Raw genomic sequence first — 144,179 nt, forward strand, 5'->3', positions numbered from 1 at the left:
ATTTAAAACCAGCACTTTAAACCAAATAACCGTCTGGATTAGAAGCTGAGAGCGACAATTACTCTGCCAAAGAACTTGTCTTAAAGTAATTAGACTTTGTATAAAAGTGGGTGTGTTATCCAAAGGGGTTTTTCTGTTTGTTCCTTTTAATTAGATGCTTTTGTATAAAAGATACATATCTCTCTAATGACTACAGGGACTAAATTCCTTAATGTTTCTGCCTGAGTACCCAAACAGCACAGTAAAAATACTGACATAGTAATATGCAGCTGAAGCATACACTGAACTACATTTAAATCTCTTTTAGTGTCACCCTCAATGTCCGACCATTACTCATACTCTCCATAATGTATGTGCAATCTGAGAGTGTTTGCAGCCACTGATTGCATTCTGATAACAGAACTGGTTTAACTATGGAATTTTCTGGGCTAATCCTATTTTGGTGTTTTAAAGCAGTGGCATCACTACCTGGCTGGATACCCTCATGCAATTCCAAATTTAAATAACATCTTTCTCTCTTTTTTTTTTTTGGGTAATGTTTTAATGGATGATCAGTACCAGTAATGTTTACTGTGTTGACAGTAATATAGGTAGGTTGGTAAATATATTTTTTATTTCAATGCACTGGCATCTAGCTTTTCTAAAAATAAGCAAAGCAGTTGTTTTCTAAATAGATACGTGGCGTGATGGCTCTTTGCCGTTGTATGCGTTACCTGAGAAACTGTCATGTTGCAAAATTCAATGTGTTGGAATCAAGTTACTTTATTAAACTGTTTGGAAATGTGTGTTTAAAATCAAGAAGTATTTATGTGTTTTAGCGGGTTCATGAAGGGTTAGAGCAAGTTTGGAAGAATTTAGTACAATGTAGCAAAGGTTAGAACAAATTTATTAACGCTTCAGCAGATGCCGTATAGAATGGTGTTTATTGAGTATCTTCCATTTAGTACTGCTTAACAACAGCATCATCTAGCATAATGTGGATATTAGCTCTAAAAGTGAGTCGATGAAAACTGATGAACAGTGAACTGCTGTATGGAGACACCTAGCTTGGTGAAGTGTCTGTTTAGGTACGTATCACAAGGCAACACTTCACCTAAAGAATCTGGTGAGGAGAATGAACTAGAGAGTGGAACAAACAGGAGCAAGAAAAACTAAAATAAGAAATTTAACTAGAAAAATGAGCTCTTAATATCGCAGCTCACTTAATTTAAAAAAAAAAATAATGTAGCTTTTATTGAAGTCCAAACTCTGTGAAAACAAATTCTGGCTTAGCGGACAAATTTATGAATAAAAGGTTGCAGTAAATCTATTTGCTGGGTGTTAACGAGGAACTTGGTATTTGCACATTGCAGAATTCATATTAGTAGTTATTTTATAAGTTGATGTGGTTTGTTTTAAACCAGACTACATTAAAACTGCATGGGTGAGGTTTTCAACCATTAAACTGAAGATACAGAGAATATAAGGCATGACAGAACCTAACGCATCTCGCTTGACTCAGCTTTTCAAAAGGAAAACTACTATATGCATTTGCTTTAAACAGAAAATATAGAGAAGCACCTGTTTTCACCACTTCCAATTACAATTGATCAGTATATTTCAGGACCCCAAAAAGATGTTAGAAACACTCAGAAAAATACACCATTTTTCCTTTGTACATAGATAGACAAACAGATATGCTAATTAGCAGTCTTATGCTAATTTATTTTTCTGCTGCTGATGGGAGGGGAAAATGGAAATTAGCTTACTTTCCTGTCTTTGATAAGCTTGCTTGTCTGCACTTCCCCGAGGAGGAATAGGGAAAAACACACATAATATATGAAATATAAATGAACAACGATGGTACAACAGAAAAACTAAAGCAAATGCGACCAGAACTGCCAGGTACAAAATCATGAGAAATGATAACAAATGTTATTACAGAAACAAGTGAGGAAAAACAATGTGCCACTATTATTGGAACACAGGGAACCTAATGGTACCTGAACACCTGCGGCTACAAGTGGAGGAAGGGAGTATGTAGCTGTTAATAAATCACAAGGGGAGGTCAGTGGGTCAATTGGTCTTCTGGGTCCTCCACTACGACTTCCAGCTTAACAAGTCTGTTTATAGTGGCAAAGGAGGGGGAGCACGGTATCCAGCGAGACAGAGAAGGAAGCAGAAGAGCTCACTCAATGGAGCGGGGGTGGTCTTCAACTGCACAGCCTGGTGCACGTACCACGTTTTATCCATGGCATTAGTTGCTTCTGCTAAATGCTTGGTGAAGGCCAGGGTCTGACCCATCAGAGACTTCAGGTGCATCTGTTTGGCACTGTCACAATGCTAGCCTCCCAGCTCCACACCACCCATCCATCGTCTAAAAAGGATCCTTGACTACATATCTCATGACCGGTCCAGAGGTGACTTGAGCACTGAATTAGAAATGTCATTGCTCTTTCCTCTGCTGCCCCTTTGTGGCATGTATCTAAGGACAGAAACACCAGTTTATTTTACCAGGGCTGAACTAGGTTGAAGTTAGTACGCATAAAAGAACTAGGAGAACTTGATTCCACTCTTCCCTTAGGCTAGTTTCAAGAAGGACAGGAGTAAGGCAAGGTGTTTCTGACCATCAGTGGCAGCTGCTTCAAATTCAGGATTGTAACAGAGAAGACTGGGTCACATGAGAGAAAGAAAACCTTACAGATTCATTTTTTGCCACTTCATAGGCAACCCTAAATGCTAATTGATCTGCGTTCATCATTACTATACCAGAGCAGAGTAGGGACTTCTTTGGTGAAGGAAAGCCTGCATCTATACATTACTTTTTTATTATTTATTGCTGTTGCAGCACTGGCTGCTTGGGCAGGAAGAGCTTTTCGGCATGACAGCTCACAAACCCACGACATGACAGAGTACCACAGATGCTTCCTGCTGCTACCATTTAGATTTTCTCTTGATTATTACTCGTGTGGCTGGCGCACACAGGAAGATGAAGTACTAGTCATTTCAGACTCTCAGAAGCTTTATTATTAAATACACTATTCTGTTTGGGTTCCTGCATTGAGTATAAAAGCTGCCACCATAAATGAGGCAGCTAGACGATGGTCTGATTCCAAGAGTAAGTGGTGCAGTTGCATCTTATCAAATGCTGCTTATGAAACGATAAAAATCTAACCAATGGGCCCTATTCCACCAATGAGGCATGCAAGTATAGTGGGTCATTTTGGCGGTAGAAAGTCCAAACTGCGAATATCTTCCCCACTCCACACCCCCTTTTCTCTCCTGCAGGAAGGCTGTATACACACCTTGCTTTAAGACTTCTTTCAGGGAAGAAAGATAGAATTAAGGAATCTTATGCTGATCTCAGCATAACGACTGGTTTTGTTTCAGGGAGGGACGACTTCTGAATGGCTGAACAACCCATGTACTGTACAGGGGAGAGAAGCAGAAGGTGGCATCTGCTTGATAGCACAAAAGGGAGCAGGGAGGAATGCCCCTAATTTTCTTGATAAAACAAGTTTGCAAGAACACTGCTCGGGCTCCCTATAGCATTCTGTTGTATCATGAACCATCACTTTTTTTTATCATTTTGCACACTTCTAATCGCAAGGCTACTGCACATGGACACGCTATACCCAGAATCTCCCTCACAGTCCAGTTGGGATTCCGCAGAGTGCTTTACAGTGGCAGTTTGCACACCAGTTCTCTGGAGACCAGTCCCAGCTGTGGGGAGGGTCAAGAGGGCGTCATAGCAAACAAAATATGCAGCACATCAGTATCACTGTCACCCCCGAGCACCACAGAAAAGAAAACAGAAGTCAAAGCGCTGCCCCTTTCAAAGTTTGAAGGGATATCTGGGCGCCACAGCTTTCGCAGCTGCAGTGGGAGGAACGGCGCAGGAAGTGTGTTCTGACGGCTTCTGCCCCTTCAGAACTAACCCAGGCACAGTTTTCCTTCAGTATCTTGCGAGGCTGCAACCTAACAAGTATTTTCCCACCACACAGTCTCTCTGATAGAGACAAAATATGAAATTCATGCTAAAATGGTGATAAGCCAGCCTCTCAGAGATGATAGCACCTAACTTGCTCTGTGCACTGCTTGCATTTTTTTGCACTAATTCTTACTTAGAAATTGTTTGCTGGCTACTTTGACTCTAGTTTAAGAGAATTCATCCTTAACCAGACTTTTGTTTTGAAGAAGACAGCCTGCTGTCAGCATAAACATCTTGTTCTTGCACCCATAGAACAGTCAGGGTGTGCTTTGAAGCTCCCAGTCGTTGTCAGAAAAGAGCCCTGTGTGCTTGCTACAAGAGCTGCCGTCAAGATCACCCCTGCTGCAAGGAAGTTCTCCTGCCACAGTATTGAAGATAATCGTGAAACTTAGGTCTTCACCAAAAGCATAGGAACGCTTGGAGGTAGGCTCTTTTTACTGTGACACATCACTTAATTATGTTAGCTACATTTAATTTTGGTATTTTAAATAAAAAGCACTAGATTAAGTTTCTTACATCCGTTTACTTAGAACATTTGGTTTTCTAGTCTTTTTACACTCCCTCCAACCTATCATCACTTATGTCAAATCATGCAACGATCCACAGTGGTTGTTAATTTTCGGTATTCAGATTCACAGTGCAGATCATAGCAGGTTCTCCTCCAAAGCAAAACAAGGAGTAAAGATGACTGAAATGCTCAAGCAAAAGCACGAGCTGATAGAGGGCATGGTTTGTAGCACTCCTGACATTAGTGCCTCGAGCTGGAGGAGGCTGCTTTGGGATACACGCTTTTCAACTTGTATATTCATTCTTTTTGCACCTATCCTGTTATCCTGCTTTGCTTCCCTTGAAGCTTCCAGCAGCGTCCACTCTCGCCTTTCAACTCCCACTTAACTTCCCTCATCCACAGTGTTTCAGCTGTTGCTTCCTCCACCTCCAGCTACTGGAGCACGAGGAGCCACAGAGGGGAGCACCTTCCTGCTCGAGTTTTGCTGTCCAGAGAACAGCCCACGCAGCCGGTAGCATCCAACAAGCGCCAGCTTGCAGCAGCGGCATCACTTTACCCAGAAGCGGTTCCGGTGCGGTTCACCACGCTGTGGCAGAAGCTGTTGAAATGGCACAACTGAGGGGACGCTGCAGGAGGAGAGGAGCGGAGCGGAGAGGGGAAACCAAAGCCAGCATCATGGAGTCCCATCCTGCTGTGCCCGGCCACATCCCCCTGCAACCAGGCAGAGCGGTTTTCTCGGAACAGGTACGATTTTCAGGGAGTTTTGCTGAACAACGGACAAGGCTGGCTATATAGATATGTAAAGGGTTGCAACTTGTCCACGCTTTCCACTGGGATAGCAAAAGAGATGCCCAGCACCGGGAGATCCCCCTTGACAAGTGTTAAATCTTGTTCAAAAGCTTGTGTGTCTTTCACTTCAAAACACTTCAACACACTTCAAAAGTAGAGTGTCAACAACAACAAGCATTCACAGAAAAAAAATAACACTTCTCCCTCAAATTCCGTTCTTTGAAATGGTTAAGCTCTTTTATTGCATAACATTACTCTCCCCCTCCTAAAATCAAACCTCTTGAGCTGCATAATTTTATCAGGGTGGTTAGTGGTTAAATGTATCTCTCTACAAAGTTTCCTCAAAGGCCTGATTCCTAAGTTCGAGTATGACCATCAAGGCTTGCAAGACTGAAACAAGGCAAGAAAGCCACAGGAGCACTTGTCCCGCATTTGGCAATATCCCAAACCTAGTCAGTTTGGAAATAACCATCTACGGCTTAACTGTTAGAACTTGTATTGATTCCAAGCGCAACATTTCAAACTGGGTTTACGATCGCAGGCAGGAGTCTGTTTCAGCATTTCATTCTTCTAGACACAAGATAGTCAGAGATCAAGCGTCACTTCGGCAAACAAACACTGAGGGGTCTATTGGTTGTGCTGATTGCCTTCGGGGACAGTAATGAAGAAAGCTGATATAAAGCAGTATTCTCAAGTGGCGTTTTATCAGCGCACGCTCCTCATCCAGCGATCAAAAAAAGCCTGTAGCACTTCTTCATTCCAACGTATAAAAATGCTGATCGTGTTGACTGGAATCAAGCTGACACATGATCGTTTAGTTGATCTTGAGACTTGCACTGTTTTAGCCCCTTTGAAAAAGAGCGGTCTGCGATACCTAAAGCTGTAATAATTGTAATCAGCTGTTGCCGTGCTTGCAGAATGCTTGGGGACGGACTCCTGATATCCCAAACTCTTTAAAAATGGCAGCTCGGAAGAGTTCTAACCACCTGCTGTAGGGATTAAGTTCATTTTTTATTGAAACATTAATACCTTTGAAGTGAAACACACTGCAATATACTGGCCCTACAGAAGAAAATTCAAATTATTTCTGCACCTTTAAGGTAGAGAACCAGAATGCAGCATATTAAGATTTAGTGGTGTAGGCACTCCCCCACATCTTCTAAACGTACTTATTTTAAGTCTGTTTTAGTTTCAGAAGCAATGTGTTATTTATAACCAAAAAAAAAAAAAAAAGGCTACGACAACTGTTTTGCAGAAACCCAGCTATCTTTTTTTCAATAGTTAGAATGTCAAATTTCTATTTGAATCATCTCACATTACTTTAACATTTGGTCAACCAGCCAGCTAGTTTCGCTATACAGCTTATACGTGGAACATTTGACAGAAGCTTTTTCCTGTTACATCCTTTTTAAGACTAGAATGGCAGTTTGGTAATGTCAGGCTTTCTGCATTAGCATTTAAAGTTTTATATGCAATTATCTGAGAACAGGTAAAAAGAGACTCCAAATCCGATATAACGCTAACTTCTCCAAGTGTAACAAAGTAATTGTGTAACTCAAGGCAGAAGAGGGAGCATTTGCGTGTAACAGCAGAACCAATACTGCATTGAATTTACTTTCACAGGTTTTTCGCTCAATTAAAAGCCTGTAACACTACCACTTCATGAACTAAGGTACGGAGAAAAGTCAGCTTCTCAATTCAATTTAAACTATAGGCTTCTATGAAGGAAAATCTATTGTTTAGTGCTTTTTATTCTTGGTAAGTTAGAACAATAATATAGCTTTCATTAACTTTATAGGACTGCAAGAGAACTTTCTTTTTCAGAAACTGATTTTAAATACAAAAAAACACACTAAAAACGCACAGTAGAGAGCAGGGCAATGAAACCCCACAAATAAGTCAGCTTTTCCTTAGAAATAACTACAATTGTTATTCTTTATACACCTGAAAGATTTGAAAGAACCAAATAACAGAGTGAGAAATCCTCTTCCTTGAGGAGCAGCTGCTTTCCACAGGTCTGCAGCAGAGCTTTCTGGAGATCATATTAAAAATCTATGGGCCTTCCTATGAACTCCAGAACATTATACTTTGAAGTGGCTAAGAGTGTCTGGCTTGTAGTATAAAACACAAATATTAGAAGGCATAAGAAAAGTTTAACAGATACCCACTGACGACAGTTTAAAAATGGGATCACGGGATAATTCAGGTTGGAAGGGGCCTTGGGAAACCATCTAATGCAAACTCCTGCTCAAAGCAGCAGAACTTCATGAAGCATCATTCACGTTATTTCATGAAGCATCATTCCTTTAATGCCTGCAAAAACAAAAAAGCTGTGAATTTTCCTCACTGAAGAGTAATTTTCTGCAGACTAATCTCCCTTCTTCGCAAAAGAATAATTGAATAAACTGTTATTTTGAGTGTTTGAATACTGATTTAACCCAGTATCCCTCTTCACGGCTCAGAATATCTTCCCAGAGCGCTGTCTGCAGAACTGCATTGGATAAGCTCAGGGAGGAGGGGAAGGGGCAGGGATTAGAAGCCACACAAAATCTCTGCAGTTCAGCACTCAGCATTAACAGCCACGCTCTGTGTTATTTCTCCTGCAGGTTTCTCTTCTAACAGGAGATGAGAAAAGCTCAAGTCCAGTTTAAGCTTCACCGACCTTTACTAAGCTGAAGCATCCTACAAGGAGCTTTTCGCTCATGACCAGTAACTCAGTTCGTGACCATCTCTGAAATTTAAAAATATCACCACTGAAGACTTCAAGATCAGATGTTAGCTTAAGTTCAGCTCACTAGAGATCAGCTCTAAGAACTGCAAAAACACTTAAGTAACATTATTTGCACAAAGCTTCTTGTTACTTACATTAGCCACAGGATGAACTTTTAATTCATTTTATTCCATTTTCAGCTTGTAAGAAGATGATACAAGGAAGAGCTGCTAGAAAAGAGAAAAACACATGCTTCTATTTACTAGAAGATGTTCCTGCAGGGGAAAGGGAATTGCAAGTTTTCTTCAATGCACATATGCTATCCCCTTTCTTCTGCACCTAATGGCCCCATCTTTCCAAAAAAGATGAAAGCCACCGGCAACATTTTAGACAACCTGAATCCCCCTCTTGTAAGAACAACTCTGGGATACCTAACAGGCCAGCAAGCATAGGATATCATCTTGCATGCAGTAACGTAAAGCCTGAAAGTTGTAGCATTTTAGATAAAAAAACAAGCAAGGCAGACTTACTTATGCTTAATCATATCATTTTGGGAGTACTTTTTAAGTGGTAGCATCTTTCAGTGCTGCTGTCTAGAGCAACATACATAGGAGAGGTCTTTTGATAACACGTATGGAAAGAACTAGCTTTGAAAAAAATACCTATTTTTAAGACAGAAGAACAGCTTTTTTTCCTTTCCATTAGAAAAACAACAGTATGAGTTTCATTTCAAAGTTTCAAAGCCCAAAAAGCTATCACCAGGACTGCTTCGCTGGTTACCTAGCACATCAGGATTCCAGAAGGCCCATCGTGACTTTACAGAGCATAGCTAAAGTTGATGCCATTTTAAGGGATTAGTTTTTTACTTTCCCAGTCAGTCATAATTCAAAAAGGTTTACTATAACAGAAGTGATCCAAGCTCTGCGATCACAGTAAGTGTTACAGCAGGCAAATACCAACAGGTCCATTGGTCAGGTCCATTTAAGATAAGAGAAAGAGAGGCGTCGGTTGCTTTCTTGCTTTGGCTCAGGTTTGATCGCTCCAGTGACTGATTTCTTTGTTGAATCCCATCTGTGTGTACAAATAATATCCCTGAGGCTAATGGGGAAACCCTATAGAATCACACCTCCTTCTCAAGAAGTTCAGGATCACAGAATGGACCAGGTTGGCAGAGAGGTCTGCAGATCATCTAGTCCAAGCCCCTGCTTTGAGCAGGGTCAGCTACCACAGGTTGCTCAGGGCTGTGTCTAGTTGGGTTTTGAGTGTCTCCAAGGATGAAGACTCCATAACCTCTCTGGGCAACCTCATCCAGCATTTGACCACCAGCACAGTAAAATAAGTGTTTTCTTGTGTTCAGGCAGAATTTCACACGATGTAACTTGTGCCTGTTGCCTCTTGTCCCGTCAGTGGGCACCACTGAGAAGCATCTGGCTCCCTCCTTTGATTCCACCCATTGCACATGCACAATTGTGGCAAATTAGACCCCTACACAGCTGAAGAGCTTAATGCTTGTTGTTGGCGTTGGGTGGTGGGGAGGAAGAGGGGGTGTTTAGCAGGTGTTTGCTACCCGGGGCCAAGGGATCTGTGCAGCACCGCACAGCCTGCGCCTGGTCGTGTTGATTGTGTTGTGGATCGATCACTCCTCCATGTACGGGGGTCTGCAGGTCAGAATCACTACGCTTGTTCAAATAAATAGATGTTTTATAGTATAGCTACCTTACATTGCCGCTTTATTAAATCCTCATAGGCCTTTTATGCTTATTTTCAAAGCCCTGCCCTTAGGACTTTTTACTAGAAGTGGGTCTTTATGACATACCTGATAGAAGTCTACTGTAAGGCATAATCTTTTGAAGTTTCCTGCCCAAGGCTTAAATTTAAAAGTGTTATCCTAATTCTCAGCACCTGTACACCTGCAAGCATGACCTCAAAGTCTCGGTATGTGTAGAGCTGGAACCTTGTCTATATACCAAGGTGCTTTCATAAAAGCAGAAACAGAGGTACAAACGAAAATCAAGGGCTCAGCGAGGTAAGGGGATTTTATGAACTACCTGGGAGAAACACTGGGTCTTAAATGTTCGCTCTCTACTGCTCTTTCTTATGTTCATTCACTGTTCATTCTTAGTCTAAAGCCTAATTCTTCAAGCCTTCACACCAATCAAAAAGTGGAAGGAGCACATTAAGGACCCTTCACTGGAAACACGAACAGCCACACTGCACAGCAGTTTTCCAGCGTGTTTTCTGATAGTGGGCAAGATCTTGAAGTAGAAGGCAGAAAGGAAGATCATAAGACAGGGTAGAAAGATGATAAAGGAGAAAAATCCACAGTTGCGCCTCTTACTCCATTTGTCCTTCACTGATTCCCTACAATAGTCCTTGTCAGACTGGAAGGGGGAAGAGGAAAAAGGGAGAAGATACCAAGTTTTAGGTCACGTCCATACTACTGCTAGTTTTAGTAGAACAGAGCCTAGTTGATGTGGTAAAAGGAAAAAAAGCTAGGAATGACTCATCTTTTTGGAAATTAAAATATGACAGAAAGTACATTTTCCAGAGTATTTTTTTATTTAAAAACACTTAATAGAGTGCTTTTTGAATTATGGTCCTCAATGAATTAGACTGTTGCACTGATTAGAATATTAATGACAATACAAGGCATGTGAGAAAAGACCTAACTTCCCATCTTCAGATGTAGTGTCGTCAGAAAGCAAATACTATCACTTCCTACCAAAATATCAATTCCAAGAGCTCCCTATTTCACATAATCTATGCCTGACCCAAGTATCCTTTGACAGGTCCTATGGCATGGATCTGAACGTTCTAAATTGATAGTTTTGCAGGTCCTCTCCTAAAATACATATAACAAAACACTGCGCATTAGTCTCCAGCACAGTATTTAAAATAATCTCTCTATTTCCCCACAAACGCCAGCCAAAATAGTGGGTTACCTTGAGGAGATCTTGAGGCTAGCTTAGGTCATAACTGAAGATGCTTTATACCTACAGCCATCAGAGCAACCAACTTGTGGAAGAGGGAAAATGTCAAGTCCTGTATTTGTAAAAATAAAATTGTCAAAGATCAAAGATAATAGGTGTATCTTCTAGAGTTTATTTGTAGAGTGCTTTTGGTTTTTTTATTGTAGTACCTTAAATCAGAAGTTTTGTGAGGCTATTCATACAAAGTTTAGAAGCATTTGAACGGTATGGTCTGATTTTCTACAGGAGACTCTGAAAGCTTTTAAATGTGAGAAGCTAGCATTCACTTTGCAGCTTCGCAATTGTCATAGAGCAACGCCAAGGTTGTGCCTTTGTTAAGGAGGAAGCCATAGAAAGTTTTCTGTATGATCGTACTTACTGTCTTCCAGCATACTTCAGCTTCGTGCCCTATAAGAGAGGCAGCCTAGGAAAGCAGATGAAGATGTTCAGAATATTGTTAAATACTGATTTCAATGAATCAAAGGGATAAAGAATGCACACGTGCATTTCAGCAAGCAACTGCTGCTTCACAGTGGGATTGACACTTGTCACTACACCACAATTCGAGATGCCAGTTGATGTTCCAGTATTCCAGAATGTACACTTCCATCAACCAAAAGCTGTTAATTCCCAGAAATCCCCTTGCTAGTTGTTTTTCCAAGCTTTAATTCCCACCATCTTTCAGTAGGAGCAAGCCAAGGAACCCTTTTCAGCCTAAGGGTTTTATAGATTTTTAGAAAACTAGATGTCAGGTGCACGCAACAGTAGTAAAGAGATACAGAGGAATTCACTAGATCTTGAAGATCAGATATGGCTGAAGCTAGCTACTACCCATCTTCTGCAATTCTAGGCATCCTTATCTGCCTTTTAAAGGATCTGACCCAGAACACTAATAAGATGTGAAGTGGTCATGAAGTTGTATGTGGACACAGAACAAAGTCCTCTGCCTGCTCCATACAGGGCAGGAAAAACCTGCTTGCTTCCTCAGAGCTGTTCATGTTCTGGATATAAACTATATAAATCTCTTTTTATGTAAAATCTCCTATTAATGCTGCGGACTTCCTATGAAAGCCCTGAGAGCCATGTCTAATTTGTTTCCCATACTGAGGAATGCTTCCTGCTTCGCCAGATTTGCAGTGTAAGCACCAACTCTAGCTTCATGCTTTGCAACTAGAATGGTGCTGCCACTGTCGAGTGAGCAACCCTTTCCATGCTGTCTTCTTTCAAGTGTTTAAGCCCATCCCATAGTTTTCTAAGCAAATCCTCATCCTAGACCTCACTTTCAACAAAAAGGACAAGTAGTACCTGTAGGAAGCTTTTGGTTTAGACCCCGTGTAAGCCAGATCTCCTTGATGGATCCTGCAGTCTCTTGAAGAAGGTGGTTAGGTAGTTCTGTATACAGTCCAGGGAAGAAGATAGGCAGGAACAGCTCTAAGGGTCTCGATTCTGTCCCAGAATTTCTCATGACATGGCCCTGAATGAGCAGACCAGTTCAGTCTGGAGGCAAGTCGGAGCTGGACCCTCCATGCTGGCCAGGCTCATCCAACAAAGTTAAAGTATTTCAGTGAGGGCTTGAAATCTGTAAGATTGGAAGATATGCACTGCTTGGGGAGAGGGTGGAGGAGGAAAAAAGCAGGAGCTCTTTAGAACCAAGTATTTGCATCAGAAAAGCAATAAGGACGTTAAGACATTCTACTTCAATGTATGCAAGGCTTAGCATGATCCGGATTCTCCTAGGGCTCTGCAGAGGCAGGCACTACTGGCCGTAGAAACTAAACTTATTAGGCCTTTGGAATAACTTCCCAATACAGTCAGCCATACATGAGTTACCCTTCCATGAATATTACATTTGCGTGCTTACTTTGAAACACATCAGAAAACCTCCTGTTACTCTAAGAAAATCTCTGAGAGTGTTAGTTCATATTTTCTGGCTGCTTACACTTGCGACAGACCCCTGCATTTACCCATTGGTTGGGCATTAAGGCATTTGTTTCCGTTATTCTCTCCAGACTACTCCATGACGCAGCATTTTCCTCTTCCTGACAAGACCAATACAGAAAAACAGAGTCCTCTTATATGAGAATTTTCACCCCTCCCTCAAAGCCAAGGTTAGGTATCCTAACATTTGTCTTAAACACAAGTATAGTAGACACCCTACCCAGAACACTGAATTTTAAGCCACTTCAAACAGAAATGCAGTTCTGGCCTGACTGATAAGTTACTATTGCTTGATCCCAATACCATGTAGACCATGACCTCTTGAAAGGGCTTTAAGTCGTAGTAAGAGCTATTTTATAAAACTGTCATGCATTTCAGGTTTAAATCAGTACTGTACTGACATTCAAGAACTTCAGTCCCCATACAGACTGAGATGAACAGCACTTTTATTTATTTCAGTTACAAGATGACAAGTAAACCTTACAACCAAAAAGGCAATGAAGGTCTCATGAGCTCAGTGATAACCATTTCATAATCTAGGCAACACGTCATGATTTCTTGAGATCACAAAAAAAGCATACCCCCCCCTCAAACAACTTCTCCTTATTTCTGCAAGGAAATTTCCTGTAAGAACAGCGTACTGATGTTAACAGAATCAAGAGGGACCACTGATGTACAAAGCCTACGTTCATCCTCTCCCCCCCCCGCTCCCCAAAAGGCTTAAGCGTAGACTTTATTCTAAAAAAGATAACATGCAGTCATGGTCACAGCTGGAAGAGAGGGAAGAATTAAAGTCTGTTTTCAAATTAAGTCAAATTATGATGCGCTAATGAAGTTAAATGAAGATACTTTCTCACACAGCACTCTACTTCACAGGTAAAGAAACTCTCCTCATTTTAAGCCGATGCTTATCTGACTTTTGTAGTAGGAGAGAACAGCTTCCATAAAATCTGATCCCCCTACCAGGTAAAAACTATGACAAAAGGGAAATGCTAGAAACACGTCAGAGAAATTACTATACAAAGTGTCAAGTGCAAACCCCCCCTTGCCTAGAATTCAGTGTCTTTACTTAAGTACCACAGAAAACAGTGAATTTAGGAGTGGCTGACAGTGGGATACAGTGCTACAGGTTGAACACCAGCCACTACAGGACAAACCCAACCATGCATGTATCCCACCACAAGGGAAAGATAGGCTTGAGCTTCCTAACCTGCTCATTTCTGCACTTCCTTCTAGTATTATCTCCTCCCTCATTAACAACTTAATTCCTGCACTCCTTTGAAGTGACCCCTTTAAAAATGCCCCAAATTCTGGTTTATTTGGCAAAAAAATTCACTTGCTATTTTGAAGAACACAGGGCTGGCAAAAGGGAAAGGAAAGAGTTTACAACTGATTTGGTTGCTCTTCTAAGCAGTATTGGACCTAGAAAACATGAGGAAGTACCAGATCAAGTACCGTTCCATCATCCTTCGCCATTTAAACAATACCGTTGAGGCAGACCATAACTTCTTCAGTCAATCGCTAGCAGGTCAGTTTTGGTGCATAAGGTATTAACCAACTGGAGAAATGTATTTTCATCCGTGCTGTTATGTCAGTTCTCAGTTTCCCCTCGCCCAAGTGGTCAGGGATACGTTTATTACACAGTACTCACAGGAAGTCTTGGCATTTCAGGCAGACCTAGTCATTCCCAAGGAGTATCCTTTTGGCTCAGTGAAGACTTTTGAGTACTCAGCTTACATTCATTCTGGAGGCAGCCACCATGATTCCATTTACCCAAAGTACTATTTTTAGTGGGGCTGTTACCATCTTGAAATTGCAGTTTAAAAGTTAAGCAGTAATACAAAAAGAGTACTTTTCAGTGTTTCCAGTGAAGGAGCTGAGGAAAAAAAATCATCTGTAAGAAACCATTGCTGCAATTTTATTTTAACAAAAGGGCAGATTTATTCATGTTTACAAACAAGTTTCAAAAACAAAAAGGAGAACATGTATGCTACCCACTAACAACCTTTCAAAATGCCAACAGCCCTCATGCTGCATGAAGGATTCTATAGATTAGAAAAAAATCACAGTTCCACTCACAGTTCACCAAGACAGCACTAAACTAACATGTTTAGACAAAAACAAAGGACTAAGATTCTGATGTATTTTGATTTAATCCATTTTGCCCGAGATAACAGAAATATTTCAAGCAAGTTCCATCACATATTGATGTCCTGCATTAAACAATCCTACTAAGTTCTGAACAAAAGTTATTCTGTAAGTTTCTCAAAATTTTTAAAAATTAAACAGTTGTTTCAAAACCATTAAGTAGTAAATGTATTTAAGAAACTAATTAGGACAGAGGCCATAACTTCATTAGAACACCACTGCTCATGTTTTTACAAAGCATTAGTGTTATCTATTTGGCTATTAGTATTAGCAATTTATCTACAATATTTAACAAGGTAAATTGCAGGCAAAATTTAGTACAGTTTCAATAGAAACACCCTTTTCCTGAAAATACAGCAGTATTTGAAGGACTAGTTTTTTTGTTTTTTTGTTGTATTTTTTTTTTCTCTGCATCATTTATAAGGAAGCTTCCCATCTATGAACAGGAACAAAAAAAAGTATCTACAAACCTTGTAAACAGATCTGTATCATTTATAAACATAAATAATCCAAATTATTAACAGCCAACAGCAGAAATTAAAGTATCAATTCAATGATCCAGGGCCTCCTTGCCCTTCCCAGCCTTCCCCTCAGAAAAGGATCATGATAAACTAAAGCTCTGCTAACACACTGTTCAGGACCATTCTTAAGTACAACAGATGATCCACAGGTCACTTATGCCGAGTTACTGTTTATCTGTCAGAGTTCATTATTACTCCCACCCCCAGAAAAGCACCCTCCAGTCTGGCAGAAAGCTTTTTTTTTTTAAAAAAATAAATCTACATTCGTACAAGTGTGTCTTCTGTTGAAGTCCAAGACAAGAATGTCATCTTGTCCATCATAATGTGTTGAAGAGACCCAGTTTCAATTTCTTTACAATGCAGATAGTGTGTTAACATTCAGCTTACAATCAGAGTGATGTTTCCAAACTATGTAGCGGGCTCCCTGGGGATGAAGAGGTAGCAGACTTGTTCATGTCTGTTGTAAGGTGAATTCCACTGTCAACCGCATTGTTATTTTTATTGGGAGAGGGTGGGGGAGTAGAGTTGCGTTTTGTTGGAGCATCATCTTCAGCATCAGTATCATCAATAAGGGGAATATGAGGCTCGGAGTCTTCTATTCTAAACTCGGGATGCGTCATAAAATTGTGAATTGAACTTCGTGTCTCAGGTTTCTCTAGCCCCTCGTACAAGGAGCTACGAAATGCATTCACCACTCGGATCTGTAAGCGAAGAAAAAAGGCCATTAAAATGCTGCGGGTTTACTGGTAATGGCATGGTTCTTATGAGTTTGAATCCACACACAGCTAGACATGAGTGAATCGAATTTGTATGTGATGCAGTGGAACTTGCAATAAACTGTAAAAAATGAAGAGCATTTCGGTACAGCACTGCCAGTCTACACAGTAGGAATAAAAATTGTGAGAGTACTGCAAAAAGCTGAAGGGCCTAAGAATTCAGACATGGCACTAGAACTGTTCAATTATTTAACACGGGCTAAGCATTTTTCAGGAGTGAGGCCAACAATTCTTTACTTATTCACAAATTAAATAAATCTCAATGAGTGTTTTATTGAATACTTGGGACAGGTGTGGGGGGGCAGGAAGGCTGAAAATAAGTTAGAGGATAAAAGGGTTACTAATTCTCATGCGAGGAACTGGGATGTCAACTGACTATGAAAAAGCCAAGCAAGTGTAAAGCCAATGTCACGATGACTAGACATTTACGGAGAGTCATGCAAAAAAGGATACCGCTGTAACAGCTGTAAATATTCGAGTATATACCCATTTACCACACTAGAGAAAGTTCCTTACTGAACAGTGCTTTGGAAACTTAAGACCAGAACTAGGAAATTGAATACTCTATTGTACAATTAAGTAGCCACGACAGGTTGTAACTTTAAAAGAGACTATCCAAGTAGCACAAAGTACGAGAGCAGTACATGATCAGCCTTTGCTTGAGCCTTCAGTTTATGCTGAATTCACAGACAGAATTCCCAGGCTGAGTATTATTTCAAGTCCTTTACATTGTTCAACTACTGTTTTTCAAGTCGGAAAGCTAAGTTTACAGAATTGACAAATAAACATTTCAGAGGGAAATTAGACAGAATAAAGCGCAGCTTCATTTTGCAAATCGTGCGTGCCCAGGTTGACTTGAATTTAAGCTTTCCAAATTGTAATTCGAATGATGAAACCACCTGCCCACACACCCCTTCTCCTCCCACGCCCCACACATTTCCCTGAGCAACTACAGGAATTCAGGATTCGTTCTTGAACTGATAAAACAAATAAGGCTAGGCAGAAGACAGTGACCCCTTTGTCCAAGATTTTGACAAGATAGTTTCCCCCTCCTATTACAACATCTCTACTCTGATTCTGATTAAGCGTCCAGCAGAGCAGTTTCAATCCCAGAGCTCCTCTGTTGCATAGTAAGCGGTATAAAAGAACTTACTGTTATAAACATTAAGTCCAATTTAAAGATTTTTTTTTTTTTTTTAAACACTTCCAAGATGACTCGTTTTGAGCTGAGAAATATGTCATGACTAGTGGTTCCGTAGAGTTCCTTGACAGTAAAAATAAAGTGACTTCCAGGTGAAGGAATGAAGCTGGAAGGTCAAGCAGATCAACAGCACAGACTTCAAAACACCTAAGATACGCCAAACCACCTCGCTGTAAACACAGAGAAGGGCTCCCCAAAAGTAATGCATTACCAAATTTGTTACCACAGAATCACTGTGGTGATAAAGGCCTAAGCCTTTACCACGACCTTCTGTTCTCTGACCTCTAGAAACGGTGTTGTTCCCTTACTTCTACTCCCTCTGAGCAATTGCACGAAGAATTTTAGTCCAAAGCTATCATGTCCCCATTTTTATACTACAAGTACCAGTCTGAGCTCCATTAACCACGGAAATGAGGGGAGGGGGTGCGCTACACACGCAAGGGGGAGGACATTACCACCCAATAAAGGGAGGAGAGAGAATAACGTGAATGTGCTTGAGAAGTAAAAGATTACAGCAGCAGCTAGTACTTTAACTGTTCATTCACATGAAGAAACTGAGCACGCTGTTAAGGAGCTGGCGCGCTACATGAGCTTTAAACAAGTCCAGCAAGCCACATAAACCGTCTTGGCACTTACCAAGAAAAAACAGCGGTGACAATGACAGACTGAAAGTTTGTAAATGCCTTTATTTGGCATGTAGCATCCCACTGTGACACTGATTTATGTGGCAAAATGAAATACGACTGCCTCGTGGGACTGGTTTTTCATTGCTTACAGATGGTAAGTTAGAACATAAGTAATAATGGAAAACAATTTTTGGCTTAACAGGACAGCTGTAATTATCATAGGAATATGAGCATACCAAGCTTGATTCCCATGCAGAATCCATACTAAACAAGTAGTCTAGACACTCCTGTGAACCCAGGATCCTCAATGAGTCCAGCCATGAAGGCAGAAATCAGACTATCAGCATTTTAAGTTACACTTGAAGAGGGAAAATCTAGTGTTTCGGAGGCTTTATTTTCAACCACTCAAGATAATTAGAAGAGAGAGGTAACTATAAATAAATTGCATAACTGAGGAGCAAACAAGACAATTTGTTATGTGTAATTTATACTGTCATCAGGCCTTCCTCATATTAGTACCAGAATAGTAAGGAATGCACTAAGCACTCCAAATCCTCCTAGCCAGATGGCTGCTTAAGAGTTGCAACCTCACTTCAGAAGAACAGCTGAACTATTTTCCAACAAACAGCTCCAAAAGAGAGACACAATGAAATAACACATCTGCTTCCCGTTAATACATATTAGTTATCTAAAGTTGTTCTCCTGGCGGGTGTAGCAGAAGGCCATACGCTACTTAGTGAGGGGGAAAAAACTAGTTCTCTGCTATTGTAGCTCCGTATCTGCACTGGTCATTTGATGCCATGAGATGCTGCAGTGCCCATTAGATTCTGCTCAAATGGCAGCATGGCATGAAGTTGCTCTCTAGAGAATTCTGAATGTCTAATTAACGTTCTTGAGTGTAGTTAGGGATACAGGTTACTAATTAGCATTTTAAGTAGGAGATGCAATCCTGTGCATCCCCACTGTTAAATCTACTTTTCATTTTGTGTTCTTGAGGCATGTGAATTGGTGAGCCGAGCTTCTCAATACTACTGCAAGGTACCTGGTCTTGCTGGTGGAGAACAAGTACAGAGGTAAATACCTGTGCAAGCTCATACAGGAATTCTAGCCAAGCCAAAAAAAAAAAAGCCAGAAGAGAAAATTTCATTTAAGACAGCTCCTGAAATTAAGGGTCTTCATCCATCTGGTAATCTGAAAGTTTAAAAAGCCGGGGCGGGGGGAAAGGAGCCCTCTCAGAGTTATTTTAAAAAATTATTTAACCAGTCTCTAGGAAGTTAGAGAAGGAAGTTAAACATATAATATATAATTAAGAGGGAAAACTCTTTGAACAATAGATATTAGCTATCAGTGTTTAACTACAACTGTTATGCATCTTCAGGCTCCAGAGTTTACGCCTACATACACGAGTAATTAAGTGTCTAGCCTCTACAACGAGGAAGGCTGAAACTGAAATGCCACTGAGAGCACAATACGAAGAGGGCAGAATTAAGACGAGATAAACTTTGCTTTCAGTGATGGCTTATGAACTGCTGCCAGAACCTAGAGAGGAAAAAACCCTTCAGATTTGAGTTTCACCAGTCAACGCTTAAACTTTTTTCCTTTTTAGATTAGCTAATTAAATCCTTCTTCTGACTTGCACCCATTTTATTAGAAGCCTTGTTTCGCCACCTGAATCCTGATGTTGAGAAAGTTGTGTTATTCAGTAAAAAAAAAAAACAAAAAAAAACCCAACAAAAGCAGAGACTCAGAAGTTCCTTACAGGCTACAAAGAAAATATATTTAGTGCTCCATGTTCTAACTTCATTATTTTTAACATACCATTTGCTTTCCCATCAGCTTGTTTACCTTAGGTAACATTTGCACTGCAGCGCCAGACATCTATTTTTGTTGACCTGGGTCCATGATTATACATTTAATTTGCTTATTCAATGTAAGTCACCCTAAGAGGCATATACTCGAAAATTTACAACAGTTTTCCTGTTTCATCTCAAAGATCCCTCTGTACACGAATGGATGAAGGCACAGGATGTGCAGGCTCACAGCTTTCACATTAAAGTCTTTTGTTGAAACTGTTCCACCTGTTCTCAGCCCTCTAAGAAAAAAAAGTCTTGAGGACTCCACTTTGTGGAAGAGCTCTATAAAAGCCTGAACGATGATTTTAAGTACTAAGGAGAAAATGAGAAACGTTAGGTACGTGAATTAGGAAACGTTAATTTCATGCACTTTAGGAACACACACTCACACCCCACAGTAGTAGAAGCAGTAGTAGAGGAAAACACTACATGTGTAGGGGTAGAAATATTTGTTACATCATGGTGCTGGCTGGCGATGGAGGGTTGCCGCCTTAGAGCCCCCTGAATGGTACTTCCACTCTGGAAAGCATTCACTACATCCATCTGCAAGGAATCAGAGATTGTGACAGCTTGCTCAGCAAGAGAGAGAGAGAGAACAAGAGAAAGGACCATCCCATCTATAACACACAAAAAGTAAAGAAAAAAGGCACTTTTTTTTTTTTTTTTAAATAGAGTAGATACACAAGATACATAGGTAAGAGTTGCATTTAGAGCTGAAGAAAACAGAGGACCCTGAGGGATTACACATCCATCCATACCCCCTTTTGGCAGTCTCAGTCACACCAGTTAGAATTGCCACCTTAGTCAAAGGACTGTAGATGGAGAGGAGAGATTTCCCTCATAACACCCACTGAGTCCTACCTTTTTCAAGACCATACCTGAGTTTGTATCCTGTTTAGGCCCCTAAACCACAAGATCTGACCACGACGTAATTCTCTCTCAGCATGATCGATCTCCTCTACATCTTCTGCTAGTTCTTCCTCAGGAATCTCTTCCTTTTGTGTTCCATGACCAGCTTCTTTAAGGAATTTCAGACGGCTGGTTGGAATTGTTGAAATCAACTAACGGTGAATGAAAAGTATGAATCAGAATAATTCTTTTTTTTTTTTTTTAAATAACAACTGTAATACCAGACTTAAGGCAAAGTGGAAAAAACAAATTACATCAATGGAATGAGTGCATCAATGTAGAGGTGAACAGCTGCAGAGCTGTGAATATCCTCACCACCTCAACTGAAATTAAACTTGGACTACAAACCTAGAAAACAAAACATCCTTGCTAGGCACAAAGAATTCCACTTCAACATTACTTGACTATGCCAGGAAGGAGCAGTACTGGAGGTACAAAATCCATTAATTCTGTAGATGGTACTTGTATCTAGAGCTTTCAGAGCTCCATTAGTTTGATGAGCATGATGTGATACCGCATGTGAGAGACACAAAATTTAATTAAAGTAGCCACAGTTAATTCAGAAATACAGAACAGACATGCATTATTTTGTGACCTGGAAGGTATCAATCCATTTGTAAGGCAAGTGAGGTTTCCAAAACCCTTATTCCAAACTGTTACTCTGTTACTTGGTGTACACTAGCTCATCTGTCTTAAACTAAAGAAGAACTACATGTGGTTGTTCCATCTTTCCTTTTCATCCCCACCTTCAGGGCTACTCTGGTGAACTATGGAGTCAAGGGGAGTCATCTTTTGATATGTCCCATCTAGCAGATCCAGATCAGTTCCAAGACTGCTTTCCTTGATCATCACAAGCCTAGAAGACCATTTCAGCAGCTGCAGAGGGAAAAGACTGCTCCAAAAGCAAGATAAACCGCCCTTTATGCTGAAATTGCTACTGTGAATGCTCCCAGATCACACTTCAGTTTCTGCTATTCTCAGAAAGCCAAAAGCTCTTTGACTTTAATGAGATGCTAGAGCAGCATGAACTGCAGCAGGGAAGCTTTGCCCTTGCAAGACACTCTGGGTCAAAGGTATTTCCAGTCATCTCGATTCTCTTCTAGACTACTTTTAAACCTCAGAGTGACTCTATCTGATTTTTTAAAATAATTGATTTTCTAGAGAACCTTAATAAAAAGCTTATAGTCACTTTATAAATATGTGCCTATGTACATATTCACAACTAAAATTCACCCTGTCAGTTTTGTACTGAAACCTGAAGTGTCCTTTACAAAACGGAAGGAAAGAAACTGTAATGGAAAAGCCTTCATGTGGTATGAAAAGTTTAGACAACTATGTCATTAAATAATGGAAAACTCCATAGCTCTGAAGTTTCATGTAAATAAGCTTGCTGCTTACAAGCACTGTTGTGCATGCAATAGTAATTAAACCCTAAGAGGGGAAAAAAATGCAACAGCTTAATAGGTGGGTGAACTTTCCAATTATTTCATAATTATGCAGATGAAGATTAAAGAGAAAGTTGTTTTCCGTTTTGCTGCATTTCTTGCTACTCCAGGAAGTTTTCAAATCAAGAAGAAAATACCATCAAGTTAAACAATTATGATTTTTCAAGAAAACCATTCAACACTAAGTTAAATATTTAACATTAACATGTTCATTACCTCTGTATTCTTACAGAACTTCTTCTAGCACGTATTTGTTTAAAGATATGGTCTCGTATTTAAAAGATAACTACAGCTCCTTCTAGTTAAAAATTACTGAACATAAACCAGCCATAGCATCTAGTTATGAAATGTAACTAATTGATTGAGTCAGAGTAAGGAATATCCAACTAAGGACTTCCTAGCTATGGAACTAGTCAATTTTTCATAAAGCCATATATAAACCAGTCAATTATTCATATAGTCCACTTGAATGATCTGAATGCTAAAAGACAGTGTATTTTGATTTTCCATGTAAAGTATTTTAATGTGAGTAGGCATTTGCCATTTTGAAAAAGCTAGTTTACCTGGCCCCAGAGTAGTGTTCCCATGCCCAGGAAAATAGACCACAGCCACTGCTCAATCGAGAGTTCTGAGCAACTGAAAGGCTTCCCACCAAACTGCACAATAATTATCTGTGAAAAGCAACATCATTAAAACAATCAGTGACCTGTTACTAGAAAATTCCCCAATGCTTCAAGATCACTACAGACAATTCTGCAATAGAACACAGGATTTACCGTCCTATTAAGCATACACTTTCACTGCCTCAGCAGTTTGGGCTAAGTCATCTTCTTAGGCTTTTCAGTATTCCAAGAATTACCCATTTATTCTTCAAATGCCACACTCACAAAAACCTGTTGGATACTTCATTTTGCTTGCAGTTCTTTCCCTTCATTCATTTCCCTTCAATTACAGCATGTATTCGATGCTACAAATTTACAGTGATTATTTACCATATGAACACCCATCTCAGAACCAAGCTGATCAATAAACTTGTATTAATACAAGTCGTAGATCCACACGACATGAAGCATTTCAGAAATAATTCAACAGAATATTAATATGTATCCCATCAGTGTTAAATGTCAGGCTTTAAATCATCACGGTGTAACATCTATGTAGTACATCTGGGGAGAGGGGGCAAAGGTGTCAACAGCTAAATTAAAAAAATCTTCTACTGACTTACCTATTACAACAAGCCGTACAGGCCCTAACGAGCAACGTATCCCTCTGCATAGGAATTATATGCATGAAAGTCTGCCCTGGAGAATCAACAATTCAAGTAGCAGGGCAGGCGTGGAAAGAAGACAGTATTGACCAGTAAGTAGGACACCTGACAGCTGAAAAGCCCAAGAGTATCTTCTTTTATTAACACAGAATAAGACACTGAGACGACAACTCAGGAGTTACTTATTGGGAAGGCATTCAGTCTGCCAAGTTTATAAAGGGAACACAGTTGCAGTCAGCAGTAATTTCTACACATTTGGCTTTGTTGTACAACAGCAGTCAGTCTGCTGCATATGCAACCCTAAAAATAAGAGTGGCTTCTGAAGAAGTGTTATCTAAAAAAAGCATAAACCTGGGTTGATAAGAGAACTAACTTTATGTGAAGCAGAGGTGCATACATTGGCATCACCTGAACCGCTATGAATTTGGTTAACTTCATGGAATCCCAAGGAGAAACTTAAAGGCGTCGGTTATATTTTAAATCCGAAATAACTTAAGCCAAAATGGGAAACAGTTCTGAAAAAAGGCAGTATACTGATTTGTTGGTTATTTCTTTTGATGAATTAAAAGTTAGAAGGTGAAACTATTTCTTGTAAACTATTTTCTTTAGATTCAATTTTGACTTGGTGTTTTTCAATACCAGAGTGTTAACCCAATCAATTTCAGACGATTTCATTTTATTTGTTAGGATATATTGAGTTAACAAACTAGCTTTTACAAGTCTGCCTAGAAGGTCCCTGGCCATCAAAGTTTGTCGCCTGAAACAGCAGCATTTATACAGATAACTGTAAAATATATACCAATAGAATCATAGAATGTTCATGGTTGGAAAGGACCTTTGAGATCATTGAGTTCAACCATACACACACACCCCCACCCCCAATCTCTGTCACTAGAGCATGCCCTGAAAATACAGATAATTGATTTCTGCATCAGGAAAACAAAAAAACAATACTTAGGTTTCTAAAGCTTATCTTCTTAATGAGATTTGGACATGAATATGAGAAGTTGTAACTTTTCTGTAATTGTTTAAATGGGCTCTCACTCAGATGCACAGGCAGATACTATGAGGAAGAGTTCTGAATGGGGCCGGGGGAATATACAACTTCTTCACATTTTATCATGACACTAGAACACTAAGATCAAATTTAAGGACTAGAAAAGTAAAAAGTTAAATACAAGTATTTCTCCTTTCCAATTTTACCAATTTCAAACAGGTCTTACCTGAAAACCCTGTCAAGCCGCACTGCCAAGTGACTTATAGCGCGTTTGACACCAAAGGTTTTTCACATCGCAGAAGGTAAATGCCTGGCACTAGCTGATTAGCGTTTCCAAGCTAAGCAAGTACACCAGTGTACTAAGCGCATTTCCCCCCACCCGCCAAGAATTTACTTACCTGCACAACAAATGTTCCCAGAACAATAGAACAGAAGATAGCGTTGTTAAAGATTCCTTCAAAAACGTTTCTTTCACCGTGAATTTTTCGGGCATTTATTTCATTAAAGAGCTGCATCATCACAAATGTATTAAATACAATAGTATAATGCTCTGAAGGAGGAGCATGCAGAGGTGCATTTCTTCCACTATCAATATCAAAAATTTTCTCACCTGTGAATAAAAGGCATTTATCAGCAGCTTAATTGGCATCTTTACACACATACACTACAACAAAAAACTAGTTTTAAGATCACATCTCTGTATGACTTTTAGAATAACTTTGTAAAGCCTCAGTATTCTTACCAGCAAACAGGAGTGTGAAGACCACTACGAGTTGGTAGAACGCATGACCCAAAATGTTCTTCATCATTGTACGGGAAATCAAAGGTTTGTTTCTACCATAAGGCTTCCGCAACAGAAGAGATTCAGTAGGTGGTTCTGTTGCCAGGGCAAGAGAAGCTAATGTGTCCATTATGAGATTTACCCACAGCATCTGCACAGCTTTAAGCGGAGAATCCTATAAAGATAGATACATAAACCCTCCAATATAAGTGAACAAATTGCAGCTATTAAAGGCATCTGTTATACAACATGGGCATGTTCTTTGGACTAGCATTTAACTGAAAGTTTGAGTTCGACTTAATCAGTCATGACATTTTCAACCTTTATTAGCTAAACCAATCCACCACCAGTACGTACTTGTGTTATGCATGCTCCTGTAAAAGCAACAATTACTGCTACCACATTGACAGTAAGCTGGAACTGAAGAAATTTGGAGATGCTGTCATACACGTTTCGTCCCCACATAACTGCTTTAACAATACTTGTGAAGTTGTCGTCTGTAAGGATAATATCAGAAGCTTCTTTAGCTACATCTGTTCCAGCAATACCCTAGTAGAAAAAGAAAAACACTATGAAATATAACAGGATGCACTGACTTATGCAACAGAAGCTATTATTATATCCTTGGGTCAGCATTCACTTTGATGCACCACATCTGAAGGACTATTTCAATGTAAGCACCTAATGTGCTACTGATTCAAGTTCGGCTTGCAAGTTCTACTCAAGTATGGTGATGTTGTCTTTAAAATAAAGACCTTAATAAAAATCCTCAAGTTGACAACACAGACACTGTGTGAGTTCTCCCCAAAAAAATGTCACTGAACTCTGTTCAAGTTAAAGGCCACCAGATGGTGCAGTACTACAGTTTAGTTTATGTCCTAATAAGTTTGCTATATGGATTCCAGCAGTAGGGAAATGCATGTGTTAACCATGCAGTAGAACAATACACATTACCAAACACCTTTTGCAGAAGAGCATTGGCATTAAACAGTAGAATATACAATGTCATTGCAATGCAATATGAATTCCTTAGTTTTAAGCACCTGTAGGTCTCCCACAGTATCCAAACAGTTAAGCCGAGTTCTGTGTAATACCTACTTCAAGGATGTTTATTTTTGCTTTTGGCATTTCAAACCCACTAACTCAATAGCAAATTTAATGATCCTTATTCTTAATACATTATTTTGCCAAGGAAACGAGTCACCTGCACAGCTCTGTGTAAAGCTTAAATGGTACCTTTAAATATCATATAGTAGACAATATATTTTAAGTGCTATTTAGGTAAGCAGTTAGAAAAATTAGCTTCTTACACAGATGAATATAGACAGCAACTATAGGAAACATTTAAGTTCTGGAAGATTAAAATAAATCTGTCCCTGACAGTGCTAACTACAGCAGCTGTACAACAGCAGAAAACAGATACTCATTAAAACAAGACTGTTACAGTCTAGAGAACATTCCGTTTGTAGCTATCAAATTTGGAAGTTATGCTTTTGAAAAATGCTCCGTCCAAATGACATGAAAGCTCTTCCTCTTCCCGTTTTTTCCTTCAAGATTACCATCCAAGTCAGTGCATCTCCATGTGGTGTAGGAGGAATGCGGTCTTCACATTTTTTTCCTTCAAATGCTCAATAATGAGTTTTTAAAGACTAAAGTGACCTACTAGCACCAAACTGCACCTTCTCAGCTTAAGACTGAGGAGGAATCTTGAGGAATCTATCTTAAAGTATTGCGAAAGAGACAGAAGAAAGCTGAAGCCTACATACTTCAGGCATGAGTCTGTCTAGTACTAGCACTTAAACACAGGACTTGGTTTGGCTACCATTTGAAAGGGTAGTTGAGAATTTAAATTGAGAAAGCCAAGTAATCTAAGGTACCATCCAGAAAAATGCAGATCATAGCCATTACTTCAGTTGTACTGGAGATGTTTCTTAGTATAGCTTCCCAAGCCATTTTAAACATCACTGTCAGTCTCTCTCATTATAGTCTCCCTGCTTCTATGCATCATTTCATGGAAAACATTTAAAGTAATTTTGCCTTATGTTGAAAGATCTCATTTCAGAAATCTTCAGCATCAGTAATTCCGTTCCTACATTTTGTAACAAGACTTTTATTCAATGGCAAATGCCACAAAGACATTTTCCATCAAATAAAAAGTTGGAAGACTGAAGAAGGAGGAAAAAGTAATTAGTATTAAGTGAGACATGTTGACTCCATTAACTTAGTTGTATATTAAGCTCACGAAACAAGCAAGGCTATTCAATCTTCTTTTAAGTGATTTGATAAGTTATTTTATCAAAATAGGTCTCCAAAATACTGAAGATTAAAAAAAATCATACCATAGCAAATCCAACATCTGCCTTCTTCAGAGCTGGACCATCATTGGTACCATCACCAGTTACTGCTACAACTTGCCTCTGTTCAAAGACAGTGCTGTCAATTATACCTAAAATAAAATGACACAGTACGAAATTGACAACACAGCACAGATTAGACCTGAAAGAGAAACCCAGCTTTTGTCTTCCTCAGAGCCATTAAAATAAATATATATATATATACACTTAAAAAAAATCACAACAGATAGTTCTAGTTGGCTCCATTTCTCAAGCAGAAAAAAAACCAAACAGCAGTTGGCAAATGAAGACACCCTCATAGGCATTTCCCACTGCTCAGTTCTAGATTTTTTTTTTTTTTTTTTTTTAAGAAGCTTTGCTTAAAAGCTGAGAGTTTTTACCTACCTTTTACTAGAGTGTGTTTGTCAGTGGGAGAAGATCTTGCAAGAACACGAAGCTTTGGCCAGATTTTATCTATTCGCTCTTGCTCTATCTGCAAAAAGAGCATTGGTTATATCTTACAGTTAAGAGACTTAGAATATCTGCTGATCTACTTTACACAGTCAGCATGCTTACTTCTCCTTTTTCATTGCGTATTCTCCTGTTAAAGTCTTTGCCCTCTAAACACAGGAAGTCTTCGCCAGGATTCAGGATACCACACTTCAATGCAATAGCACGAGCAGTGTTTATGTTATCACCCGTGACCATGCGCACAGTTATGCCTGCACGTTGACACTTTTTTATTGCATCAGGTACCTGTAAGAAAAAAACAAACAAACAAAAAAAACCAAAAAACAAACCAACCACAGGCTTAGAGACTGTACATTAGCTGAATAAATCTAGACATGTCAGTGAAAATAATGGTTTTGGCTCAATCCAGGATAACTCTTATTTTAAAATATCAAGACTGTTGCTATGGAACATTTTTTTTTAAAAAAAAAAATAGCTTACCATAATTCTTTTCCTGAAAAACACACAAATGGCAATTCTGGCAAAGGGGCTTTCTTGTTATGTCATGGGGCCTTGCCACATGCCCTCCCCATTTTTCAAATACTGCAGTATTCAAAGATACCACAAAAATCCCCATGACTACAGCCCCCATGACAGGCTGTAGTATTCAAAACTAAAGTACTGGCTTTTCATTTATGATTATATGAAATAAACTACTGCTCACACTCCACTACTTCACCCATGACTTCTAGTGTGAAGGGGTGACAGTGCAGATCAGACTGGAGTTCCACTTACACGTCGTTTAAAAACTTTCGCTATTGAAAAATACTGCCCTCCTTAGACCCCAACCACAAGCCAGACTCCTTGCCTCAGTTCTCAGGTGACAAACCCTCCTTCTCCATCATTCCCCAGGAGAAGCTGGCAACAAGCACAATGGCTAATATTATCCTAAACAATACTCCTAATATCCCAAGTGGTAAAAAAATGACAAGTTGTTCCATCTACTGAGACGCTGCACAGTAAGCGCCTTAAGTCATTAATTTGTTCAGAGCTTCAGTAACACAGCATAAGTGACATTAAGAAGTTTTAATCTGCTTTTATAGCTCCATTAACTTTCCCTCCAAGAAATTAGATTTTCATTTATCAACTATGCTCAAGGCATACAACAGCAATTCAGTTTCTTGTACTCTCTGCATGATGAACAACAACATGAATCAAGATCCATTGTAACAGAATCACTGCAGTTTAGTCAGTGACCTCACCTCAGGTCTCACGGGATCTTCAATCCCAACAACAGCAATGCACGTCAGACCAGTAACAATATCATTTTCATTGTCCCATTCCGGCTCAGGTTCCCCTGCTGGGAAGTCTCTGAATGCAAGGCAGATGGTTCTGAGCCCTTCAGAAGCCATTGGCTCAATTACGGTTTTCACGATATCATCGCGGTCCCTAGGTCTAAATACCTTTGGTTCTCCATTAGCACTCAGTATTTTGAAGCACCTGAAAGGGAAGGTTTTAAGAGTTATCAAATTCTAACCAGAAGTTCAGCCCATTCAATGGCTTATTAGTCAACGGCAGTAAGTTTCCACTTACTAAACAAAAAGTTTTGTTTTCACTAGACTCACTCACTCACACACACAAAAAAAGCCAGTAGCAGCATCTCCAAGGTAATCTTCTCCATATGTACTTAATCTCTTCCCTATTGCAAAACATACTAGAAAGTTAACTGAGCCAGTCATCATAGGATGAAAATAATGCACAATGAATTTAGGACACAAACGTTAGTTACCTCCCAGAAGCATCCATTTCTCCATTGTATGCAAACAGACTAGTGTCTGCACTGGTTGAGTCAGTCAATCCAATTTCAAGTTCAACAAAATAATCCCACCTTGTTAACAGTTATACAAGTCTCAGAAGTACAGTATGCTTCCAGAACATGCATGTGGTGCTTACACAGCTGTAAGCACTAAACTCACAGCATTAAAAGCAATCTCTGGTACTGCTATCCTTAAGAGCGGTAAGGTTTGCCCCCTGCTCCCCCGACAATCTGTGCATCTGGCATAGAGTTCTTAATGTGAAGTATTAAATTAAAAACAAATACTTAAATCTGATTTAAGTGTTCGTAGAAGAGACTGGATTCAACACTACGTACTCTAGCATTTCAACACATGCTCTTTTAGTTACGTTTCTTCATGCCAAAGATGCCATTCATTTCATAGACAGCATAAGTACGTTACCAATACTGATGCCATGAATATAACACTATGAAATATTTTTATCAATAAATTTAGTCTTATTCATCTGTGTCCTTAGCAAAGTTTTCCCATAAAGCAACGCCATAAGCATGTGTTTTACGAATTAGTACTAATTCGCAATTTACTATTTAGTACTAAAAGATAGGAATTTATGACTATTTTAAAGTATCACAGTCATACCTGTCAGATCTGCTAAGATGACTACTGCTACATTTAAATGCTTAGTCCAAGGGGATTCCCAGATACAATATATATTAAAAAAAATGGGAAATTAAAATGAAGTAGTCCCTTAAAGCTTTGTAGTATTCATCATAACTGAAATTTGAAGTCTATCTGAATTTGGTTATCTGTTCAAACATCAGCAACCACTACGGATATCTTGTGTTATCTGCCATCATAGAGGTTGTGATAAATTCACAGCATTCCAAGATGACTAAATGGAAGTCAGTAAGTTTTATGTAAAGATTTCATTGAAACTCACCATCAAGTCAAGTACTTGAAGTAAGTCAAGAAGAATAAAACTGCTCTGCTTGAAAAAAAAATTGCTGCATTTTTTTATACACTTCTTAGTGACTCATTTGTGTTTTATAAATATTCATGTTTCAACTTTCTGTGCTCAAGAATAGTCATACATGTTATAATAAAGAATGAGCAGCACAACTGGCAAACCAGGTTACAAGCTCTGAGATTAATTTCTGGCACTGCATAGGTAGTGGGTAAAGAACGTAGTTTATGATGCTAAGCCTTTTTCCTAGTCAGTGCATACTCTGAAATAGTTTTGGAATTACAGCTATTCCAATAGTATCCAAATCAGTCTAGGTTTTCTTGTTCTTTGCCAAATGTTCTTATTATTTATTTTCTTATCTCAGTTACAAAGCCAAGTGGACCACATGAGTCTGGGCTGAATGAGTTCTAGCAACTTCTACAGTTCAATTGCTCAATAAGATAAGGTACAAAATACTTCTGAAGGAAGAAGTAATGCAAATATAGGCATAGTTATCCACCGATGAGACTTGGCTTAAAATCTAGCTATGAAATAATTCACATACCAAAAGGAACAAGAGTCCTTTAAAGACTGACCTTTTGTTGTCAGCACTAAGTTGAGGAAAAGGAAGATTTCATCTTTTTTCTTTAGTGCATTAGTACTTTCCTAAATAATGATTTGGGGAGCTAGTAGAAAGCAAAAAGGCAAACTGAACTGATGAACATAATCTATGTGGTACTCAGACTAGAAATAGTCTGACGTTAGAACCGAAACCAGAAGGGCTGCAACTGCTGTTCCTAGAGAACATGATGCATACATGCTTGACTTCTCTCCTAACCTAGTTAGGAGTTACCACAGACGCCTTCACGCCCAAAGGTTTGTCCCAGTAGTGACTAATCTCTCACTAATAGTCTAATCTCATTCTAATAAATCCTCTATAGATGGCCAGATGAATAAGGAAGCAATTTGCTTTGTCACATTAAAAACCCTCAAGTTTCTCCATTGGCCAAGTTCAACCTCCTGTTAAAATGATCAACTTGGACACGAATTTGCAGAGTCTTTTGAAGCTAAAAGCAATCGCTTTTCAAAGGCACAAGTCTTTCCTTCCTGGGTTAAGGCATATCAGCTGTTGGGGCTTCACTGGAAGATGGGTGAGCATTCTGACCAACCTAAAACTTAAATAGTTTAACTAGAGAATAGATCAATTCATAGATGCTTTCCTGTATCAGAGCAGAGTTCACAAGTTAAAAATAATCACCAGCTCTTTTGGGGGGGGTGGGGCTGAGGTGTGAGAATTAAAGTAAATGAAATGCTAGTTGCCCACCTTACTGTAGGAAGTCAATTAAGGGAGACAAGGTGGGAAGCCGGCTGCAACCACAAGGGTACAGGACGGCTGCATTTGTTTGATAACAGGACGACAGAAACATTTCCCAGATTTATGGCACAATGTTCCTTAGCACTTCAGTCTCCTCACCTATCACAACATTTAGCCAAATTTAAGTGCTGAATTACAATAGTAGTTTTTCTTACTTTTTAAGAACTATCTCAGAGGCACCTTTACTGAATATCCGGAAACTGCCATCAGAGTTTTTTAACACAGTACTCATAGATTTTCTAACAGAGTTGAAGGTGTACACTTTGTACAAATCCTCTTCTGGTATCTCATTTCTTACGTCCTGATAATCACGTTTTAAATCCAAGAGCAATCCCAGCAAGGCACATTCAGTTTTATTTCCAACATGACGTGGTAGGCCACCTTCTTTTTCAGGAGGCTGCAAGAAGAACAAGAACCTTTGCTGATTAGGAGGTTAACTTACGAACCACTGAAGTACAGCACCTAGGCAACAAGGAAGCTAAGGCCAAGCTCAGCTCTGAGATGGGGAAGTTTCGCTTTCACAATGATTACGCTATAAATTCCTATGAGACACGAGTCAAAATCATAATGCTGGCTTTTGTAAGTAACTTCTTCTGGAGCTGTTTGGGATTTTTCAGTCCCTTTCTCAGACTCAAAAAATCACCCATTAAGTTTGTGTCAAATCCCAACGTGACTTTTCTAAAAGGCAATCTCCATTGCTTGAAATATCTACCTGATCAATTGAGTGTAGTCCCTGAATAATTATTTTTCATTTTATAAGTACAGGTAAGTTTACTTAAACTGATTTAAGCAAGCTAAATGGCATTATTTCTGCTAAATTAATGTATCCTCTCCTGTAATAACTCTTCCTCAATGACTTAGACTACAATCACATCACCTGTTAGCCTTCTACTGAACAAACTAAGTCTTTAAGCCTCTTAAGTCTCACTACGAGTTCTGTTTTCCAGGCCATGGCCTATTTAACTGGAAAGAGTTCAGAAACAAGTTTCCAACCCTTTAATACCAGAACAAGTTTCTAAGCTCAGCAATGTGGAATATGCACATACTAGTGCTAAAAGTAAAGGAGTATTCCTCTCAAGATATTTCTGAGCTTACATAGCTATAACATTGCAGTGTAGTTTGTAGCAAAAAAGGCAGAAGCACTTACTCAGCCTGACATGCCTCAAGCAACTAGAGCTGAACTATATATATTAATCAAAAGTCAGTGATCCATCTTCATCGTCCAGAGCTGCAAGATCTTGTATTTGGCTGTACTGAATACTCACACTTTCAAAATGTTCACTTTAATGTGCAGTTTAAGATGTCCAGTTCTGGGCTCCCTGGTACAAAAGCAATGGACATCCAGCAGCAAGTCCAGCTATGGGCCACAAAGATGATAAAGGCACTGGAGCACCTGACATAGGACAGGCTGAGAGAGCTGGGACTGTTCAGCCTGGAGAAGAGAAGGCTCTGGGGGAGAAACTTACCAGTATGTATTAAATGCCTGAATGGGGCAGGCGAGCAGGACAAGGCTAAAGACTACTAAGCCAGAGTTTTTAGTGGTGCCCAATGAGGGGACAACAGGTACAAACCAAGGCTCTTGAAATTCCATTTGAACACAAGGAAGCACCTTTTTTACTCTAAGGGTTGTCAAATAATTAATGAGGTTGCCCAGAGTTTGAAGAGTCTCCATCCTTTGAGATGCTTAAAACCTAACTGGACATAGCCCTAAGCAATGCACTCTGGGTGACCCTGCTTTGAGCAGCGGGTTTGGACCAGAGGATCTCAGGAGGTCCCTTTCAGCCCTCTGTGATTCTGAAAAACAGACTAACTCTGGCTGCATTGGATGTAATTTGATTAAAATTCTAGTAGTAAAGGACCCGGTCAGTTTACATGCAGCTACTTTTTTTTTTTTTTTTTTTTTTTTTTCTTTCTATAACGCTCACATGCTCTAACTCATTAGTACTTCAGTCTTGTTTCAGAGAAATCTGTGCTGGTGATCTTGATGTGTCGCCTCAAGTACTGCTACTGAGGAAACTCTTGCCAAGGTAGCATCTTTATTGGCTGGAAAATAGCTTTTGGACTGGGGTTTTACTACTATTCCTGTACAAAGGCATTCGAAGTGGAAGCTTCTACTAAATCTTGAAGTGCTAACTTATTAATATTTTTTTAAGCTAAATTCTAATTATTATTTTTACTGCCTTAAAGAATAGAAGTTATGCAACACATTGGAATAGCTACAGCAAAGAAACTATGTTTCGAGTTGCAGAAAACGACGCATGCAAAAACGCTAAATAGCCAAGTATGTAAAATGTGTAACAGTCCATTATTCTTTTTATTTCAAAATATTTTGGAGGTCTCAAACAAGGTATGAGCAAAGATGTTACAACTATACAGCCTACAAACCCATACAGCAGTATCTGGGCTAAAAAATCCATCAAAATCCTCATCTGTACTTGCATTGTCTCATTACATTCGAGCTAATGTTATGCTACTCTTACATGCTTACTTTGAAGTAGCACTCAAATCAAGCCAAGATGCTCTTCAAGTAAGGTATGAACAGCCCCACTTCTAAAAAATTTAGACGCAACTGTGAACTTAAAGGAAGTTATCTTCTGGGGATGGTATCTTTGAATTACCAATTCCAACTGAAATAAGCTATTTTTGAAGCTTAGTCTCAAATGAACAGTTGAGCAATTTACAGCAGATACAAAATAACTTACACTGCATTTTGCCACACGCTTACACTTAACTGCCTACCACGCGGCCACCAGACAATTTGCATCTTTTGAGGAAGTTGTTTAGTTACCTTGATTAGAATGAAGAAATCCACTTACCAGTATTTTGGAAGTATAAGCACAATTAACAGAAATTCCTGTCACAAGGTAAGCCATAATTTTCTCTGGAATAGCTTCTGGTTCTGGAATTTTTTTATAATGCTTTTCATTGATGTAGGCTTGGACCACTGTCATTCTGTTCATAGTCAATGTTCCCGTTTTATCTGAGCAAATGGCTGTTGCGTTGCCCATTGTTTCACATGCATCCAGGTGTCTCACCAAGTTATTATCTTTCATCATTTTCTAAGGAAATAAAAGCAGTCAACAGCCATCCATGACCATTCTTTCACATTTCAGAAATCCTTATTTAGGGTGTCCAGTCTTACACAGCAGTTTCAGAAGACACTCAGCCTTTAAGTTATCTGGCATCTCATCAAGGAAGAATCTGTAGCTGCCACATTCTGTCAGGATACCTTTAAGTCTATTATATCACAGTAAATTTTGTTTTGAACAAGGTTCATAAATACAGTCTTAATCTCCTGTATCTGCATATCACATCGACTACTGATACTATTCAGACTATTATGAGCAACTAGTTTACGATATATTTAGCAATAGAGAGGTACAGACTGAGCTTTACCAGATACAACATTAAAAAAAGTCTTTCCTCTTAAAAGAACGATAAGTAAGCTCTGTTACAGACTTATCCGAAAATCACAGGATATTATTTCAAAGACGCTAGAGTCAGACTTAAAATTAAATACAAACTGGGAGCCTAATGTTTCAGCTGAGATAGTGAGGATTACAGAAGTTTCACAGATTAAGTATCACTTCAAATTCTTTACTCAACAGGTTTCGGATAGTATTTTAACCTCAAAGAGGAAGAGTAAATTCAAAGGATACAATACTATGACTAGTTAGTGCTGTAAGTTAAGTTTTAGAACACAGCCTAAACAGCCATAGTATCTACAATTGGATTTTCAGATCAATAATCAGTCCCAGCACGCTACAGCAATAAGAAAATCAAGACAGCAAAGAGCAAAAAAACATGCTATATAATAAACAGAAAGCTATTTGAAAGCTATATGTTTGACAACAGTCAGTCCTCAAGGAGAATCAATCTGGAAACTTTTGTAGTAGTTGCTTAACACATCAGTTCGTTAGAAGTTCAGGTTCACAGAAGAGTTTGTTATTCACAAACTCTAATGCATCTATTTATTATAAGCAAATGCTACAATGTTATGAGCTAGACCCATTCATCTTTAGTTGGCGACAACAGGCTGTTACTGCTCACTGTTCATATTAGTGTGTATTCAGAGATTAAGAGAAAAACTGTGTCAGATTTCTTATGAAGTTCAGGGAAATGAGTAAAGCTTCTCCCCGGTCTGTTATGTATACGTGATGCAGCATATCTCACCTGAGATTGTACAGCTGATGAATACAACCACCTACCATTAAAATTTGTTCTCCCATCCATTCACTTACCTTAACAGAGTAAGCCAGAGATATAGTGACCGCAAGTGGAAGACCTTCTGGTACTGCCACCACCAAGACTGTAACTCCAATAATGAAGAACTTCACAAAATACTGAATATAAATTGGTGTACATTCAGCAAGCCAAGGTCTCTTCTGAACCCAGAAGGTATCAATTACAAAATATAACACCAGGATAATGACTGTGATGGCAGACATCAACAAACCTTGTTAAAAAGAGAATAAACAGTTTTCAGAAATTATCTCAAATATTTGGCAATACAGACTCTGGATAAGTCAAGTGCAAATAATTCTGCCTTTACAGAAGTTAGTTTATAACTAAGATGTTAAACAGGCAAGACAGGAAACACTGAGGTAGCTCTCATAAGGTGTTCCACCTTCCAGTGCAAGTATTTTCTCATGCATTGCACCTAGAAACTTCTAATAACTTTTTTTCCTTCCCATTTAATTGAAAAGCATAGATCTAATTATGAACAGGAGGCACCCATCTATAAAGTCAATTAACCAAGCAGAATAAGAAATGAAATAATTCAGCAGGCCTTCAGCAATCATACTGCTAACTTATTCAGTAGGGAAAGCTGCTGACAGTCTGCACCCTGCTTCCTGCTGAAGGTGGGATTAAATACGGCAGCTAAGCACAGTGTTCAATGAACTGGGAGTAACTGGGAAGACAAAATCAAAACTGCTGTTAGCAAGCTGGGTGGCACACTTAAGACACCACATGAAAACAGTGAAGGAAAATGGACCTGGCTGGAATAAAGGAACAGAAGTCACCGAAGTTTCAGCTCTTCATAGAAAGATGCTTCAGTGTGTGCACCATCCCAGAGCAACAGGACAAGCTTTATTCAATATTTGTTAGTACAAGTTTCTCTGAAAAGTTAACATTGCTATACATAACTATGGAATGCTAAAGCTAAAAGTTTAATTGCTTTGTCCTCACACCACAACTGTCTTCTGACACAGATGCTGCAGTCAGCCCTTTTTGAGCTGTGGGCTGGGCTACAAGACTTCTAGAAGTTCCTTCTAGCCTAAATCTTTCAACAGTTCTACACAGACAAAAACAAATCCTGAAATATTTGAATTAAACCTCTACATACTAGACAATATAGCCCAAAATTTACGCTGAACTTCATTGTTGTTTTAGTCTACTTTCAAGAAACAACAGTTTACCGAATGTTTTGACAAGACAGCTGAATATTAGCCCACAGAAGAGAAACGGAAGCTAAAGGATAGCAGAAAGTCAATAAAAATGTTACATATCAGCAAGGTATATTTTAAGTGGAAATTCCTAAGCCCCTGGAAGTACCAGAGATAACCTGGTTGCCCCTACCACATTTTCCAGACTTCACTCAATTTGTAGTTCTCTAGGTACATCACTAAATGCCATATCTTACCTAAAAACATCTTTCATAACAGTTGTTCAATGTTATGAAGTTGGAATTTTCTCTCTCAGAAGCTGACACTCTACAGCCTGAATCTATTTAAATCAAGGAAAAGTAAAAGCCATCTACATGACATGCTCTTGAGAAGCCATCAGCATGCTTTGACACATTGGAATTTTGCATTTAAAATAATCAAACCGGTCAAGGCTAGCTACTTAAGTTATCACCTTACAAACTATGCATATTCCAATTTTATTCAAATGTGTGACATCAACGTAAGGAGGGTACTGATACATCATACCTGCTTTGCCAATCTGAACTGCAAGCTTTGTAAGCTTGCCTTGAAGAACCGACTTTTCTTTCTTTGGCAAATTTGCTCTCTTCTTGTCTTTCTCATCTCCATCCCCACCATCCTCACTCTTCAGTGGCTGCATTTCCATGGCTGCACCATCCTGAGCTTTAGCTAGAAGTTAAGATGAAATAAAGTTTAGTCATTGAGGAGTACCCAAAATCAGGGATACTTCAAAAGCTTAATAACACCAGGCTGCACTAAACACCAGTACTGCACAACACCGTGTATCCAGAGATGCCATACTACACGTGAATGTTTAAACAAGCGTACTGGGTGTAGGTGCCCAGGTGCTGACAGCAGCAGCCTGTGGATCAGACCATGGTCGGGCAGGTTGTCCTCCTGCAGCCCACGGAGTACCTCAGTGGACCAGATATCCACACTGCAGCCCACGGAGGACCCCATACCACAGCAGGTGGATGTACCCTGAAGGAAGCTGCAGCCTGTGAAGGGCCAATGCCAGAGTAGGCTCCTGGCAGGAACTGTGGGCCTGTGGGAGACCCACATTTGTGCCGTCTGTTCACAAAGGACTGTACCACGTGGGAAGAACCCACACTGGAGAAGTTCATGAAGGACTACATCCTGTGGGAGGGACCCGGACATGGAGCAGGTGAGGAACATGAGGACAATGGAGCAGCGGAAACAAGCGTTATGAACTGAACAAAAACCCCATTCCCCATCCCTCTGTGCTCCTCAGAAGGCTGTAGAGGAGTCAGGAGTGAAGTTGAGCCTATACAAAAAGGGAGTGTGGGGGTAAAGTGTTTTTAGTTGGTTTTGTTTCTAATCATCCTACTTTATTTTTAATTGGCAATAAATTAGTCTTCCCCAAGTTGAGCATGCTCCAGCTGTAAAGATAATTAGTAAGTGATGCCCCCATCCTCATCTCAACCCACAAGCTTTTCATCCTATTTTCTGCCCCATCCTGATGAGGAAGGGGAGAGAGAGAGAGCAGCTGGGTGGGCATCCAGCAGCCAGCCAAGGTTAACTCACCTCAACAAGATAGCTTGAAGAATCATTGGTAACATTTACTTTTGTAGTATCTAGCTATGTTGAGACTAACAAGTTCATTTAAGCGTTTGTTTTGGGCAAATTCACTTATGCCATCTTTACCATAAGCACCTTGGATCCAAGTCTTCAATATGCATTTTCATAAGAGAGTATGTATTTATTACATACACTTTCAGAAAACACGGAAGGGCAAGAAAGGATCAGAGAACATGCACTTACCTTTGTTACGGTTTTCAACAGCTCCATCTTGCTTTTTACCTGTTGGAAAGAGGAACAAGTTGTGTTTTAAATTGGCTGTCCATAGTTCATTTCAGTGTTTATGTTTATATATAATGCATATATTACCATATGCTGAAACAAGCAACTGCATTTCAGAAAAAAAATGCAGAACAAGCTGGAGACAGAGTGCTGACATAACCAAGGCTTTAAAAGTGTAAGTCAACTCACAGAAACATCTCACATCATTTTTTTGGACTTTAGTTTTCCCATACAAGACTGCCGCAGCGTTATGCTACCACAGTTAAGTTTGCACAAATTACGAATACAGATATTTATTACTTGTGAGGAAAGCTTTTAAAAGGCTTGCCTAAACATTTTTCTAGGAAAGAAATTTGTGACGTTAAAGTGATTCTGATGGCCTCAGTCTTGCTTTCTGTTCTTCCAACACTTGGCAACTGTATCTGACTACTACTGTAAATGAACTGTAGGACCTCACTTCCAGAATCAGTGATTCCGTACAACATTGCAGAAGCTACTGTAGTATAAAATACTTATAAATCCACACCAAAGCTTAATGGAGGCACAGCACTGGATTACTGGATCTATGCTAACCCTATTTACGCAAGCATGAACATAATCTGTTGGCAACATACCAATATTCCACCGCTAAGAGAATAGTTCAAGTTCATAATAAAAATATCACTCCTACCTCTGTGCAGGAATGGAGCTCAACAAGAGACCATAAAGAAGGACAGTGAAATAATGAAATACATTAATGAGTGAAACATTAAAGGTAACCAGAAGACCAAACATTAGGAGTAGCTTATTGGGGCAGAGGGGCACACACTACCTTCTTTTTTGGGGTTTTCAGGTAAAAAGGTTTAGATAATACCTTGGCAAGAGACAAACGTTTCTCCTAAGTAGAGAAAGCAATGGTTATAGTTACTTTTTGCAATAACCTGAAATGAAAGCACAAAATTGGGGAACTTAGAACAAAACCCAGAATTTTTCAGTATCACTGGTAATTCATTAAGTCTTCAGCCTTAGGTTATGTAGGCTGAAATGTATGAAAGTACTCAGGTAGAAGAAAATCAAATTATCAAGCAGCACGTGTGGCACGACATTTAATACCTCCACTACATTATTACTATAGACATAGTCTGATTTTGATACATAAAATTTCCCCTCGAGCATCCGCAGAACAGCCAAGGAGGAAAAAACCACAAGGCATGTTCACCTTCTCCACAAGATGCCACTTCAGACTTCTTAAGAACTCATCATAGTCTCCTAAGTTAGTATTTGTTCTTTCCTAGTTCCCCTTTCCCTCTTACATGAGCAAAGCTCTACACTTGTGTTACTTCTAACTCCTTGTACATACGTTTGCTTTCACTGTGAACCAAGCCATACACAGCCAACTAAAAATAGCCACTTTAATCTCCTTAACATTCACAGAGAAGCTAATTTAGTTTAACCTGAGTTTTACCAAGGAGAATCTTATTAGGCACCTAACTTAAGGGAAAGAGGAAGTTGTCTACCTTGAAAGACAAAAAAAAAATAAAAAAAAAATCACAGAAATTCAGGCCCTAGGATACACCAGAACGCTACTTGTCAAAAAGAGTTCTGCTTACAGAATAATAAACACTGGCAGACTATTAATAAAAGCTATACTCTTCTTCATATCTCCTGTAACAGCTGGTACTGTTGCTTCCTTCCTTCTCCTTGCTCTGTAAGGGAAGGAGCAAAGGATAAAAACTGTTCCACACTAATCCCTGGAAGTGTTGCAGGTCAACTTTTGCTCTTCACTACCATGACTGAGCTTGAAACTAGTTTTGAACCTTCGATTCTTCTTGTAACAATTCCTACAACTTACTTCTGAAGAAACGAAGGGTCAGAATTGTAAAGTATTTGTGGATTAGGACGAGACAAAAAGCAGAGTTCAATCCTAATTCCTGCACCAAGCACACATTGCAACAATTGCCTCCTTAGTTTGAAGGCCACAGAGATTCCTAAATGCATTTCTGTGTGTGGTTTTCCATTTATGGCTTTCCATTACTGTTTCATAGTCCTCTGATGAAAAAAGTACATTTTTCTGCCAAGAATCCTCAGGCTCAGGCCCATGAGTAGGCCTCACAACAGTTCCTAGAAAAAATTTTGCTGTGGTGAAGCTTGGTCCTGAACACGCCGTGGGAGAGCTTATATTAAAACATTACTGCTTAACATTTCCAAGCTTTGATTCTCAGGATAAAGGCTGCGGCTTAGGTAAGTGCCCTTCTAATTCCAGCGACTAAGCAAGTCCTTCAGAACAAGGAAGATAACCCATTTCACAGAAGGGCTCCAAAATATTCTGGGTTACAAGCCCTTCATCCCTCAAAAAAAAAAAAGTTTACAGAAAAGTACTGCTAGGGATTTGCCTTTTGTGTATCTCTGAACATTCAAAGTTTCAGCTCTGGAAGAAAGAGTGGCACAACAATCTGTCTGCTCATTTTTTTCAAAATCAGTCTTATATATGTTTAAGATATTCACATGTATCAATGATACAAGCTTTTCCCCTTCAAGTGTTGTAGAAGAACTCCATATAGAGGACATTTTCTATACATCAAAAGCAGAACTAGATACTTATTAGGTTGAGTTATTGGTAATAACCTGTATGCCATAAATAAATATTTGGTATTAGACATGAGTGTACTTTGAAGTTACACAAGATGGCAGTTTAACAATTCATACATGGTATGGCTGGTTAGGAGTTGTAAACTTTCCAGCCTCTAATTGATCAACGAGATCTGAAGTTTAATTAGAAATCCAAGTGAGAAGAGTTATTAGTAGTGGTGTACTCTCAGGTCACTGGACCTGGGGCTTTTTTCCTGTGAAACCTACTGAAAGTATGAGGTTTAACGAAAGATTTCTGGCTCTAGATGACTAGAACACGTTTTTATCCAGAAACAGTCAAAAGTTCACCCCTCCCTCCCCAGGGATTTAAGATTATTATGCCTACTTTTCTTGTCCTTCTTCTCCTTTTCCTTCTCCTTCTCTTCTTCATCTCCTCCAGCTCCAAGTAAGGTAAAGATGATTCCAGTCTGAGAGTTCACACCTACAGCAGTAACTACCATTCTTCCAGAGCCCTCCATCACATGTGTACCTGAAAGATTGAATGAAGTTTTCCACTGAGACTTGAGCGGTCATATGGCAGAGCACAAAGGAAACGCGCTCTCAAACGTCATGTTGTTGAAACCATAAGATGTGTATATATACCACTGTGTTCCCCATGAGCTTTAATTGACAAAGCTATGAGGAAAATAAAACCATAAGCAACTACACAAAATGTTTGTCAGCTTTAAGAGTCTGCTTGCTTTTACCAAGTTTTGTACTAGTTGCACTGGCTTTGGATACTTTTAGGAGTCAGCCTAGATAAGGTCCAGTCTGCCAGATTTTAACTTCAAAATTTTAAATAACCAGTTTACCCCCAGGAAAAAAGAAATAAATAAACATTTTCTGCAAGAATTGTGAAATGTTACACACCTGACAGCAGCATAGGATCTCTGTCCAGAGATTTCTTAACATGATCAGATTCTCCCGTCAGTGAGCTTTCATCAATTTTGAGGTCATTTCCTTGAATGAGTACACCATCAGCCGGTAAAAGATCACCTACGAAAGATCACTGGGTATGTTGACTGCAGTTCCTTTTTTAAAAATAAAAGAAAATTCAACTTTAAAAATAAGTTTACCATATTTCACTTGTGCAATATCTCCAACAATTATGTCAGCTACTGGTATTTGGATGACTTGGCCACCTCTGATGACTGTGAATTTCTGTTCTTGTTCAATACGGCTCTGCAATCCCCGAAATTGTTTCTCTTTACTCCAGTCATTGAAAGCTGTTACTAATACCACACAAACTACAGATAGGAGGATTGCTGCTCCTTCAATCCAACCTGCTTCAGATTCCTCCTCTTCTTCACCAACATTTACTGATCCACATACTGTAGAAGACAGGTTTTAGATTTAAGAAAGTTCAAGCAGATAGTTATTTCAACCAAAAAAAAAAAAAAGTTTTGCCAAACAGAAAAACTTCTAATAGCTGCTAAACATTTTCCATGCTAGCCTTCTTTGCAATTTTACATTTATTTTCAGTAAAGGTAACACAGACAAAGCTAAAGAATCTGAAAGCTAGAGCAGCTCAGGGAAGTTAAACCACCTAGAATTTACATCCCTGCTTATCTGAACGTAAGAAAAGTTGATATAGAAAGTTATGTGTCTTTATTATCCTGTTTAATAATGGCATAAGAAAGCCACGCTAGACAATTAGTTAACAACCTTCTGCTTTCTCAGCATTTCCTACTTTATATTAGCAAGTCAGATATCATTGCAAAAATTCAGTTCAATGAAGGCCAGATCCCTTCATCTTCCATTTAGAAGTACAAATATAGCTTAATTTCTTAAATTAGAAAGTTACCAGTGTCATATTGCAAATCAAGGAAAATTTAAGACTTGCTGACTCCCCAAAGAAAGCACATGACCGCAAATAATAAATTGCTTAAATATTTGAGGCAAAGCTAAAAAAAACCACTTGCACAGAAACATGACAGGATCTAAGACAAGTCCTTGCTCCTGCTGCTTGCACTTTACCTTTGGCATTATTTTGGTCAGAGTGATACCAGATCATGATAAGGGAAATCTCTCATGTTGCCCTTTTAAGGCAAGCTAGAGTTTTAGTAACATTCTCTCAAAAAGAAAACAATAAGCTGCTTTTCCACTGACTTACAGTCTCCAATCAGATTTACAGTACAGGCATGTTGGACTGTAAAAGTCAGTAGTATAATACAGGTAGAGACCTACTTTTTAAAAAGTTTACTTACGTGATTCATTTCCTCCCGGAGGCTGGTAAAAAGAAAGGCCCAAGGATACTACGGCTGCAATTTCTAATATAATTAGTGTAACGTCCTGTAGTGCTTCCCATACTAACTGAAGAAATGTTTTTGGCTTTTTAGGAGGTATAAAGTTCTTCCCAAAAACTGCTTCTCTCCTTTCTATATCTGCTGGATTTCCACTTAAACCTATTTAATAATAAGACAAAGTTAGTGACACTTATTTGCATTTCACCCTCCCATTAGAAGTGACTGAGGTTTCCCATTCACAGAGCGAAGTCCCACTCCATATTTCAGTAACAATTCTGAAAAGCCATATCTCAAGTATAATTTCATAAGTATTATCACTAACTCTGAGTCACTACAGAAAATCAGCTATATTTTATAATTCACACTCTGCCAATATAAAGTAAGTTGATGGTCTACCTACTTGCACTTAATATGACATAGCAACAGAATTAATAGTAACAGACATACCTTCGTAAAAAGTAAACAAGTTTTCAAGACAACATCATTAGCAGAGTTACTACTATCGAGACTGAGTAGCACCATGGAGCTTTAGCAAGACCACAGCCTGTGAAGCCAGCTCTGGTTCCCACTGTAGGGATTCTGTATTCAGAGATAACATCCTAGGATCCTACAATTAATGTAACATTTATAATGAAATATTTAATATATCAATAAAATAAAAGACTATAAATGTTGTGTTTGTGTATTATTTAATTATAATATAAAATACTATTAAAAGCTGGTGAAGCTCTCCAGGCACTTAATGGTGCTGCTTCCACCTGGACAGCAGTTGTTTGCTCTTTTGAATCTTCTTTTTCTATCTCCTTTCATGTAGAGCCCATATTTAACACTGTGCAGGGTCTGTCACCTCAGTTTTGTACCTATCTTCTTTCTAATATGGCATGTTTCTTTCAGAGCCTCAACTCTTGTACCATCCTTAAGGAACAGTAACTAGCAGGCAAGAGTGAGGGACCTTCACTAAAAGGCACTACATGCTTCAAGAGTTAGCCAAGTCCTTAAAAATAAAGGAATACCAAGTATATTCACTCCAGAATATGACACCAGTATATGACACTCCAGAGGGCCGTGCTGCCATCCAGCGTGACCTGGACAGGCTGGAGAGCTGGGCAGAGAAGAACCTAATGAGGTTCAACAAAAGCAAGTGTAGGGTCCTGCACCTGGGAAGGAAGAATGCCAAACACCAGTATATGTTAGGGGCGGACATGCTGGGAAGCAGCTCCGAGGAGAAGGACCTGGGGGTCCTGGTAGACAGCAAATTATCCATGAGCCAGCAGTGTGCCCTTGTCGCCAAGAAGGCCAATGGCATCCTGGGCTGCATAGGGAAGACTGTGGCCAGTAGGTCGAGGGAGGTCATTCTCCCCCTCTACTCTGCACTGGTGAGGCCACAACTGGAGTACTGTGTCCAGTTTTGGGCTCCCCAGTTCAAGAGGGACAGGGAACTACTGGAGCAAGTCCAGCGTAGGGCAACCAAGATGATTATGGGACTGGAGCACCTCCCTTATGAGGAAAGGCTGAAAGAGCTGGGACTCTTTAGCCTGGAGAAGAGAAGGTTGAGGGGGGACCTGATTAATGTTTACAAGTATCTAAAGGGTGGGTTTAAGGAGGACGGAGCCAGGCTCTTTTCAATGGTCCCCAGTGACAGGACAAGGGGCAATGGGCACAAGCTAGAACACAGGAAGTTCCGTTCAAATACACAGAAAAACTTCTTTACAGTGAGGGTGACAGAGCACTGGAACAGGCTGCCCAGGGAGGTTGTGGAGTCCCCTTCTCTGGAGATTTTCAAGACCCGCCTGGATGCAGCCCTGAGGGATGTGCTTTAGGCAATCCTGCTCTAGCAGGGGAGTTGGACTAGATGATCTCTAGAGGTCCCTTCCAACTCTGAAGATTCCGTGATTCCGTGATTCAGTGCAAGGTCGTGCACTCAAAATCTTCTGTAAGTACACCTCCTGTTTACTCCTTCAACAGTTTCCAGCTACCTAACCTGCCATTCAGAGCTCATTTTTCAAAGCAAAATGTCCAAACGTCCAGCCATGTTCAGAGCAAAGATCTGGATACTGCAATCGTATTGCCCCCAAGGTTATTGTCACCTACTTAAAATACAACAATTTTCCTAGTAGCAGTTTTTTTAGTAGTTAACCCAACTGCTTAGTGATAAAAGCATTGCAAACACACCAGGTAATCAATAAGAACCTCTTGCATCCTCTGCAACTGGCTTGCATCGTAAGTGGGGTATTTAACACCTCTAGCAGACACTTCCTAGAACCATCACATGGTATTTCACGACACTTTCCAAAGACTACAGAACTGCAAAGCTCAGTTTTAAATACTAACAACTGCTATGTAATCACTTAACTGAAAAGCAAAATATGGAGTGCAAGTCTTTTCAAAAGTGAAACAAATTAAACTTACTGTATATAATAAATCAGATTTATTCAAACACTCTTAGATTCACATTGAATTCACAGGCTTGGAGGTTTAATACAAAGGAGTAATTTTAGTGGCTAGCCATAACACTACACTTCTTGAAGTTCAAGCTCTGAGGTGCTTACTTTCACTCAACTCAAAGAGCACTGTAAGACCATTTTGAAAAAATAAAGCTATAGGAGAGGATTGAGAAACTCAGGACAGCTTGGCCATTCCAAAAGGCTAGACCATATTGCTATTCTGCAACAGGTACCATCTATCTCTTCCTTTTAGCATGGCAGAGTCTGGAAGATTATTTACTTATTGTCAGTGGGACCACTTTCTTCCTCCCTTCACAGGGTACCAGGATGCAGAACATCAAAAGCATACAGCAATGGTCTTTGAAGAACGAAGAGCATTTTCCAACAAGGCTATATAAAGTCAAGCTACTATCACAACCACTTAGTGAAGATTAGTAAATAAGCCTAGCAAAGACAAAAAGCATTTGTATTTTTAGTGTTTGCCATACTACCACCATACACCATTGCTGAACTTGCTACGTTTACCATGCAGCTGGCAACTTCGTAGTTTACAATCTAGAGTCCTAAGGTTGAAACTACTGCCATTATATTGTTTACTACGTATCTTAACTAGGGTGATTTGTGTTACGTGGGGTTAAGTTTGAAAAGTATTAGGCAACGGACTAGTTAAAGCTTCATACACAAATTTTATTAAAAATCTAGAAGTTACTAGACAATGAAAACGATGTAGATCTGTGGAAATATCAATGGTTATCATTAAATTATTTTAATAATAAAAATATCACTGGTAAAGGACAGTTCCCATTTCTCTTTTCAAATCAGTTAGGTCTGATACAGATTTTGCCTGAAAACAGACATTGCCTTACATTGTCAACAACTTCAAAGTACGAAATTATACAAGCTGAACTCATCCACCGCATGGCATTTTGGAACTACCTGGTACTTTTGCCATGAAGCGCCCAGTGATTACATGAGTCAGCATTTCGTATCATAAAGAAAGCTTCTGAAGACGAAGACGTGTCATAGGGCCTTGCAAGTGTACACACAAGATTTTAGAGAGCCAGACCTAGTCACATAGCAGTTTTCTGCAAAGATCTTGCCTAGATTCTCTCCATTAGAAATGTCTCCATCTCTATACTTACAACTTGAATTTGACAAAAGAGGAGATCTAGTTCTACTTTTACAAGAACTCTCCAGTACTACCTCAGAGAAATTTGTAGCAGCTCACCTGACAGAGAGGCTGGTTCTCTAAAGGTTTATGGAGTGATTCAGAGCCTAAATGACACCTTTGTAGAGGACACTGCTCTAACTCATCTTACTTAACCTTTTCTGAGCTAATTATCACAATCAACTGCCAAGGCCTTGCTGTGCTTATGAGCTGCTCTCCCACAAGAAAAAAAAGATGGTGCCCTTTTATCATGTTAGTGATTGTATTTAACTGATTGCAGGACAGTACATCTAAATGTCAATTCCTTTTGAAAGGGAAAGGCCTTGATCGCGCAGTCCTCAGTACAGCAGGATCTAGGGCATCTAACCCTTTCTAGTTTCAGTACCCTGACACTCATCATTCCCATGTGTTAAACCCACTTGTTACTTTAAGGGACACACAGCGAATCCTTCAGTATACCAGGTATTTGGTGCTTACTGCATCGTGGCCGTCTACAATCATATGCCCACCTAGCCTGCAGTAATAATGGGCCTTAAAACTTGCTGATTGCTGTAAAACAGGATTCAACTTTCAGTTCAGCTCCTGACTCTAGAAAACTACAGCCCTTTTCACTGAGAAAGGAACCTGCCTTCCAATACTATGCAACAGGTCAACAGAGTACCGAGAGACTGCTGCTCTTAGCGAGGAGGTGTTACACTGCTCGTACACAGCAGCGCTTCACACACGTGCACTAAAAACTTCTTAACTCCACTGATGCCAAGGAACAGAAGTTTGCACTCTTCATGTTTTAAAAATTTCTTCTTCAGCCTAAAACTGGTTTACTCCCATTCACTGTTAGGTCAGGTATGAGAGCTGGCTACTTTCAGTTTGGTAAGAGGAACCCAGTTCATCTACCGAGATAATTTCAGGAGCCTGGAAGTCAGGAGTTTGGCTTCAAAAGCCAAAGATCAAGATCAAGACCAAGATCAAGAGAAAACGTGCTAAATGCAGATGTACCCAAGATACCTTATGGCATTAGTAGTCTGCTCCTGATCCAAGGAGAGAAGCCTTTCCATAGCATTTCTGAAGAACGGAAAATAACAGCTCTACAGGATTAAAACCGCAGGTACTTTACTGCTACCAGCACGACAACACACTGGTTGAAATCTTTGTGAGTGCTTAAATACGGAGACACCACGATCTGGCAAAAATCTTGATTTTGGTACTTCTCAATCACTATCAACAGCAGGCATTCACGTTAAGTTTATTTGAAGTTAGATACGTTACATTTTTATATTGGATAAAAATATGTAAAAACATTTGTACAGGATACTACAGTTTAGATAACTTAAGCAATATGACTTGCATCTTTCACAAATTAAAGCTTATAGCTTTCATTCACATTGGAAGAAAGTAGTAAGAGAGGGACAGATCTTAAGGAAAACTTCCGGAAACCTTTCAGGAAGGAGACTTGATACATTTATTTCCTTCTTCACATTTGTACAGTTTATCTTGGAGTAATAACTCTATAAAGAGCAAAACATCAGGTAGCCAAGAATGCCACCAAGTCCAACACGGCAAAGACTTTTTTAAAGATGCTGTTTCTAGAGGATAAGATTGTGTGATCACTTTGCAAACCTACTACCAATAGTGACAGTACCTCTTAGTGCCTAAAGCTGTATTGTTATTTTGCATGGATCAAATGAAATCTACAGAAATACTATAGACTTAAAAACTAGATCCTGCTATTACGAATTCAATTCAACAAATAGAAAACATATGTAAGTTTTAAAAATTGTTGCATCAGAGAATATAAGAACTAGGTAGCAACACAGAAGCATAAGCAAGCCCTGCATTAGGCTATTAAAACCTTGTGTTCTATGACAGCATGATCTGAATTGCGAATTATAGGTTATATGAGCTATTCACAAAACTTACACTTTCACAGTAAGTTAAACATTGCTATGTTGCATTGCTATTCCATACGTGGATGCCTACGCCAATTAACTTTATGGGAAAGTGCAACTTCACTACTAATCCAACATCTCACATGAGTCAGACCAATTGAAACACTCTTGCTTACTTATTAACAGTGAATACCTCTGCCTTAGAGGAGTAAGAAGCTGTATTTTATTATGGTAAGTGAAATACTTTTTAAAACTTTGATATATTAAAAGAGATGTAGTTTGCTTGACTAAGGTTTTTCCTAAATGGAGTTTCCTCAATAATAGTGTTAAAATTGACTTACCTTCATTTGGTGAAGTTTTCAATTTTGTACAGATGCCATGTACATCTCCATAGCATTCCTGTATTTTATGCAGTGCATCTGTAGCTCGAAGTTCCATAAGAGAACGGAGCTCTGCAAGAGTAACTCCAAAATCTCCATGATTAGCTTCTTTTACAGCATTTTTTACACCACTGTACGCAACGGAGTTGTTTGCCATATCACCCATGATGCATGCAGTCTTTAGCGTAGACAGTTTCCAGAAAGGAACAAGATTTCAACTTAAAATATTTCCAAAAGGAAAATAAATCCTCTGGGTATGAAGACAGTCAGGAGAGGAGACACATCACCCAAGTAAGAGACCCCGTCTGGAGAGATATCTTTGAGGTTGTCCCATGGCGCATTCTGTTCCCCAAGCCAAATGGCATGTACAGTCTAGGGAAAGAATAAATATACATTGAGTTACATAACAGCTATACTGGAATACATTGCAAAACAACCCTACTCTTCGTATTGAGGTTACAGAACAAATTTCTGCTTAAGGACAATTCCTTCAGATTTCCTATATTCCTATTTTTAGTTAGCATTCAGCTGGCAAGAGTGACGAGGCATAAAATGGATGTTTCCCATCCCAAAATAACCTTGCATTATTATACTTGCTTAACTTCTTAGAATAGCTGTTGCCTTTAAGTCTTGCATTTTGCTTGGCATATCCATGCCGTTCATCATCAAGAGGAAACTTAAAAACACCTGGAAGTAAATCTGTTTCCAGGGAGGCTGAAGCATCTACCACTTATGTCACATGGGGTAAGAACATGCTCAAGTTAAAAATCCCAACTTTTCACCAAAGCTGTCACCTTACAGTTTGGGATGAGCAAGCTTTTTGTGCGTTGCCATGAATTCATTTGTGCAAACCTCAAGGTAAACAGTTTCACCACTAAGGTAGCCCATGCGTGAAGTACTTTTGTAGTGTAAGTAGGAGTATATCTTCAGGCAGACTTAGGTATTAATGCATTTTCGTGTCCAAACACTTTTAGCCTCCCCTCCAGCCCATTTCATCACAACTCAAGCCTCCCACAGTATCTGCATTTAATTCCTTGAACAGACGGGAAAATTGCACAATACCGCTTTCCTACAGAAGGGATAGGGAGACTAAGAGCAGCTCTTCCATCTGATTATCAGAGCACTGCAGCTGAGAAATTAACATCTACCCACAGGATTCTTAACCTGCCCAAGCACTCTATATTTAATTCCTGCTCAGCTGACACATCTTGCATGTACCCATGTATCTGCACAACAGTATAGTGAATGCACAAACACTTCATGCCTATATAAAGATCTGCTGTGTGCAGAAGACAGAAGTCTGATCATGTAAGTCAGCTTTATCGACATAATGGGGCACAAGTAACAATATATTCCCCCATGAGACGTGACTACTGTCAGGCTCAGATGAACAATAATTTGGACACTTCCAGGTCAACAAGACCCTCAGGTGTCATATGCCTAGCAAAGGGAAACAGTTACCACTGACTGCATTGCTTTATGAAGGCAAAGAGTAAAACAGCGAAGAAAAAGATTTCTGGCTATTGCCCTACAATGTTAGAGGATAGTTCAGCTGAACTACCGTGTCTATGTTGAGGTCCAGGTATAAGCACCTAATTACCAAAAATCTAAGGTCTTGGTTCCAGGAAAGTCTCAGTTTTCTGCTCTGGAAACAATCAGCTTCAGCTATAGTCCATCTATCGTTTCAAGCGCTGAGCCACAGTACTGTATTTGCACTGAAAACAACCACTAATGCTCAGAAGACCCTGAAGGGATGTCACCTGACCACAAGTGAGTCTCATCTCCAGCAGAACTGCCACCACTCTTCTTTTCCTATCACTGGGAGATTCCTATAAAAGCACTGTCTATAGCTGTTTTCTGGAGAACAACAAAAAGCATAAAGCAATTAATATTCATTTGCATAAAACTTGCAACATCCTACAACATCAAGGTACCAAGTTTAAAAATTCAGTTTAAACCTTCATCGCTTTCTCTGCTACTTGCAGAAAAAAAAAAATTTACTACAGTTGAAGAGTCCATGGCAATAGACCGGCACACCAGGGTGCGGTTTTCATTAACACACATTCTTCAGCTGACTATAACATGTCCTGCTATAGTATCCTGTAAGTGAAGAAATTCATGCAAATCATGTACAAAAGAGTGCTCTTTAAAGCCACACAACTTCTTCATTTAATGCCCAAAAGCCAGATGCTGTTGACCAACTAGTAGCCTAGGAGAATTTATCAATTGGCATCTGATCATAAGCTATGACGGTATAACAAGAAGCAGATCAGGCAAACGTGTTTGTATAGCTAAGGAGAAGATGCTGCAGCTACTAATTAGGCAAAAATAGACCAAGCAGAATGCCCCACCACTAATTACATCAAACTTGATTTAATTTTAATTAAGAAAAGCTCTGTTCAAGCCTCCAGCAGGAGCCCTGCACTTGAGGCCCAAATACACCCAAATCCCAGTGCAGACGTGAGGTTAGGAAAAGCTGCAGCTCTAGTCACTGCTTGTCCGGCACCGAAAAGATTTGAGACTGAATACTGGACCATAGCAAGACTTGTGTTCATATGCAAGTTACCTGAAGAACAATAACAGTGCTGAATCATAGCCCCTACTCTGCTTTGCATTCAGTTCTATCATCTCTATGCATCTGGATCCATTTTTGTTAGGACATAACAGTCCACTGATTAGCTATTACTAACAGATTATACTAAAAGGGGTTCTCAGATGTTCTCAAGTACCTCAGTGATGTCCAAAGGTACCAACAGACCCCCGGGTTCACAGACAAGTTCAATAAGCTGACATTAACACTACACAGGCAGTGTGGCTCTGCAGATCAGCTCTGACAGCGGCACAGACTACTTGACACACCCATGTTAGGAAATAGCAGTGGAAAATTGAGAGGAACACCGCAAAGACTCTTCAAATTCAGTGAATTCAAAAACAGTGTTGCTCCAAATGATAAAAACTTAGATTAGCAATTGTTACACCAAATCAGACCAGAAGGAATTTGCTGCAGTCGTCCATTTTTACCAGGCATTTCAACGGACAGTATAAAAGCCTCTCAGCACACAGGTACAGAAGAGACTTTTAATACAGTTTCTTTGCCAATTCCTACAGAAAAATCTCACTACAACCTTCTTTAAGAAATGTCCTTAATACAGTTTTGATGTCAAACCTTGCAACATTCAATCACTTCCTGTTACAGCAAGTTCCAACAGTCCACTTTTGTAACAAAGCGGTGATGCATAATGCAACTATAAACAGTGAAATTCAAGTACCATAAAAGACAGCATATTTTTAAACTGCATAGATAATCTAATAGTATTTATCTCTTCAATTACTGGAATATTTTATTTGTTTTGACTAGTGTTTGAATTCTTAATTCTTGCAGCAGCCATTTGAGATATATTATTTGAGTAGCACGAGCTCTTAAATACTATAGTTTAAAGCAACTTGCCTCAAACTTCCAATCTTCTAATATATCACTATTTAAATTCCAGAAACTAAAGGCCACTTATACACCACTGCTGAAGTTCCCGCTTATTCAAAGTTTAATTCAGTTTAAGTTATGTTAGCGTCCAGCTCAAAGAAGCTGCACAGAAGATGATTAAGAGAAGTCTGTCTTTCATTAGGCACATCAACTTTTGGATAATCCTTTGTTTACATATCACTGAGAGTAGGAGCAACTTCAAAGCTATTGTCTGTCACACTCAGTGACTGAAAATCCTGTGCCGCAGAGGCAGCCTGCTGTAGCAGCAGCACACACTCCCATAGGCAGGACTCAGGTATTTGTGGAAGTGTCCCTGACAGGACCCTGATGCTCCACGACTGCGACGGCTTCACTGACATGTCATGTCACAGCGGCTGCCTACGAGAAGCACTGCATCTTAAATTCCTTAACCAAATCAAATTAGTATTTACCACTAAGTGAATGTGCTTTGTTACCAAAGACAATAATTCAAAACCGTAACCCATGAAACAAAGGCCAGATCATTTTACCAGTTATTAGAAGCTCAGTAACCTCAGGAGCCTCTGTAGTTGGCCTGGAAAAAGGACACGCTCTGAACAGAAGTCTACATGTAGAGACGTTTACCAAAGCATGAAGAGACTATAGATTACAACTCTATTTAGTGCCACCAGAACATACTGTGCTGACCAAGCTAGAAGCTGTAATGTGTTTCTTGAAATGTTCTTGTAACACCACCTTAAATATAAACCCATGTTAATCCCCTGTCCCGCCCCCAAAAGCGGCTACTTTTGAGGCAGGCCCGAACATTAAGTGTGCTTCAAAAATTACTCCAAAAATAGTCCTTCGTAGGTGAAAGTATTTAGGAATTAGTAATTTAGAAATTCCTTGTTTGGAAGAAAGCTGTAATCTGTGTTGTACTTTCTTTAAAATTAAGGCTACCTTGAAGTGACAGCTTGCAGTGGCCACACACTGACAATCAAATGTGAACAGCAGAGTTTAAGAGTGGTATAAATGCTATTGCCGAGATGCACAGGTCCTAGCACACCTTAGAGCCCTATCCAAGCCTCTCCTGTTATTGAATTTGCATTTAATACTCTCTTCACCAATCTACAGGAAATGCATCTTAATATTGATTAAGAAAATCAAATCTTAAAACACTTAAGCAAACTCATACCTCAAGAGCCAAAGCTCCAGCAATTATATATCCTGTGCCATTCAATTTAATTTTTACATCTGCTTGAAGACTTTGCATTCAGATATTAAGTATTACCTGGTACTAGCATTTGACCTTCAACAACACACTAAAGCTGGTTGCTGTAACATAGGAAAAGGCTTGCAAAGTGATTATCTCAGGAAAGCCTTTGTTTAATCTAATTAGTCCAATGAAGACTGGACAGATTGACATACCAAGAGGTTGCAGTGATAAAAACTGTCCCCATCTTTCAGTTGTTGTGCCATTTTAATCTGTTTCAAAAAAACAGCTTTTAAGATACTGAAAAATATAATATGCCTTTGCATACTTTAGTTTGAAACCCACAGCACTGTGTATGTTCCACAGCTTCAAGCCATCACATGACATTTTTCCTGGGGGACAGAGGAAGTTGCTTATAACATTATAATAATGGCAAGCAATTTTACTGAGAAAGCGACCTGGAAATCACACTGAAAAGGTCCGAGGCCACCTGCCCTGCAGAGTCAGTTTTCTTACTTTAAAAGACAGACCCTCATACCTACTTGAAAGGCTACAGGAACTCACCAGCTGTTTCACAAGAAATATGAATGAATGCCAATAAAACACAAAGTTTACACACAGAACAGTACGCATTTAAGGGTCACCATTCCATATGTTAAAATGTGCCTAACTGAACAACTAGGAGTTAAACCATTTCAGTGGCATGCTGTTGTTTTTAAAGCATCTCAGAGGGCCTGGTTTAAGAATTACAAGTAGATCGAACAGCTAAGGGGGAGAAGGCACAATTTTAGAAGGCACTCTGCAATAAAATTTTGAATACATCACCTTCGGCCTGTAACGTGCCCAACGGTGTTGTAATGACAAGTTTCCCTTATTACAGCTCCTGTGTTATAAACTGTAAACTCAAAGGTCACAAGTTTTGCTGGGTTTTTAAAGAGAAATCTGACTTCATTCTGAAGCTTAATCTCTTAGGAGGCAGATGTACTTGCCTAACAAATAAAAACAGGCTGCTGTTTCTAGACTCTGTGGTGGAGGTAAACACTGGTATTTATCACATTTAATCTGAAGGATTGCTGCTGCCTACCGTGATCGACACTTCTGTGGTAGCAGTTTCATCTAATGGTTGTTTCTTGCTTTTAAGACCCCAAATTATTTCTTATTGAAATGATGGCTAACAATTAGGGCTTCAGTAGTCTGAAGTCAATTTGGTAGCACAAATTAGTTGTGTGCATGCAAAGGATTCTCGCATCGTTTCACTCCTGTTTTGGTAGCAGCAAGTGAAAATCGTAAATCCTGAAGGCAAGGTATTACGGCAGGAAGACCATGACCTTCTTGTACCGAGCAGCTCGCTCCACAGCCTCTGCAAGGAGCCCGGCAAGCCAGCAGACATTGTCTCATGCCATCGAACAGCTGCACAGGCCCGTACCGCCCTGCCTTCCCCAAGCCATGGCCCTTCCACACTCACGAAGCAAGTCAACTCCGACCAAAGTGACAGCTGGGTTAAGAAACAAGATCAGGAAGTGCTGTATAGAAAAAACTATTTTATCAAAAGCTTAAACTAATCATTAGCTTTCTGAGTTTGAGGTATTTTGACTTGAACATGAGAGAACTAAAGAGATGCAAGAGACTGAACCAACAAGTAGGACTTCAGAAAAACCTACAAACACCTTCAGGGAACATCAGACTTTGAGGCATACTAGAAAGCCCTAGAGAATAAAACCAATGCGGTCATCATTACAGAAAGCATCCAAGTGTCCCATTTATTTAAAATACTAGGCTTTCACACTCTCCTATTTCATATTACAATGCTGAATTGTCCACAAGAAGCCAAACACTTCAAGACACAAACCCACACATAAAAGTTGAGTCTGTAACTACGTAAAACGCTTTTCTGGAAGCAGGAGTTATTCATTCCAGATACCCAGGAACAGAACAATGTCTTGAAGGGTCTCCTGCAGTTCACAACTCTGATCAGCACTCAGACAGCTTCTCTACCGGCAAGCCCCGAAGCTTCCTTCTCAGTACTTCCTTTTACTAGGCTCATCTACTTTTTGCTCTGCAATGACATCATCAACTAAACCAAAAAGGCTAAATTTTACAGGACGGCTTATAATACCAGGTAATTCCAAGTTAAGACTATAATACCAGAGAAAAAAGTTTTAATCTCTAGGCATGACTCTGTCCCATTGGGCCTTGTTTCAGCGTGTTCAAGTACCTAAAATGCATTCACTGCAATGTGTCAGCTTCCTCAGATAACTTCAGATGAGTGGAGCTGCCAAAACTTGAACTATGGCTAAAGGCAAACCTGGGATATCACAAAGCTCTGCCTACTAGTGTTTAAAATGCAAAGAAAAAAAGTATTTGCCCAATGCCCATCAATTATTTTCCTTTACTTTAGATCCATTGAATCCTAAATAAGATGACTGAGGACTGAGAGTCTATTAATCCTGCACAGTTCAGGCTAAAATTGTTTTTTTGGGCATAATTATGCTGTAAAGTAAGTCGTATTAACAGGTCTGTCATATTAATAACTTCATATATATCCCTAAAAGTAGATTATTATTTTTTTGTGCAGTGAAGTCATCCATTGACAAATAATCACATTAATAGATTCAGGAACAACTTACTACTCTTTTCTCATCAATATTTATCAAAACCATATTGGCAAGAATTGCAATACAAAAAGCTGAATTTTTTCAAACAGAGATGGTAGCATGGCATCCCACTTATTAAAATTATGCATCTTAAGACTACATCAGAGTTTACTTGCATTCCCAGATTACAAGGTGCATTCCAGTCACAAAACCTGACAGGCACGCGTTAAATGAGGCATAAGACGTCATTATATGCAGCTAAGTTTCAAGTAAAGGGAAAGTGAGATGGTACCAAATTTCATCCAACAAGAGCTGGAATTGGATTCCTGCATTTCAGTCACTCGTCACACGCCTGTAAGCAATGCATCCAGCTGATCAGTTCTGACAATAAACATGACTCAGAGCAAAGCAGCAGCTGACTTCCTCATAACAGTTATTCCTACAGCTATTGTACTTGTTTTGAAAAATCTTTTTACCTTTTTTCACAAAGCCTCTAATTTTTGCTACTTCTCCTTAAGCCTGCTTCCGATACCTTTTGAGATAAACACACATTTCAGATGTTACCTCTATTTTTATTTCCATCTTTCAACTCCCACAATACCATACATGCATACCGTTGAAATTGCTTTTGTCAGTTTGAGCAATGATTTTCTTCCTTTCCCCTGTCATTAGACACTAAGTAGCATTAGTGTATATATATATATTTTTTTTTTGTTCTGGAGCTCCAGGACAACTTCAGGAGTTCTTAACACCAGAAACCTTGTTTTAGAACTTGTTGCACCCATATAAATTGAAACACGTTCAAGTTAAATTGCATACAACACTTCAGCCAGAACCAGACGTTTTACCATCTCATCTCAGTTTGAACAATCTCCCTTCTTCCTTTCAGAAAGTATTCTTTCATATTAACATCCACTTAAGCAGAGCGGTATGCTTTTGACTGTAACCATGCTTCCTGATATCAAAGAGGTGCCAAAACCTCTTTTGAGCTATAAGCCTTCAGGCGAATGGCAAAAGTCCATCCCTACCCGATTCTTTTTGTATTCAGGAAACCTCAAGAGAAATTTAAAATTAGTCTTAAAACTACTAGGAAATATTTATGCCTAATGAGATTAAGTCTAATTACTTCCATAAAAATCACTCTGCATATGACTGACTCCTTTCTATTAAGGCAGTAAAATCAACTTTGTAGGGTAAGTTTTAAGGAGTTTTTGACTACCTTGGACTATGTAGAAACAGTACTACAAAATATTCTATATGCTCATTGAGCTGTAAACACACAATATATAAATAGCAATGTTTATACAGTAAGTCATCCATTTGTGATCCTTAAAAATCATCATCCCCACCAGGCAATAGTTTGAAACACAAAAAAACAAAACAAAACACAAAACAACAAAAACAAACAAACAAAACCCCCAGCTCTGGTCACCCATCTCAATGAGCACACACTACAATGCTAAATTAGGTATCAATTTTGTCCTCTTGAAGCCAAATTTAAGAAGCTTCCCTCTTGTCCTCTAACATGCCAGTTTAAGATCTTTCATCTTCAGATTTCTCAAAAGCATTTTTGAAATACAAGAACACGGTTTATCCTCAGCCATCCTCAAACCACCAAAAAACCTTACTTCTTGAAAAATTTATAATTTGAAAGCTATGCTAGCTTCCCCTGCATGTCGTATTAATCCCTGCCTGCCAGAAATACACCAAGTGAATTGGCTAAAGAGTCATTCTAAGAAAACCCCTTTCAAAAAAATGTAATTACAGTTGCCATCTTCTATTCCTAAGAAGCCAAAGTTTTTTTTAAATTCAAATATCATAACTGGTCTACACTTAAGTAGCTCTTTCAGTACTATTGCCCAAGTTTGCTGCTCCTGCTGGTGGTGGTAAGAGGAGGCTCAGGGAGGTGTTTTGTTGGTTTTTTTCATTTGTTTGTTAACCTCAATATTTGGATTTGAGAATTCACTGCATGGCTTTGCAAGAAACACAGGTGTGGAATCTCTTGCAAACTTCTTCATTATGATTATACTGATCATCCCTTTAGCTCTTTTTGATAAATTTTGAGAGCTTAGCTCACTAATCTATTCCAGCGGGCCTCCTTTTTCTGGTACACTGTAAGAAGCATCTTATCTGCTATGTTTTACCATTTAGTGGGGCTACATGCTGCTTTATCCTTCAGGCCAACCTCCAGTTTCCAAATTGGTTCTTCCTCATGACTGTACTTTTTGATCTTTCTGAAGTCTGACACCCACTTGAAGGCTAAGTTCTCATGCTGCCTGCACTGTCCTGTTCTTAACTACTCCTTTTAAAGAACTTTCTCATTTATGCAGGGTTGGTTGCTGGTTTGGGGTTTTTTGCATACATTTAAGCATTACTGCAATATAGCTATTGGTACCCGTCTGTAGAACGACATTGAATTAAATGCTGTGTGATCAGTATGAGTTACATGACAATCCCTGGTCCACCATTCAATATAAGGTAATAAATTTATCTCTTGGCAGTTTGTTTCTTTAACGTAGAGAGTGTGCGCAAGCACTGTTAGTAGACAAGATGCACAAATCCGCGATTCCCATCATAGCACTTTAATAATGCAAGCAGCATGTCTGTCATCCTCAAGTGACTAAAGGCATGGCTGTGCTACAGTGTCAAGGCATACGACTTCCAACCCACAGAGGTCCTGAAGCAGCTCTCATTATTTGACACTAACAACACTGCAACTTACACCTGCCACCCTTATCCTTTTGCGTTGGGAAAAGCCGCCTACATTAATCGTCAACTGCGTTAATGAAGTAATAGACTGTGTGAAAGCCTGCTGTCGCAACAGTCACACAGGCAACCCAGGGCTCAGAACGGTAACTTCTTGGGTGCTTTTTCACTCTTCTTTCACAGCACCCCAGCCACTGAGAGATAGCACTTCATTTTGCATCCTACTCTAAGTCTGTCTCTCATGGGACACAGAGCACTCCAACCAGTTTTAGCACTCATTCCTTTACTAATCCTTTTTTCCACTGCTCTTGCCTTCTCCCTGCACTTCCACGATCCTTAAGAACAGACAATTTTTTTTGACAGCAATGCAATCTGCCCCTCTGGATCCAAGGAGACAGAAAGCACCATGCATGTTCCCAAGCCTCCACCCTCCCACCAGCTGTGATCGCAGCCATGCATTTTGCTTCTCTACAGTCTAAGAGTGGGCTACTTGCAGCAGCCTGGTGCACAAAGTCATCTAAAAAGCATTCACCCCCCCGCCCAGACACAAAATAAAACCAAAAGACTTAAATATCAGGGTTTCTACTGGCTGAAGAAGTTGCCACAACAGATTCCCCAGATGTTTTTCCACAAGATGCCAGAATAGCTGGTTCATTTGTAGAAGTCATAAAGGCAATGTGGATATGCCAAATTAAGGGACACACATTCAGCTAATGCTGGGAGAGTCTTCATCATGGAACTATGTTGCTGCCCCCTTTAAGATAACATTAATCTCCATTCAAGGAAAGGTTCATCCTCCCTCTGTTATTTCAGGTAAAGTGACACGCCACTAAACAAATCACACAATTTATCACTTTACTGCCAAGGCCAGACACCGTTTGAACTGAATAGCAAATTCACCAGATGGTCAAATGCCAGTTCAAGCAGACCTAGTAAACTTAATTTGTTCCTCAGTTTTGGTAGACTATTTAATAATTGCTGTACAAACTGGCTATGCCCAATTAACAATTGCAGCTTCATTTCTAACATCTCCAGGTGTGAAGATCTGTACTGTGCACAACTCTTCAGGTTTCTGAGAGCACAAAGACATGAGGCGCATGATTAATTCATTAGAAAAAAAGTGGCTGGGGAAAAGAATGCAAATGAAACCATGCTCCATGACAATATTTAAAAGTCCTGTTCTAACCAGTGAAGGAAATCCCTCTCCCAGTTTCCCATAAACCAAAGGTCTTAACTCTTCACTAGCATCAGTGGATCCTAATGCAATTTGTAGATGGTTGTGCGCTTACAGTTTAAATAGCAAGCATTCAGATTAGGAGGTGAACTAGGCGTCTGTTTAGCTCTGGCACAATGCTTATTCCTCTAAGTACGAAAAGGCTGTGCCTTGAAACACTTCATAGCAACTAGCTGAACCTATTCAGTACTGAAGATCGGCTATTTGTTTCCCTCACTCCCCTGCCCAATCGAAGCCCAAGGCTATAAGAAATAACATGACAAACCAGCAGGTACTCATGTGCCTAGAGCATAACCACCACTGGCATAGACAGTGAGGTGCCAGTCTCCTGCTAAGGCAGCTCTGAATCCTCAGCATCAATTCCTAGCGGCTAGTTCAATAAGGGTAATATCCCTCCTTCCAAAAGACGGCATCTGAATTGGGAGTCTACTGCCATCAGTTCAGCTGCAGCTGACCCTCGGGGCCAAGAGTCTACCCATCCGTGAAGACTACAGATCGTCATTCTGACTCAGTGAAGTCAGACCTATTTTGTTGCTTCTACATAAAGCTACTTCCCACATGTGTTTATTTTACAATGGCAATGTTCTGCAACTTCTGCAATCAGGTTGTTCTTTTATAATAGCATACAGTATCTCTGAAGAAAGGGAACTGGGAACGGTAGTATCAGCTCTTGAGTATCACTTGAGTGTCACTTGAGTATCACTCAAGTGACAAACTCCAAGCAACCTGCTAAACTGATGAATTTGTGCATGCTAGACTAGTTCCAACTGGCCACTGCTGAAGGCACACTCTTTTAAGAGCCAAGATTTTTATGTCCCGCTCATGGTTTCCAACAAAGGGACACTGCAATCACATGTCTGACTGCAGCACACTCAGCTCCGCGCTTCTTTTCCAATACAGCCAAGGAGGGACTCACAGACTAGCCCTGATAAATCAGAAGCTAACTACATTTTTAATCTAGCCCCTGCAGCTCACAAGTTTCCCTTACTGCAGCAAAGAGGTAAAGCAGAGATGGTGAGAGCTGCCTTTAGCCTGAGGTTAGTGAGACTCAGAGAAGTGACTCCCCATTGGAGGGAAGTGACCAAGAAGAGCAGTGTCATGAAACAAGAGTGACGCAGCACCATGAAACAAGAGACAACATGAATTACCGTAACTCCCACAGTTAGGGACTCAGTCTTTCTAGAGGTAATTTTGGAAAATGCCTACAACTTTCTCCCTCTGCCTCCTAGTGCTCGTGTTTCCTAAGCAGCCGCCTGTATCCCTGTCTTCCCTCCAGGATACCATCAGCTGGTTTCTCAGCACCTTCAACAGACTCTCTAACTTGAGAGTCTCCACTTCCAATGGAGAAGAGAAAGCAGACCGCGAGGAAGCAGCTGTGCTAGGACTGTTCTCCAAAAACCTGCTTATTATTTCAAGTCCCATTAACAATGGCTTATTTCAATTAGGTTGTCAAGGGAAGTACAGGAAGAAGCCATCTGAAAACCTTTGTAATTAAGGACTACTTTAGTAGTGTTTCCAAAAAACCTACCTGAGGTAGACAAGACTCAGAAAAAACGGGCGCAAGCGTAAGTCTGCTAGTTAGAAGTGGCAGACTTGTTTTTCACACTTTCAGACTTCATAAACTCTCTCTAGGCAGGCAATCAAACACTGGTTAGGAAGAAGGTAAACTTCTGAGTAGTCCTACACATTGAAAAACAACCATACACCTCATTTCAAAGTTATGCTATGAATTTGGCTAATTTAAGTTATATGCATATTCAAGTCTGTACACCGTGTCAAGGAGGTTGACAGCCAAGTTCTACTATGGTATCTAATCTATGTTTAGTCAAATTCTTAACTTCCAATATTTTACAACATTGTTTTCCACTTCCTTCTTTTTCTGCAGGAAAGGGATGCTTTAAAATAGACACAAATTTATACCAACAGAATCCTGAATATCCTTAATAAGTTTAACATTCACAGGTATAGCAAACAGTGCTTCCAGTTCACCTTCAGAACAAACAGGCATTTACACTGAACATTTAGGTGTGGTTTTGTATTTTGCACTTGTAGGACTCAACATCAGAAGCCAGTACCTTTCCCTAGACTGTTAATAGCACGTTGATTCTTGGTGCGCTACACTCCCGCTACAGGAGTCAGATTTTCACACATGTACCCATTCCTACTGAAATCTTTCCCTCTCATCAAAACAGCATGAAATTAGGGTGATAGTTCTGGCTGACGGGGGTTGGGTTTTTTTTTTTTTTTTTTTTTTTTTGAGGGGGGTGGGGGGCGGGGGGGTGTCTCAGAATGTCTTTTCTTGTATTTGAGCACAGTTTAGAGCAGGTATCTAATTAAAGGAACTCGGCAACGTGATCAAACCATATACAGTTAGAATCCAGAATCAAACAATGTGAAGGAACAATTTTCAGCAGCTACACAGCTGTCAAAACCACGATCTAGTTTGAGGCATGATGCTTTATGCACATAATTAAGACTAAACAGCTTTCAAGACAGCTTTCTTCCTTAAAACCCAAAAAGTAGGTGCTTACTAAAACGTTAGCTTGTTGTTGAGCAATTATTATTGAAATAAGCCATTAGCTGTCAAAAAGTATTTTTCACTGAGCAAATATTTTCAAGTATTTAAACAACTGCCTCACAGCAAAATTGCTCAAAGAAAGCCTAAACCAGGCTATTTTAAGATACTTTATTATTTTAAGCTATTTTAAGAATAGGAATCTCTGACTCCTTAACTTGGAGGTTTCTAAAATGCGCTAGGCTTTCCTAGAAAATGGAAGCATTTCCCTGTGCACTGAGAATCCTCAGCTGTTCTTGCTTGGACAAGATTAGAGTTCAAGGCAAGCATTGCTAAGCTAAATTTTATGGCCTGTATTATGCAGGTCAGCAACTTTTGGTTTATTTGTCAACTAACGTGAACGTTATCAAAATACAACTTGGGACATTAAAACAAAAGTTATTGAGCATGTCAGTAAAACTCTAAATTCTGATCGTAAGCGGGGCATATCCAAGTGATAGGGCTAAACTTCAAGACCTTAATCCACAATAGCATGCCCAAAGGGAAAAACTGGAACAGCAGGATATTTGGGAGAGGGAAAACAATCACTGTGAGAGGAAGACTTGCTCTATCTAACCTTCGTGTGGATGCCCACGCAACTGTCTGCTTTTATACAGCAGTCCCTTCTCAGTACAGCAATGCCTAAAGCCAATTGCAGGCATCCACAGGTAAACCCAAAGAGAAGTCTAACAGGAGGAACCACAGAGTCTCTGGCTGCACCCAACTCTTGAATCGGGTTTGCACAGTGGTCTTACCGTTCTGAAATTTTTGACAGTCATGAATTATACAAGCAAACGTCTGGACAAGAGACTGCACTTTCCAGGAAATGCACCTTGCAGGCATGAAAAGCCAGAAAACACCCTCGGACTTAGCAACCAGAAGCCAGGCTCTCCACACCACAAGGTTCAGGCGTTCTTGTTCAGAGATATCCTGAACTAAAAAATACTAAAAAGGCAGTTTGGCTTGTTATTCCACTTAGACAGCTTCAGACCAGTTACTGACCAGTATAGCAGGGTAGGCGATTCCCTCGGTCCTCCAAAACTGTTAAACCATCCCTAAATTCCAGAAAGCAAAAATAACTAGAACAGTATAATAGAGTAATAGTATCAGAAAACAAGAAAACAGAATGAACTGCATTGGCATGTAAAGATGTCTTTGACTTCCAAGATCAACTGTTTTGATTATGAACATAACACCTATCTCTATCTATCGTTCAAGGGCTGAACTTCTTCCATTCTGGCTGAGAATTTTTATATCCGATATCTCTTCACACAGGAAGAAACCAGCAGTCTCAAAACGAGGAAGTAAATGTACAGCGCACTGTAATTTATGGAAGGACATAAGTTCTCCTCCCCCATGGGAGGCTTCCAGATATCATACCTCTTTTATATACATATGGCACACAATACCTATAAAAATAGGGCTCAGATGTACGACTAGATGCACAAGTATTTGGTATCTTAATTTGGATAGTCCCATGCAATCATTGATACACAAAAACAGACCAGACTACAATTACAAAGGTATATACAACACCAGTGTTTACCATTATGGCAGGAGATAGCATCTGAGACACCTGATTAGCTTTCAGTAACTATTTGTTGACCCATTTTTCAGGAAAACCCCTCTTCCATTCACCCCTCTTCACCCTATTCCAAACTCAGAATTTCACACAGGCATATTTGTAAGAGGTGCTACTCGAATATTTAAGCTCATGAAAGCTATTTTTGCAGAGCCAGCAGAGGGAGTACAGACATCATTTTACTTATCGGCTATGGAAAAGATACTCACCTTGTAAGAAAGCACTAAAAGAGCTGTGCCTGCAAACCTAATGCCGTTAATTTAAAGCATGCCAAGAACTTCCTCAGGCTTCCACAGACATGTACGTCAATGGCCAGTAGAGTTGGTGTTTTGTTTCTGATCCCCAACCAGCAGTCACATCTCCAAGTCTCGTATCTGACAAAAATGGCAGGACCAGCTCTAACAGTACTAACGAGTACCAACAGCCTAATACTTCACACGTCAAAACCCCCCACATTATCTAGCTACAGTCCACGATATTTTTTATTCCTATTGATTCTGATGTTTCTCAATTTCAGAAAAAGCTAAACTCCTTTGGTTGTCCATTTCTTAAAAAGCAGCTTCACCTGGAAGAAAAGTTAAGAAACTCAGAGTTCACGATGACCCACTAGCAAAGGAGCCAGGAAGGTATGTCACGGTGTTGGACTGGAAGGTAATAAACAGCTAACCCTTCTGCCGGCGTTTGCAGAGGCACACACCTGCTGGCGAATCTGGTTCTACACATCCTCTGATACAAGAGTTTTGCTGCTTTATTTAGCATTTCCATTGATCAGTCTGCTCTGGAGTTGGCAATTACAACTGAACAGTGTTGACACAGCGGAGGCTGCGGAAACAGTTTGAAAGAGGAACAGGCTTTAAGCAGACAGATTGATAGCTTTTTGCCATCTCGAGGAGGTGAACGCTAAGCTCTAGGCCAACAAAAGACAACATACCTTCCTGGCAAAAACTCCACAGACAGACACTCCTTGCTTGTATAGACTGAAAAATTTTGACAAGATTTTTGCTTTATTTAAATAAAGTCAGTATTTCCCAACTTGTTGGTAAGAGGCTAAACTAAGAAAAAATTCTTGCCAATCTTAAGCGTTTATCCAATTATTTTATTGGGTGGCTACTTTTAAGTTTTGCTATTTAAAAGTTTGTGTACGAAAAGCTCAGTCTCAAAATTTCCTCTACAAGAACACTCTCCTGCTCCCAAAGAAAAGATAAATTTCCATCATCTTAAATTTCACATGAACTTTAAAAAGCTTTGACAGCTTGAATCATTAGATTTTGATTACTACCTACCCAAGAAGAAGAATGTGCCTGTAGCTATGGAATTTAGCCTTCACTTGTTTCAAGTTTTGAAAATAGAAGAACCACCCTTTGGCAAGTTAGAAGGCTGCTTCTGCTCTGTACTTCCTACAGGAAAGTGGCGTTCACTTCTCAGCTTCATTTTCACATGTAGCTTCACTAAATGAGCAAGTCAAAATGGGCCAAACTGGTTCCCATCTTACAGAGTTTGTGGCAGAATATTGTATATAGGTGACTAAAGTTTCTCCCCTAGCATGGGACAAGACCACCTCGCAGTTCTGCTGTGGAAATTCAGGGCTCCAGCAGCGATCTGTATTTGCGTGTGTGTACGGCAATCATGCCAGGAAAAGCCCTGCCTCTTCCATCACAAGCATGGTGATGCCCAAGTATCAGGATGCATCCCAGCCACTCTGATCATCCTGCCCTTCCCCAAGTTATTGCTGTCTCTTGTGACAACAGTGAGGTTCCTGCAGATACAAGAGATGCTGATTCAGACAGAAAAACACGCTGGTTTTCAGGCAGACCGGTCATCTAATCAAACTCATCACACAGATAATCCAATACCAGTGCCAACTCAAAACAGGGCACAGAACTACAATGAGCCTGCTTGAGTAAAGCAAATGTGAAGCCATGCTTGCAAGAATGATGCAGTTTTCAAAAGACATGACTGAATTTATGACTAAGTTGTAAACCGGCGGTCTAAGCACAGTGAATGCCAAAAATTTACATACCAATTTATTAGTTGAGTATGGTATCACAACTCTAATTCATCCTGCAACTGGAGCATCATTAAGCTCCCAAATAATTTAGTATCCTTAATTATAATTTAATATCTTGGCTTTTTGTCTCTTCCAAGTCCTCCCTTTTCTAATTTAAAAAAAAGGTATCTCGCTGACAGCTGAATGTACTTCACCTTAAGCTTCTGTATTATTAATAGCTTATATTTATGTTCATAATACCATTACATTTGGGAGACTGACAATAGGCTTCTAATCAGCAAGTTAAAACATGTGATCCATTTATATGGAATAGGTAGACTGGGGGGACGCAATGAAAAACCCCTTGAAGCATGAGTATGTTTGGAGCACTTCTCTTCTTGGATAAGTTTCTACAAATTCCACAGAATTTTATACTTTAAAATTACTAGAGCTGCCTTTATGGATCTACACAGGTTTGTTATTATTTCAGTTTTTAACTGTAAAAGCTTAAGACCTTATGTTTAGTATACAGCTGAAGAATCACTGATTCCAGTATTAATCACTCCTCGAGATTTAGTACTTCAATAATTAGTAACAGCCAGCCTGCAGCATGTGCCAGAGGTTTTTTTTTCAGAAGCCGATGCTGAAGTCGTGCTCTTCCCCATCCCCTTCTCTCACCACCTGGAGGTCCGGTCTGAAGTTCTGAAGCCTGTTTGCATTCCACAGGGTTAAAAGTTTACATTCCTCCCATCACATGCAAGATTTGCCTGACCAAATGGTAACACCTATATCTTAAGGTAGGCACTTCAAGCTTTTTTTTGTTTTGGTTTGGTTTTTGTTTTTTTTTTGTTTTTCTCAATAGGCAATGAATAAATTGTAACTTCTCTGCTGAAAGATTAAATTTAGCCACCTAGGGCACGATCTGAAATAGTCAGATGAGATTCATCTTAGACATGCTGGTGTCTCTTCAGCGTCAGAGGAGGCCCAGAGCAACTAGTTTCAGGTTTTGAAGATGCTCGTGCCAGTGGCCGGGATTGAGCTGCCGAAGCAAAGGGCTGTCGGTCGGCTGGGCTGAGCTCGCCTCTCAGGCAGCTGCATCACCATCTCGGAGCAGGCACAGGCAAGAAGAGGAAGGATGTGGTTTCACAGTTAGTTTAGGAATATCCGAGCCTCCGCTACTGCCAGGAGGTGCAGTCCTGTGCCATGGCCTGTGCCTGCACCAACGCTCACCTGAGCCCTTGGCCAGGGGACAGGCCTAGGTGAGAACCAGTGACAAGGAAGATGGCCACAAGATCGGCGGTTCCTCCTGAAGGTCACAGAGGTGATGGGGACTGCCCCCTCCTAACACAGCACAGGCCTCACCAGCTCAAGTCAATCACGGAAGCTCTTCTCCTCACTCTCATGTTCATCCTGGGAAAAAGAAGAGCCTTCTGGCTGCACCTTCTCTGCAAGGCCCCACTGAAGACCACCATCAGAGTCCCTCCTTATCCTTCTCCCTTAGAGGTCAAAAAAAGCCACCTCATTCAACCTCTCCCCAGGCCTCCCACAGGATGGCCCCTAACCAGCTTAGTGACCCTCTGCCAGAAGAGGTGCAAAATAGAGCACCATTTTGGACAGGTTGACAAGCACAGTGGAGGGCAATAATCCACTGGCCACGCTCTTGCTAATGCAGCCCAGAGTGGGCAAGTCCTCACCAGCACAGGAGAGCCCTGCTGCAGACTCAGGGTCCGGCAGGCTGGCTGAGACCTCTCCTGCGGACCTCCTCCTCCAGCCCCACCACAGGGGGACAGGCGCCATGCAACCCCAGCTTTCCTCTTCACCCTCACCCCCAAGGATCTAGACCTGCTGGCAGTCCTGCCACCACAATCCAGCACCCAACACACGTGGCCATGTTCCGCTACTCCCAACTGTCACAGCAAAAAGCAAAGCCCTTCAGTAAAGTCTCTGCTGGGTCAGCAACACTCAGAAGGGGTCTTTGGCAACTTCCAGCAGGAGCTTGAAACTGTCCTGTTTTATGATCGCTGCCTCAAAGTAACACGTATTTGCTTTGTCCTGTTCAAAGCGTTTTGCCTGTGGTTATATATATAGATTTACTCTCCATATTCATTTCTCTAGCTTTAGATTTGACAATGGAACGAGAACATCGAGCTTCGAGCCTATGCAAATTCAGCATTTCAGTTCTGGAATGAGGAGTCCAATTACCAAAAACGTTACTACAGTATCTTCTCAGAAAATATAGAGTAATTCCTTCAAGCACCCACCCCTTATATTATCCCACCTGGTCAGCTGTTTTCCTGTGCTTTGAGGTAGCTTAAGTTCACATCATAGTTTTAGGGTGTCAGACTTTGCATAACCAAGACAACCTTTTCTGAACAGTTTTGGTAATACAGTTTGAGGTGCTGCTGTCCAGTGCTCAGTGATGCCAGGATCAAGAGGGAAAAAAGAAAGCCACATGTGAATTGTCCACTCGCAAGCAGACAATATCCTTAGTACGTACCACTGCTTTATAGGCTGGTATTTCATTTTTGGAAATATGTATTGGTACTAAAGCTCTTTCAAAAGGTTCCTGTAACCTGGTACGGGCCCTGAGCAGACACCTCCATCTGAAGGATAGCTCCACTGCAAGTGCCTCCACTAACAGAAACCAAATAACAGGCCCAAAAAAAAAATCCGAAAGGCAACAGACCACGCTTTGCACAAATCCTAGATAATTCAGTACTTTATTAACAAATCTCTTTCAACTTGCTCCAGTTTAGAAACAAACCCCCTAGATCCGCAGTCACCACAGCCAGATCTACCCATTACCAAAACACGTCTGAAATCAGACTTTGTGAAGATGTTAAGACATTTCACTATGCAAAGCAAGCTCACTGCAGAATGTGAAAATCAATGTTACTGTTAACTACATGGATTTCAGAGCTGAAGTAGGTGAACACAAGCTGAAGTGATTTGAGTTGTTAATAAAGCAGAAGTAAAGCAGTTTTGCTAGCAGTGGTAGAGCACCTTCCCAACCCTCCCCAGCTGTCACTCTCAACTATGTATATATTTGAAAGCCACCTGGGACAGACCCTGCCAGACAGTTTAAATCATTTCATGTTTCATACAACCTCACTGGAGTGAGACTGCTAGACACTGCTCTAATTGAAGTATTGATTTGCATGGTATTCCATAGGCTTCATGAAGTTTTGCACCAGCTTCATTCCCAAGTGAAGAAAAATTGGCAGATCCAAGCTACATAAAGTGCAATATCAACAGTGATAGCAGTAGCACCTAGAGGGAAGTGAAAAACCTCCTGTCAATATGCATATTAAGATCCTGCTTTAGTCTCTACTGTATCTGAATAGCCAGGAGAAGTTAAAAAATACCACCCTTTCTCAGATAGTTTAAGGGCTAACCATACCTGTCACCTTTTCTACCCATTTCTTGTTACTCTCTCCTCAGTCTTATCCAAGTAAAAATCACAGAAAGCAATACTGGACACGCAATACAAGGACTTTTTAATTTCCTCCACTGCAGTATCAGAAACCACCTAGGCATACAGCTAATGTGTTGTAATATTCTTTATTAGTGCAAAGATCTTTACGGATAGATTCAAATAATCTTTTCTGGAAAATCATTAGTTGAAGGCTGGCACTCAAACTGCTCTCCGATCTACTGTCAGAACAGTAACTTCAAGTTCTTCTGCATGAAAAGGTTAACACTCTCTAGGGAATGGCTTCACGTGACAATCTCGCGAGGAGGAACGTTCCCACACCACTGTTCCCACACCACCGATCTGAAGACACACTGCTTCTCTTCTCTCGCCTTGGAGAGCCCTGTCTGTGCACACGGATTGTGCAATACAAATCATCTACTGGTGCTGCGAGTAGATGCAAAGAAGCAGAGATGGCACAAAGGAGGGGGGGAGTTATTGAGCAGTCCAGGACAAGGTGGAAATGAAAGCAGCTACCGGGTCACTTCAGCCACCCCATGAAACTTTCCACTCACAGTGACAAGCCAAATAGGCAAGCACAAATGAAGTTGTCTTGTCGTCCTCACAGTCTCTTGGATTATTCTGATCAACACAGCATCTTCAGAAGGCCATAAGTGTGCCATAACTTCAGAATATTGAAAAAAAGCAATCAAATATCTTATATTAACAGAAGTGACTAGCAAGTCTTCTGGATCAGGACTTAACAGACTCTTATCTCTTGAAACATCCACCATACAAAACCAAACGTTTTCCAAGCTTTTGCAGAGTCACGGTGGCCATCATCTTAACATTCTACAATATTCTACAAGTATTCTTAAAAAGCAGTTTGTAGTAGCTACAATACTTCTATACTGCTAGTGGCTAAGCTCCTTATTTCAATGAAGAGCAGAGCACTAGGGATATTTCTTTCTATGGTAGAAAAGCTCCACCTAACAGAGCTAATGTCTCTTCTTCCTCCTTTCCCCATATGGAGCTATCAATTGGTTTTGAATTATTTTAAGTCCAGATAAATATTCTGATCTGCACATGGATGTTTATTCTATCATACAGATCATACAGCAATATATATATACACGTCACTTTTTTTTTTTTTAAACACAGAGATCTGTTATCACATAAGGCCTGAGATGTCTTGATTTCATTAGAAACGCAGTAGTTCAGGAAGCCAAAGTACACACCGCAACCAACACAACCTTGTGTTTGTACAGACACAGAAGCAATCCTGAAAGAGCCACGTGGACAAGCCGCCAGTCACTTGTCAAATAACAAGTGCAAAAAAGGTTGTGTGATCTCTATGTAAGCACGCATCTGTGACACTCCAGCGAAAAGCACACTTGATTTTTCTTCCACTGGTGCATATACTGTAAATGTGATTAAGATCATCTCGGATTTAGAATCTTAAAATGAATACCAAATTTTGAGTTTCGATGAAGACGTAAGTCAAGCAGAAAAAGAGTTCACCACTGTGAACCTTGGGTTGAGTCCCAGGAAGTTCGATAGCTGCTCAAAGCAAGAGCGGCTGAATCATCTTTTCTGCCTTGAAACGGGGTTTGTTGCTATCACCTATGCAGAGCACGGTACATCCCGGGCCTCCTCTTCGTAAACCAGACACTGTACACCAAGTGGTCAGAACCCAACAGTGTTGTATTCCCTGCTGCCACCTTATCTTTCTGTGAATATAAGGGCACAAGTAAGGGTAGCAGATTACAAGTGATAGGCTCCACAGAAGTGTGTTTTAAGAACATGGTGTTTCCTGTGCTTACTGGGAACTGAAGCAGCATCCAGCTCATAAGCAATATTGAAAACCTGAAACATGCAAGCCACTGAAGCTCACCACAAGTTAGGAGGCCATGCGGGAACTTACCTACCTCTCTCCTCCAAAGCAGTATCAGAAAATAGCCAGTAATAAGCAACACTACCCCTTAGTGCTGAGACCGGTCACGTTTTAAGTGGCAAAACCAACCAGACTTAGTGGTCAGCACCAAAGCTTATCAAATCCTCAAAATGCATCCGTGTGCTCCTTAACTGCACCGTACAGTTGCAAAGAGCAGTAAGGGGAGGGTATACCCTCTTCCTCAGTCCATCCCCCTCCAAAGGCAGGGCAGATGTTATTTGTCTGTCTTGTCATCTTATCTCTTACTGGACAAAAAGAATTTGGATTTATTTTTAGAGCTATTTCTGGCTTTTTTTTTTTTACTCCTACATTTTCTTTACATTTCTTCTCCCACCAGACTTTTGAAATACCAACTGAGAAAGCCTCATGCCTACTTTGCAATTCACCAAAATTAAACTAATAACACCTCCTGCTGTCATCTGTCAGTTAGAATAAGATTTATAAGTGGCAGCAGAAATCACTTTCATAATGTTTGTTGGAATATGAACAGCCTGAACAGGCAGATCCCTCAAATTTACTGTTCATATCAAGTGAAACCTGTCATGAAAACTAGAAACTAATTTTTATAAACTGTATTTGAAAGCCTCATAATTTAGAAATAAGAGACAAACTGGACGATACCATGTACTTGTCCTGAAACTACATTTGATGTAAGAAAGTACGACTGTTCCAAGATGTGTTAGTCTAATATTTTGCCTGTTGATTTCATTGTCCATGTTACCTCCTAGAAATCCTCATTCTATACTGCTCATTATCATTGCTTCCATCTTCTGTATGCAACTGCCCTATTTTAAAGATGCTGAACACATTTTTATTTTTTACATGTGGATACAAATGTTTGGGGGGGCTTCACAAACAAACAAACAAAAAATTTTCTTCCTTGTTTTTTATCACTCTGCTGTGCAATTAGTGAACATGATCTTTTCAACGATTTGAAGCCAAAGCTAGGGAAAAACTAACATTAGTGACAGTTATTTAAAAACTGAAAAAATCCAAATCTAAAGACAGGCCATTTTGATTTAATTCGTAATCCGTAATGCTTGTGAGAAATACACATCCTCTACATAAATCATCATAGGTTCACTTTTCTTTTTCAAACAGAGAACAGCATCACCTCATGTACGCTGCCCTCTTTAGTCTTCAATCAGTTAACTTTATAACGAGAAATAAAATTGACACCTTTAAAAGAAAATTCAACAGGTTTAAAAAAAAAGACAACCTACTTGAGACTGTTGCACGCGCTATAGGCAGAGCTAATCTTAGCTTTTTAGACACGATACTGCAACCCCTAGATTTTATCTAATTTTTAATTAAAATACTCTACAGAGAAAGATCATTATCTCCTGAACAGCAGCTTTTAACAAGTTTTATTATTATTCATTTTAACACAAGTTGAGAATGCTAAAGAGTACAAATTTAAGAATATTATTGCAATTTTCTTGATCCTGTTGGAGGAAAGCAAGCATGCATTTCTACAACAAAATCTGTTATAGATTCAAGTAGTCTTTCCTTATTTCTCTCCTTATTTACATTTCAATGCCCTGGGCTAATCATGGCTGTTCATTATTCTGCATTAGATTAAATGTTGCTAACTGAAACCCGACTTCAACTCTGAGCAAAATGCGCATCCTTGTTGCACAAGTGTTATTTTCCCTTTAAAACAGAAGAGAACATATATTAAAATAAACAGTTCAAACACCGAAAGACATCACTGAGGTCACATTTCAGCTGTAAAGAATGCTCAGTGCCATTAATATTTAGTCTACCTTAATGGAAGAAATTTGAGTTAGAAGATACTTCAGGTTATCTTGTCCACCCTTATGTCAAGGGAAACTTGCTTGCTATGGCATGTTATTGACTGCTTTGCCAAGTCCATTTTGAACTTGTCAATTAATATTTGAGTTCCTAGCTCTAAAATCTTAAACGTTGGCAAAGTTAATTCTTCCAAAGCATCTGTTTTTGAGGTGGCTTCAGCAGATCCAGTCTATGTTTCTTTCTTAATATCTTCATCTTATGACTGTCTCCAGTTTATCATACTCTTCCAAATAAACTCAAACAGCAAAAAAAAAAAAAAAAAAAAAAGTAATTACTAGACCGTCATGACTGAGCTGCAGGACATTTACAAGCCTCTCAGCTTCCTGTTAAGCTCCCACAACGTGGTTTAGAGGTTCTCAATTTTAACAGCTGAAAGAAGTTCTCTATATTGCGGTCCATGAAAGACTCACTTTCTAAACGAGATTCTGTGTTGGACTGCAGAGCATTTTAATTGGCAGGATCACTCTACAGATTATTAGCTGATTGTGTATTACACGAATGGGGATCCTTTGCTTGTATCATTACCTGTATGTAATGCAACTTTGTAAGAAACCAATACACAGTTTACCCAATGCAAATGCAACACTTGTCTGTTTTCTGCTTTAAGTTCCCAAACACGCCTGCTTAATATGCAATAGTGAGTCACTGTATGTGTGCATACACACAATACAGCCACAATTCCCTTTAAATTTAGTTTTGACTTGCACCGTTCTTGTTACCCACATCATAAGCAGCATTTTTCTTTGAATGAACTGAAGTAGTAGTGCTGCAATTCAGCGCCGACAGCAATATTGACTGGGAAAACCTGCAAGTGTCCGTACACAACATGGGATCCCCCATTTTCTTCAGATAGCCCAACCAGGATGGGTTACCATAGTGAACCGAAAGAGCAGCAACACACCAAGCGATGTAATGATGCTGTTCCAGACTGAAAATTTCACATTGAAGCGTACGAGGTTTTTTTCCCCTCACTGAATTCAGTGACCACTTTTTCCACTGACACCGAGAGAGTTTCCATTCATTATGCCATAAGTATTAAAGCCCTAGTACATTGGAATCTATTCCTGCCAAAAGAGCCAATAGTTTAAAGAGACACAAGTTTACTTCTGTTGGAATTCACGATTTGTGGTGTTTGGACCAAATCCTTGAAAAGCTCCAACAAACAGGCAAAAAAAAAAAAAAAAAAGGCACTGGCTAAGCTGCAGCTGCCACCTTCTGAATATACTGTATGATGAACCAAGGAGCCGCCAAGTTACCTAGCCGAGATCTTTTCAAGCACCTAAAAGACACTATTTCAAGTCAAATTCATTAGGACCCACAAGTGTTTTAAAGATGCAGCAGCTTTTGGACAGGTGGTGGTTTTCCAAAAATACGCTCTACTTCTGTCCCCCCCCAGCAACAAGCCAAGGCGGCTAATGATGCAAGACATGTTTCACAGGTACATTTGCCTTGGGACTTCACTTCCCAGCAGGGACACGATTTGAATATTCAGCTACTTAGCCACCCCTCAAACACTCCTCAGCCCAATACCAGGGCAAACACATGCTCAAAAGGACCGTTTAAGGCAAGGAATAAAGTTATTATCACCTGTTCCTTTTAAACAGACCTTAAGAAGAAAACCTCAGCACCTGAAGCTACAAATTTAAGAATGCTGTATGCAATAGATATTTAAGGATTTCTGTAATGGGGATCTCGAAATTACAAGAAATGACATGAAAAAAAGAAATTTTGGTACTGTGCATTTTTCTTCCCCACCACCCATTTTAAAAAGTGAAACGGAAGAAAAACCCAAACAAACCACATTTAAATGTTAGTGAGGCTTTTAAGTCGAGCGTGGAACACTCGTAGCACTGCACAGACTCCTCTTACAGCCGTGCAAATAGGTTGCCCCCCAGGCTGAAAAACCTGGGACAGACTCACCCACCGCTCCCGATCTCCAAACGCTCCTCCGGGCTCCGGCCGACCCCTCCAGTCCTCCCCACCTCCCCGGCAGCCACCTCTCTCACCGCCGGAGCCGACAGACGCGCTCCCGAAGACCACCTCTGCCCGCCAGCTTTCCACCAGACCTTCCTCCGCAAATCCTAAATCCATCCCACCTCAGCCTTTTTCCGACGGGAACCCGAGGAGATCGGGGGGGGGGGAAGCCCGGGCAGGCGCCGGCGCGGACACCCGCCCTCCTGCTCCGCTCCACCGTGAGCGGCGAGCGCTCCCTCCCTCCCGCGCCGGGCAGCCGGCCGGCCATCCCCCGGCGGCGGCTCCGGCCCGTTTCCCGAACTCACGTGGTGCCACATCCAAAGGTTCCACGCACCGCCGGGACGAGGATGACCCTGCCGCCGCCGCCCTTAGAGGCGCTTCCCAGCGCCGAGCGGGGCGGCCCCCCAGCGCTCGGCGCTCACCCGCGCAGCGACGCCCGCGGGGGCTTCGCGCTCCCGGCTGCCGAAGGAGCGCCGCATCCCCGCTCGGGTCGATGAGCTGCCCGCCCGGGCATCGATAAATCAAAACAGCCCGCCCGCTCCGACGGAAAGCGGCGTACGACTCAGCCGCGGCCAAAAACACCGCCCCGGGGGCGCGGCGAGCGGGCGAGGGAGGAGGAGGAGGCGGCGGAGGAGGCGGCGGGGGAGTCTGCGGGGGTGCGGGTGCCGGGCTGCCGGCCCCCGCGGGGCGGCGGAGAAGCGCCCGGGATGTCGGTGTCGTGCAGCCGCAGCGGGCTAATCCCGGCTACTTAACCCGGCGGGCGGCGGGGGCCGAGCACCACCTTAATCCGTGGCGTGTGCGCGCCCTGCCGCTCGCCGGGGGCTGCGGAGCCGCGGCGTGCCAGCCCTGCCCGCCCGTCGGCTCCGCGGCGGCGCTGCCGCCGCGCCCGGTGGCCGCCACTCCCGCGGAGGCTTAGCCCCACATCCGCTGCCCTCAAGGTCACGCCGCGCCCCGGCTGCACGGCGGCGGCCAGGTGCGCGCTCCGGTTACCTGCGGGGAAAACCAGCGAAAGCCGGGGAGCGCGGCATTCAGCCCCGCGGCCGGCCCCACCACCCCCGCTGCACCAGCCGCCGCCTCCCCCGGCCAGCCACGGCCACGGCCCGCAGCCCCGCGGCGGGAGCGGACCGACGCTGCACCTGCCACCGCCCTCCCCGGCCGACCGGGAGGAGATCTGCACCGAGCCACCACCACCACCGTTCTTACCTTGGCGCCCGCGGAGCCGACCCCGCCGCCGCCGCCGCCGCCTAGCCGGGGGCCGGGACGAGGCGCCCGTGAACCTGCCGCCGCCGCCCGCTCGCCGAGCGCACAAGGTCCCCGCGCTCCCCGCCCTGCCCACGGCCGGCCGGCCCCGCCGCGCCGCCCCCGCCCTGCGGCCGCGGGGGGAGGAGGGAGGGAGGGAGAGGGGGCGGGGGGGGGGGGGAAGCGGCGACCGAATTGGGGAGGGAAGGCGGGAGGGAGGGGGCACCGGCGCGGGGAGAGCGGGAGGAGGAGGAGGAAGGGGAAGGGGGGGGGCGCGAACCGCCCGCCCCGCCCCCGTCGCCTCACCGGCAGGAACCAACGATTCGCCCTCCTCGCTGCCGCCGCCGCCGCCGCCGTTCCCCGGGGCCTGCCCGCTTCCTTCTCCCCCCCGCACCGGCACCGGGCAGCGCCGAGCGCGCCGCCGAAGCCCCGGCGCCGCAGAGCCAACCGCTACAGGAGCCGGGGCGCCACCGGGCAGGGCGGGGCGGAGCGCAGCGATCCGCCCGCCTCCTTCCCTCCCTCCTCCGCGGTCACTCACTTGTTCGCTCCCGCCGCCCCCCTCCCGCTGCCGCCGGTCCCCGCCGCCTCCCTCACCGCCTGCGGAGCGCCGGTCACGTGACGGAGGCCCCTCGCGCGGCCGGGGTGAGGGGGTCCCGCCGTGCGGCGCCTTCAGTGGGGGAGGAGGAGGAAGGAGGGGCCGCGATAGGCACGGCGCCGGCCGGGGGGGGTGTGTGCGGGGGGGTGTGGGCGGGGCCACTGCGCGCCTCGCCCCGCCCTCCGCCGCCGCCACTGGCGGGCAGCGGGGTGACGCGCTTGTTTCCATGACGTCGGTGGGCGGGGCCTCGGCGTTTGATGGAGCCCGGCGGGCTCCGGGGGTCGGTGACTTTGCCACGAGCGGCTCCCGCGGGGCGGGGCGGGGGCGGGGCGGCCTGTGTCCACCCCCACACACCCGCCCGTGGGTGCCGGGCCGCAGCCGCCGGAGCCGGGGACCGCCTCGGGGAGGGGGGGGGAGCGGGCGGGGATCCCCCGGCGGCGGGAGAGGCCGCCGTCCCGAGAGGGAGGGAGGGAGGGAGGGGGCCGGTGCGCAGCGCCGTGAGGGGAGGTGTGACCGCGCGGGGCCGCCCTAACGGTCCGCCTGTCACCCCCCACCCCAGCCCCGGCGAGGGCAGCCGGGCGGTGCCGAGCGCTGAGCCCGCTGCCTGTGAGAGCCGCGGGGGCCTGAGCGGGCGGGCGAGGCTCTGCGGCGGCCGCAGGGATGCGGCGTGGCGGGAGGTGGCGGGTCCCCTGTTGCGCGGGGGCTGACGAGGCCCGGAGCGGCGGGAAAAGAGCGTGTGGGCTCGGTGCCGGCGGTGGGGACCGGGGAGCAGCGGGGCCAGCCGCCTCCCGCCGGGCGTGCCCGCCTCTCCCCCGCGGGAGGACGGGGACGGAGCGGGGGTGGCGGGTGCTCAGGGCCTGCCTGTCTCCATCCCGGGGGCTCTTCGATTGGAGAAAGGGAAATAAATGGTGGGGTGAAGGACTGAGGCCCCCAGTGAGGTGTCCGGGGATACGTATATGGATGTCAATAACAAGGCTGGGAATGAGACTGGAAATAAAAGACCCCCGATTGCAGTTCTCCTCTGGAGATCGCACACCGCTCGCACCCTCCCCGGCTCCCAGTGAAAAATCCCCATCCATAAACCATACGCAATTCTCTAACCCCTTTGTGTGGTTTTTTTCCAGCCTTGTTTTGACATCCTGCCTGCCCGTCCGCTGGGCATCCCGCTGGAACGGCTGGCCAGCTGTGTGTGCCACGGGCTGTCAGCCTCTCCCAGCCTGCCCTCGGGACCCCGCGCCGCCTTTTGTCACCCTCCAAATCCCACCGCTGCCGGAGCCGGGGCTGCGAAGGGAATTAAATGGAAAAGCCGATGTGTCACTCCTGTTGCAGCCCCGAGATGCTGCAGAGCCTCGAGGGTTAAAGCAACAGGATGAAGTCAGCACAAAACAGCCTACAAGGACTGGCAAATAAATAAATCATCCTAACGACGTTATTATCATGGCTTGCCTGAGCTTCATTGTCTCTTCCTTTCTTACCTGAATGCCTGTTACATTTTTTTCTCCTTGCTCAAGAGAGGCAATCAAAAGAGATTGTGAGCAGTAATTGGCTCCTGCCCATTTTGGATGTTGCTAAAAATACTACCTTACCTCTCCATATCTAGAGGTCAATTGAAAAATCAAAATACTGAGGTAAGCAATCCTGCAGGCTGCTCTGCTGAGGAGATTTCTTGTGTGTCTTCCCAGAAGGGGAACATAAAACTATCTGAACGCATATAAAACACATTCTCTTACATTCTGTCTGCAGTTCTGCACCCTCCTCTGCACCCATCGCTGTAGCTCAGGGAGGCTTCCCCAGGCACTTGGAAATTGCATTTCTCGATACAGCTTTAGAAGCCCGGCAGATGTGTTCCGCACAGTTCTGTCATATCTCCCGGCTTTCAGGCAGACAAAATTAGCTTTGGTACAGCTAAGAGGGAGATGATGTGTTCAACGCATTGCAGTTTGGGTACATGTCTGTACCTGCTCCCTTTTGTCTTGAGGGAAGGTAGGTAGGTTGTGCTTCAGTTCTTTGTCTATGAAATGGGAATAATACCCTATTTTCTTCTCAGGAAAGAAGCGCAAAGGTGGGAAGGGTAAATATCCACATTAATTTTTTTACATACTGTTATGGTAGAATTCTCTAAGTGGATACATTTTTCAAGGCACAAAATAGTTGTTATTTAACATTCCTCTTGCACTCATACCCGAGGATAGCATAAAAACATGTGACACCTTGAAAGTACGAAGAAATTTCTTCCAGCCCTCCAGAATCTTCTCCCTGAGGATTGCAAAATGTTTTCCAAATTAATCCTCCAGCTACAACACTCTTCATGATTTTTTTTGTGAGAAAATAAGCACTCCTCCTATTTCTAAAGGTTAGGACATGTAATTGACTAACAGAAAACATTCCATGTAATGTAGGTCACTAATCGTATAAAGCAAGCAAAACCAAGATGCACAAAGGAATATTTCTGGAAATCTTTCATTTAACTTTTGAGGAAACATTACCATTTCAGGAAAATTCAGCGTGGTTTGCAGGCAATTTGGAAAGGCCAGACTTGACAAATCAGTGACAATAGCTCAACTCATTCCGTGACCAACGCTCTAATGACAGAAGTATCATACAGAGGCAGAAATTGTGTCACAGAGAATTCAAGTGGGTTGCCTGAATGTGATCTACTTACTGTGAGACTTTTAACACAAAGAGTATGAATTGGAGTATTTGGATCGTTACAATATTTGGTCAAAAATGAGAAAGGCCAGCCAAGGTCTGAGTGACCACCTCACCATCCTGTATGAACTAGGGGCCTTTTGGCAAAATTGCGCGATGAGCTTGATCTGAGAAGGGAAAGCAGAAAACAGACTTTTCCTTGTTTGTGCATAGATCTAAACTTTATTTCATTCTGCAGCTGTTTACCTGACCATCCTGCTAGTGCTGATGCCGTTCAAACTGAGCTCATGAATGACATTTGATGAAACTGGAGAGTGGAGAAAGCATGAGAAGTTGGGAGAATATTTGTGTGTAAGCACGGAGATGTGTCCAAAGCTTCCACCGGGCTTGAAGAGCCAAACATTTTCCATACCAGCTACAATTCTCCCAGTCAGCTTTCTCAGACCAGTGCTGCTGTTTGACCACTCACCACAGACCACCCTGGAGAAGATTCCTTCTCCCCATGCTCCTGGCCCGGGGTCCTGCAGGGCTGTGGAGGCTGCATCTGGTGATGGTCCCAGTATCCTGCATTGTAACATATCAGTCTGTTGCCTAAAAGACTAGAGGGCCGTCTAGATAAGGAAACAATTGGCCTTTCGCACGTCGTGTAGGTGTCACAATGGCCAAATTGCTCTATGATCCAAACATGCATCCTAGCAATGACCTTGTGAAACAAAACAATATCGCTCAATTCATCCTGAAATCGTCCACCTCTCCCTCAGGAAAGAGGCCTATCTGTAAACATTTGCATTTTTTATCAGCTCAAAATTCTTTCTCTTGACTGTTCAGGAGCTCGGGATTTGTGAATAATGTGTTTCCTGTTATGAATACATATAGTAATTTAAAATACTTGAATTATTATTTTTTTTGGCTCTGTTCCATTTCCCTCACAAAATTTTTGGGTTTTTTTTTTTTTTTTTTTTTAATTAGGTGTTCTTTTACTGTGATACGGCAGGATCAGGAGGGGAAGGATAAAAGAAATAAAGAAAGGAATGGGAGAAGCAACAGTTATTGTTGTATATACAAAACACTTTTTCTTTTATATTGTATTTGAAATACATCAGAAAAAGTACACTGGACTTCATATATTAACTGTTTCTTCTTTACATTTTCTTTTCAGGTGCCACCACAGCAAGAAGCATTATAGCCCAACACCAGATGAAAGCAGAAAGATATTTCATGAACAAAGGTGCAACGTCTACATACAAAGGAAAAAAAAACCAACAAAGCATAAAATCCTGGAGCTGATGGAGAATCTGACAAATTAAAGGACTTGGATCAGGCATGAGAGAGGAGAAGAAAAAAAAGAGGGCAGAGTAGGATAACCATACTTTACACTGCTATAAAGAGTAGGAAAAAAACCCAAACACATGTTTGGGGAGCTTTTCATGATAAAACATAAAAAATAAAAAGTGCATGTGATGAGACAGTATGACCATGGCTGTGTCTTAGAAAGTTAGAAATGGCTGATGAATGAATGTGTGCTATTACTCTGCAAATAGCGCGCTGGTAGAGCTCCAAAACACATACAGTGAACACCCAGCTACCTCCACTGCAGCAGCTTTTGCTATGTAGCACTTCCCCAATTTGGAGCTGCTACTTTCTCCCTCATGGCCAGACCCTTCCCGCATCGTTGTTGAATTCCTAAAGGATGGCCAAAGTCTCAAGCAGGGCTGTCGTGGAAGCATTTCGGTCCAGTTCGCTAGGAGGGTTTTTTAAAAATCGCAGTGCTGTTGCCGTCTCCTTGGAACTGATATTAGCCATCATCTCTTGGTGCCCGTCCTTGGTACGGATATGTATTGCTCAGGCAGGTCACCTATCACCCCAAGACTCAACACATGGGAGTATCCGTTATACTCACCAAGGTGCAAAAGTGCTTTTAGGGCTTCATGGTACGTACAATTCTGGATTGAAAAAAAAAGTGTTAGTTGATTTGACTTGTGCTACCGTGGGCCCTTCTAGATGTGTTGCTTTTTAAGGCTTCTCTGCTGAACTTGTCTGATGAAGTTGTGGTCTTATCTTTGAGAGCCTCTCGTCAGCTGATGTTAGTTTGTGAAGCTTCATTGATTTCACTGGTTTTGTGGGCCTGTTCCAATTCATGCTGACTGAATACCTGGTTCATAAATTGTAGTGTTGTGAGCCTGCCCTCTGTGATCAAGTGACAAGGGTTTTGTTTGTTTTTCCTCCCCTCCCCAAGATAAGAAGCAACACGGGGAACCAAGCTGTCTCTCTCTGAGGCTAACATCAACATCACTGACCGCTCTGAGTCACGCTCCTGACTCACAAAAGTTAGTTTTAGGAAGGGTAAATGTAGCCCCTCCTCTCTCTCATCACTGCAGGGTAATTGTCTTGAGGAGAACAATAAATCGTCTCTCAGCAATGCTACTTCAAAGTCCTTTGGATAAGAAAATAGATAATTCAGTTAAGCCTTAGGTTCCTTCAGCAAACATTAGCATTTCTGCCCCTTGGCAATTGTTCAAGACGATTTTGAAACATTTAAGAGTCATTAGAGCTAATAGCTCCCATTCTGCATTTCCTTCAAGGAGAAGTATCAGAAAAAAATGCACTACTTATTCCCACTACCTTAATCAACAATTAATCGTTCAAATGATAAACAATGACCAGAACATACTTGAATAAATTACTTGTTTTCTTTGTAGATCAGGTACAGCTCTAAACCATCTTGGCTGTTTTTAAGTTACTACGAAAAATATCCTATCTACCTAAAATTGCATTTAAAAAATATTAATAATGACCTATTTCACATGCATTGTTTAAAACTCTGGGCTCAGCCTAGCAATGGTTATTCAGGAATAATAATTTCCGGATTACAAATACATACAAATAGATCTGCAGATTATCAAGATCGAAATTTGGATATCTATGAAAACTTGGGGATATAAATAAAATATTTAGTATCAAAGCCTTAAAGTAAATTATTCTTCGTACTAGTATAAATTATAGTAAAAGTATTACATAAAATGCTTATACTTGTGTATATATAAAATCAAATATGCTTAGGTGCTTAAGGATAGATTATGAGCAGTGAAAAGATCAAAGTCTTGACTGGGGCATTGTCTTTATTATCAGGTAATACTGCCACTATAAATACTAAGTTGAGTAGGAACAAACTTTTTAAAATAATGTTGCTTGTTAGTTCATAAAAATGAGGAAAATTAACTGAGTTCTTGTGACATTGACTCTATTCCTATTATGTACTAGTAGAAAAGATCAATAGGATTTTCCTCTGCCTAAATTCCCTTTTGTCAATTGGATAACATGGCAGCCTTGTATTGAACCACCAGAGTTTAAATATATCATGTTATGGGCACATCTACTAATAGGACTGCTGTAGGTTATTTTCAGGCTACAACATGTCATACAGCATTAAAGGCAGCTTGGTTTAGGACACAAGTGGATTAAAAGATATAAAAATATTTTGTACGTGACAGCAGTCCAAACATTGACAGTTTTGCTCTCGTCAGTTCTGACGGGATTCAGTGAGAGTTGCACAAGCTTAATAATTACTAAAACTGACACCTATGCTACTAAAAATACCTTAGATCAGTAAAAGGTATTTAAAAATGAATTCCCATTAAAAGGCTTTTAGATCTATTCCATTTTAGATTTAAAATAAGGGTTAATTTTGTTTGTCTTTTGTATTTCACTCATCTGGATGTTAAAGACAATCATGAGAACAGGCCTCCAGGACATCAGAAGGGGCCCACAGCTGGTCTGTAAGACTATAGTTAGGAGTAAATGTATGAGATGTTCTTGACAGCATATGTAATGGTCTTTAAAATTGATCAGGGCTAGTGATAATCCACTGGTCCAAAGCATCTGAGAACCACTATCCTCATGCATTTGTGCAGGTTTTGGCTGTATACTTTGAAAACGCTTATTTACTTACTGTTAATGAGGAATTCTGCAGGAATACTTGCTTTACACTTGCTGCAAAAGGACTTGTAATGAGTGGCACTAGGGTGTCAGAGGTTTAAATCAAGCTCAGCTAGAATCACCTCTGCCCATCTTCTGCTCCGGACTAAGAGTTGTTTCATAATGGGGATGACTCAAGTGTTCATACTTCTCTGCCGTAGTAGGGAATATGCGGAGGTGAACCAATCAAGAATTCAGTCACATCACAGTGCAGTTTCAGAAACAGCCAAGGTAGGCATTTGGGATCTTCTAGAGATCTGTCTTTAGGACTTGCCCAGCCCTGTGCCAAAGTGCTGAACCATACTCTTCCACTCCCTTTATTCCTTTGCATAACTCTCTTTGCCTCTTTTCCTTTTATATACTCGCTTCATTTTTCCTTCAGCTTAGCTTTTTTTCCCAAGTAACACCTTTCCCACACTTCCTGCCAACAAAACCAAAGTCAACCCAACCCAACCCAATCCCAAGAACATCCGTAGAACTAATGCACCAGATGATGAATTTGCAGTTTGTGCTGTTGGTGTGTGGTATTCCTCCTCTTGCCAGTATGGGATGAGATTCATTTGTCCTCATGTGGACATCTAAAAGGGACACATCTAGATCTGTACCAGTCACCCTAGGCTCCTCTTATGGTCAATGGTAAGAAGCTACATCCTCTAGAAGGCAATGTATGTCATTCTAAGTTTAATGTTTAGGATAATTCTGTACTTGTCTCTATTCCTTCTTTAGTTCTGGGGGTACACAAGGATGAATAGTTTGAATTTAAATGTCTAACTCTTAGAAGGTTAACAATGGGTATGTGAGATTAACTTCTCTTTCAGACTGCATGATTTTCTGGACTCCCTTAGTCTATTAACCATTACTTTTATGTGGCCTCAACCGGAGAATGTATGCCAAGAAGCCAAAAGGAGAAAAATACGCTAGGAGAACCAGGTTTTAAAACAATGCATTGCTAGTGATTCTTAATTAACGCAACTTTTTTAATTAGTCCAACTTTTGCTAACAACTTTTAGTAATTAAAGCATGGAAACTTGAATTGAGGCGAATAATCCTTATGAAGTAAATGACATGATCTTAAGTAACAATATAAGTGAAGTTCGTCTGAGTCCAGTGGAGCTATCCAAAAGCAAAGGGATATTGGCATGCGGAAGGCTTGCAGGATGTGGCTCCTGTCTGGAATTCCCTTGAGCTGGCAAGTTGCAGTCCTGATAGACTCAGTAGACTGTATCCTTTGTTGCTAGGCTAGCCAGTCATGGGAAGAAAATGGCTGTGGGTCCCATGCTGGGTGTAGTGTACGGAGTTTCTTAAGAATAAGGCTTGAGATGCAGGGTGGAAGTGCCAGCGCCATCACAGCTTATTTTGAAAATGACACTGAGACTTGAGTGGCACTGAGACTTAAGCTTTGATCTTTCTAATCACTGTATGTTTGTCTGCCTCCCACCTTTATGTGGTTCTGTCGAAGTCCGTGATGCTCTGCTGAAGTACAAGAAAATGTTAGCACTTGGAAAAATGTCGAGAATCCCCCTCAGAAATATAGTGTTGGTGTGTATAAATAAAAACAAATATATACATAAAGAGAACTTGCTTTAGAAGGAAACTGGAATTTGAAAATACGGCCAGCTAAAACTTGAAACCAGTATTGCAATTAGCAAAAATAATAAACATTTAAAAATTGTAAACCAGCAGTAAAATGTCTATAAATTCTGTTGGTATTACAAAATCCAGCTTGTTACCTAAAACAAAATTGTTCCTTTCCTTATTCATGATATTTTCCTCATGCATGTCCCCATCCATTTTAATTTTGCTGTGAAGACGAGCAAAAATATCCATTTTAGAAAAAAGTTAGGAGGTCTGATGGTTTTATATGGGAATAGTACAAAATTTTGTTCTTTTTTTTAAAAAGGAACCAGAACTTCTGTGATAAACAGTGATATTAATAATGAGAAATGGAACCAGCAAGAGTTAATTAAGACTTCTAAAGCTAGAAAACAGATAGTGTTGTGTAGACAAGGTGTTTTTTTTTTCCCCTGATCTTTTCCTCTTTTCTAAATTAGATAAAAACTTACATGAAACATTAAATTGACAGACAGGTAAAGATAAGATGAAGTACCTCTCTTAAACCCATAATGCCAGGAAATTCAGAGATGAAGCTACAACATTACTCTTATCCCATACTACAGTACTTTTGGTGTGTGGAGTTTCTCATTGTTGACATGATACTGAGGTAGGTAAGAACGCATAATTTTTTGCCTTCCCTCAATTTTTATTTTTTTTTTTGGAGGTTGAGGGGTAAGGTTTTTGAATAGCTTACTACAACATTTTTATTTTCTCCTTCAATGTGTTCCACACATTGGAATGTATTCTTATTTTATTTTTGGTTTTATGGTTGACAAAAGTAAATAAAATGATGTGAGAGAAAGCAATGAATATAATATATGCCTCATACCTGTATTAGATGAGGGGTTTTTATTACTCTGTTGCAAGCTCCAAACAGAAACATGTACATAGGTTAAGTTAAACTTGTGCATGCCTTTGCAGGTTTAGGATATAAACTGCCTAAAGGAACTCATGAAAATATATTGCTTGCGTCATATCAGGGAGTTTCTGTATCTCTCTCAGTATAGTAATTGCTTTCCATTTACAATATTAAAAAACATTTGCCAGAACTCCAGTCTGTTCCTTTGAAAATTTAAACATGTGCACTTATTTTCCATTGTTATGAGAATAAGGAATGTTTTTTTTTTTTTCTTCTTAATATATTTCAACTTTATTGCCCTCCTGAAATACATCAAAGAAGTATCTGATCTGAAGCCTCACAGCGTGTGTCATTTTCAGCAGGGTTACAAGGATCAGCAAGTATTTTTAAAATAGAAGTCACTGGGCAGGTCCAATTTATTTTGTTGTTCAACTTTTCCCAGTTTTTACCTGTGTCTCACTGCATGGAAAGGACGAATGACTTTGCGGAGTGTTTTCCTCTTTCAAGAAGTGGTAGGTGGGAGGGAGCAAAGAAGAAAATTAATGAAGTCCTTATTCCACACATCTCTACTCAGCTACCACTTTGTGTATGTTGTCTGTTATAAAAGAAAAATTTATTAATTCCTCGGGATAGGGAGAAATCAGAGGGGTAATGGATCTCAAGCGTGAGCCGCTGAGTCGTAGTATCTTACATGTTCATTCCCGGAATGGTGCAATCTTGCCATCTCGTATTTTTCAGGGCTGTCTTTAGAGGTACTCCATCACTGTACAGGAATGAAAAACTATTTGAGCACAAAAATACAAATAAATAATCAAACAAAATGCATTCACCCATATTCCAATTCCTTTAGTCCGTATTTTGAACCATGAGTGAAATAAGAGGCAATAAACCCATATTTGTCTAAATTATGTTTCAAAGATACAGTTTTTTTAGTGTTTAAGACAGATATTACTTTTTATACCATAATCTATATAAACATCAATAGCATGTTCTGTTTCTGCTTGGCTTTAGTCACATGAGTTATTTTTTGTTTTATTTTGTTTATAAACATGACTCATGAGTTTTCTCTATGCTTCTTATACAATACTTCTTCCTTCCTGATAACATTTATTTGTTCTCTATTTTTGGCTCGCTTTTCTATTGTTATCTCTAGATTATATACATTTAGCTGACGACTGCAGGATCTGTTTAATTAATACAACTGTTACAGCATAGTTACCATATTTTGCTATATATTAAATGTCTTTGGAGAAATAATTTTTAGTATCTGGTGCCTTCATTTTTTTCTTCTACCATCTTCCTATACTATGAGACATTCTATGCATTAATAACGATGTATCTGATTACAAAGCCAAAAATAGGTTTAAAATATAGCCAGGCTTCCCTGAAGAAGTAGTTTCGTGTTATCAAAATCAAATGCAAGAAGGAGTTAAAGGTGATATTTGTGTAAACTGTGGAAGACATATCAAAGGTTCATGAAGACTCGGGTGAGCTAAAATAATGTTTGTGTACATCGGTAAGACAGTATACTAACTTTTTATTGTGGTTAAAAAGGGAACAGCCTTTTAATGGACTATTAATGCAACAACTTGGAGAAAAAATAATTCACTAAGCGCCAGATAGTACCAGTTTCATGAGTAAATAAACAAAGCAGTATTAACCCAGGATGATCATGGTAGAGTCAAGCTTCCAATAGTCTAAAGAACATCTGGGGGAAAGGTATCCACGTTTTCTTCTTGTCTTCCCTGATCTTGGGTTTCCTTCATAGTTAATATTTATCCTAACAATGGGTTTAATATTGCTTTGAGAAAGGGATGATACAGTGAAGGAAAATATGTGTCAACAGTGTATAAGATCAGTTTGTTCTCTGAATTTTAATTTTAAGTTTCCTTAATAAAGTTTACAATCCGTATTGTTAAAGATAAAATCTAATCTACGAAGAGATACTTGTTATCCTTTGGTACACTTTAAGTTTCATATATTGTTCACTCATTAAATTTAATTTTACAAGATAATAACAGGGATATATTTTTATGAATATAGTTTGATATAATTGCTACTCCCTATTTAATGATAGTATTACCTTGCAATTAAACAATTTGCTTTACCCATACAAAAGATTTCCATGATATAGTATATCTTTTTGTCCACTGAATTGTTGCCAATTCTTGGGTGAAACTATTTGCCTTTTCATCACACTCTTCTATCCTCTTATTTAAGGCACGCTTAAGTGTTCTCCTGAACTCTGGATGTTTGATGTCAGGCTTGCAAGGTTCAAAACATTTGATTTGTTGGGCGATGTCCTTTGGAAATAGAAAACAGAAGAAAAAATAGTGTTGCCTCTGAAGATTTGAACGGGATATAAATTGTCTTTCATAGCCAGTATAAGCCTGTGAGGGTTGTACCTCTGCGGGATAAGGATGAGACACTTTCAAGGAGAAGAATTCAAGTTCCTTTTCTTGAGGGATGGTTGCCTTCCTTTAAACATGCCTGACTTATTATAAAATCTGTTATGTGGCCTTTTACTACTGAGTTATGCAGTCTCTCCCTACTAAGTTATGTGGTCTTTCAAGAGTTTTGTCTGTAGTATAGTGTCTACTCATCAAATGTGTAATCGCACACCACTTGTATAACGGGCTGAAGTGCTGTGGCGCAAGCGAGTTTTTACATCAGCATTGCAGCCTATTGGTCTCTCTGCATATTCTGAATGTGTTTTTCAGTGACACTCTCTCCTGGTTTGTTGTTGTCAGAGCTGCTTTATCCACGAAGCACCTTCCTGTCACGTACCAGCTCGGTAATCCTTTGAGCGTATTCCCCTTAGAAGAGGGGACCCGCACGCTGTAACGACAGTGTCCATAAGGACTTCTTCAGAAATAAACCCATAGCATAGGAAACATGACACTGAAGTCCTTTCAGGAAATGCTTTTCTAAAAATTATCTGCCAGATTGTTTATGCTATGGGGAAACTGGTGGTAGGGAAAAATAAGGCCAGAATTAACAAAGCATAAAGCCCAAAATCTTAGAAACGTAAATCCAGTATCTATCTGAGGTATATGAGGAGAAAAAAACCCATTCTGCTTCGGCCTTATCTCTTCTGGAAAAGTCCTCTGCTAAAGGTGAGAAGGGAAACTCGCCTGTATGTCTCTTTGACCATACCATTTGTTTTATTTGTAAATTCATCAGTCTTTTACTTGTACCTATTCATATTTGCAGTTCTTCAGTAGCTGACAAGCAGTAACCAACACACATATGTGACAGCCCAGCTTACCTACCCCAGCTTGAAATCCTGGTGAATGACTAAACAACCAGGTTCTTAACTAAGTTTTTCTGCCTTTTGTGCAGTTTTTACATCAAATACTCCATATTACATCCAGATTTTGATAATGTAAGGCACCACTTCAGCCAAATGGCCTCTATGAGTAAGGCAGAAACATTTTTTATTTTCTAGGGCAATTAATTAGACATCCACACTGTCACTCCCACACTGAAATTAATCTCCATATGTTCAGTTATCATAGGAAAAAAAATAAATGAAAGAAGAAGCTGAAGGGAAAACTCATAGCCACATCTCTGCGATGTTTTTTCAGACACCTAAATTTCTGTCAGCATATTGGGAATTCATAATCTCATTATTACATGCTTAACTAATCAGCACACTTCATAATTTCCGCAGAAACACCGGCCTGTCGCTCTCCATCACATATTTAAAATAGAGAAGAAAAAAAAGAGGTCTCACTCATGAGACTTTAGTACTTTTATTGCACGCAGTTCAGGACAGTTACTATTCACCTGTGAAATACTACCTCTGATTTAAATAGCACTTCTCAAGTTACTTGTTTTGTGATATATTGTCTTTGGTTCATTTAATTTCTTATTTAATTTTCTGGTCAATTTTTAAAAAAATCCAGACTTTCTCGGTCATTTTTCTGAATTGCCAAAGTTCTAATAGGTCTTATTGGAAACCCTTTTAGATCGCTTTTTAAATAAAGTCTCTTGTGTCATGGGTGGTCTCTGGTAAAAAAAGAAATATGGAAAGCACATCTGAATTGAAGTAGTTCAGCACAGGAAATGTTAAGAACTTGCAGCTAGTGAAATGTAGAAATACATCCTGTAATAACTTAGGTAGCCCTGGCCTGATACAGTTGTTTTCTCTATGTAACACTGCTGCGTTTTAAGGCATTAAAAATGTTCCCAGCCAAACATTTTCACCCTTGCCCCAGCATCTCAGTTGGAGAAGGCGCAGTCTGACGGATCCGTACGTACAAGGGAACAGAGTTTACCACACAGGCACGAATCTTTCATGCAGGGCTGCACAGCCAGCAAGATAGTCCCCTCTTTTGGACTGGTGCATATCAGTGTTTAGGGTGCTTACCACACAGTTCTCGACATGACAAGGAATTTTCTTCTCCCCAGGTTTTGGAAGGAGTATGAAGAATTAATCCCAACCCTCTGCTGAGGCTGTGGAACCACACCAGTACCAGCATTCTTTGCTCTACAGCACTTCAAGGCACAGCAGGTACTTGAAACCCATAGTCTTAGGAACCTGTCAACCCGCAGGATTATATAGCCTCAGTAAACAAAAACAGATTACGGAGGAAAGGGTCCAAACCTTTATGCAAAAGTCTGCTTGATATGCCTTATATTAGTTCTGTGACCTTCCTGTCTTTAAGGCTTCACTTTTAATTTCTGCGTTTTCTTGCATCTCAGGATCTCACTGCTGACTTTGTTCAATGTTTTCTTCCAGCCACTGCCTACTTGCTCACTTTTTTAATTCCAGCTGGGTAATTCTCCATGTATTGCTTTAGGGCAGAGAAGACTGCGTAGTTGTAGTCACACCTGTGGTTTGTTTTTTTTTCTTTTGAAGAGATTAGAGAAGGGTGTATGAGCTTAATCAGTTGTATTCAGAAGCAGAAGGCCTCCCTCCCTTCTTCTTTTCTTGCCTTTCTCCTCTCCCTTCCCCCCTTATCCCTTCCTCCCTTCTTCCCTTCTTCCTTCCCTCCCTTCTTCCCTTCTTCCTTCCCTCCCTTCTTTTCCACCTTCTCTCCTTCCCTGTCCATAGAACCACTAAGGAATCCAGTGAGATTTCTGAATTGATTGTAACTATAACTAGACATTAAAAGAATTGTTCTTCTGTGTAATGGCAAATAAAACAGGAGTTCAGTGAGAAAATTTCCATGGAAACTTTAGTTCAGTGACAATGAAAAATATTTCTCACTACAATGCGCTAAAAATAACTTCACAAATAACTTTATAAAATTGGACAATTTTATTGATAGCATGGCAGGCAAAACCATTGTATTTTTCATCTGGAGGATAACGTGTCTCACTCAGAGTTCTGCATCTCTAATTCTTGAATAGCATACCTTTGCATTTGCCAACATGCTTTTTTAAGCCTGTTCTGGAGTTATGTATTCTTATTCATCGAGATATGGGGATTGCAAAGCAAAGTGGGCTACATTGTGTGCGTGGTTGCTTGCCACTTCCCAAATTCTTCTGCATTGTTGCTGTTTCATGGCAGTGCTAAGATCAATTCTCCGGGAAAAGAGCAAGCAGCTCGGATCTGCACATTCTTCGCTATTGCAAGAAAGCTGCGTCTTCTTTTACCTTTCCTACAATTTTTAAAGAAAGAAAAGTTGATTGGCAGTTCCTCTACAAGGTACAATAGAGCAGTGAAATTGGGTTCTCCTTTGTGAGAACTGTCACTGTACCATATATGCTGCCGCTTCCTCTACCATTGGGCTTATGAAATTCCCTTTGGGATCCCAGTTTTATGATAGTATCTCCAATAGTCGTGTATGTCCTTGTTTGTTTGTTTGTTTGTTTGTTTTTCTGCATTTAGCTTTCAAGTACAAATATACAAGCACATATGTGTGATGATTTACGTATTTAGCTATATATGGTTGATTGATACCGGTTGATGTTATAAGGTATACACAAGTTGGCTGCAGATTGCAACTCTGTTTTGTCTGTAACGGTGGTACGGTCATACTTTGCTTTCACATGGTGTTTCCCTTTTTTGGTGAAGTAAAATTTCAGTGGAATTATCTGTATAGGTTGGTTTATTTAGCTAAATGAAACATCATAGTCATAGAGGAAATGAAGTCACGAAATGAAGTAAAACTGTGCAGATCACTTGGTCAACACATTCGCCCAGCAGGGTTTTGTGGTCATCTGAATCCCAGCAGGGTTTTGTGGTCTTGTCGTACAGACAGACTGGAAAGTTTAGAAGAGAAGGAGCTAAAGTAAATACATATACTTTTTCATTTTTGACAGCCTACTTAAGGAGAAATTGTCTACAAGAGTAATTTGAAGGAAGAGGAAATATTCCTGTCTTCTTGCTGAGTGCTGGGCTCTTAGGGCTTTCAAGATGAATGGGCTTAGGAGTACTGTATTTAGATCTGCTACTTATAAAGCAGTCTCTGACTATCTTTGTTTTCTCCTTTGAGTAAATGAAACAGTACGCTTGAAAAGGTCATGCAGAAGTACAGTTACTCATAATTATTGTGTGGGGTTTTTTTCTGAGAAACGGTATGTCTAGTTTATGGTGTTAGCTGGAACCGGATCCTATGCAGATATAGCCGTATCGTAGGTTTGTTAGGAGAAATGTTAGATAGTTGGTCTATGTTCTCAAATTGAAAAGTTGCACTTGGATTCCATCCAGATGGTAGAGGTCTCGACATGAGAGTCGGTAGACGAATCTCTTCACGGTTACATGAGAGTGAGCAGAACTGGGTGCTTTATTACGTGATATGATGGTAAACAATATAGGTTATGTTCTTGGGGTATCCTCTCTGCCAATGACCCGCTCTTCTATGTCTGTTTGTGACCCACGCCCAAGAAGGGTGTCAGCAGCTTAAGTGCCTTAAGAAATGACTTACAGAAAGTTAGGGAAACTATCATAATTGAAATATGTAAACATTTAAACATGAACAAAGCCTTCAGGGGGTCAGGGCCAGCATACAAAGACTGCATAGCCTCCTCCAGTCATATGATGGTAAAGCAAATCTAATGCTCTTTTGAACATTAAATTCTGTAAAAAAATAGTGTGATATGTAAAATGGGACATACAATGACAAAGTAATGATAGCTTTGTCACATTGATAAAATGACTGCTAACGATCAGTGTATTTTTCTTCAATGTTTTGTCCATGTATGTAGTAGAACTTCTTTACTTTTAGATCAGTGCAACTTAAAGTTGAAAATGTGTGACATATTTATGTATTAATGGGAAAGAAAAAGCCTAAAATTTGGATTCTGAAGAAAACAGTTGAGGCAGAACTCCCAAAGGAAGGTTTGGCTGAAAGAACAGATTGGAGGGGGAGGACGTACTCCTTATTTACAACTCTGAGGCAGAATGAACACAATAGCTGACATCACTGAATAGGGCCAGTACAGCAGTGCAAAGAAAATGAAACCTGACTTAAATGGAATTTCTAGGCTAGTTAAGGACAGCATGAAGCCTTGTTGGCCATTCTGCACAGGGTTTTGTGGCTGACAAAACGTGGGCCAGCACCCATCCAGCTTGACTGTTGAAAATGCCTTTAGTCTACTAGTGGCCTTTACTGGAGGAGCAAATTGCTCTTAAAACTAGCCTTGATATGCAGGTTTTATTATGTAAACATGTTTTAATTAGGCGCTTCTGCATTGTTTGAGTGACTTTAATTTCTTTGGGCTTAGAAGTTTTGCGGCAATCTCACTAGTGATCATGCTTAAAAATAGTTGTTTTGAGTAGATTTAATAAATACCCTGAGCTTCATCATTTGCAGTCAGAACTCATTTTGAGTGGATTTTGGAATGTCAGACTGAACATACCCTCCTGCCTATGATCCAGGGCACTCAGCCATGGGAAAGGTTTTCAGTCTCTATTTGTCTGTGCTCTTGGCTGCACGGGCAGCGTACGTCTTGCAGTCGATTTAAGCTGACTGTCAATAAGCAATTCTCTTTGCTACCTGTTAAAGATGCTGGTAACAGCTTATGCAGAATATGTAGACCATAACTTGAAAACCTTCAGCTTAAGAAACTGCTGCACTACCTTATATGACATATTAAACAGTATGTAGTGTGACAGACTTGAAATGGGCTTGTAGTAGTGATCATCTTATGCAATAATTATTTTCACTAGATCTCTTTCTTTGCATTACCTGAGCCTAGATCCAGAAAAGCACATATCTATATCTATACATGCCTTCACTGATAGTTCATTTGACCCTGATATTGACCTCCAGCCAGGACCTAGTAACCATTTATATTGCATATACCTAATCTTTACTCTAGCAGAGTTTAGCTTGGTCCTGGGAGGTCTAAACATGCTCCCCAGAGGCTCATCCTGTTCCTCAGGAATTTGGAAAGTGAATGCATGCTGAAGTGCTATTTATAGGCTGCAAATATAGGTAATTATGGAGTTACAAAATATGGAACTTCAAACTTGGCATTGCCTGACACCTATGTTGAGATCAGTCTGTTTCTACCAGTAGAGTTCTCCAAGTGGGCATAGGTCTCACCTGAGGGTGCTCAGAGGCACTGACAAACTCACGGGATGGAAAGAGTAATTGAAACGCACAAATTAGGCATTGACTTTCAAAGTGTGGATATTCAGCTAACCCACTGTGTGTATTCAGAGAACACCACCTGGAAAAAACCTACCCCAAACCCTGACTGTGATGCTGGAAGAACCCCCTTTTACTGCTAACTTGGTGGCTAAATCTCACACCTGGTAGATGGGCCACAGGTGTCTGGTTTCCTTCTGTAGGGGATTTCAACCTTCCACTTCCTGGTGAAAGTCTGAAGATCAACCGGTAGGATATTCTGGGCTGGGCTCTTTCAGCCTCTTCTGATGAAAGATGAGAAAGAAAATTCGTTGTGTGGAAACACAGTGTTCACCTAGGTGAGGCCACCTCCAGGGTGCCAGCAGCTCCAGTGGGTTCTTGAACATCTACAGTGACCCACCTGCCAGGCTGATAAGGAGAGCTCCTTCTGCTTGGGCTGCTTCAGTTCTTAAAATCATCTGTTCTCACAAATGGTGTGAAGGCTTTCCTCATTCTTCATCCTATGTTTCCCAGAAGTGGAACTGACTTTCTTCTGTTCTTGTAACAAGGAGAGGAAAATGTTTCTGGGTTTTATAAAGCTGGGAGAAGATGCAGCCTAATCTAACGGAAAGGGCTGCAGGCTCTCTTAGCTCTTCTCCAACTTGCAGCAGACGTTGCTTGAGGGAGATGGGTCAAACATGTCTAGAGACCTAACTCTCATCGGCACAGGAAAATGCTGCAAACCTGTCCCAGTGCTGCAACAGTTGGTTTGCTCCTCAGGTGCTGGCAGCATTTAGAGCTTTGGGGTAAACAAAGCTGCCAACATTTTCAACGTTGTTATCTATTTAGAGTAGGCCTAATCAACACCGCTTAAAATGTTAGAGGCTGTCTGTGCTCTGTTTATGCGATGGCTCTCAACTTTACTGATAGTAGGGGAGACGAATCAGTCAAGATTTTAGGTGTTGCCATGATTTAGAGGCTTATGATTCTTTTTTTTCCCGAAGTCTGCTCGCAGAGTGCAGAGTGTCCACTCTGCTTCCACTGGACCGGCTTCTCTCTGCAAGCTGCCTTTGCAGCCTGGAGGTGTAGTAATGCATTTTAGCTACTTCCTAAGAGCTGGGAAGATGGTAAGAAGTACAGGATGTGCTGCAGGAATGTAAGAGGTGTCATGTAGTGGGCCTTGAAGAAAACCTGTTCATAATCTTGGTCCAGGCAGGAGGCTGCTATTTGAGAAGAATTGCCATCAGTTGTCATTACTAACGTAACACAAATCTGTTATATCAGAACAAAAATTGATTACACATGAATTTCTTTTATTTTCATTTAAAAGCTAGCAAATGAACTTTTCTTCCTAACCTTAAGCTAGACAATGAATTAGACTACATCAATATAGGCCTTTGGACTTCAGTTGGATCAGAACACACTTGCACAATATTAAACTGTAGATGACTCTATTAAAACTTTTTATTTGTGTCCAGTGGGTGCAATGATTAGCTTCTGTGACATAAATAAGATTCTGATCTTGTGAATGCTCACATATGGTGCTTTGCACTGTAAATCATGTATGTTTTCCAATATACATTGTACTACAAAGTAAAAACATCTTTTTGAGAGTCGGAGATTGGAAAAAAAGGTTGATATAACTGGATAACTGGAAAACTTCACAGTACTTTTTATTGTGCCTTACATGACATAAAAATATATCTGAACATAGGGCGATAAGGACAGAAAGCGTGATGAAGGCCCTTGGCTATTTTGGTGGCACCTTGGCTGTCTGCTTTGCTATGTTTGCTTTGGTTTTGTCTTGTCTTTACTGAATATTTAATCTTTTTTAAATCGTCATGTATTTGTCAATGTTATTTTAAGATTTGGTTTCTTTTAAGTTATTTGTATGTCAGAGGGTAATATTTAACTGCTTGATTAGGCTTCTTTCTTGCTTGGTAATTGAGATTCTTGGGGAGACTCTCAGTTCATTTCAACTGGGATTTCTTTTTCAAGTTTTAGGATAACATTCCTAAAAATGGAGATGTAGTCTACACAGAAATTGTCTGTCACTGACCTTTTGTATTGCTACTCTGCCAAGTTTGAAGTATTGTAGATTTGTCTTTTTTCCTTATTTTTTTCTTGAAGTTTTATTTGTTGCTAAGTTCCCACCACCGTATATGGTGTCGTTGTTTCACTTATTCTATGTATTTTTGTGTTCTGACTAGATTTAGTGGAATGATTGAAAACAGACAAGTTCTAAGCATGCTTTGTGGGATACTAAAGCAGTATTTTATTTCTGGCAACATATTGTAGGTATTATTTCAGCTGTGTTTGTAAAAATAGGAGGAAGGAAGAGGAGAAAGAGGCAAATCTTGCTCTCCCTTACATGGTTGCAGAAGACAGACAAGGGTGTGGAAGGAGCAAAGAACATCTCTTTTATAGCTTGTGTAAAGGCTTTGGTAAGACCACAGGGTAGCTGCTGTCAGTTTGCCCATCCTGAAATAGACTTGCTGGAAAACAAAGGAGAAGAAGAGGAAAAAAAGGCCACTAGCTGGTCTGGAAGACTGAATATTGTACCTGTCAAAAATGTGCACGAGATGACTTCCCTTCCTCCCTTATTGACCCAGCAGCATATCTCAAGAAGATGCTGTGAGTAGCAGAATACTTCCCCAAGAAACCCTCAAGCACCACAGAAGGCTGAATAACCGGTTTGTTCTTCCATGCTTTACCAAAAAAAAAAAAAAAAAAGAAATAAGAAATTAAACATCATTCCAAGCATGATGATCTTCCAAATTTCAGCTTTGGACAGCACAGAACATGAGAAAGGTTCAGGAAGGGGAAGGCATGAACAAAAACCGGGTAGGTTAGTAAAGGTGCAGCGAGGTAGTGGGTTTTAAACAGGGCTTGAAAGCAAAGAAAGATGCTTGGCTGACAATGAGTGGGAGGCTTCCTAACATAGGAAGCAACATTAAAGAACGTAAGAGCTGAAAGAGACAGAAGGATAAAAGAAATGAAAAAAGAAGCCAAAGCTGAGTGTAGGGGCACAAAGGGTCACTTGAAGTTTTTCAGTTCTATTAGATTTTTTATTCATTTATTCCCCCCCGCCTCCCCCTCCCTCCACCCCCAGAATCTCCATCTCTTCAGTTATCTAACTTTTTAGTGGCTTTCTCTTCTTTTCTTTCCTTTTGGAATAGGTCATATACTAAACATTAACTTCAACATATTTGTTTTTAAAATCACCGAGCAGTACCAATTCTACCCCTCTTTTCCCTATTTTAATAGTGGAAGAGGACTTAAAAATACTTTTTTCCATCTGTTCATGAAGCCAAAATGAACACGATTGAGATCTGAGACTTGCTATTCAGCACCCGAATAGCAACTCCTTTTTAGCTGGAAAAAAAATACATTGATCTGAGACTTGGCTTGGCAGGTTTTACATTTTCATTAAATATTGATAATCAAACATCATCTTTGTTTACACTGCATGCTGCTTCCCCTAGGTTTTAAACAAGATGGGGTGTTTGCAGATAGCGTTGGAAGTCAGGAGTTCATAACAACTTTACTTGTTGATGTATGATAAGAGTTTATCAGTGTGTATCGAACAATATGGATATACTCAGGTATTGTGAATGATGGTTAAAAGCTGTGGCTTTTGTGATATCAGGTTTCTGACTCCAGTCATCTTAGAGACTGCTTTCGATTAAATCAGTCATTGTCTAATAAATAATCTGCATAAACATCATGTTAGGTTTGGTCAATGCACTAGAGTGTGAACAGTAAACTTTAAGGACATCAACATTTGAAATTGATTTAATTTGCCATTTTGTTCCGGGTGTTTGAATTGTATTTGTCTTCTAGTGAAACATATTCTGGTGATTTAAATGAAAAAAGTTACTTGTGTATATAGTCCTTTAGTTTGGTGTTCCTGTTTTCAATATATTCATATCTGTTGTTTTTTATTTGTATCAGGGATTAGGGAGAGGAAGAAGGAAGGCGGAAAAGAAACAGTTTAAAGCTGTTTAGAGTTAAAATTTTGAGATATTGTGAAGATGAGCAAGGTCCTGCTTGTGTGTTGGGCTTCCCAATTCAGGGTCAGATCCTTCCTGGATGTCATTGCAAGAGGGTAAGTAACATGAGACTGCTGTTGGCTATTGCTGCTTTGTGGATGAATGTGCAGGGATTGCACAACTGACAAGCTACTTGTGACATGACTGGAAGCTCAGGGTACAGCAGAAAGGGGAAGGGCTGCCTCCACCTTACTTCCCCACGTCTCTTCTAATAAAATCACAAAAGGGAGAATTAAATCAGCACTTTTCCGCTTGTCAGTGATATCAGTACCCTGTGAGTTCATGGGAATGGAAAGTTCAGGATATTTGCAAAGTCAGCGATTCAAGAGGTGGTGGATGTGGCACAGTGATAAAGTTTGCATGTTGCTACATCAGCCTAGACTTAAGTGGTCCCTGGCTGCCACGCAGGGTGGGTGAGAGCATGGAGCTGTACCGTGAACACCTACTACAAGAGCAATGTAGGATGACACCAAAAAGTATGTTAGAAGGCACAGGGTAACTCCACCCTAAGTCTTCCAACAGCCACCTGCTCAGAGTTCTTCTTGCTTCCACACCTTGCCTGCAGTAATTTTGGCTTATCCAAGTGTCATCTGCAGCACCAGAGACACCTGTGGTACATTACTGCCATATCACACATAACCACCTCTTATCTCCGAAAGATCCTGGCAGGTATCATCAGCTTGCTAAAAGGAAGCTGGTTGAATCTGATGCAGTCTTGAGTTACCATGAAACATCCAGGTTACACAACCACGGCCTCCCTGCCATCTTCCTTTCGGACAGCATTTGGGTTGCTGAGTCTATTGTCTGGCCTTCTGCACTCTGCTGGACTGGATCCGCTGGTCTTTCTCCTCATGACCCTCAAAACAAATATGAAATAGACTAACTCAAGAGGGCAAAAACAAGCAAGTCCAAGATAGAGAGCTCAGAGCCTCAGATATGCATCAAACAAGCCTGATGGACTATTAGAATAATTTATCAAAGGAGACAGTGGATTCTCAGTTCAGCCCTTACAGACCAATTTTCTCTTTCATAGAGATACTGTAGTGCAATCAGAAGTTACGGCCTTCATGCAGAAATTAGTTGGATTAAAATTGATGACCTAGATTATCACTGTGAATATATTTGTTTTGCAAGCAGAGTCCATGCAATAATCTGCTTATATCTAGCTGCAAAGAGTAGGTAGGCATCAACATAATTTGAAGGAAATAAATCTAGGCATAGATACAAACTGGAAAAACATCCCTGAAGTCAGTAGAGCTATTCTGATGTAAACCGGCATGGGTTTGCAGTGAATCATGAGCAAGTCATAAATACTGTTTCGAAAAGAAAGAAGGCACATGGAATATTAGTATCTCAAACAAAGAGTAAAGGTGAGTTACTATCACCAGCTCATTTTGTTTATCATAGTAATGACTGGCTATGGAGGGAGGCAATTATTTCATAATTTTCCATGAGTAAGTTTTTCCATTGTAGCTTTTATGTCCACACATAACAACCCGAAGGTGCAATGAGGAGTTGTAAAATGGTTTCTGGAATTGCAGGCGGCTGGCGGGTTCAGGTTGGAGGTGAACGGGTGCGTCTGCTGCTGCGCGGGGCTGAGCCGTGCTGGGAGGAGACCGGGACACCCTGCTCCTGCCCGGAGCTCCAGGCTGTGTGCCTCAGAACCTACCACCAGCACTACATCTGTTAATTGGTGCTAACAGGAGCCTGAGGTTTGAACGACAGCAGTGCCAGTCAGCAGATCTGAGAAAAGCAAGTGAAAGGAAGAGGACGGTCTGAGCGACACCTTGATCTTCTGTGCCAGGAAAAACGGGCAATAAATGAATTAACCTTCACAAGAGGCACAGAAATATGGGCATCCAGACAAAGAGGGAATAGATTGTTGAATTTAGTCCACCGGGCTAAATGACAGGTAGAGCTAACGTCCTGAAGACCACCACCGACCCTTCCACTCGTTGGTGTGCGTCTGAGAGGGGGAGAGGGAACGGCAGGGCGAGAGCTGGAGTATCATGCACGGAGCCGACAGATCCAGCTTGTCTGTCATCCACTTGTGCCTAGTTTGTTTGCATGTTAGCCTTTGGCTCTGGGTTCACTAATTAGGTCTTTTTTTTTCTTTTTTTTTTCTTTTTTTTTTTTTTTTCCATTTTGTTTAACACTTCTGGGAGATGTCTTGCATCTGTTTCTTAGTCTGGATGTTGCGTGGTGAGCTAATCCTCTCTGACTGCGTGTAACATGCAGAGTCAGCAGCTCAGCTTTTCTTCTTCTCATGCTTTCCTGAAATGTCAGGCAGCAGCGTTCATATCTGTGCAATGACAGGGCAGGAATCAGCCTGAAGAGAGAGTTTCGGTATTGATGCAGTTCTAGTTTCTTTTCAGCTGAGTGGAAAAAAAATGACTCTTTTTTTTTTTTTTTTTTTTTTTTCCAGTCAGTTTTAATAGTGAATTAAACCACTTTTCTATAGGGGCATGTGAATTGTGCTACCCTGACAGCAGCAAGGTATGGAAATTAATGCAGAAAGCCAGCTTGACCACTACATTTCAACAATACAAAAGTGGTTGATTAAGCTGGATTTACACTGCTTCATACTGCCAAATAAAATAAAGATAGGTTTGGTAAAAACAAATACATCAGCGAATCATTCAAAATTTGTAGCCAGGACACGTTTTTCTGTATTATCTTATTAATTATTTGCATATTTCCCTGCTCTCAGAAACACATCCTAAGCCATGTATTGTGATGGCAACGGGAATTTTGATTACTGTCTGCATTGCTGAAGAGATCGTATAATTTTGTTTAGATTTGAGAGAAAAGGGTGGTCAGAAAGAAGTGCCAGAGACAAGAGATTATGAAAAATATATTTATAGCAGTTACATTTGACTGGCATAAACTCCATCTAATTGATCTATACCGGGGGGAGCACTCCCCTTTTCTGGCATGATTTACATATCATAATAAAAGCTATGAAGATAGAAATGAGACTTGATCTAATACATAGTTGTTGGTTTGAGTAGCCTCTTGAAGGGCAATACGGCTTTGTCTACAACAGTATTGAATAAGTCATATTTAAGCTAGTATAATTTCTTGGTTGTAATGAGATCTAGAATCTCTACCATCAGACATAAAGTCCATGGGTTATGGCCTCTTCAGGACAGAATGAAGGAGGGGAGAGGGAGCTGAGTATATACATGTGAGGAACACGATGAAAATAAGGCCACACTGCATATTCATAAGCAAAAAAAATCAAGTTACTGAGAATCCAAGGGCTTTAATCGTTTCTTTAGTCTTGAGCGCTGGTGCTAGAGAAAATAGAGAAAACACACATTGACTGAGAATTCATTTCACAGATGTGTGAACTCTTTTCTGCAAAATGCTGTTTGATCAGTTTTGACCACACCTTTCCTGTCTTCTAAAAAAAGCTAAAAATATAAACGAGGGCTTGTGGTTAGAAACTGACAACACTTATTTGGTTGCATGGTTACAGGCTGTAAGCATATAATATCTGTTAGGGTAAATGGGTTTACATTATTGTCAGCTCTGAATGTCTTGTGAGGTTGTTTCTAGGTACAGGCCCAGAAGCTGTTGTGTAGATCAGGAGAGACTTAAACAACAACCAGTGTTTTGATGAATAACTGCTGAATTTGGTATAAAAGGAAAAGGAACTAGTGAAATAATAACAAGTTCTAGATGCTGAAAATGAGAATAAAATTTACATCTCACTGTAATTTCATTGGGGGGGATTAATGGGATTTGGCTTTGCATTTTTGAGGGGGAAAAGGGGATGGAAGATGTCTTACAATAGCAATCGCAGAACAGGAACTGTGCAGAACTGTCCTTGAATATTGTAAGTATCTTGGACCTTGTTTACAGGGAAGAGTTACCACGTCTTTAGAGCATACCTGAACTTTAGGCTAACCTGGTTTGGATGTGCTTAGCATGCAGCATGCATGACACAGCTGCTTCCACTTACAAGCATTTCACAACCTGAAAATAGAGTAAGTGGCTTCAAAAAAATGGGCACAAAGAACAATATCAGAAGTAAGAGCTTGGCTCTTGAAACGCAGTGTGGGCTTAGGTCTCTGTACTAATGTGTGCAATCTTTAAAACAATAAAATAAAATAAAATAAAATAAAGCAAAATGAAATAAACCTGAATAAAATAGACCTGAATGACCTGAACAAGGTCCTCAAATTATGGAGGAACCTAAGCTTTATGGCAAAAGTCCCTTGCAGGCAGTTTGGTGGTTAAAAAAATATCCTGTGAGGGGGTAGGGGCCTACGCAGCTTCAACTCCCTGCTCGGTATATTGCTGGAGTAAAAAGTAATGTAAAATTCAGAAAGTTTCCTGGAAACAGATGATATAGTAATCCTTCAAACAATGTGCTGTTGATTTAGAAACAAACGGGGCAGGAGCCGAAATGGAAGTGAGGCAACAGGACAAAATGTCACAGATGCTGTTGTGGAAATCCTAATAGTATTCACAGATTGCTCTTACCTCCGTTGCAGTCGCTGATGACTTTGTTGGTTGCTCTCAGAAGGCTGAATAGAAGTGATGTGGCTGTGTAAGTACCGACCCTTGCCTAGCAGAACCTTACTTCTACACCGGCTTTGATTTGTGGGGGCGTGGGCTGCACAAAGCCTCGCTAGATCCTCCACGTTTGCATGCTGGCAGGGAAAATGCTGCCTTGTTACCCAGTTGTCGTGACATCTTCAACCGCGCAGCTACCAGACCTGGGATGAAGGCATCTGTTCAACCTGTCTGTACAGAGACACTAATAACATGGCACTCTGCTAGAACTGTCCTGTCATTCTTGCTAGGGACAAGCACAGTAAATGAAGTGTAAGACCTCACTCAGACCATCCAAAAAGGGCATTTTTTTAGCAGCAGGGCATTATACCATGCAAACTGGCATAACACTCATTGGCTGAAATGGAAATGGGTGGATTTATACAGGAGGTGTCATTTGAAAAGGAAAATCTTCTTGTAGAGGTCTGTACTGCTCCTAAAACTCTTGGGGGAAAAAAAATGCAAGCAAGCCAATGGGGAAAAAAACCCAACAACACAGCCCCACAACATTTTAAGATTATTACATTAATTTTACAACGTATCAATATACATACTGCTAAAATGAGTTGTAAAAGATGGGTTAATGACAAAATGATATATTAGATGATGGAATTAAAACCAGGTGCTTGCTACATTAAGAACACTTGATATTTCATCATCATCTGTACATTTATCAGCATTGTGACTGAGATGGCATGTAATTTGCTCCTGAAAGTATTCTCCTGCAGACCTTGGGTCCTCAGAAGCCATTAAAGCAAATTAGCAGCAGAAGTCTAGAGATCAAAGATAGGCTGCCAAATAGCTGGCCATGGATTTTCAAGCCCACAGGTATAGTAATACCAGATAAAAATCTTAATGCGTCCCTGCAGTTGTAGTCCATGGCAAGCATCAGGTCTGGCAATGATTATATTGTAATTGCACTTTTTTTTTGCTTGAAAAATCTATGCCTTTAATAGACATTATACATTAAAGTTCAGTAAAAGTATATATATATATTTTTTTTTAAAGCGGCGAAAGAGTCTTTTTTTTTTTTTTTAAGGTGATCCAGCTATTACTGATACTTTTAGCAGAAAATGGATATAGCTGAGGAAAGCTCGTCTACTGAGTCTCGCTCTGGTATATATAAGCATGCAGACTTCATGCCTGTAGAATCTGCAGCGTTAAAGGCAAGAAAAACATTTGGCAGACAGGAGTTATCTGAACGGGAGGTTACAGACTGCATAATGCTGGTAAAGTAAGCTCACACTGTTTATGTCCGCACCATATGGCCTATGTATAAACACAGTAGTTCAATACTTGTCTCATTCTTACCCAACATTCTCTTCCTCTTATTCTCATCTTCACTTCCTTGTTTATTTTTGCTGTTAACATCAACAGCATTGTCTATGGTTTAGGCAGGCATGAGCACTAGAGTTTCATATAAAGTTGTAATTCCCATTACTGACTTTTTTTTTCCTTTTTTTTTTTTGCAGTGGTCAGCATCTTATACTTTTCAGAAATGTCTACAACCCTTAAACATGTGAATATAAATTCCTCAAGCCCAATTAGTAGCTGATTTCATTGGAACTAAGAGGGGATCTGACCACTCATGCCTAAAGAACAAGTCCAGAGGAACAAAGAAATATTGTGATAGGTTATCACTGGACTAGGCCTACAGTGAGTGACTGGATGATAATATAAATAAGGATACCATAATAGATGGAAAGTAGCAGTTACTGATCACTTTACCAGACATGAACATTTAATTTTTATTTTTTTTTTAATTCCACTGGAGTTGCTCTGAAATTCCTAGTTCATAACAGCAGAATTAGACACGTTTGTACAGGTAATTTTGGAATAAAGCAAGGTGCAGTGAGAAGTGCTATTCTGGAATTGAGGAATGCACAGAAGATGTTCAATGTTCCTTCATTTTCTTTTGCTGAAATTGAAATCTCTTTTCTATGGCAAGGGAAGAAACTGATTGAAATACCATTTATATCAGATATTTCCAAACAAGTGAAAATACAATAACTCTTTTTCTTAACATCAGTGAGTTAATTGGATCAGATAAGAGATATGCCTGGTTCTATCCCAGGCAGCATTTTACACTCTGAAATGACAGGGTGATGGAGTTTAGCATTTTCCAAGGACAAACACAAGCTTTAGTACTGCCAGTAATTTAGCTAGTGATTTCAGAAGAGCAATAGTGTGTTTAATGGTGCTATATTTCATAGCAGTTATTGAATTAAAGGTGGCAGAACAGTATCCTGATCAAAACACATCACTGGAAGTGTTCAGCCCTGTGGCAGACTTTGGTATGTTATCTAATGCGGGTTAGCGAGCACTTTTTTACTTTTTGTGATCCTGACGTTTCTGGGTGTCCCACATCCATCTGGACCATGCAGGACCTGGACATGAAACCAAGATAGTAGACGCAGTTTGTACATCTCCTTCACAGCTCCCAGATTCCAGAGCTAACTGAGAACCATTCTGACTGTCATATGCGACCACTTCAATCACAGATTGCTCTGCTGACTGAGAATATGGAAGGTGTTCTGGATGCGGCCATTTTCTCAGAAAAAAATCTAGGCCTACCAACTTGTACTTACAGATTTCTCTCAGAGGAAATTTCTCTCTGATCAAACATTTATATTTATGTGCTATTTGCACCACTAAAAAGGTAAGAGTGACGTTCAGTGCTCAAGGTTGCACAACAAATCTCTGGCAGAGGGAGTTACCTCGGATCTCTTGGGCCCCCGTCTATTTTGAATTTAGCTGTGAAGACATTGGACTCACAGGTTGTGAATCCTCTTATTCTAGAATATAAACACTTGTGCTCAAAATGCTCCACTGAAAACAACCATCTTTAACTAAATCTGTTGTTTTAACAGAAAACTCTTTCATTCCTTTTTTTTTTTTTAAAAAAAAGTAGACTGAATCCGCAATAGAAATTTCTCTGCTGTATTTTAGAGAAGGTCTAACTTGGGTTGATCATTCGTGTACTCTCATTTGTGATAGCACTGTCATCAAAACGTTGCTTGGAATTTACTCTAGCTCTGGGTGGGAATCATATTTATTTATGATCAGTATTACAATAGTACGTGCAATACAAACAGAATCGGTATCTTGTTCTATATAGGTACAAACACACGTAAAAGATTGCTCTGCCTGTGAAGAGTTTTCATGATTAACTAGACGTCTGGTTATTAGAGACAAGTGACATCTGTATTTCACCTAAGACAAAGCTTTAAATTCACTAGCTGACATTGCTTAGATGTGTCTCTACGTAGGGGACTTTGGGTTCATGCATACTAACCTCTGTCCGCTTTCAAAACTCGCTGAAAAAACCCGCTCTTCACCTCACACGCTCGGAAAGCTATATGTAAAAGAATGCAACAAAATAGAAGTGCAATTGTTTCTTGCTTATTGAGTCCTCTCCTATGATGTGAACCACCTGTCTCTTCACTGGAGCCTCTGCAATATTCCAAGCATCCTCAGGAACTTCGAATTAACTAGCAGGGGTCTTATCTAGTCTTGTAATTCACCCATTGTAGTATGGTGTTGTTAATTTCCTCCTTCAGCTGCCCTCATGTTACAGGCTGATTACCTGACAAATATTCCTTCCCATTTTGTTTTCAACAGGAAAATAGCAGACAGTATTGATAACATGTTGACCTTTTCTATTCTGTCTTGAATCTGGAGGCCCTCCTCCTCCCAGATGGTTGGCCTGCTGAGATTAAGTAAACCCTAGTTTGTAGTTGAGTTTCTTCTTGTTACAGCCAATCCGTAACACCTTCTATTCTTTTGTCCTGTGCAGTTCCACAGAACGGGTTTTCTTCTATTTGCCTCATCAGGTATTTGCTCCTGTTCTTTTAAAACCTATCATGGAAGCACAGAGCTCAGAATAATCTAATTACTTTATCAAGAGGCCCATATTGAGCTCCATGTCACTCTACTGAGGTGACTACTGGCGTCTAAGCTAGGTAGTAGGTTAATGCTGGCTTAAACATAGGCTTTTACAGGGCAGTAGAGGTGCTTTGCTAATGTATGTCATGCCATTCAACACCCAAAATACCAGATGTGCTCTTTATTTTCTTTCCCAATTTGAAGAATGGCTGCTACCTAAACTGAAGAGAACTGTAATACAATTACATTTGTTACAACACTTCATGGCTTCTGTCTTAGAAATGAATAAAGTAATTATGGAGAGCTATGCAAAGGAATTTCACCATGTCCTTTTAAACGTGCTTTCAGTGCAAAATAAGTTCAAAGTTAGAATTTCACGTGCAAACTGGTTGATTAAATTAACCACTCACGCAAACAACTGTTCAGACAAAATAAAACTTGCAATTTAGAGGCTTTTTTGTATATATGCACTTTTTCACAACAGGAGAGCTATCGTTGTCTTGATTTTGTTACTGAAAACTTCCCTTGAAATTCAAAGATTCCTGTAGTTCAAACAGGATCAATCTGGGAAAAGTCCAAGTGGAGATCAGAAATATCAGTCATTACCCTTAGCTGACTGACGTGCTATTGCTAGTCTGCATACCTTCTAATTATACTAAGGAGAAATGTGGGGGCAGAGAGGGATGTTAATCCTATTCCTAACTCTATCTCAGCTCACAGGGGTGATGAAACTAAAGAATAAGTGAGATGAGACATCAGACACTAATTACTATTACTATAAAAGCAATGGCAAGTGTGAATATTTCATCTTGGGTCTGAGTGACATTAGATTTTTTTTCTTAGAAGTGCAATTCTTAAAAACCAATGAGTGGGATTTTCAACTTTTCTTAAAACACAAAAAGAATATCTTCCTAACCTTTTCCTTTCAAAGAGAAACTTGAAAACAAGGCACAATTCCACCCTGAAGGCTCAGAAAGTGAGAGATAAAAGCATGCAAATATATAATTAAAAAATAAAGAAAGCATCACGATTTTTGTAGAAAGAAGCGATTCATAAATTTTACATGTTTGAGGTTGTCAGTACTGTCACTAACGCCCTTGGGTAATACACTGATCCAAGTATTCTAGGCACTACATCCCGTGCTTCACCTTTGGAGAAGGTGGAAAAGAGCAGATGCGACCCAGTTCAGATCATGAGAAGACATTGCGGTGGCTCAACGAAGCAGTGTTTAATCCTGAAATCACTTAAGATTCCTATTTTCTTTTTAATGCCCGTGGAAGGCATTCAATTGCCAACTACAGAAAAAGGCAAGAGGTTCTAAACCAAGTTGGGGCTACGAGTGGCCGATCACAGCAGGAGGCAAATGACTGGTGCTAACAGAAGTGATTGATAGATTCCTTCAAGCACTGCCTGCTTCCTTCCACCACCTCCCGCCCTTCGTAATACTGTTGATTTCACCTTGCAAAAAAAATCACACACAGCATTCATTAAGTCTGACCGGGTCCAAAATTTTTCATTGCCCGTTTGCTTCTTGTGCTTCAACCTGGATTATTAAACTAACGCAATGGCTTCCTAAGGATATTTAGTAATTTAGCAAGAAGCCAGTTCTTGGGAGTGTGGCCTCCTCAGACAAAGTAGGGACTTAAGTGGCCTTACTTCACTAATAATCAAGATGAACTAATGATGAGCGCTGGTCTACAAGTACCTTATTTGTTCCTTTGCTATTGTTGTTAGAGAAAACAATCCTTATCTTAGAGCACTGAGGTGACAATGCATTGAATTTTGATGCTGTATGATTCTTAATAATCTTAGATGATGTTGTTTCTTTTTTTTCTTTCTCATTATCTTTGGATATTAAATAAGACATTTAAAAATTTAAAGAGACATTTCAAATAAATTCTTTTAGGAAGGGATACAGATTTAATTTAATTTTAGTTTTCTAATTGTTAATTTCCAAATGTTTTTCTGAATGTTTTGGAGTTATTCACATGCTTGCTTTTTGGAGTAGACTTTTTTTTGGATTCTTGACTGTTGTGAGTAAGCTCTACCTTGTTATATTCAGTTAGCTGCTCAGAGCTAACATAGTCTGAGCAATTTAAAGATTTATTTTGCACCATTCCTTATATAAATATTTTTATTGTAAAAATAATCATTATTTATAATTGCAAACTAGTTTATACTCCAACTGGAAATGTGTATTCCCTAAAAAGAAGACTGTTTGGCAGATAGGTGATATCTTGGGACCTGCAAATTGACAATGTAAACATGAGTTAGTCAGAGTTAGTTCATCAACTTCTGTGTAAGGTACAGTCCAGTATTTTTAAAATATGTTAAGTCATAAAGTAGCTCCTTAGTCAGCCAAGCCTGTGAAACATCTGGGAGGAGAGAAGCAGTGGACTTACACAGAGCAGTAATTATATGATTTTCCAGCTTGCTCAAAGGTCAGGTCCCTGGCCTCATGTCCGATTGCACTGAGGTTCTCAAGCTGTGCAAGGCAACGAGGAATCTGCTCTTAGTACAATCAAATCCCTGTTATGAGACTCCTAGTCCCTTCCCCTTACAGCCACGCAATGTTATATCAGGAATAGACAGCTTTTACAGCGCTCGTTCCTGCGATTCTGCCTGAGAGAACTATTTTAATTGGAGATTTGGGTTTTGAGGAAAGCTGAGACACAGCCTTATGGACTCATTCTGGACTGGCAGACTGGTCCTCCTGGATCTCTAGTAGCCAACAACCTAGGGAGCCTTGGGCAACCTGAATTATTCCAGAGATGTTAATCCCAAGGTGTTCCCAGGTTGAGGAAGACCAAAAAAGAGATTTAAGAGTCCGTTCCTGTGTAAACCACGATCACAGATAGCTAAAAGTTCTTCAGCAATGTGCAAAAATCTGAGTTGTGTTCCCCGGGAACACCCAAACTTGGACAGTTCTTCCATGTGGAGGAAAGACGCCAGAGGAGAACTTTGGAGAGGACAGTGCACCTATTTTTAATGCAAGGAGAGTTAACAAGCGTCAGTTTTGCCAGTGTCTGGTTCTGCCTGGAAAAAATGCCACTAACCCTCCTGCTCCTAATCACTGGTTCTCCCACGCTTTCGTGGCTGCAGCCACAGCTGACCAGCATGCTCTGACTCTTCCTCCTCAGCAGCAGCTGCAGACATGGGTTTCTAGGACTTGAATAGCCATTTACTGTCCCTGGCTCTACTACTGCGGAAAACTTACTCCTTTACCTGTATCTATAACTTGCCCTGACTGTCCAGTCTGCCACTGAATATCCAGTCTGGACTCTTCTAATTCTCTAAGTATTTCTAGACCAGTTGATAAACCAGTCGGCATCCCCCAAGTACACCTTACTCCATTGCTATTGCTTTCCCAGCCTTTTCCTGGTGAGGCTCTTAATTTTATGAAGTCAGAAATAGAATGTTTTTGGTACTAACTGACCTTGATATAATCTAGACTAATGTTGCTTCATGCCTCCATTTCTATGGAAGAATTGGTTCAGAGTGAGAAATCTCAGTATGTTGCAGACAAAAAGGGTTCCTCATATCCTATCCTGCGTAGGATTCTTGTTTTAAGGTGTCTCCCAAGGCAGGACCTCACTTCATCACACATATTCCTAGGAATATATGATTGACTTACCCATATAATTATGCTCTGATTGCAAGAATCATGTTAAAGCACGATGAGAAATGCCCTTGTTTAACATTGTATGTTAACATGAAATATGGCATAAAAGCAGGGTGCTTTTTTTTTGTTTGTGTAGAAAACACTTGAGCTTCTACCCAGAAATGTCAGAGTCTGTTTTTGAAATATGTGTTTCTTTCCTGTACTAGTGTCACAAGTGCTGAATTTGGAATTTGTACTAGCAGAATCGTTTGTAAATGTGTGTGTGTGCAAATGAAGATATTCACATGTTTCTGTGTAGTGGTGGAAATATAAACCTTGATACAGAGGAGTGTAATGGATTTCGGTGTGCCTAAGTAATTATTGGAATGCTTAATTCAGAATTTTAAATTTCCAATACTAGCTTATTTTTTAAAATCAAGTCTTTTGTGCCATTATTGGTCAATCATCCATGTGGAGCTAAAGTACTGTCCTAGTGTGAGGTAAAACAACTAACTTTCCGTTCAGTAATTTTATTTCTTAGCTAGGCCTCTTCTAACTCTCTGAAATTAACAGCATGTTGTGTCTAAAGCGGTTCGTTCAGAGTGGTAAGACAGTTTGTGCCAAGGAATGGTACTCAGAGAGGCTTGTGATTATACTTATTGCTATAACAACCAAGGTCAGCTAATTTCATTATTTGCCCTGTTGGAGGGTTGGAAGCGGAGGGGCGTAGCAGGGTTGTACCTGCGGGGAGGAGTGGACAGGACAGGTGACCCCAAATTGACCAACATGGGTATTCCATCCCATCTGCCTCACGCTCAGCATAAAAGCTGAGGGATCAAAGGGTCAACTCACTTCCTTCAAAGGCCAACGTCTGAGGAGGACCCTGTCTGCTTATCTGCCTTTGATCCCGATCCGTGTGTTCCTGACTCCAACTCTGGAACCCAGATCCCATTTGTCTCTGAGTCCAGCTTGGGACTTCCCCAGTGCCTGCCAGTGACATCCTGGGAGCTTAATATGGTTTTGCATGTACTGTATCTATTTCACTATTTTCCTTTTTATTTTATTCTTAATATTTCATTAAAGTAGTTTAGTTTCTTCTAAACTCGTAAATCGCTTTATCTCTCCTCCTCCTCTCCGTGCATGAGAGGCTGGCAGGGAGCATCTGTCACCGGCCATTGGCCAATTCGGACAAAACCATGACAAGTACTAAAGAAGCAACAAGACTTGAAAAATGGAAGAATGATGCTGTTTGTAATTCTGAGGTGACTAATTTCAGATCCTTAAATAGACCTGTTTTTTTTGAAAGTAGATCTTCATCACTTTGTGGAAAACTAACATCCGCAAAACTTCTCAGTGCGGATATCAAAACACTGAGCTATCCCAAAGGGTCATTTTCTGCTTGATTAGAATAAAGTGCCCAGAAAATTATTGCAAATAAGACTGTATAACACTGTATAACAATCTTGTTCATGTAGCATTGTATGTTGTAGTAACAACATACATTTCTAAAGTGTGTTATTTACATTCTGCTTTTTTACAATCTTTTTACTAGATTTTTTGGTAAAATTCTGTATTGATTCTAATCCGCCAACTGGATTTAAATTGCTTTGTTCTTGTACCTTTGTTAGAAAATATATCCACATTCACAAAGAGCTAAAGCTATATCTAGACTGAAATATTTGCAGAACACTTGAGGGGATTAAATATCCCACCACATTGAACTCAGTTGACTGAGGTGAAGTAAATGGAAAAATTCTACATCTGGAATGTTTAAAGAAGCAGAAATCTAAACTCCTGGGTTTATTTGCATTTGACCCATGCTTAGAATTTGCCACTGTAATTGAACATGTGATAGCCATGAAGTGTGCTAACTGACTTCTGTGCTATAATAAGCACTGTTCTGCTTCATGGCCAAATCCTCTTCCTCAACAGAACGTTTTAAAAGTTTCAACAGCAAAATTATAACAACTTTCATGTTGGAAAAAATTTAGTAAGATGCTGGTTATAGACAGCTTCATGTTTCCTGGCAAGCAAGTAAAGCAGGTTGAAATATTTTTTAATGAAAAATTTTCCTCTTGGAAAATGTGGTTTTGCTGAAATAAGAACTTTCTGTGGGAAAATGTCAATTTCAGTGCATATTTTTTATTTTACAATTGGGGTAATCAAAACGAATCCCTCCACATTTCAAGGTGACAGTTTGAAACAAAGATATTTTTCAGTTCCAAATAATTATTTGATTTAAAAAAAAAAATCAAACATATTAAGTTACACAGGAACTTTTGTTCCAATCACAGGTGTGGTATTTTTTCACTTTTTCAATTTTCTTTTGAAACTTCTCATAGTTTTTTGTCCTACTTTTTTGATACTCCAATTTACATTCTGCTTTGAAGACGAAATTGATTTCCCATGGAACAAAATTTTATTTCACAACCAGGTCTGCAAGACACTAATCAGTGAAGATTTTCAATAGGAATAAGGGAGAAATACTTTATGAATATATTTATATCAGTTACAGTTACCTGTCTGATCTCCCAAGCTGTTTTCAAACAGCTCAGGAGAAAGCGATGTCATTATCAGATGTAGAGCTCCTCAGAGTGCCTTTATAAGCAACGCTACACGTGTGAAGCTGTTTTAGATGTTTCTTGACTGGATTACACACACAAGAACTTCAGAAACTATCGTTTTTTTGAATCAGTTCAGAAACCTTCCTCAGATCTGTCACTAAAGTCCATGAGAACTGGGGAAAATTTTTCCATGTGAGAAGGATGTAAAGACCAACAGCTTACATTCCCAAAAGGATATCATCCTGCATGATCAGTGCCCTTCTGTCTAATTACTTTTTCTTATCTCATGAAATTATATGTGTCAGCATGTGTCACGAAGGATCTAACAATCTGAAAATTCGTATCTGAGGAATCACCTCTCTCTGATTTCCACTCCACTCGGTAAATAGCTCCTTTTGTTCACGACAAGATCTTTACAACCACCCTCTCTGTCATCTTCTACGATCAATGACCTACTCAACAAATACTATGTAAACCATGCCAGAAGAACATTGTAGATGAGCAGTTAAATTATTACTATAACTAGAGATGATCAAGTGTTCTGTAAGAAATAAAGTATTCCCTAAACACAGCTTTTACCTCACCCGATTGCTCCTATCTAGACTTCACTATCCGGCTCCCAGAAATACAGGATTACTTTTCACTGGAGTTCTAGTCTCTGATGTTCTGAGAATCTAGATATGATGAAAAACATATCTATAAAAATAATACATGCATCTCACATATTTTGGGAAGACTAGCCAGAAAAACTTGGGAATTCCACTAATTATGCTACTGTTTATGATTTTGACCGTGGTGGTAGCAGATCAGCGCCATTGTGGCTAGGAAATAACATCTAAAAAATATCTCTTCCAGCACAGAAATGATGCTAGGAACAGTATCAGTAAGCCTGGAATATACCCAGTGAGGTGGAGTGCTGGATGTTATTGAAGAAAAAAATAAATCTGTCTTTGTTTCTGGAAGCCATATAGTTAAAAAGAAGTATAGCGTTATAAACAGCTTGTTTCAGAACAAGAATTTTCATTGCAGAAGATATGTGGTATTTTCCTCATTCTTTCCTGATTCATTCTGAGGGCAGACTTTACAGTATCATCTAAAAAGACTGCTATTAGGCATAAATAACAAGGAACTGCTTCCTTAATCATATCATAAAAATCAACAGTTTGATTAGCCAACATGTGTTTAACTGAATGAATCAGAGAGCGAGACGGCTCCTTGCAGATAGAACATGCTCTTAAAAAAAGACTTTGGGAACAGCTTGTAGGACTAAGCTTAAATGTCCTACACACGCGTACATGCCCATGCATCTCGGATATATCTCAAGGGTCAGAATGTAATCACTGGAAACCAGTCAGCTTTCCCAAAGCGTTATAAGATGGAAGTAGATAAACCCAGCTCCCTGGTGGGCAAGGGAGGGAAGCCTTGCATAAGCTTCACATTTTTCAACACTGGAGCTATCAGTGTATGGCTGGGCATTAATTAGCTGTCTGTCAATGATAGCATTTATACCTGGCCCCAAACCTCCACAGGTGTTTTGTTTCAGTCCCATCACAGTTGGTGACACTCATGTGTTCCTATTCGTTGTCTCAAACTGGGAAGGTCAAAAGACTGCTTGAGCAGAAATCTTTAAGAAACATGGGATCTGCAGGAAATGAGGTAACACAACACGCTTCTTTCTGAGACCTTACTACTAAACCGTGTATCTGCTATGATTCTGTGACCATTTTTATCAGGTTTTAGTTTACTTGGATGCTCTCTTCCATGGTTTACAAGAAGTGCCAGATTTCAAAGGGGAGAAGCTATCTCATTTTCTTTTTCTGTAAATTGTAGAAAGAAACTGTGTATATGAAGTAAACCTCATCTATCAAACAGGAGCTCTAAAGACAGTACATGGCTGACATTTCTTTTTTGATCGCAGGGGTGACACTATTCAACAAGCAGCTAAACCCATTTGGGGAGAAAAAAACAGTTCCCTGCCATAATGCGGTAGGCTACTATCCAATTAAAAACAGTCTGATAAAAACACTTTTTAACATTTGTCACATTTTTTTGCCTGTTTGTGATCCAGCCAAAGAATTTCTATCATTTTCTGAATGCGACCAAGATGTAACTAACTGTTGCCATACCAATAACTAGGAAGAAAAAGAACCTCCTCCACATGGACTACCCACACAGATCTGATGGGCACAGTTTGTGAAATGCCTTGGGAATAAAATGGCGTGGTGACTGATGGCATGCACTTGGCTGCTGCCGTTGGATCTGGCCTTAGACTTGCACGCTCTGTGTGTGTCTGTGCATACGGTGTGAGTGTGAATCACTGAGGCACTGTATCTGCTCATGTTCCCAATCACAGCTCCCGTTCAAGTCACTGGCTACTTTTTTTTTTTTTTTCCTCAGTTTGTCAAACTCTTCTGTGCCAGAGGAGCTGCGGGCCTGAGTCTGGCTGTTGGTCTCTGACAGCACAACTCACAGAATCTTCACAGCAGAAAAATAAGATTTTTCTTATTTTTTTTCGCTCTCACTTGAGGTTAGTTTTGCCGATGTATCATCTTGAGTTCTTTGATGTCTATGTGCTCAGTGATACCTGTTCACTGACACTAGATGTTGAGTCATTCATATGTAAAGTGAAAAGGACTTTATACGCTGCAACTTACACAATATTTTCACTTTTATTACGTCCACTAAATTTCCTTTTAAAGTAGAATTTCTTTTCCCCTTCTTTCTCTCTGTCTTCTTGGCTGTTAGATTGTGAGTACCTTGGAATAGCATTCAACTATTTCTGGATGATTGCAGTGGGCTTAGCACATTGTGAAAACTAATACATATATATTTTAAAAAGGATAAGTGTCTGAAAAAGTGTCTGAACCAGTTATTTCTCATTTACATTATAAAACAGTAATAAAACAATAACTAAATCTCTGTAGTCCATGGAAAACACTCAGTAAAAGAGAGAGCACAATATATAGCTCCTTAAATATTTAGTCTCTCAAAGATATTGAATTTACTAGTCAGTTATTGTTGTCTTGTAATGCCAGTGTTGTGATATGACTTACTGTCATGAACAAATATAGTTGTTGAGCCCCCAACATTGAAAATATTAGGCCAGTTCAAACCAAAACAAATTTTGCATGAGAAGCGAGGATTTCTGCAAAATGAAAAAGGAAATCCCATGCTGCTTCATTTTGACATCAGTCAAAAAAAAAAGCTTAATCTGAAATAAAATATCATTTGGTTGTTGGCTATTTAAGACTTTTAACCCTTCCTTACTTATTTCAAACTACCATGAACATTTTATTTTTATTTTAAAAGCATAGAAAGCAAAGATTTTGGCCTTTCCAAAATGAAAATTGTAAAAACGTTTTGACATTTAAAAAATTTCCTTCTTTTTATCAGCTAACATTTTTCTTCAGATCCTACCCACACTTGTAGATTGCTTCTGCCACGTCTGCCCCCTCCCCTCACTGAGAATACCATTAAAAATAATAAATTCAATGATCATCAAAAGCATGTACCCCCATTGTAACAATAGTCATACTTTTATACACACTTAAGTGTCTGCAAGGTTTCATAAATCATGTTCCAGTGCAATATATGCAGTCATTTTAAATGTGTCTAATGCTCTCTTTATTCAAGCTTTTATCACTTAGAAAACTGTCTTCTCACTTAAGACTACAGGGATTTTTATGCAGTACTTTGTTAATAACAGGACTATGTTTGCTAATGAAAATGTCTTCTAAGATATTTTATAGAAAAAAATTCAGAAGTTTAGGCTGGATCTGCCTCTTTACATTTCTGTCTCTTGGCTTCCATCTGTGAGAATACAAACTTATTTGCTGCTCAAATAGCTTTAACGTGGGACAAGTTCTGGTCTGTCTTTGCAAGCTGTACACCATCTCCTATATTTGTCCAATGTCTTCTTTAGCACTTCTTTCAAAAAGATAAATGGGTACCTTCTTAGAGATTTACATGTGAATGTCCAAAGAACACAGGATATGGCATATGGCAGTACAAGCAATTAATAGTTTCCAAGTCATAGAATCATAGAATCTTTTGGGTTGGAAGGGACCTTTAAAGGTCATCTAGTCCAACCCCTCTACAATGAGCAGGGACATCTTTAATTAGATCAGGTTGCTCAGAGCCCCATCCAACCTGACACTGAATTTTTCCAGGGATGGGGCATCTACCACCTCTCTGGGCAACCTGTTCCAGTTTCACCACCCGCATCGTAAAAAATGTCTTCCTTGTATGTAGTCTAAATCTTCCCTCTTTTAGTTTAAAGCCATTACCTCTTGTCCTATCACAACAGGCTGTCTAAAAAGTTTGTCCCCATCTTTCTTACAAGCCCACTTTAAGTACTGAAAGGCCACAATAAAGGTCTCCCAGGAGCCTTCTCTTCTCCAGGCTGAACAACCCCAACTCTCTCAGCCTGTCCTCGTAGGAGAGGTGTTCCATTACTCTGATCATTTTTGTGATCCTCCTCTGGACCCACTTCAACAGGTCCATGTCTTTCCTGTGCTGAGGGCTCCAGAGCTGGACGCAGTACTCCAGCTGGGGTCTCAGCAGAGCAGAGCAGAGGGGCAGAATCACCTCCCTTGACCTGCTGGCCACGCTCCATTTGAGGCAGCCCAGGATACGGAAATGATCTTCTGGTATGACTAGACATCATATGATCCACCCACTTAGATCCACAGTGGTTCCAGCAACTCACAGCAAAGAAAATCGCACAGATTATGTCAGATTTTACAAATCAAATCTTATGTCAGATTTGATAAAACTTCAGCTAAAGCATCCACTGAAATGGGTCAGAAGTTTTAATGGTAAATCTGTCAGACTAGGGCATTTTTTCTGAGATCATGAACTTGGAAGGATTTATTCCCTGTAGCTGTCTGTAGGTCTGCTCTTCTGGAAAATAAAAGCAGTATTTAGCTAAGGATCCAGCTCTCCTCTGGAACACACATGTACCACTTCGATTTGAGTGGGGTTTACGAAGTTGTACCTGAGAAATGAGACGTCTAATTATTAATTTTAAGGATTTTTAGGTTAACTTTAACCTGTGCTGTTCCTGTTAAAATTCCCAATGCAGAACCTTTGACAGTAGCAGAGCAAGCAGTAGAAAGGCATCAGTCTATTTTGTCACCTGCTATAGTGGTCACAGATACATGCATAGCATCCCTCTGCTGAGTATAAAGGGGAAAAAATATTAAATGTAATTTCTCTGTCTCCTCACTGCTGTGCTTGTAGAAAGTTTGGCTTTGGTTTTCCGTAGGAAACTTCAGCTCCAGTGGAGCCCCCATCTTCTTGCATCTCTACAAGTCCTTCTAAGTTGTGCAGATGTGAGTAGTAGGGGCCAAGAGGTAAGGGAAAACCCATCCCACACTATAGTGGAGTGAATTTGGATCGCTAAATGCACAACTTCTGCACCACAGATGGCTACATAACATCTGTGTGCCTGTTCTCATAATGGTGCATACAATTGTATAGGTTGGACTACAATCTAAACTAACTTTGCACAGTTAATAAAAAATTCATGTCTTTCCAGTTATGATAACAGGACTTTATTGTCAATGCACAAGTATTTCGCTTCAAAAAAGTTAACTTCATAATGGGTTCAGGGTTTCGCAAATGATCCCTCAGGTTCCAGTCTTGGTGTTGTATAATGTACTTTAATACTCCTTCACACTGACTTTCTGTTTACTTAATAGAAAGCTATTTAGCTTTTGGAACTTTACAGATTTTGGCACACTGAAAGAAACCAACCTGCTTTATTAAATTCATGATTGAAGGAAATCACTGTAAGCCTAATAAGATTTACGTGTTTCCATTCAATGTCAACAGGGAGTCAGATTAAATCAAGGCTGAGGTTCTCAGCTGCATTCAAACCCTTGATCAAGCTACTAATGCTTCAGTTTGAAAAGTGTGACAAGATGATTAGATGATTTAAATAGCCCTGTGCTTTTTGGGATGGCTGATATCACTAAAGCAATTATTTTTGCAGTCAAATTATGGATTTCTTATAGTCATATTAGTAAAATGTGGTTTGTCTAGTTTTTCAGTAAGGCAGTTTAATGAAAAGAAAAATTTCTTTTGTTTAACCCAGTTACCTGTTATACAAGTTGTCTGTTACTTAAAACATAATACCTGATACTTATATAAAGTTGTTCTCAAAGCATTTTACAGAAGAGGCCTGTGTAATTATCCTTTTCTATAGATATGGAATGCGATTTCTTTAATGTTGCAGTTACTGGATGACATCCCAGGATTTCAACATCCGCGCTGATCCAGATTGACTAGGGATTAATTACCTTTTGAGGTCCTGTCCCATAAATAAAGCTAAAATACATCTAAAAAGGAGGAGTCATTTAACCTGCATTGGTTGGAAGAATTTTCTTGTACCATGTGCGGATTTAATAGCTTTAGTTGGGATGCTTTCATGAGGGATGGCCCAAAGGCTGCCCATAGATGTCTACAAACTGACTCTTCACTTCTCCTTCCAAGGTGAGACCAGTGCTGTACCAACGCTCTTAGTACTTGTTGCTATCCATAGCATTCATGAGACTTATAGTCAAGGATGGATGTCTGAAATTTTCAAGGCCATCTGCTGGATTTAGAAACGTCTTCTATTATTTTAATGGAATGAAAGGTATCTTCAGTCTACTCTAATTTATGCAAAATAGGATTGGATTTTGGATCACTAGCAGCCTGCTGAAGAAATCCAGGCACACAGAGTGAAATCTTGGCAACCTTGATTTCAGGAGCTGCATGTGATGAAAACACTGACATCAGTCAATCAAACTATGGTTCTGATAAAGCACACGCTTTTAAAGCCAAGATGATTAATACACCTTTTGCCTCAATGTCTGCAAACAAACTGTAATCCCTGAGAAGCCAGTTTGGGAACTAAATACTGTAGATAATGGATCCATTTGTAATTACATCAAAAGATAAGGCAAGCATTAAGGAAGATGGTGGATATGGAGAGTTACAAACTCGCCTAGACTTTACCCAGACTGAATTCCTTTCTAAACCATGTTTTTCTTCCTGCATGAGCTGAGTGATCTTTGCTGGCTTTGTAGGTTTGCAATGCTGCGCCGCTTGTTCCAAAACCTGCTTGATACTGCTGTAAAAATGGATGCACAAATCAAACTTCACTTTGGCAACAAGCAATTTCCTTTAGTCCTCATTGGGATTAAATGACAGTCATATATGGTGTTCCCTGGGACACTGAAAGCTGGCAGTCAAGTATTTTTTAGACATTTTATTACTGTCTAGGCACCTTTCTGAAATTTTAGGCAGTATCCTATACTGGAGTTCACACACAGGCATCAAGCACTTGTACTTGGTCAAGGTCTAACCATGTGGTGCTCTAATTTTTCTGTAGTAAAGTGGGTAATGGGAAACTGCTTCCCAGCTTCTCATTTGGAGTACAGGGAATCCTACCACTCTGCCAGGCAAGGTGGATGTGGTGGGTAGGGAAGATCGCGGATTGACACTACACTGGGGTAGATCAGTTCACATGGGAAAGACTTAGGCATACTAGATTAAGAGGCATCATTGTTGATAATGTCATGGAATTGTCTGAACTGTAATCATACTGCACCTCGATAGCCTGGGAGATAAGTATTTTCCCTTTGCTCTTAGCAAAGTGATAGCTGAGAACTCTCCTTATAATGTTTTGGGTCACTGAAAGCTATTTTTCCCTTAATGAACACTTGAAAAAAACGTGATGAGCAGATGGACAAACTTATTCTTCAACATATATCACTCAGGACTGCGTAGTCAAGGATCCTCTAATGAAGCAAAATGTTGTGGGCTGATACAAACTGTCAGCCTCATCCTCTATTGCTACTTGCTAGTTTGCTGTGGCTGTATAATGTTATCAGTCTACTGTACTTTGAGAACATTGATATATAGAGATAAGAAGTTTCTGTTGTTTATCCCAATCAGATAAAAGTAATGGCAGTCTTAAATACAAGTCCCCCTCTAATTTCAAACTCTCTGGATACACAGTTTTGCTTGACTAATGATGTGGGCTGTAAAAATTTCAAATAATGCAATGACCGAAGAAAGACAACACAAACACATTGCATACTAGATGCAGTTGAGTGAGTACTGACTGACCAATTGCAGCTCCTTGGCAATAATTTCTATATGGCTCAGGAGTCTTAACTGCAGAGGTGTCCTAAAATATGCAAAAATGTCCTTTATGAAATGCAAGCATATATGAATGGTTTATTCTAAATGAAGGAAGAAAGAAATTTTATATATATGTGTGTAATATATATATAAAATGCTCATCATGGCTGAAGAAGTGACAAGGATATTGGGACATGTGTTGAAAGGAAGCTCTCTCTTTTTCGTGAGTAGATCAGTAGGGAAGCATTTCGCAAAGCCACCCAGTGAACTGATTGACTTTCCAACATTGCTGTAGGCTACTGGCCACAAAACAAAATGCTTATGCATCTGTCTTGTTACAGGCTGCGGAAGGTTGTGTTTGCATAGAATCTGGTCAATGGTGAAGGCCTGGTAGAAGAATTTCACTTCTTCCTGCGTGAATTTCCTATTAACATGAATTACTATTCTCAAGCAGTGCTTTTGGCTATGACTCTGCAGCGACTGGCCAAGCTCACACAAGTGAGATAAGACAACTTCTGAATGGCAGGTGTCAGCAGCGTAGGCAGCTGCGTGACGTGTGACTGACATGGAAGGAGCGGGCTGGCTGCCAAGACCTCTAAGCAGCGATGTGCTTGAGGTATGTGCAAAACGCTCAATTCGGTGCTTCAGTTGTGGGGCTGCTCTGACCCGTTTTGTGCTCATATATGGAATGTGTCTGCAAGTACCAGAGATAAAGCTGGAGCAAATGTGAGACCAAGAGGCACATGTGCATCAGTAGCACTGAGCTCCCTTAGATAACTTGAATGGACTCCAAAGTGAGAGGAACTCATGTCTGCTTTGATAAAATTGCCAAATGACTAAGGGCTAGACCGATAACTGGCAGTGCAGAGGTGCAGAGTGGGCTCTGACATACTCCGTGGTCACCATAACCTTAACGCTAACCTCTCTCTGCCATATGCACAGGAACCCAGTGACTCCCATGAATAAATGAAGGGGAACCAGAGTCTGTCATCGACAATCCTGTTCCTGTCTCTTCAGATTCATACAAACACCCAGGCTCGGTGGTCAAGAGTTTTTCAGATGCTAACTGCTAATTTACAGAGAGATAGGGAACTGCTACAACTGTCAAATAAACAGTGATGACACGGATTCTAATACTGCCAGGCCTTAGCTTATCTCTGGGACTTGCAAACTACTGAGTGGCACACAGAATCCCGGGTTGTGTAGGAAAACATATGCTGCGTGCTTCCCTAGCCCCTCTCCTCTGCTACCTGCTCTCAGGGAGCATTATTCTGCCTTGGGGCTCCTTGAGTGTTTGCGGTTTTAATCTTTAATGTCTCTACATGTTGCATTTTTGCTCATAGGACCAAGAGTAATGGACGAAGTTTCTTTTTCTAGGAGGTTACCATGTCTGTTTATGCAATACAATCTCTGTATGGGACTGCCCTGGATATTTGCTTTTTCTGCCATGATCAAGAACAAAGATCATTATTTACTGGTACGTGTTGTCCACCAGTGTTAGTGGAATCCATAAATTAATAGCCTTATCCCTAAACTCAGAATGTCTGATTCTTCCTTTTTTTTTTATCCTAATGCAGAGTTAAGACACCTTCGTACCTGTGAAAAAAACAAGAAGGGAATCCTTGTCAGATAGTGTTCATCTCCTTCCAGAGATATTGCTGTATGGTCCATGTTGGGCAGCTATTGCAGGTTAGGTGGGGATGCTTGTACAAACTCCACTCATATTGTACTTATAGGTGGCTAGCTGCTCCTTGAGACTTGCCATCCAACATTTCTGAAAGCATTGCATTTATTCTAGCAATAGCAATTTTGCTTTGCAATAGGCCTGTTATTACACTTAATCTGTTGGAATAAGCCTGCAGGTGGAAAGATGCTGCAGCTCTTCTCTGTGCTAAAAGTAGGGTAAGTTGAGGGAGAGAAATTACTATTGTTTTGTTTGCTTGCAAAAATTAGGAAAAAAGAGCCATATGCTCAGATAAAAGTTGAAATCTCATTAATTCAAACCAGCAAGACAATGAGGACATTGTAACCCCATCACCTACATCTTTCATATAAAGTGAGACAATAAAACATCAAGCACAGAAAAATGCTATACATCTACTTGCTTAATCACCCCTTTCTGCAGCTCTGAACACAAAGTAGACCTGTTAATGTTCAAAGCAATTCTTTCCTGTCAAATGCTGTCCGGAGGAGTTCCTGCAGAGAAGCTTTCTTTTTCTATGGAAAGGTTCTTGAGTGTTACTGGCTACTTAGATACAAAGCTGAGGCTCCTTAGTGACTGTAAATCAGTCCCATCTTGTTAATGTCAGTAAGGCTATGCTAATTTATGCCTGCTAAAGTACTCAAACCTGCCAACCGGCACCTGGTTAAATACGTATGTTTAACCTGCTGGAACTGCTCAGAAGCAATTAAAGCAGCAACCACTCCATTAGGTGTGGAAGGGTCAAAGTATCACCTGGTTTGAGTCCATCTCTTACTGCAATGCCAGGGGCATTAGGGTCCTGGTGGGGTGCCTTCCCAACCTCCACCTACCCCTCAAGCCTCTGATGGAGATAGGAGGACAGAGGACTATAGATACCAACAGCATGCTTTAGGAACAATTGAAGAAAGAAGCTCAAGACTTGCTGAGACCTTGTCCTGCTGTGCCCTGCGCTGAATGATAGTATGATCCAAACTTACCCTGCTGTTGTTTTCACAGTCCTTGCCTCACTTTTGCGTATCTCCTTGTTCTCTTTCCTTCAGTTCTTGAACATATTTTCTTTTTGTTTATAATTACCATAAAAGAAATAGGAAAAAAAAGAAAAAAAAAAGAAGAAAAACCACCTGATATTTGTTACTGCTGCTAGCTCTGCGTACATACTGCATGCTTTTCCTCTCCTTTGTATTGTCTACTTGAACTGTAAACTCTGAACACTGTTTTTAAGCAAGTGCTGGACAAATAACGGAGACCCGATCTTGATTTGTCCTCAGGCATTACCATAGTAAGAAAGGTATTTCAATTTAGTGCAGTATCGTAAAGATGTGCCTGTTCTTAATGAGAGCTTGTCTTTCCCAGCTCCTACCAATGCAAACAAAGCAAAGAGCGATCGAAATACTCAGTATGAATAATACTTCAGCACAATCTTGCTATTTCATTGCCTTCTGCAGCCTGCCAACCACTTCTTTTCCTTACAAAATGTATCTGTTTACCAACAACTAAAATAGTATCATGAAACTGAGCAAAAAGAGTTATTCCAGCGTGGCAAGTTATGGCCTTGGAGGACTGATGACACAAATGACAAAATAATCTTATATCAAGCAATTAGATTAATGTTTAAAATAACGTATCACATTAAGAACTACTTAGAAAACATAATACTGTAAACTAACTTTCTGGAGACAAGGCAGTTCATTTTTCTGGTTTTTTGTTCCGTTTTGTTTTGTTTCTTTATTGTTAGCATCCACGTTTCTGTCTTTGCAGTGGACACTACTTCCATAGAGTAACATCAGCTTTTTGGGAGGTTTCATATGAGTGGTGAGATGTCAGAGAAGACTTTCATTGCTTGATGGCAAAGTTTATTCTTTATGTCAGCAGTTGCACTGCTGTTCTCCCTGTTGCAAATTGTTTGTGGAAAGTTTTAGCCCAGGCAATATCATTAAAACAACATTTAGAAATGTTAGTGTAGTCACTTACATGGAAAGGGAATTGTAGTGTGGATGATTTTTACAACTGAAATCAATGTGACGCTGCTATCTTCCTTTATTAGATGGAGATATGAGACGTCTCACCTAACTGTAAACACACAGACTGTAGATATCTCCTTTGAGCCAGTCATGCTACTCCTTTTATAGTAAAGGGAAAGAACTGCCCTGTTTTAGCCATTTCCCTTCAGATGAGATAAGTTACACCCTGTAAGTGCGTGTTTCTCCCTCTTGCCTCTAAAGGCCGTCTAGACTACAAGCTCAGATGGGGATGCTTACAGTATAGATATTTGCATTTGGTCAGCTGAGTCCTTTTCTTGGTGTTGGGTCTGTAAGGAGTGAAGAAAATGTAACTTCAGAAATGCTTTACTCAACACGTGCCCATTGCTTCTCCTGTGCATCCCAGGCTTGGACCAGCCCTGGGTCATGGCTTCCGAGTTTGAGGCAAAATTGAAAATCGCTGCGAATGGGAAGGGCGGTCAGACCAGGGTCTGCAGCTCAAGAAGGAACACTGCAGAGATGGGAAATGTTGAGGACTGGGCTTAGTGGTCCCACCATCTCACTCCTCTCAGCCGTCGTTGCTGCACCACATGCTCTGACACATCCCTTGGCTTCAGCAGGCAGCCTGATTTCCAGCCCTCTGGCAGAGGGAAGTGATGCTCTGAGCCCATGACCTTTCTGCCACCTCTGCTGATTGCTGCGTCTGGTGTCTCTGACATGAGCTAGCTTTGGCCTGAGAAGAAGAAGAGGTATGCTTCTAGACCAGGTGTTCTCAGGGATAAGTCCTCTTTCCTCATTCATCTGTCCAGCTGTAGTTTTTATTTGCCAGTTATTTGAAAGACTGTGATAAGTGGTAATTGGTACAGGTCTGCCTCCCTTAGTAAAGAAGGGGATAAAATATTGTGAAGGAATTTGCTTCTCTTCAGAAACTTAATTCTATTTACAGGCCTTCCTGTCATTTAAATAACTAATCTCAGGAGGTGGGACATGGCTCGGGGGTTATGGGAACAGTTAATTCCTGACTGCCACTTTCTCCTTGTGACAAGTAAACCCTTCATGGTTCTCTCTCTCTCTGTCTCAAAGATGCCTGAACCTAATATAATGACGAACATTAAGGATTACATCCTTTTTTTTTTTTTCTTTGAGGTAGTGGTAGGCCACACAAAACCAAAGCAGAAGAGGAATTATTACTATTTTCTGTGTGTCTGTGACACAAAAACTATTATGGTAATTTTGGTGGGAATTAAATAATGGGTCAAATTCACAGAATAGTCTCGGAGGAGATGGAAAGGCCCAAAATATTTGTTTCAACGTTTAAAGAATTATATATACCACCTTTCTAGTCTGAAGAGTTTTTTTGTTTTGCAATTAATTTATTTTAAAGATTTTTTTTTAAAAGAACAGAGATTTCCCCAAACAAAAATGAGAACAACATGTTGTGTTTCTGAATCAGTCTTAACCAATCTTTTTCACCAAACCGAAAAGGCCATTATTCATAAAATTGTACTTAGAAAAACCGGAGACAGATGATAGAAACATTTTTTCCCCAGGCTCCTTGGAGACCAGTGAAGCTGCGAGTAGCTTGCTTTAATGCAGAGCTGGAAAAGGGCTCTGCCTACCCACACAGTATAGCTGTATTTATCCAAATGTATTCCTATTATTTTGCATTGGATACAATTAACTATTTTGCAGCTACGGTGTTCTGTGGCATACCGTTACATCACATTAGCCTTGTGTTTGACATCAAACTGATGCAATGTGATACATCAGGAGTTTTATCAGAGCCGTTTTAATTAGGCAAGATATTTTATTCACTTAGTGAATATTTGCTTTGGGTTGCTTGTAAAAGAGCATAAAGTGCAAGCACCTAAATGCTCCCAACCTAACATCAGATGGGGTATCCTGCACTCTGCTGATTAATTACATAATATTTAGATCATTTAGCTAATCCGTTGAATGCATATCACATAGTTAATGAAAGATTTCAAAGCCACGGGCAGACTTAAGCAATGAATCATCACGTACAGGACGCAGTCTTCATTACTCACTGCAGAAATGCAGCATCCATAGGTGCTGAACTTGAACGGGGTGAGGTGCAAACGGCAAGGTTGCCTGCCAAACTCTGCTTCACACGGTAGGGTGAATAGGTGTTCTGGCTTCTTCTCTGTGATCCTTTGACGTACTGATGAGGAAGGGAACTCATCAGTATTGTCCTCTTCTCTAGAGTGCTCCAGCCCCTATGAGCTCTCTCTCCCCTTGCCTTGCTGCCTTGTGTAAAATTTTAAAAAAGCAAAGGAATGGTAAATCTTGCCCAAGCAGAAGAAGTTCTTGTACACACCTGTTCTGTCTTTTTTTCATTTTTTTTTTCTTCCTACATGCAGCGATGTACAGTGATTAGCTAACAGAGGTTGAAAAGTCAACGTTACCATCACCACCTATCCTCATGGCTTGAGTAGCTCATTCCATTTTCAAAGTGGTTTTTTCAGCCTATTAGCAGCAATTAAAGGTATCAGTTGACTTCTAAAATGACCACGAGGGTGTTTTTTTATTTTTGCATAACCCTGAGGGCTAGACGTTTATTGAATTTCTCTGGGATGGTGGAGGAGAAAATGTTGCTTGTCTTTTTTTTTTTTTTTTTTTAGGGAAAAGATCTGGGCACATGAAATGGAAGCTTCACTGAATTCCAGCTCATTGATGTTCTGTGATCTGGGCTCATTAGGTCCGGGCTGGAAGCCTTAGGCTTGTAGCAAAACACTTTATGAGGGCTTAGTAGACGAAAAGGTGAAAAGCAAATCAGAAATGGTAGGGAAGAAAGGCAGATGAGCTAAGGCAAAAATAGCATCTATTTAGTTATTATGATTTAGCTGATCGGGCAACTCCTCAGTCACAGATTGCCTGTGGAAAGAAGTGACGTGAACGGCGTGACATACTATCACAACCAAATAAAAAAATAGTAGAAACTCTGCTCTGGGATGCAGTCAGAAGACTCTAGAGCGGCATTCCTCTCCACATCTCTCTGACATCATTGTTCTGCACCGTTACCAGTGCTCAGGGGCATTGCGGGTCATCTTGCCCTCAGCTCCCTTGGTGGGAGGACTTGTGAGTCCTCTCCCTATCTGACTTAGCCAAAGTCAGCTGGGATAGCGAATATCCATCTACTCCTGTTTTTTAAAACTGGCTCTGGCTGAAGCAGATTACGGATCATTTGTGCTGTCCCTCTCTCTGTTAACCCTCTGATGGAGGGGGGGTGGAAACAAACAGCTGAGGTGGGAGTGATAGTGTCTTATCTGCTCCAGGCATTCTCTGAGTGAATATCTGTTTGAGGTCTGGGGAGGTATATTGCAAAAAGCGGCAGACATCTCCTCCCCTTGTTTAAAAAATTCCTGTATGTGGTTAGGACCCGAGTTTTATATCTCATCTGAAAGATAACACCTCCAGGAGAGCATCTTGGGAGAGCAATTTAGTACTGAGTCAGAGGGAAGAGAATGAGTCACTGCAGCTCTTAGATTTTTCTTGGAAGTTTCTCACTAAAGCATTGACCCAGCCTGACACTGTTTAGTAGATGACATCAGAGAGACATCAGAAATCAGAGTTTATGCTAAATTCAGAGTGGATAAAGGCTAGGGTCCCAGGAAACTGGTTTGAAAAGAGTGGTTAATTTTTTGGTGGGGCAGTTAAAAAGTATTTAATTGGGGTATCTTCATCATGTGCTTACTGTAAAGCCAAAATAAACAACCAAAAAAAAAAAAAATCAGAAGGGAAGACTGTCTAACCAGAAATCTTGAGTTGTGAAGTAGGATACAGCATGTGTCACATTACAGACTGTTCCTTCCTTTAGCAATAGCACACAAAGTGAACTCATTATAATTGAATTGTATTTGGCTAGAAAAAGCACTGGTCTCTCTTTTCTTTTCTTTTCTTTTTCTTTTTTTTTTTAAATCTTACTGTGCAGCTACCTGATTTTTGCAGTAAAGCTGCCTGCAATCCTGTGAAGGATCCCCTCATCAACAGCAAGACGTCAATGGCAGTGCCAGGTTGTCATTGTGGAGTGGTGCTCTGGTGATTATCAGTGAATTGACAATGATTAGTGACTCACTGTTGCTCATTCTTAATCCAGCCCACTCCACCACTGCTTGTACTGCCTTGTGGGATGCAAATCTAAGCACATGCACAGGAAGAAGCCTCAGTGTTATTTTGCTGGCAGCCTTCCAGAAGCCTCCTTTGCACTGTAACTGCTTGTCTCCTACCCACGGAGTTCGTCATCCGGCTAAAGATTTTCTTCCATCCCTATGGGGACTTCAGAGAGTATACATTCTATGTTAACGCCGAATGGTGAAAGACGACAAAAATTATTTCAGCCAGTGGTGTGTGAGATGTGCATGCATCTGACACAATGCTATTGCATATGTGAATGAAAAATGGTCCTGCTGGCAAGAATCACTGCGGTCACTCTCCTGAGGAATCTCCCCGTGCTGAGGAGATCACCTCCTGTGGACCGCAGTGGTACCTACATTGGCATCCTTAAGAAGGGGCCCAAAACCAGAAAGGTTTATTTAAGCTTCTCATCTCCTGCTGCAGGCTTGAAGCCACACAAAGCACAGACAACTGTAGATGTGCAAAAGCTGTGTTTGCTATGCTTTGCCCTCACTACGCTGCTTCAAGACTGTTCAAAATGCAGACCAGGTTGAAGAGTGGTGTGGTTCCTGCCTGGCCTGCGTGTGTCTTGGCTCACCCTAGTTAGATATAGCAGAACTTAAACAGTCTGTAGGCCAGAAATCCCCTCACCAGGTATCAGGATCGCATGAGATCAAGAAAGGAGGAAAGTAGAAGGGCAGGTCAGAAATGAGGGGAGTTCAGCTGCAGAAGCAGGACTTTTTAACAACTTGAGATGGTGAAGCTGGAAATGAACCTGCCAGTGGAAGTATCTCAGACTCACTGTGTCTGTCTTGGTTCTCTTAAAACGCTATAAAATCTGTCTCTTTCCTACTATCCCCTTCTGCCTCTGTTGTACCAATATATTTCCTCCATGAAGCTGGCCAATAAAATCTGAGCTCCGTCTATGATTAAGCACTCAAAGTGCAAGGCAAAAGGTAGCCCAATATATTTTCAACAGGCTATTCTTTTAAAGCTGGAGGGAAGCAATAGATGCCTATACAAATGGCAGTCTTTCTAGTCTAGGCCTCATATTTAAAGCAATAATTCTCAGAAACCAAACCGAAGGCAAAAACATTCTCAACAGCTGTATGCTCAACAGCATTATTCCTGGAAAGGAAGAACATTTCTGATACTTGAATGAATTTACAAAACAAGGCAAAGTGTTCTACAGTCACTTTGAGAAAAAGGGGTAGGTCTGCTTGGGTCTCTAGTCTTTGACTTTACTCTTCATGCCAAACATATTTTGTCACATTTGCTCTCATTGCGTTGAGCTGTTTCTGGCAAACTGAGCAGGTTCTGCTTACTGCAGCTATACATCTTGAACAAACATGAAGTTGTTTATACGTAATGTTTTGATGGATGGAATGAAAGCTGGCATTTCAAGGCACATTTCAAGTGGTTGCATCCAGGGTTCTTGGCACACTGGTGCATCCTGTGAAAAAAATGGTTCTACTGCAATAATCTGGAAAACCTCAGCTGTATTTAATGGGTGGCCGCAGATAAGACGGCACCCACACAGTTGCCTGCCAGGCACTCTGTCCAGGTGTCCAGGCATGTACAAAACTGGGCAGCATGTCCCCTTTACAGTGCAAGGCATCTGTCTATGCTTGAGAGAGGCCACACTTGCTAGGCTGAGAAGCATATCTGTTATTCTAAAGACGAATGAAAGATGAAGGCCCAAAAGACCTTTGGACATCTCTCTGGTGTCTTTGTTTAGGTTTTGACTTTCCGTGGTTTCCATTAGAGTTAAAAGGGATCCCCTTACCCTCTGTCCTTTCTCTTACTGACACCCTTGTCCACATGCCTGGTAGGCAAAAGACAACTGGGATCTACTCTTTTATGCATGCTAATTTCTCAAGCCCTCATACTTCTGTTTCAGGAGAGAACTGGTCTGTTCAAATTTCTTATCAACTGAGACATGAGATAACATGAGACGGGGTCGTGTGACTTGCGGTGCACCTGGCCTCTTTGGGCTACGTGGCATGGAGTTTGACTCCAGGGACTATCCCTTGTGTATGAGTAGCTTTCTGGTTAAGACATCCTTGGGCTACTGCATAGCACCATGGCCTTCTGCTCAGTGACGCCAGCAGCTGGTCAGGAAGACACAGGTTAGGCTGATCAGCAGTGGCACGGAGTGTTGGAGTGGAATGGAGACCTTGGCTTTGTGCTGCATAAATGGGGCAGAGCAGATCACGTTGCTAGGCACAAGTCAGTCGCAAAACTTGGATGGTGCGTGAGGTGTGACGGGTCTTCTGAAGGCCACCACTGCTTGCCATCAAGTATCTGCTCCTTAGTTCTTCTTTAGCAGCTGCAGTGACTGAGAAACCTCTGGCTTCTGCTTTTGTCATCACTGTTTCCTAGCACCAGGCTGCACCAACAAGTGTCCCAAGGACAAGTGCTGTGCCTGTGCTCCTCACGCTTGTTAGGGCAGGCTCTCCTCCTGCTGCAGTGGAAACCAAAGGACAAAATGCCTATTGAAGCTAATGAGAACATGGATGAGCCCACTTCCCATATGGCGCCTGTCAAACACGTGCTTAAGAAACATCTGATATATTTTTATTCTGATCATGTGTTTGGTATAAAGATTGAGACTTTTAAGTCCTGAGACTGTAGACCATAAGAAATTCCAAAGTTTTGTATAAATATCCAGCTTTGTTCTTTTGTGGGAGAACCACATGCCAGCGTGAGAACTCATATGATTTTGGGTGCAACTTAGAGAAGCCATCTGCTTTAAGGTACACTTATAGCACTCTGTGGCAAAACTTGTGACTCCTGTCAGTGCAGTATTTGTTTACACAAACCTAAAGTGGCAGGTCACTTTGAATTTCTGATGAATAATTGGGAAATATTAAGGCTGACCCTAATAATTGTTGTATTTCTGTGGCCTTTGTATGGCTTTAAGATATCTGCCACTGTAGCAGCTTAGTCATTGTGAAGCTGTAATGCTATCGCCTTTGTTGTAAAATAAATTTACACTCCTTGTTTGAAACATAAACAGAAAAACTTTTATACAAGACTTTAGCCAAGAGCGTCACCTTTGCAGTTAAAATACCTCCTGTAATAAAGCTGCTATAACATAAAATCATTGGAACGATATTAGATCCTGGTAACAATTCTCCATTGATTAATATCTTGTTAGGTGGTTCATTTCAATTTAAATAGGCCCCTGAACTTCAGGTATATGACCAAAATTTTAATATGACGTTATAGTGGACGGGATTTATCTGTTATGAAACAAGCTTACTGTTTTATGTCACCTTGACTTTGAGAAAATGTGTCATATTATAACTGAAATTGTTCAGAGTACAATGGAGCATAAAAGAAAAATGATTCTGAACAAGGCACAGGCACAGGTCGACTTTCATGCTTCCTAAGGGCAGAGGCTCAAGGGAAGTGTGGAACACCACCTTTGTTGCTTTGCTTTTACTCTCTGGAGTTGTCTGGGGTGGGGAGTCCTCCAAGACTCATGGATTGCACTTGAGTGGACCAGACGTAAATAGCATGTGGCTTAGGAAGATGCAAAAAACAAAGACACCTTTCCAAAACTTATTTCTATTGTAGTAAATTCCTGACAGTGTCACCAAAGCAGAGACAATTTGTGTTTTCTTATACTCACAGTAAGAGTCAGGAAAATTTTTCTTGCTTTACTGTTTCTTAATTGCTATACTTCCTGTCTCAATCCTATTTTGCGTATTAGTTTGTGGGTGATAAAGGTCTGATAGAGAAAAGGAATATAACCGCAGAGCAGCTATGTTATTTATAGGAAACCAGAGTGAATTTAATATAATTTATTCTATTCAGGATAAAAATCAATATCTATCTCAAACGGGTAAGAACCTATCTTGAGTGGACAAAAATCTTCATTTAATTCCACTGCACCCACAGTGATTTCCCACTCGGCTGCCTAAAGCTCATTCTTCACAGTTAATAATAAACATCATTGACTAAATGATGACTGCAGTTCCTCTGCTAGAATCACAAGTGATCGCTTATGTTCCAGCCAGTGCTGTTCTGCCTTCAGTGCATTCATTCACAGCGCACTCTGCATTACCAAACCCTCTGCTCGATCACCGCCTTCAGACACTGTCAAACTCACTTAAAGTAAAGCCGTAAACGTTTTCCAAATAGTTGTGAAACACCTAATAAACCTGTGTGTTCTCCTTGTGCTTCAGTTAGTCACTGCCTATTTACCATAAGGAAAAAAAAGGACTTTGACCTCTAGAATAGAATTTCAGGGGCGATCTCATCCAGAACGTCTGAAAAATGTGTCACCTCAAGCCACTAACTGATTTAACCTTTACTGTGTTTCATACTTAACAGGGAAAACAATTCCCTCTAACTGTATCCTAAGGATACTGGAGAGATACTGATATCACTTACAGTGTATTCTGGCAGATAAGATTTCATTTTCATCTTTGGCATTCAAAGATGTTAAGTCTAATGAGACTGTATGAAAATGATGATCGCTTCTGCATTAATTTCCAAAATGCTAATTTAGTAATGCAAAAGGTGAGTGGTGGAGAGCTTCTGAACGTGGTTCATTTGTCTACTGTTATTTTAAAACACATTGGCTTGGCTTCTTAATAAAATAGGTGGCTGAGTTAAGTCTTGGAGCGTTAACCAAAATAGTTGTTAGTAATCTGAGAAAGTGTAGAGGTTGTTTGAAAGACTTGTGCATTATTTTTTCAAAATGGATTGGAACAAACTCTTTATGTGCTGTGTGTTGGTCCTCCAAATAGTATAAAATGTCTGTAAATCCTGGAATACTGGTCGAAGCGTTTCTCAGGACTATGGTTACAAAGCATCCATTTTAAAAGTTAATGTTAATCAGGGCTTAGTTATAAGTGAGAGAAAAACGCGCCTGAATAGCTACTCAGTATATTTCCTTAATCTAGATAGTTTGTGTCCTGCTTCTATTCCACTGAAAATGTATCTCCTCCTGGATTATTTTCTACTTTCTTGTAATCAAAGAAATAATTTACCATAGAGGCAATAAACTCTCCATGACAAACGCAACAGGAAAATGTTCCAGTTCCAAATTTATTTATCTTCTTGGCGGTGCCAGGCGCACACCAGCCATGTAACATAATATACTGGCATGCGGAGCAGCAGCAGAAGGGGAGTCGCTTGAGGAAGCCACACAGTGGCCCTGTAACGCCTTGAGCACCCTCCTGTGAGGCCGTGACTACATGCTTGTATCGAGCCTGCGCACCCGAAATACTGCTCGTTATGTTTCTGTCTCGAGTAACTAATTGATGAAGGCTGAAATAATTAATGATGAATGTAACAGAAGCGCAGTGTAAGTACTGAGGTTAAACAAGTTTATCTTATTTCTCACCATCCATTATCTGTGCATCTCTGGTATTAGCTGAGTAAACTGCCAAATCAAAAATTGGGTAAGTATAACCTAAAACCTATGAGTCTTGCAACATTCCAACTACATTTTTGACAATGTGAAAGATGCGTGGTAAGTCATCAACCCGATTTCTGAAGTGAGAGTGTTGCAGGTAATACCAGAAGATCCCTTCCCTGGGAATGATGGTATCTTTATGACTCATTATTAAGTAGTGATACTGTCTGAAGGACAGCAAAATAATTATGTTTTTTTTAGTTTGGTCTGGATGCTGATGTCATTCTCGTCGAAGTGAATGTGAAAAAATCCAGTTGGGAGGCAGACTTCAGCATGACTTCAGCTTCTGCTCGAGTGATGGTGGAAGGTGCTTAGGATATCTCAGGAAATATTTAGCAACTCAGTGAACTGTATTTGGAACTTGTAGGAAGGGGATTCAGTCTCATCTACACTTCTAAAAAAATTAAAGAAAACCAAATCTTTCTTGTTATTAAAAACAAATTTCCCAAGAGCATCTGGACTTTCCAAATGTTTAGCATGTGGATGACTCACCAGCTTTATGCTAAGATACCATGCTGTTATTTCAAAACCAAAATATCAGCTTTGACATTTTTATATGTCGCACAGAGATCCATAGTCCTGCTCATTATTATATATCATTTCAGCTTTTAAAAGTCTAAAAAGAAGATTGGATTAAGCATGATGTTGATTTTGAATCTAGGAACTTCTTTTACAAAAAGATTTTTCTCTGGCAAACCATTTGGCAGAGGAATTGTATTTTAAAAAGCCTTTATCTTTCTTGTTTGGCCAGACTTTCATATTAGCTGGATTGTACTTGTTGCAGAATTGGAAATAAGAAGGAAAAAGTTATGCTTTTTTCCAGCTAGCTCAGGACTTAGAATGCATCAAAGGCTGTCCTGAGCCAGGCCAATTAAGATGGTCTTTGTAGGACTCCTCCGCTCACTGGGTCTTGCTAGAAGACAATTCAAAATGTGGCTCTTCCACCACTTCTTATCAAGAGGCCTTAGCTGCTCAGAAACATCATTATAAAGGGGGTGGAAGAGAATAGAAGACTTAAAACACTTTTATGTATATGTAGATTTCTTTGTTTTGAGATTTTTTTAGCAATATGAGTGGTTTAAAAGACAGCTGGGGCTTTGTTTTTTGGTGCTTGTATAAAAAGCAAAGTAAAATGCCCCCTTAAAGAACTTACAACCACAAGACTTAATTTTGGCTTCTGTGACTACGTGTCATTTTCGTGCATAAGGAATTATATGTGCACAAGGAATATATACTTAAATCCTTGGTGTGGTCATGCAAGCTATTACTTGGAATAAAATAAACAATGAGTATTCTTGAATGGCCAGTACTAGGAAGGAGAAAAGTAATCTAAGTCAAGGAAGGAAAAGTACATTTCCTAGACACATGCATTGCCTGCAATAAACAAATAAAGAATGAACTTGTTATTTTTGTTACTGTTAGTCCCCAGAGATTTCCAGATCTTCAGCACAGGGTGATCTTTTGGTTGGTGCAATAGGAAGAGCAAGGCTGAAGTGTCTTCTGCAACAACATCTGGGGATCTTTTGGTTAACTCATTTTAGACTGACATCTAGATGACCTCAGGATCTAGAAGAAAATGGGTATGGGTTCCTATCTCCACAATTTAGTGCTAAGGTTGTGCTATAAAATATGTGCATATATGCGAAGTCCGGTGAGAATGATTTTCAGTGTACGGAGACCTACCTCACAAATACAGGAATTCAGGTCTCAGTGTATGTGCTACATAAAATAAGAAGCTCTGGACTTGCTATGCACTATTTTTCATGATAAATTGGAGTCTTTCTCTAGCCACACAGGCTCATTAATTTTACATTTCCCTGGGTTCTCGCCAAACAGAAGGAATGCCACTTTTTACTGTAGCCGTATTTATATCTAGTACAGATATCAAATGGTTTCTATTTGTTTTATTAAGAGCCGTGCTTATAGTGGCATGACCCAAGAGTATGGAGCCTGTCAAGCATCTGCTAAACTATGTTTTTTGTCCCATTCCCTTGCTCTTACACACCCGAACACAGGTGCCTACAGGCCTGAACAAAACAGGTATAGGTAGGAGAAGAGACCAAACTCCTCTCAGAAGGCTACGCTGTTCACTGTCAATGTCCTATCAAAGCAAGCTAGAACTTTTTAGCTACACTATAATGCAATGGATGGACTGGATATGCAGATATAATCATTGTAACTTCATAATCCCCCTGTATGTGGTCATTGCTATTTTTCTATGGCTCTGTAAATAAGATAATTGGATGAGAGAGGAACAACAGTCCCTCTCCTGGGGAACAAACTGCATTTCTTGAGCCCTGAAAATCCCTTTGCCTTCCTTGCTCCTATGCCTGCTATCCATTGCAGGCCATTAGGTATACAGTTCCCTCTCAGTAGCTAATGAGACTTAAATAAACATACTGAGAGACGAACACGGCCTCTGCAGTTTAATAAATTATGTTGATTCTGGTCTCGATTACGCTGGTGTAAATCTGGAACACCGTCACTGCTTACAGTTGAATTACTGTAGATTTATATCAGAGCTGAATTTAGCCCATAGATTTCAGTTTTTTAACCCACTGGAATTTTATCACTGTGATTTAAGCCATTTTAAAACCCCAAATATAGAGACAGTTTAGCAGATCAAGTTGTGCACATAATTTTTTCCATATCTCTTTGCATACTGCAACTCTAGCCTTATTTTTATCTGTTCTTAAACCTTACTCTTCCAATAGTCAAGAAACTGATAACATTGTACTGATAACTGATAAGATAACATTACATATTATAATTAGAAGATCAATGCTTCTTTTCTTAGAGAAAGCCCTTTAACTTTGTCCTTGAATTTTTGTACTTTCGGCTGCAAGCAAGGTGCAGCCCAAGTTTTTAAACATAGTTTGACATTTGGTTCATGATTAAAATGAAGTGATTTGATGGATGGAAGAAGCACAATGCATCTTAAACTAGTCAGAGGAACAAAGTACTTCTTTGTTCTATAAAACAAGTAGCGCCAGACATACTATGATCACATCACCAGTGTTATAATGAACAGGTTGTTCAGAATCTGCCAAAAATCAAAGGTGAGTCAATGGAAAAAAGTCATTAACAGAAGAGACACAGCCAGTCAGCTCACAGGCAACATAAACCTTTGAGTCAAGCAGCTTTCTGCCACAGTCTTCCTTTTAGGTCAAAATACTAGTAAATGACAACGGTCTCTACAGAAATTGAGTAGCCTGCCTTTAGATTATTCGTAGCTCAGATAACATATGTGTACCGATAACTATGTACAATATGAATAGGGAAATTTATATGCATTTTAGTTCTAAGATGGAGATGCCAAACATGCATGAAATATCATGATTTTAACCTTGTTTGAAGCTGATTCAGCTCAGTAATGCTTCTGAAAAGCATTAGAATTTGGTGAAAAAGAAGAATATGAATTGACGTAGTAAAGGTCTGAAGGGGTAGGAATCTCTGATTATATGAGTCTTGAGAACATAAAATATGAAGGTATTTCAAGCTGACTTTGGGTTAAATGCAATTGCCCATCTTGATGAAGTGATGATCTTCAGTAATGCTGAGGACAGGAATCCTTACATCTTGTAATAGTTACCCATATCTTCTTGTTATAATAAGAAGAAAATGTGTGTGGGAAGGGGGAGGGGGAAGAAGATATAAAAACCTGTGCAACAGAAGCCATTTAAAAGACAAGATTTGCCAACTATCGTTACCATAGTTACCTTGCATTATAATTATAGAAGAAAGATCTGTGGTGGTCTTACTTAACCACGTGTGGGACGTATCGGTGACTGGATGATGACCCCTGTTCTATGAAATAGAGATAAGACTTACCCTCTCATCAGACTCATGGAAATGAATTAACAAACTCATTAAAAAAGTCAGCCTGTCAGTGTAATAATGATGAATTATGTTTATTTCAAGACATCTGGTCATATTTCCTGGAGACGTACTACTGAAAATTTCTTAAGAACAGGAAAAAAAGTTAGCTGAGTGCTTTAGTGTTAATTTTCAAACCCACTAAATCAGGTCAAATTGAAGTACATTGACAAGTCTAGATTAATTTTGAGGATTGGAGTTGGTTTGCTTGAGTTATATACGTAAGCTTTCATGGTTCTTTGTTCTTCCTATTTGTAAACTGATCATTCCCAAGACATGCATGCTCTCTTCCTGTAGCTCATCACTTCTTTTTTTTAATTCATTTTAGGAAAAAAAGAATTGAGGATTTTCAGAATAATATTAATGGCGTAGGAGAGCATATGTTCTCCAGCTGTTTTTTCTTGCAAATCATACTGGCCCAGACCTGGTGTGGGGTTTGGAAGATGCAGAAGTTCTGGCATTGCAATACCCTACTGCATCCAAATCCTGTTTCGGATTCTTATGCTTGGTACAACTTGGACTACTTGTAGATCATTTGTCTTGCCATTGTTCTACCATTATCCTGAGGACACTGATATACAGAACTGCACAAGGCGAAGATACATGCCAACTCATGTCCCTAGGAACACTTACTCATCGAAACCCAAAGATGTAAACTCTTGAACTTCCCCTTGTAGGCCCAGGGAACAATTTGCAGTAGCAAGGCTTTAATCCTTCCTAGTCAGTTAGTTCCCCAAGTTGATCTTTTATAACCTTTTGGAAGCTTCCTCCTACCTATCATTATGAAAAAACCTACAGCTGAATTAAATATAAAACTGTACTTACACAAGAGAAGGACTGTTTTGTAACCTGGTGGCTCTTGACTCACAGCTGTGTTTGCCTTTTCAGATGCTCTAGATATATTTACATTGTGGCCAAACAGCTGACCTTACTATAAGCTGGCTAATTTGGGACCTGCTAGCATCATTGTCATGGCAGCTTGAGCTAGCTGCTGTTGTATTTATCTGCTTCTTGGGCAAATTTTGCAGCCTCCATTAGGCCTCTGGCTGCCTCTTCTACCACTGAGATCAGGACCTGAAATAAAGTTTAAAATTACACTACATATGTCTGCAAGAGGTGGAATGCATCCCTTCAACTATACACATAAAATGCGCTGTGCCATGTTGTGACTCATGCTTAACTTTTTGTCAGTTTGGCATTTTCTATGGCAACACCATTACTTTTTTATTAAATCTCCTTATTTCCCACAACTTCTTCCTGAGAAAAATCCACTTGACTGTTCTCTGCTGTTTTTCTACCCAGACTAGTCATACTTCGATCACCCAAATCATGGCATATCTGTGAAACAATAAAGTACTAGTCATGTTTATTGTAAAGAGAAGAGCTCCTTGGTTTCTATAAGGTTTACATAGGGCTATTCTAGGTCATTGATCACTAGCCACTTCCAGTTTGATTGGTTTTTAGGCTCTCATCATGGCTGCAGAGGAGGAGTCATCAAAATATCAACAGTTTTGCCACCTCCCTGTTCTAAGTTTCTGGTTGATTCTGTTGTAATTCTAGCCTGGTTTCCAAATTTTGTTTAATTCTACATTAAAGATGCCCTGAAATATAGTTAAAAAAACCCCTCTGTCCTGAAACATTTTTTTTAAATTTACTAGATTTTTACATGCCAGAAAAAGTCTGAAAAGCAATCCATTTTACATATGTTATTTATTTTCTGCTCGCCACTGACCCAGGGATATCAATCGTTCAGATAGCCCTACTCATAGGACAGATTTTTTAGTTAGTATAAACTGGGGTAAGTCTTGATTCTGCTAGGCTGTGCCAGCCTACATATATTGATAATCTGACCTGTAGTTTGCTTGTTCTCTATATACTGAATATTCACTCATCCTACACTAGAATGAAGGGCCGAAGTGGGAAGGAAATAAAGGGAGTCTGGCATTTTTCTTACTGTGCAAGATAATTTTTATTCTACTCACATACTGATATGTCAAAGAAACCAGTAAATCTTAACAGTATGTTTCAGGTCAGCATTTTAATCTTTTTTCTTTGTGATGAAGGGATTAATCATAAAGGTGCAATACTTTATCGCAGTGAAAAAATATATTGATGGATGTTTTTTTTATGGGGCTCCCGTTGCCTTATTAATCTCCATAACATGATTAAAACAATTCAGAGAAGCAAACCATGGCAACCTCAGTATACTTCCTGAATCCTATGCTTTCTGTTCAGAGTGGCATTTATTGCCTGGAGAGGAGATTAACTAAGGACTGGAAAGACCTCAATATTCCATACTTGCTGCATGAGCATGGAGTCTGCGGAATCTCTAAAGCCACTTGATACTATTTCTGCAGTCTTCCACTAAGCCTTACAGCCTGAATATGTGAAAAAGATCTGTTAGTTAATTTTCAGTGGGGGAGGCTGTAGCTTTTGACTGGTGCCCCACACGCATGAATGACTAAATTTAAGCCTGTTAAGACTTTTCTCCAGGTATCAGCCTTGATTGGGTATAAAGGGTGGGAGAACATTTCCTTTCCCATTCTGAGTAGCCTCCATTTTACTCAACAGAAGTGTTAAGTATCACAGATTCTTCTGTGCTAAGAAAACAGTGTAAGGCTGTTAAGACTAGGAATTGTCTTCGTTTTAAAGTGGATTTTCCTTTTTTATCCATAGCAATAATGCAATAACGAACATGAATAATTAATACTTGCCCGTAAAGCCAGATGGTAAATTGTTTCACAAGCAAATTGTTTGTTTAAGCAAGTGAGACAATAGGCCCTTAAAGTCATTTTGCACATATATACAGTGCCTAATATTAACATACTAACAGGACTTAAACATCGTGGTTGTAGCCATTTGGACGTGTGGAGGCGTATGCGCAAAGTAGCTTGTTGATACAGTTCTGGTGCAAAAGTGCACATTGAAGAGGTCAACCTCATTGTGCTGTCTGATTTTAAGAATCAGAACTTTTATTTTTATAGGTATCTTTTCGAAATACATGTTCAGGATTTAATCCAACAATGCTGAAATGGGTAAGAAAAGCTCAGTAGTTCATTGGTCCCTTCTGTAGGAATTATTATCAAACAAGAATTTGAAAGACCAGAATCTTAAGTTTGAAACTTTTCTGTGGAGATGATAGCAGTGTCCAATTATCTAAGGAAAGAGCCTTCATTAAGGTGAGCCAGTGTCAAGCATCCGACACCTGGAATCTGAGTGAGATCTATTTTTTTTTTCCACTTCTCTGTCTTCTATTTTACTCCTACATCTGCAGATTTGAATATTCAAGCACAAGCTGAGAGTGGGAGTACATTATTTTGGGCTACTGGTATTTAGTTTGAAATTGTCAATCAGCCTACAGTCAGTGTACGGTGAAGAACAAATACTGCCACAATTTGAAAAAAAACACTCATTACTGTTGATATAAAATTAATTTGTACTGAATAATCCTAAATTAAATGTTAATAGTTCACAGATTGTGTATTAAATGTTGGCACATGTTGACTTCCTCACAGGATTCTGCAGTAGTGTAAGCAGAAGTGCACGTGGTGCATAAATAAAAATGACTTCCCATGAACTCTTTTTTCTTACGGTTTTCTCAAGGTCAGTAGCAATTTTCCTGCAGTAAATAAAAAAACAATAAATGCAATATTCTTTTGTCTTCACTGTGTCCTTCACACAACTGGATTTAGACTCCAAAACTGCTGTTCACATAAGGCAGGAACATCTGCACATGCTCAGTCTGCTACCAACTAAATAAACTCAACCTTCAGACACCACTCAATGAAAACAGGGCAAATTCACACATAACCAGTAGCTCTGTGTCAGCGTCACCTCTGGAAGAAATGCTAATAATTTAAGAACATATATAGGACACCTATAAATAAATTAAAATTTCCCAAAGCATTGGTGATTTGAAGATGCTTATACAAAAACTTGGGAATTAAAAATTGAAGAGCAATGACATTGTCAGGTCGTTGAGAATTGGGTAGAATACTACCTTCCATATTTTTCCAACTACTGGTGATTTTTCAGGAGAAAGATTAGATGTCACAG

At 40.4% G+C, this 144,179-nt stretch overlaps 1 protein-coding gene and 1 long non-coding RNA gene across 4 annotated transcripts; one reads left to right on the forward strand and one right to left on the reverse strand.

Moving 5' to 3' along the window:
- Window positions 1–14,774: 14,774 nt before the first annotated feature.
- Window positions 14,775–78,518, reverse strand: ATP2B1 (ATPase plasma membrane Ca2+ transporting 1). 3 transcript variants are annotated; one of them, XM_074574822.1, is made up of 22 exons: window positions 78,293–78,518; window positions 50,245–50,655; window positions 44,367–44,564; window positions 43,236–43,490; window positions 43,030–43,155; window positions 42,506–42,649; window positions 39,514–39,552; window positions 38,239–38,400; window positions 36,547–36,761; window positions 35,122–35,364; window positions 32,461–32,702; window positions 29,454–29,691; window positions 28,318–28,497; window positions 28,147–28,234; window positions 27,748–27,854; window positions 25,766–25,957; window positions 25,370–25,583; window positions 25,026–25,237; window positions 22,927–23,034; window positions 20,888–21,070; window positions 20,401–20,552; window positions 14,775–16,254 (listed from the first exon to the last, which is right to left on the reverse strand). In XM_074574822.1, the coding sequence occupies exons 2-22, from the start codon at window positions 50,447–50,449 to the stop codon at window positions 16,242–16,244; spliced, it is 3,516 nt and encodes a 1,171-aa protein (XP_074430923.1). In that variant the 5' UTR covers window positions 50,450–50,655; window positions 78,293–78,518; the 3' UTR covers window positions 14,775–16,241. The 3 variants fall into 3 exon arrangements, with proteins under 3 accessions (XP_074430923.1, XP_074430911.1, XP_074430914.1); XM_074574810.1 differs by lacking the exon at window positions 78,293–78,518 and adding an exon at window positions 77,053–77,745 and having other exon boundaries at window positions 20,466–20,552; XM_074574813.1 differs by lacking the exon at window positions 20,401–20,552.
- LOC141738820 (uncharacterized) lies at window positions 78,453–82,700 on the forward strand. Its single transcript, XR_012585485.1, has 3 exons — window positions 78,453–78,628; window positions 79,706–80,209; window positions 82,390–82,700. It is a non-coding gene; the product is annotated as an uncharacterized LOC141738820 (long non-coding RNA).
- Window positions 82,701–144,179: the final 61,479 nt, after the last annotated feature.

The sequence above is a fragment of the Larus michahellis genome, chromosome 1, assembly GCF_964199755.1.
Source record: "Larus michahellis chromosome 1, bLarMic1.1, whole genome shotgun sequence".
NCBI lineage: Eukaryota > Metazoa > Chordata > Aves > Charadriiformes > Laridae > Larus > Larus michahellis.

Coding starts and splice junctions, on each gene's coding strand:
- ATP2B1 (XM_074574810.1), bottom strand. CDS start 50,449: ATGGGTGATATGGCAAACAACTCCGTTGCGTACAGTGGTGTAAAAAAT. Junction 38,401..39,513: donor TGTTGAAAACCGTAACAAAG/GTAAGTGCATGT, acceptor CTTAACTTCTAG/CTAAAGCTCAGGATGGTGCA. Junction 29,692..32,460: donor TCTGAGATAGTTCTTAAAAA/GTAAGAAAAACT, acceptor CTTCCCTTTCAG/GTGCTTCAAAATACTGAGTG.